The following is a 144,179-nucleotide window of genomic DNA, read 5'->3' as shown; positions in this document are numbered from 1 at the left end:
AAAAGTAAAGAATTCTGTCATACACATTTCTTGGAGATTTTGAGCCAGAGGATAAAAGAATTAAGTATGGTTTCAAATGACATAAGTCCAGTTTTCTCTCAACATTGATTTCTTTTGCATGCTATATTCCTGTTGTTGACCAGGCCTGACTCAGGTCCATTTAATGAGCCAGCCTTGGGATTAGAATGAAATGACTATCCAATAATTAAAAAGTTCATACTATTAATAATAGCATGGAAAGGATACTCAGCAAAGACATAATATTGCTTCAGATAGTTCCAGCCCAATTTCCTAATTTCTGTATGGAAATGTGCCTGGTCAGAAGGATGTCTTGGATCAGAAGGATAGTAGATATTGTTCCTCCCATGCTTGCCTCATATCATAAGGTGGAAATTACTTGGCTTGGCATTCACATCTTACCGCAAGCTGGCTCTGAGTTCTTTTTTCAATCTTCTTTAATACTACTGACCTAAAGCATACTATACTCCAGTCAAATTAGAACATTCACCATTCACTGACTTTGTCCTGACCTCTTCCACCTTCATGCATCCGTGCCCAGTGTTCTCTATGCTTAGACTATGCTAACCTGTTGAAATTTCATTTAATTCCCCTCATGGGACCTTCTAATAGAATGTAAGCCCCTTGAAAGCAAGAATTGTTCGTCAATTTTGTCTCTGTATGAACAGTTCTTTGTACATAGGATCGTAGATACAGAGTTGGGAAGTACCTAGTCCATTTAGTCCAACCCTTTCATTTTATAGATGAGCAGACCTAGGGCCAGGTAGGTAAAGTAATTAGCCAATGTTATACAGGTAGGAGTCAGAGGAAGGTTTTGAATCCATTATCTCTGACTCCAAAGACATGGTTCTTTCCATTGTACCACACAATGTGCACACACATTGTACCACTGAATGAAGTACTACTCTGTCTATGAAATCTTCCCCAATTCCTCCAGGTAGAAATGATTCTGTTTTCCTCAAATGTCTTCTATGACTCTCACCTTTCCTATCTATATATTACATTCTAACTTTTATTATTATTACTTGTGTGTGTGTGTGTGTGTGTGTTTAATCTTCCTACTTGATGGTAGGGGAGGAGGAAGAGAAAAGGCATTTATATAGCACTTATTATGTGTCAGGCACTGTGCTAAGTACCTCTGGTACTAAGATCATTGCTCAGATTTTATAAGCATGATATTTGGGGTGGGGCTGGAAGGAAGGGAATGCAGTCTATATTCAGAATAATATGGCATTTAGCATTGATAATTCTAAAGTGTTCCATAGTCACTTTTTCTAATCATTCTTCATTGTCAATAAAATATGTGTATTTCACTGTTGATCCTAAATAATTCCTAGGCAAGGTAGGCAGTTGTATCCAGAAACCTGTTGTAAATTGTAATTCAACATGAAAATTCATATGTTCACTATCATTTCTGTTGCAACTGGAACCTTCAATAAGGATTCTCATACAATTCCATCATTTTCTATAAAATATAGCCATAATTAGGTTTTTTCATGCCTGGAGCCAGCTTCAAATGACGCTGCCATGAAAAGCTGTCCACAATGTTCCTTCCAATACCCTAATAAGACCAACTCTGTTAAGGGGGTAGAGAGAGACAGAAAGCCTGTCATGTTAGCTCTGGGAAGGGATCCTGGGACACAGTGATGCTATTCTTCTGGGATAGGTGCTCATATAAGGTACAATAACCAGAACAAGAAGGTGGCACCTGATATCTCCTTATATTAACTGATTATTCTTTCTAACTAGGTGCTAAGCCTAATTCTCTCTGAGGCTGCTGAAATATAAGTCCTATAAATTTTGGTGCCCTGTTAAAGTGATATATCTTGTTTGCATATAGTGGTTTTCAGGTCATCTTCCCCATTAGACTGTAAGCTCCTTGAGAGCATGGGTGGTCTTTTGCCTTTCTTTGTATTTCCAATATGTAGCACAGTGTCTGGAACATAGTAGGTGTTTAATAAATGTTTATTGAATGACTGACTGCTTGTTGTTACTAAGGAACAAAGCCTTGGTCTCCTGCTCTGATTCTATTCTACAGTATTACCAAAACCAAGAGTAGAGGTGAGATAGGAAGGACCATGGGCAAAACAAATTAAGAAAGACTTAGAAAACACACACACAAAAACCCCTGTTGTTTATTCTTTCTCAGTACCCCTCACCCTCAAACCCTGCCTCATGTTTTGTGATGTTTAATAAAATTTTGCTGATGGACTTGGAACTTGCTCAGCATTTTGAGAAATTGATAATCACTTATAATAATTTGTGAGATATAATCTAGATCAGTGGTCTCCAAACTTTTCTCACTCCATTGGTAAAAATGTTTTATATATAATTATTATATAAATTGATGTATTAAGAATGATATTATATGTATCTAATCATATACATTATATTGTGTATACATATAATATGAAATTTACACAAAAATGGAAATTTAAAAAGAATGACATAAAGATGAAATATCATTTGATCCTAAAGTCAATAGGGAGCCCTTGGAGTTTATTGAGTACAGGAGTGACACAGTCAGAATTAAACGTTTTAGGAAAATCCCTTTGGCAGCTTTATGCAGGATGAATTCAGGAAGGCAGAGATATGAAGTAGCAAGACCAATAATAGTTTAGGAGAGAAGATGAGAGCCTGGTGTGATGAGAGTTATAGTTGTATAAGTAGAGAGAAGGGGATAGATGCAAGTGACATTGAGGTGGAAATGTAAAGATTTGACAACTAATTGGATATCCGAAATGGCAAAGGGTGAAAAGCCCATGATAATGGCCAAGAAATTGGAAAGATAATGGTGCTTTCAGTAGAAATAGTGTAATTTGAAATATGGTGGTTTTGGAAGAAAAAAATAATATAATGAGATATGAGATACAGATCAACACCCATCCATGCTAGCTCTTCCTATATTATTGTGCCATTCAAAATGACTAAAGGGAAGGCAGTGTTTTAACTCACTAGTCACTACTCTCATGATACAATACTCAGAAGAAGGTAGATTGGGAACTTGTTTGCACAGTAGAGGAAGAGGGGAAAGTAGAAAAGTGTTGAGGGATAAAGGTAGGTATGTTTCTGTTGGAGATAAGGCCAACAATTAACTTTAAGGACTGTGTTTCCCCTCTTGATAGACACCCTCTTGGTGTCTCCTTGGGGCCAACTATAGTCAGCCCCTACTTTGGGGACCACTTGTCTAGAATAGATCAATGAACTTAGAAGTTAGAAAAACTTCACTAAGGAGCTGTTAAAAGATCAAAAGATTTATTTATCAATAAATCAATCCCCTTCTTTGTGATCTGACATTCTTATCTCCCTCAGTGAGAAATCATGATCACTAAAGGACTCAATGTTCTCTGTGGCTCTCGGAGATTGATGCTATCTATATAAATACAATACCTCCACGTTATTTGGCTTTGGATTCAAGATGGTTTTACTGTTTTTGGCAGTGATTTTTATGACCTTAGTCAAATCAGATCATATTTATGTTCTTCATAGTTTTCTCAATCTATTAAATGGGTCAGTAAGAATAACCACTTTCAAAACAAAAGAATGAGGAATATTTGTGAATTGACATGACTGTACTCGCATTCAAATCCTAAAATTTCCAAAGCTAATTCTCGATTATCAAATGGGTGATTTTCCAAAGTGGATTTTTTATATTACTAGTTCCTTCTTTGTTTCTCCTTTTTTTTTCCCCTCTTCAGGTGGCACCTATTTAGTCATTCCATCCTTATCAATACCAATACCTGAGAATTGGAGGGGAATTCTCATCGATTTATAGAGTGAGGGTTTTATAAGTCAATGAACAAAATGAGGAAAAACAGTTTTCCTTTCACGAACATTATAGATAGAATTTATTTTTACTATTCCTTTTCTCAGAGAGGTAGTATTCTATGTAGTAGGTAAAGGGTTGGTCTTGGAGTCAGAAAGATCTGGGTTCAAATCCTGCCTCTTATACCTAATAGATGTGGGATAATGGGCAAATCGCTTCAGTCCTCAGTGTCCCCAGGCAATGATGAGTTACCAATCTGCATGGGTAGAGGGAGTTTCCACACCAGAGAGTTCCTTGTATTAATGAAATTACAGATCCAAACGAACAAAATACTTTCTCCAACAAAATCACATAATCAGTGCAAAGCATTATTAAAAAATACCAATTTGTACTCTGAAACAAAAATCCAAATGGTTGTGTGGAATAGAAGATATAACACTGGACTTGGCAGTAGGTTGACTTGATTTCAAATCCCAACTTTGTGCCCTGGGCAAGTCAATTAACCTCTCTCTGTGCCTCCATTTCTTTATCTTCAAAGTGAGAAATTGGACTGAATTGCCTCTAAAATTTCCTCTCTAGATTTAAATCTAGGATCTGATAATCCCGTGATTTCTATTCCTATATGAAGGCCCATCTTTGAGCCAGTGGTTCTTAAAGAGCATGCCTGGAATTTCGCTACGTGTTATTAGGAATTATAGGGAATTTACACCTGTAATCACTTACACAAGTGGGAGACTCCCAGCTCTCCAATCATGTATCATAATTCCTCACAGCAAAGAATAACATTAGATTGTGAGAGAGAAAAAATAAAAGTGTGTACTGCAGCCAGGGTGAGCTATAGGGAAAATCTCACATTTTGGTTTTGTTGCTTCAGTGAAGATCCTTCTTTTGTGAGATGATAGATCACTCTAGTGTCAGACTCCTTTGATCCCAGGCATATATTGGGAGATTTTCTCACTCTCTTGGCTTGCCACCGTCACCCACAAAACAGTGTGCATAGTAGCCTCTAGTACACCGAGGCTGTTACCCCACTTTTAAGTGTGCAGGTGACAGTATCACAGAGGAAAGTTTCATTTAAAAGAGCAAAATGAAATAGAAGTGCTGGAATGAGCAACCAACTGTTCAAGTATGTAGGACCCCAGAGTCATTTGCAGTGTCATAGATTCCTTTGGCAGAAGCCCTTCCTTACAGATCTTGTCGAGACTTGCTGCTACCTGACAGGTGTGTTTGTGATTGGATGGGGAGGAGGGGGGGTGAGAAGGGGATACCTGATAGCATTTCTCTCTTCTTCCCCTTTCTCATGTCCTTCTTCATGGTTCAGTAGCACAGCCCTACTCTCCCAGTTTTCTCTGCAAAGGCCAGTAAACCCTCCAATCTTCTCACACCATCAAGGGAAAAGATAAATGCAAAAAAAAAATCCTACAAATACTTATCTTTTCTTTTGAATGATGCCATTATTTCCTTGAAAGCTGTTCCTAGACTTGTTCAACCAATCTGGGTTACCAGCCCCACCCATCAGCATGTATGTGCCTTGGAGGAAGACATTTTATTTTCACTAGTTACTCAAATGGAAGAAAGAGGAAGAAAAAGATAAATACCCATTACTCACCACAGAAAATTGTATTAATTAGCCTCAGTTAATCTATTTTCCTGACAATAAAAACAATAGCTTTCAATGCTATGGGTTAACAGCAGATGGGTGCCTGTCTTCCTCTTGGTGTGCTTACTACCACTATTGTTGACACTGTTAAGACCAGAATTTCCCCTATATGATCACATATATTAATTCTGTTGTGTGTGGTTAATACTACTCAAGTTTCTTGGGTGTGTGAACTAGTAATCTGACAAAACTAGGAAAACAACCACTCCTCACAGTCTTAGTGATTACTTGTTAGACTTTGAATCCCACCATAGGCATTGTAGATTTCATGCTCAAAAGACATTGAGGATTAACCCTGATAACATCAAAATGAAGCTAGGCCCCAGGAGAAATTCAAACTCATTCAATTAAGGAGCTTTAAGCGACTTTCATCACTGAAGAGATTGATTTCTGGGCTTTCTAGAATTTTTTAATTCACCCAAATGGTTCATCATTTTTTTTCCCTCTACAAAAATCTATTTTTATTAAGGTCTTCCTTCTTAGGGTTGGGAGGAGGGGAAGTCTGGGCTTCAGAGTCCTCCTTTTCTGTCTTACTTCCTTCCTGTCCTGGTCCAAACTCCTAGACTTTCTTCCTATTCAAAGGGTAAAAGTCAGCCCCTCACTTTATTTCAGAACTAAGAAAATAGTATTACTGGAATAAAAAGTATACTTTATTTGAATATAGTGTTTTAAGATTTGGAAGGTTTTTATATACATTTGAGCATTATAACAGTGCTGTGAAATTGGTATTATAGCCATTATTCTCATTTTACAGATATATGAACTAAATTTCATAGAAATTAAGTGACTTGTTCATAGTTACATGTCTCATAAATGTATGAGGTAGAATTTCAACCTATTTCTCTCAAGAGCCATTATTCTTCCCATTGAACCACAATGGGTTATTTTCACTAGTTGGCTCCCCTTTGGAGCACTGCTTTGGCAACCTAATTAAAAATGGAACCAGTAAACATCTAAGTATAAAGAGTAGCTGCAAAGCTTCAAACCATGGTTAATCTGGATTTCAAGGAGGAGGCAATAAATCAATCAACAAGCACAGTGATAGGTAACGAGGATATAATTTCAAAGGAAGTGTAATCTCATTAATTTCTTTTCCTTGGTGAGACAATTTGGGGTTAAGTGACCTGCCCAGGGTCACACAGCTAGTAAGTGGCAAGTGTCTGAGGTCGAATTTAAACTCAGGTCCTCCTGACTCCAGGGCCAATGCTCTATCCACTGCCCCAATCTCATTCATTTTTGAAGGTCTTTCCAAAGATGCAAATTTCAACCTAGGTACACGATCCTGTGTGACTCTTGTCTATGTCCTCCATAAGTTCACCACAGGAGTCCACCCGAAAGGCTGACGGCTTTCCTTGATTTCTCCTGACATTGAAAGGGTGCCAGTGAAACACTTTAGGTACTGTTATCCTTCACCCTCATCTAGGATCTGTCTCATCTCCTTTTTTTTTTAATATAAATTTATTTATTTTTAGTTTTCAACATTTACTTTCACAAGATTTTGAGTTCCTAATTTTCACACCATCTTGCTCCTCCCCCCACCCCAAGATGGCATGCATTTGAATACCCCTTCCCCTAGTCTGCCCTCTCTTCTGTCTCTCCCCCCTCTTCTCTTATCCCCTTCCCCTTCTATTTTCCTGTAGGGAAGGATAGACTTCTGTGCCCCATTTCCTGTATTTCTTATTTCCCAGTTGAATGTGAAAACTTCTTTTTTTAAACATGTGTTTTTAAAACTTTGGGTTCCAAATTTTCTTCCTTCCTCCCTCCCCACCCACTGTCATTGAAAAGGCAAGCAACCCAATATAGGTTATTGTCTCATCTCTTCTTATCATATACTTCCTGATGACATCTTCTATTCCTGTTCTTCAATGTTATATGTTGTAGCCTAGTCATACCAATCACAGGTCTCCACATTGTCCTTTATGTGACATTCATTTTTAATTCTTTGAAGATTGTCATACTCCACATCTCATTAACATTGATAAAAAGTTGGTGGTAGAAAGATAGGTCTCTACTGAAGTTTGGGAGTAACTTAAGGAGATTTGCTGTTTCCTGATCAGCTCTTTTCTTCCATTTCAATTTTAGGCCCAACTCACTGCTTACTGATATCCTCCATCCCAGTTATACATATTGATGGACAAACTCTATATATTGTCTATTAAATACATGTTGTAGTACAGGCACTAGAATAAGGGTGGAGGGGGGGCACCTGCAGCCTTGAGGCCACGTGTGGCCTTCTAGATCCTTGGCTGCAACCTTTTCATTGAGTCTAAGTTTTACAGAATAAATCTGCAATTGTGATTTCTATCTCCCTTCTCAGCATATTCAGGACTTTGATGTTAGGTTTGCAGTGTGGTGGTTCCAGCGTCTTCAATGAGGAAAATAATTTGTTATAGTAATCTTAGCAGATTTTTTCCTTTTTCCTTTTTCTTCCTTCCATTTTTAACCTTAGAACATGCTTGGAATGATTTTTGCTTTTGGATCTCTTGGTGAGCTTTCTTTAAATGATTTTATGCTCTATCGCTTTGTTCTAATTTATGAAATGTTCCTACTCATAATTGCCCAGTATCTCTTGTAAGCTTTTACAAATACATTCATGTTTTGAACCAGTGTTGCCATTGGCTGCCATCTCTCTCATGTGGCAAATTTGTCAAATATTTGCTAACTTGGATACTTTATGGATTTCACTGGTCTTTTTGTTGTGGCAGTACTTTTACACTGGTTAAACTTCTATATAAAATTATGCAGTTGGTGTCAATGTCATTTCTATTGTTCATTTTCTATTTTCCATTGTTGATTATATATTTTCTCATTGTTATTTTTCTTGCTTTTTATTAATTCTATTCTTTGCCAGGACAAATCAGTTGTCTGATTATATAAAGATGCTGATTCAGAAATAATTCCATATTGATAAGAAGTCTTTTCTTATGTATTAATTTCCATTTTTTGTGATATTATTTGATATTCATCATGTCCACCATTAATTCTTTTTTTCTCAAAAAAAATAATGCTCCTGGCATAAAGACAAGAGGCTTCTATGTTTGACTTCTCTCTTTCCTTCTTAAAACATGCATCTCCATTGATTCTTACTATCATCTTTTCCCACCTTTGCAATGAGATTACAACATATCACAGTGTACATTGATTTAATCTGTAGTCTGACTGAGTTTTTCATACAATTTCTCTCCTTTTTGATCCTCTGTAATCAATGTTGGTGTGTATGCTGCTTTATTTTCATTGTGATCCTTTTTTTGTGTGTGTGTAAATCAGTTCTACAATATGAGATGATCAAATACTCCATGAAATAAAGTTTCTTGTTGCCTTTGGGTGTACAATAAAATGAACTTTGCCATCTCCTTTCCAAGTAGTATGTGTAAGCCATCCTCAATTTACCTGTAAATTCCTTTTTTTTTTTTTGGTTTTGTTTTGTGTTGTTTTTATTTATGGTGAGAATGTCAAGCTTGATATAATTCAGCTCCTCCAGCAGAAATTCTATTCACTGATTAGTTACTAAACAAAGCTCTCATTTTTAGAATACCAATGGTCAGATAAAAATTTATAGACCTATAAACAATCTAATCTATGTTCCCAACTTCAATAGCAAGAGGTGCTTGACACTTTATATTCCTTTTGAGAAGGGAAAAAAAAACAGTTAAAAAAAACCCTGAAACCTTTATGTGTCTCTCAATTGCTAATTTTTTTGTTCCTGTGAGTCCATGTCCCTGGAGAGAAAGAAAGTTACTCTGCCCTTGTCCAATTTCTTATTTTCTTGCCTGTGGGAAAGTTGTGACTGCACAGGACTGAGGAGCATTTTGTATTTTTCTTTTTCATGGATCACCATGGCCAAAAGCTTCATCACTAAATGGTCTACCTACTGGTGATGAACCTCTCCACACTTAGTGAGACTGGCACTCACTAAATCAGATTGGATTTGTTACCAAACCTTACCAGCCTGGTAGGTCCTTATGCTCCTATGTCAAAGCCTTTAAGAGATTGGGTCACCTCCATCTCATGATGAAGCAGCAGAATAAGATTATTTTGAAGGTACCACATAAAAAAACAAAAATGCAACAGTACCTGACCTCCTGGATCTTACAGTTTGTTGGGGGAAACAACATGTATACCTACAAGGATATACAAGGTAAATTCCTGGGGAGGCATAAGAAGATCATAGGTAACGATCTCATGGAGGTGATAGCACAGGACTTTAAAACAAGCTAGGGACTTTTTGAGAGAAAGGTGAAGAAGGATTAGATTGACATGGGGAACATTTTGTGCCAAGTCATGGAGACTGGAGATGGAATGCTGCATTGGCTAGACCATAGAGTGTACAAAGGGAAGAAATATCCAATAAGACTGGGAAAGACATATTGAAGCCAGGTTATAAAGAGCTTGAAGAGCCAGAGGAAGGAGTTTGTATTTGATCCTAGAAGAAATAGGTGACAATTGGAGTTTATTGGAAAAGGGAACAGCAAGGTCAACTTTGTACCTTAGTAATAAATGAATGAAGTATATACAATTTGCCAATCAGTGGATACAAATAAAAAAGTTACACATTCCCTGCCCTCAAGAATTCTCAGTCTATATAGAGAAAGGCCACACATAGAGAGGAGAATTGGCCAGGGAAGGGAATTCTGGTCTGGGGAGCAGCAACAATGATGAGCAGAGCTATAGGGCAATTGATTGTCACATTCTTTCTAGTAGTAATGACAGTATTAATTTGATTGCTTTTCTCAGAGCAAGAATAAGGGTGAGCAGTTTTTCTTGAAGTGGCAGGGTAGATGGTAAGAATCCTGTTTCATAGGTTCTTGTTTCTTGGTGGACCACTGAATGGGATATAAAGGACAGTCTGGAGTTGGCTACACATAGTAGGCTAAGGAATATCACTTAAGCAGGAATGTGGAGGATGAACTGGGGAGGGGAGAGTCCTGGGCAAAGACAGTTTGTCAAAGCCAAAAGCCTAAATATATAGGAGCATGTGAAAAGAAACAATTTACTAATACGCTTGTCTCACAACTTACTAACCCACTTTTGTTTTTGTCTTCACTTCTTCAATCTTTTTCTTCTGGGCAAATTCCTTTCTATCAGTCTTTCTCACTAATCTTTGCCTCTCCTGCTCCATTTCCCGCTTCTCTGTCATTTTCCCTATTTCCCTTTCCCATCTGCCTCAACTCTTCCATGTCATTATAAATCATTGTAGTTCAGTCATTCCAGTCGTGTCCTGTTCTTTGTGACTCCATTTGCAGTTTTCTTGGCAAAAATACTGGAGTTTGCCATTTCCTCTCAAGCTCATTTTTCAGTTGCAGAACTGAGGCAAATAAGGTGAAGTAACTTGCCCAGGGTCACACAACTAGGAAGTATCTGAGTTCAGATTTGAACTCAGGAAGAAGGGTCTTCTTTACATCAGGCCAGGGACTGTACCCACTGTGCCATCAGGCTGCCCTCACTATAAATTATTTAGCCTCAATATAGAGTTGAACTACATTTTTAGGGTTTAGTTTATGTCCCCAACTTTAGTAGCAAGAGGGTTTAATACTTTATATTCCTTGATGAAAAAACATCAACCTAAAATCTCTATGTGTCTCTCATTTGCTTAATTTTTTTGTTCCTGTGGATCTGTGCCCCTGGAAAGGAAAAAAAAAGTGTCTTTACGCTTGTCCAGTTTCCTTTTCTCTTGCCATTTGGGTAAGTCCCAGGACATGATTAAAGTACAATAGCAAAGTGGCTTCTACTAGACAGATAACTGACTGCCTGACAGGTTTCCAAAAAATGAATTTAATCAAAATCATGATCATACTTTAAATGGAACCAATACTGATTGAACACCAAATTACTCAAAGCATAGATAATTTTGCTCAGAAGTAGCAGAAGCTAATTTACCTGCCTCTTTCCCCATTCCTTATCCACCATCTTTCATTTTAAAACTATGTATAACATTAAACTTCCAAACAATATTTTTTTTGTATATACTTTAATATGTAATACTTTCTCTGGCACAGTTACCCTGGGCAACACTCTTGTAACTATGAAGCAAATAAAGAAGATTAATTTCTAAGTGAAATTCTAACAGATCTCATCATGCTCTTCATTGTCTAAAAAAATCAGTCAGGCTCAAATTTTCCAAAATTGGCCTAGACCCAGGAGGCGGGGGTTCTTTCATTAAATGTTCCTTAATTCTTGCACACCACTCACAGCTGGGTCAAGTTCCTCTCGGGTGGTTTGAGGTCAGCCTTGACTGCATTGTTTTTATAGGCAGAGGGACCAAAACCTAAGCACAGCCTAGGTGAGCATGTATTGCCTTTAAAGGCTTGCTGCTCTGGGCAAAGAAAGAGCTGCTGTAATTTACAGAAATCTAATCTCCTCAAAGGTCCCTGCTGGGCATTTCGCTGACATCATGTTTGTTCAAGTCTTAACTAATTCAATAACGTGGTTATGACATAGAATACAAAACGCCACAGATGTAAACAGAAATAGACATGAGAATGAGCAAAACTAGGCTCTCTTTGAGGTCAGAGCTGGAAAAAAGGCCCATTAGTGTGGCTGTCTATTCTATTCATGTTCATCTATGTCTAGAGTTTTTAATTCAGCTTAGTTGGTAAAATGTAAGAAAAATTAACTGATTGTTATCTCTTTTGAGAAAAATGAGATAGTATTTGTAAAGTGCTTAACACACTACCTGGAATATAGTAGGTGCTTAATAAATGCTTATTCCTGATTGTTACTGCGAAAAGGCAGGGGTGAATGAGAAAGTAATTCTCAGATTTGAAGTTCTCTTCTACTCAACTGAAAAAATATTTATTGAGTGCCTACTATGTGTTAGGCACTATTCTAGGTTCTGGGGAGATACACACACACACACACACACACACACACCCCACAGTTCCTGCCCTTAAGGAGCTTGCAGTTTGCTGGAGGATACAACATATACACAAATGAGCAAATATAAATTACATATGAAATAATTCACAGGAGAGACAGAGCTAACAATAGCAGTTGGTTGTTTTCCATTCTCAAAGAGGACCAAAATGACATTGTTGCTTTGGGGTCAAATTACAGTACATCTGAGTGTGGCTGATCAGACCAATCTGAGCTCAGAAGGCTTTACCGCACATCAGGCACAAATCATCCATGTAACAATAGGGGTAGGACGATTGGGCAAGACCTCTGACCGGAAGGGGCACTCTAACCGTGCTTTGATGTAAGCTAGGGATTCTGTGGAGTAGAAGGCAGGAGGGAAGGTGTTCTAAACATGGTGGACCATTTGTCCAAAGACAGTGAGGTAGAAGATAAAATGTTGTTTATGGGGAACAGTAAGAATGAAGAGTGTATGAGTAAAAGGAATAAGAGAATTGCAGAATTTGAAAGCAATCTAGTCCAATTCATATGAAAAAGGAAATCCCTACTATAACATACGTGATAAATGGTCATTCAGCCTAAGTTTGAAACCTCCAAATAAGGAAGCCCACTATGTCTTGAAGCAGTCCATTCTAATTTTGGACAGTTCTAATTCTTAGGAAGTCTTTTTTTTTTCTGAGATCAAGCTTAAATTTGACTCTTTGTAACTTCCGACCATTTCTCCTGGTTGGGCTAAATAGAATGACTTTGGCCTTCTGGGGCCAAATGGAGCCAGTCTATCCTTCATCCACATGACAACTATCATGTCAAGCCAGCTATCATGTCTGCTAATAATAATAATGACAGCTAATATGAAATACAATTTGGAAAGGCAGGTGAAAACCAGATCGTGGAAGGCTTGAGTTTGTAGTCTATACAAGAGGCAATAAAGAGCTACTGAAGATTTTTGAGTGTGGGAGGGGGTGAGCTGGTCAGTTCTGTGTTTTAGAAATATCAATTTGGCAGCTGTGTGGAGGGTAGATTTTAGAGAGGGGAAAGGCTAGAGACAGAGAGATCGAATAAGAGGCTATTATAATATTCCACAGGAGAAGTAATATGGACTTACACAAATATAGGGACTGTATGAGTAGAGAAAAGGGAATGAATGTAAGAATTACTGTGGAGATAGCACTGACAAGAGTTGGTCATGGATTGGACATGGGAATTAAGGGAGAGGAAAGAGTCAGGGATTACTATATGGTTTTGAACCTTGGTAACCAGAAAAATGATGGTACCATGAACAGACATAGGGAAGTTTGAAGGACAGATGAGTTTAAGGAGAAATATAATAAGTTCCATAATGGGAATATTTGAGATTCACATGGAATATACACATTGGGATGTCGAATAGGTAGTTTGCAATGCAGGAATTCAGGAGAGAGTTTAGGATTGAATATATAATTATATTGATTTATATTATACATTGTAAAATAAGTAGAAATCCATTAGCCTAGAGTAGATAATTGAACACAAGAGAGCCAACAAGATCAAAAAAAGGGGGATATAGAGAGGAAGAGAGGGTTCATGACAAATCTTTGAAAGAACACTAACCTTAGTGGGCAGAGACAGGAAGAATATGGTTGGTGATTGATTGTCACCATTTGTCCTCAAAGAGGACCAAAATGACATCATTATGTTAGAGTCAAGTTACAGTGTGTCTGACTGTGGCTGATCAGACCAACATGACCTTGGAATGCTCTACCTCAGGTCAGGCACAAATAAGCCATGTGGATGTTTGGGGTGGATTCTCTAAATCTGTGCATCTCACCTTTCTACTGAGCTGCTGCAATTCTCCTTTGCTCATAGAGCACAGTGCCTTCTTTGATGCAGGCATGCCAGGCTGGGCAGTCCTTTGCCAGTATCTCTCATGTCACATAATCAATTTCAAAGTTTTTAGAGAGAAGCAGAAAGAATATGATGATTCAGCAAAAGAGATCAAGAAAGAAAAGTCATACAGTATAATCAAGATTGAAGCCAAGGAAGTAGTGAGTGTCCAAAAAACGTCCAGCAGTTGATAATGTCAAAAGTTGCAAAGAGGTCAAGTAAAAGGAAGATTGAGAAAAGATCATTATATTAAGCAGTTGAGAAATCATTGATAACCTTGGGGAAGGAAGTTTTAGGTGAATAGTGGGGTCATAAACAAGACTTCAAGAGATTGAGAAATGAATAGGAAGAGGGAAATGCAGGTGCTAGTGTAGAAAATCATTTCAAATAGTTTGGCTAGGGAGCAAAGATACAGGCTGATAGCCTGAAGGTATGTGAAATTATTTAGGTGTGGTACCTATCTTATTCTCTACTAAAACCCTCCACATCCTGGCATCAAGATAACAAGATCAAAGGCTTCCAGGGCCTGAAGAAGACCATTTATGGAGGATTCACGAAAAAATAAAAAGCATAAATGAAAATCAATGTCAATGAGAAGGTATGGGGGATTTTCAGCCTGTATTTGTGAAGGGAGTACTCACATTAGTAAAAAGACAGATGTGCCAAAGTGCCAGGCTTATCAATCAACTAAAAGCTCTATGAAAACCATTTTAATAACAGGTTGGCTCTCATGTTTCAATCATTTCTAATTCCTCTAAAATAAGATATTAGTAAGTTGAACAGGCCTGGTCTTGTGCTGCTATAAAGCTTTCATTTGGGACCATTCTGAACAGTTCACTGGAAATACCTCATATTAAAAACTATACTTAATTTTTCTTTGCTTAGCAAATTTACTCAATCAATCCTCAATCTGTGCCTAAGGAAATATCTGATTTCAATTGATTGAGCTGTTTTTATATATGGGTTAGGCTTGGTGGAACTGATGCATAATCCTGAAAATGGGGTCAGGAGATGTAAAATGATGCGATGACCAAAAACAAAAAGGGGTGATACCTTGAATATATTCCAATACACCAGGGGGAATTTCCTCAAGAGGTAAATGGAGAGGATGTACTTGATATGTACAGCCTATTTCTTGTTGTGTTCCATAGCAACCAAAGACTGCTTGAAGGATGGATGGAGTGGAGAGACAAAGTTAAAGACCTCACAAACAGAAGGTCCAATCAATAAGGTAATTTCCTATCCTGGATCCCACCTGACAAGGGATCAATGGAGAGGCATTGTCTCCTTGTAACTTGTTGAAATACATGAAATTCAATCTTCACTTAAGATCACAGACAGTCTGTGGTCTTAAAATGAAGCAATGAAAGGTGGGGAGAGCCTGGTTACATGTGTTCAGGGGAAATTATCTGTTTGACTTCTCTTGCATAAGGCAGATTGTAGAATGACACTGTAGAGAGTAAGAGGGATTTCCAGGTAAGCTCATTTTTTCCCTTATTACTTTGGTGCACAAAGTTCTTCTGCTGCTGTCTCAAGTCACCCAAGACTAAGGATAGATTGCTTTTCTTTATGATTGTGTCTCTTCTTAGGCATGTTAGATCTAGGAATTTTGTAGGTTTGAAGGATCATTGATTTAGGCCTGAAAGGGACCTAAGAGTACATTCAGCTCTAACTCCTCATTTTATAGATTAAGAATAAAATATGGAAAGGCTGAATAGCTTGCCTAAAGCTCACATGGGCAGTAGGAGGCAGAGCTGAGATTTAAATCCAGGTTCTCTGATTACAAATCCAGCACTAGATTTCCTTTGCAAGTATGGGTTAATAAAATAATAGCTCAAATTCACATCATTCTTTTGCTATTCATAAAATACCATCACCAGGTAGATATTGCAGGATGGGGCAGCTGAAAGGATTAAGACAACCCCAACCATGCCCTGGAGTGTTGGGAGATCTGGACCTTATGTTTTGCTCAAGCAGGCATGTAGGAGATGAACATGAAATGTCTGTTCAGCAGAATGATAAAATGTCTTTGCCTTTCATGTTGTGAATATTTGGTAAGGCAAACTTGAATCTTTTGTGTTTTAAGCATATCTTTTCTGGCTCAGGAAATAAATAGCTGTCCCCAACCTGAGATCAGTGCACAGAGAACCTCTCTCTCTCTCTCTCTCTCTCTCTCTCTCTCTCTCTCTCTCTCTCTCTCTCTCTCTCTCTCTCTCTCTTTCCCTATTTTTCTTCCTTTCTCTCTCTCATTCTTTCTCCTCTCTGTCTTCCCTCTCTTATATATGTGTATAAATATATATGTACCTATGTGTATATAATGTTAAGATATATAATGCCCAGTCATTTGGTAAAATGTGAAGGATCAGAGCCCCCACTCCATCCATGGAAGCATCACCAGCCAAGAATACAGGTAAATCAAGGATCATAGACACTAACATTTATGATGATGCAAATTTGCTTCACTGGATCAAACGCATTGTGGCATATCATTAGCCCAGCAATTCAGGCAAGGGTTTCGTTAAGATAGAGAAGTATGAGATGTCTTTTTCATACGTGTTTTTGAAGTGGGGGAATGTACCTGGCTTCAGAGTGCTGGCGGGTAATGGAGATTGGATAAGTGTTTCTGTTTTTCTTTATAAAGCGTTAACTTCTCTGAGCTTTAATCTGTGATCTAAATATTGAGCCATTCTTCCCACCTTCAACCTTTCCATTACTCTCTAAACATGCTCATCATGGCATTTTACTCAGTTCTGCTTCCAAGTTACTCAAGCGGGTTTCCCTAGTTTCTCTGGTGACTGGGCTATTGTTTAAAAGAGACCTAGGATAACCTCACTCTGGTCTAGAAGTTTCTGGCATAATTAATAAGTACTGAGAGCCAATGGGTATATCCAACCAGAGGTAAACTTTGGGTATAAACTAAGTACAAATGTACCATTTTTTGGCTTAAATAGTCAAAAATTTCCTAAAATTATTTATTATTTATTTTATTTTATTAATCTAAAAAACCCAGGTGATCTAAAAATATATTCTTAATTTGAGAAATGCATCTATCAAAAAGAAAAAAAAACAGCTAATCATCTCAATAGTTCTGACATATGGGCATACACAAAACAACTCTAATCTCATAGACTTGAAACCTTAGAATAAAATCTATAAATGAAATTGGCTGTTGTTTAAAAAAAAACCCAACACACAACACTTTGATTCTTCCCCTTCTTTTATCCCCTATACCCAATCTATCACCGAGATCTTTGTTTCTTTCTTTAAAGTATCTCTTGAAGTCACCATTTTTCTATTCGCAAACTGCTGCTATCCTAATTCAGCCCCATTGTCATTTCACACCTGGCTCCCTGGCCTCTGACTCTATTCTTTTCTTTCTTTAGTTTTTATCCTGCATACCTCTACCACAATAACCATATAAGAACATCCTTTATCATCTTTCTCCTCTGCTCAAGAACATCCTATGGCTTCTTTTATTGCGTACTCACAACAAATCCAAACTCTTCTCATTGGATGAAGCATAGTATAGTGAAGGAAACATTAGCCTTAGGGTCAAGATTTCACATTATAGTTGTTGGTTTAAAGCTTGAAAAAAACCTGGGATGTCATTTATTTCGACTCTTCATTTTATGAACGTGGAAAATGAGGCCTAGAGGAGTTAAGCAAATTGCCTATGGTCATATAAGCAACAGGTGACAAAACTAGAATTCAAAATTAAGTTCTTTGACTTTAAATGAGAGACACCCCCGCTACATGACATTGTGCTGAGTATTGAGAATACACAGAGACAAAAATTGTCCCTGACTTCCAGGATCTAGCAAATGTGCTTGTCTGATTTTTTTCTTCTTTTAAAAAGATATAAATATTTAATATTTTATTTCCCCCCAATTACATGTAAAAACAATTTAAACATTTTTTTAAATTTTGTGTTTCAAATTCTCTCCTTCCCTCCCCCTTTCACCTCATTGAGAAGGTAATCAATTTGATATAGGTTATACATGTGCAGTCATGCAAAACATATTTCCATATTAGTCATGTTGTGAAAGAAAACACAGAGAAAAAAACAGTAAGAAAAAATAAAGAAAACTTTTTAAAAAGTATGCTTTGATCTGCCTTCAGACTCCTTCAGTTCTTTCTCTGGAGATGGATAGCACTTTTCATCAGGAGTCCTTTGGAATAGTCTTAGATGATTATATTACTGAGAATAGCTAAAGTTATTCACAGTTGTTCATACCATATTGCTGTACAATGCGTCTGCTCATTTCACTTTGCATCAGTTTATGCAAGTCTTTCCAGGTTTTTTCTGTGAGCGTGCTGCTCGCCATTTCTTATAGCTCAACAGTATTCCATCACAATCATAAACTACAACTTGGTCAGCCATTCGCCAGTGGATGGCCATCCCCTCATTTCCATTTCTTTGCTACCACAAAAAGAACTGCTATAAATATTTTGTATATATAGGTCCTTTTCTTTTTTTTTTTAAAATCTCTTTGGAATACAGATACATGTCTGATTGTAACAGAATGTATTCTAAAAACAATTGGACACAGAGTAATAATACAGTGTGTTCACACACCATAACTAAATATAAAGTAATTTGAGGAAGGAAAGGGCTCTAGTGACTAGGGCAGGGGTAGGAAACTTGCAGCCTCAGAGGCCACATGCAGCCCTCAAGGTCCTCAAGTGTGGCCCTTTGACTGAATCCAAACTTCACAGAATAGAGAAGTTTGGATTCAGTCAAAGGGCCACACTTGAGGACCTAGAGGGCTGCATGTGGCCTTGAGCCACAGGTTCCCCACCCCTGGCTAGAGTATCAGGAAAGGCTTCATGTAGAAGGATGCATATAAGCTGAGTCTTAAAAGAAGTTAAAAAATTTAAGAATGAGGGGAGAGGAGGCAATACTTTCCAGGCATGGGCAATGGGCTTGAGTAGGGCACATAAGCAGGAGACAGAATACTTGGTTCATAAAAGAGGAAGTAGGCCATGCTATTGAGAAAGTAGATTGTGTGATGAGAAGTAACGTGAAATAAGCCTGGAAATGTAGGTTGGAGTCCTGCTGTGAAGGGTTTTAAATACCAGTCAGAGATTTTAAATAAAAGTTTCTAAATAAATATTTAAATATCAGTTTGTATTTTATTCTAGAAGCAATAGGACGTTAGTGAAGGATTTTTTTTTTAACAGAGGAGTTGTGATCCAATCAGACCAATATTTTAGTAAGATTATTTTGTCAGTTATGTAGAGCAATTCTGTCAAACTCAAATAAAAATGGCTACTAAACTGTACCTAATGATCCATGTGGGCCTCATAATGACTTAGAAAACCATGTATGTTTATATATTTTATTTTTATTAATTTATTTTGTTACATATTTCCCAATTACATTTTAATCTGGGTTGGGACCTATTTGGGAGTGCTACAGGATACATGAGACCAGTGGGCTATGTGTTTCATGCCTCTGGTGTAGACAATGGATTGGAAAGGAGAAAGACCAGAAACAGAAAGAAGAGTTAAGAGACTATTACCTTAGTTCCACTGAGAAGTGATGAGTGCCTGAGCTAGGGCTGTGTCCTAGGGAGTAGAAAGGAGACAGAATAGAGAGATATGATTGAGGCAAAATCAACAGGACTTAGCAACTGATTGAATATGGAGGATAATGGAGAGGGAGAGGGAAAAGGCAAGAATGGTTCTGAGATTGTGAACCTGGGTGACTGGGAGGTAACCTCTTCTGTTGATCATGGTACCCTCAACAGAACAAGGAAATTTGGAGGATAGGTAGATTTAGGCGAAGAGATAATGAATAGCTTTTTAGAAATGTCAAATTTGAGATGCCTAAAGGGATATATGTGGAGAAACTTAGTAAGCAGGTTAACAATGAAAGGCTGAAATTGAAGAGAGAGATTAGGGCTTGATAAAGAGATCTGAGAACCATCTGCATAAAGATGATACTTGAGTTTTTGGGAAATAATGAGATCACAAAAGAGTGGGTATAGAGAGAGGAGAGAGGAGGACCTAGGACAGAGCCTCAAGAATAGTCACCTAAATGGTGGTAAATAAATAATGAACCAGCAAAAGAGATTGAGGAAGAGTGGTCAGATAGGTAGAAGGAGAACCAGAAAGAAGAAAGCATATTACAAAAATCAAAGGAGGAGAATGACTAGGAGGAGAGGGGTGGATGTCATTGTCAAAAACTACAAAGAGGCCAAGGTTGAGAGCTGAAGAAAAGCCTTCAGGTCAAAAGAATGTTGGTAATGTTGGTATGTCTGAGAAGTGAGTGGGAGGTAAGGAAGTGGAAGCAGTAATTATCAACAATTTTTTTTTGGGGGGGTTGGTTAATAAATGGAGAAGTAACATAAGAAAATAGCTTGAAAGAATGTCAGAGTCATGTAAAGTTTTTTTGAGAATGGGAATAGAAGGGACCATAGGGAGGTTTATAAAGACAAAGAACTATTTAAAGACTTAATAACTCTGATCAATACAATGATTAATCACAATTACAGTAGACTGATAATGAGGCATGCTAACCATTTCCTGACAGAGAAGTGAGAATGAGGAACATATATTTTTGGACGTGGCCGATGCTGGAGTTTGTTTTACTGAGCTATGCCTATTTGTTACAAGGCTTTTGTTTTGTTTTTCCCAATGGTAGAAGGTGGTGGGGAGGGAGAAAAATGTATTAATTAAAAAATAAATAGAAAAAAAGTTAAAAAGCAGTTTAATCACCATCTTCTGCATGAAACCATTCCAGGTGCTCCTAACTGTGAGTACCCTCCCTTCCAACCTGCCTTGAATTTAACTACTTGGTATAGATCTATTTTTATTTGCTTTCTGTGTATATTTATATGTGTACCTACTTTTCCCCCTAAATTAAAATGTAAGTACTTTGATGGTAGGGATCATTTCATTCTGTATATTTATAATCTCAGTGCCTGGTACACAGTGGTACACAATAACTACTCATTGGTTGGTTGATTGATTGTTAATGTGGTAACACCCTGCCTAACCAACCTTATTTCCCACTCTTACCAGCCTTGCTATTTTGGTCAGGTAGCTCTCTTCACCCTCCAACTTTCTGCTTTGTCAGTACAGTTTTAACTATATAATCTATTTTCTTCCACAGTTCAGGTTGTCTTTATTTTAAGTTTATTTTAAATGTGTTGGTACTTGTCTCACATAAGCAAATGTTACAGACTGCTGGGTTGGGAGTTTATAGCAACAACTGTTAATTGTAAGTTTGTTTATTTCTTGAAAATTATACAAAAATGCATTTCCCCCCCAAAAATGATGTCATCTGCAAGCAGAAACATATATAAGATACCCCTGTGTCCATTTTTGTTATGATCTCATCGCATTACATTAGGGTTTGACAAATAGGAGTTTTCATTGTAAGTTACTATTATAATAATTTCCACACCATTAGCTTTATTTAGTAGCTTTGTAGGTCTCAAAAATGCGGAGAACAGAACCCAGTTGTCTTAGGACTGATTGTGCCATTTTCTTTTTTTAAATTTTATTTATTTATTTTTAGTTTTCAGCATTTGCTTTTATAAGATTTTGAGTTCTAAATTTCCCCCCCTCCCTCCAGTCCCCCCTCTCCAAGATGGCATGCAATCTGATATAGGCTATACATGTATGATCATGTTAGACATATTTCCACATTAGCCATGTTGTTAAAGATGTGATTCTGATATTTTCAAAGATATATATTTGCTAGTATTGATCTCCTATTTCATATCTAGCCAACAGCTTTACCAGCGTGGAAGGCTATGGCTGCATTCTAGACTCAAGTGGGATAAAATATATTTAATATGGATGGGGAAATAAATATGAAAGAGTTGGCCAATATGGAAAGTGTAACAGTATTAATCCCATGAATTTATCTCTGAATATTTGTGGTAATAAATATTTATTCGTTCCATGGACATATGATGTGATGGAAAGAGCTCTGGATTTAGAGTCTAAAAAACTGAGTTTAGAATCTAGCTCTGCTACTTATTACTTGTGTGACCTTGGGTAAGCCACTTAAGCTCTGTGGCCTTAGTTTCTTCATCTGTAAAATTAGGGAGTTGGACTAGAAGTTTTCTAAGATCCCTTTAACTCTAAATACTGTGATCCTGGGATCTTTTGTTTCTCATCTAAGTTTGTTTAGGAAATTGGTCCAGCCTCAAAACTATTAGATACAGCCCCAACCTGGAGTGGAACTGACTAATCCTGGTAGCTAACATCTTTGTGGGATCTGAACTAAGAGCTTATAGGGAGAAAATTGGGGTACTTTGTTGAATTCTGAGCTATGCCCAGGTATCATTGGATGGAGAATGGTACCATTGGGCAGCTATATCAATGGAACGAACAGAGATTGGGTAAATTTCTGATATTAAAGGAAGAAAAATAGTGTGCTTAGGATTACTCTACCTCACCATGGAGTTTGTGCTTAAGATTTACACATAGAAGGATCAGGAGTGTCAACAGGTCTAGAGCTTTAAGAATAGAGGGTCTGGTACTCACTACACAAGGGTATACTCTGAGAAAGTCCCCTAATAGAGAGGATGCTTGTGAATAGGCACCCTATCTGGGGTCTTTGGAAAGCTACAGCTAAAATAATTAGAGAGATGAGAATAATTATCTGCCATAATAAGGACCAACCCTCATATTGGAACTTCAAGTAATACTGGGGAATATTTAAGGTGGACACTACCCATAGTGTTTAGCCTCTAATTCACTTGATGCAAAGGGTAAAATAGTCTTTGCTTACCCTTTCCCTTCAAATAAATCATATATTAGGCCAGTATGCTTATCACTATAAAATTAGGCCAGTAAACTGGAGTATCAATTTAAAGATTATTCCAAGTTTTCTGAATAAGAGTTCCAGACAGGAGAAATGTGAAAATTCCCCCAAATGTACCTAAATTCTTTATGCTATGAGCCTTTAAGAGTAATATAAGTAAAAGCCATAACTCATCCAAAAGCCTCATTTTAGCCAATTTCATTAACCTCCTGCCAAGCCAAATGTAACCAAACTTAAACCTCTCCTCTGGTGAAGAAGAAAATTACCAAGGAGAGACAGTAAAAAAGAAAGTGAAAAGCCAGGACGAGCCACAAAACTGCATCACCAGATCATAGAGAATGTTGCAAGGAACCTTAGAGGTCACCTAGTTCAACACTTTTATTTCAGAGGATGAAGAAACTGAGATACAGATACAAGGGACTTTTCCAGGGCCACCCAACTAGTAAGTAACAAAGTCAAGATGAAAACCTATGTCGGATAGCTAGCCCTAAAATATCTGAGAGTTGGGGGTTTTTTGTATTCTAAATACTATGTATGCCATAAATATGCTATCTGAGATTAAACTTAATCTCCATTTTCTAGAACCATAAAGAAATGATCAAAGCAAAAGTCTTACCTACCTATTTTTAAGGCCCCAGCTACCATTCCTGCCTCTCCTAATAACTTACCATTAAAAATTAAAATAACCTTAAATTTTCTAGTTTTCTTAAAGCTAAATCTAGTTTTTGTTTGTTTGTTGTTTTGTTTGTTTTTTTGAGTCTTTCTATCTTGCCCAAGTTGGAAGTTCAATAACCACTCATGGACCTATGCTTCAACCAGTCAACTTTCTTTGGCTCTACTCCCTAAAATCTCATCCCTCTCTGTGGCACCCAATAAAATATCAAACTCAGTTGATTTACAAAGAACAATAGGCCACATTTTCAAAGCTGTAAACATCAAATTTGTCACACACATCAGGCATCAAAAGGTCATGAGGCTCACAGGAGCTCAAGTCCAACCTGTGAGTACTGATCCTTCTTCCTAGAGAACTGAGCTCTCTTTCTGAGTCTGCCTCCACATGGATTTCCTCAGAAAAATCTGAAACCTGGAGTCAAGAAGATATGAATTCAAATCCAACCTCAGGCACTTACTAGGCATGGCTCATGTCTAGAGTCTTCTCAAATAGGGGTGACAAGATCTGCTTCCACAAAGGTACCCAGTGTACATTTTGGGTATCAGGTTTGAGATAGTCTTTATTTCACCCCATAGATAATGCATGACTCACAGAGCTCAAAGTCATTCATGAACAAACACAGAAAACCTATAATATTTAAATAGCATATGATACTAATTACATTTCCCCTGCCAAGTAAAGACCTTTTGTGAAACTTCTAAACATTTATTTTGCATAAACCCTGGATTTGTATTAGACGGCAACTCAAGGTAATTATTGTGGAGATTTAGCAAGGTCCAGATTTTTTTTTCCAGCTGTGGCGTGGCTTTAGTCCTTCAGCTAATAACAACTAGCCTTTAGATAGTGCTTTAAGGTTTGCAAAGCACTTTATAAATGTCTCATTTTAGCCTCACAAAAACCCTGTGTGGTAGGTGCTATCATTAGTCCCATTTTACTGATGGGATAACCAAGGCAGAGGTTAAGCGACTTGTCCAGGGCCACATAGTAAGTGTCTGAGGTTGGATTTGAACTGAAATCTTCTTGACTTCAGGTCCAGCCCTCTGGCCTGGACCTAGCCACCTAGCTACTTTTAGATTGTCCTAGCTATAAGATCTTCCTTCTGCTGGTGGACCTCTTTTCCAGACAAAAGGACTCTATTAAAGAAATTCCATTTATGAAGCTTATTCTTATTCCACAGTGAAGCTGGCATGTAATTCTCAAACTCAGAAATTCCAAACCCATAACGTAACTCCCCAATACTAGAAATGTCCACATTCAAAATCACCAATCCTTGACCTGTCCACAGAAAAGGAAACAGATAAAAGAAGGTAGCCTGCTGAGACTGGGTCCAGTCTTAGGCGTCTCAGGCTGCTGCCATGTGCTTCTGCAGCAAGTTTCTAATGACATTTTTGGGTATTTATGTTTGCATACAGGAGAAATCCATCCCTCCCCCCCACACCATTCTTCATCTCAGTTTATGTATCCAAGGACTAAAAATAACAATAACAATAAAAATTCCAAGGTTTAGGTCACTCTCATAGACCATAGGACATGCAGCAATTTCTGTCATAAAATTCACTTTCGTGTCATGGTATCACCTCCCTGATGTCATGGTCCTCTTTGTGAATGAAGGACAAACAGCTGAGTGATTCTTTGTCTCTCTCTCTCTGTCACTCTCCTTTCTTTTTTTTTTCTTTCCTCTCTCTCCCATAGGGTATAACACCCTTACTTACTGGGTGTTCTCCCCAAAGGAAATGTATATTTTAATCTCTGAAAAGGTTTTCGTTTATTTGTTTTGTTTTAGTTTTTCCTCTTAATATCCTTAACTCCAAATCACTCTAGTCCCAGACTAAGCCCTACTTGGTCACTGTTTGGACAATGATTGGCTCAGAATGAATGTAAATAACAATTGTTTCTATTTTAGCCAAAAACCCTGAGGATTCTCCTCTCTCAGATCTTTTTTATTTTTTTAAATTGGCCATTCTTTGCCTCATTTTATTAAACCTTAATCACTGAATGGGCACTCCCTCAGTCAAACTAAGACCTGTTAAAGACCTTACCTTGAACAGGCCAAGGTCCGCAACTGCATCCTGAGCCATCTCCAGTTGTCCTGATCCATATCTTGCCACTGGACTCAGATGGCTGTGGAGGAGAAAGTGAGGCTGACGACTTTGCACAGCCCTCCCTCACTTAAATCCAATTCACTTGCATATCATGGCATCATTTTCCTGATGTCATTGTCCTCTTTGAGAATGAAGGATAAACAAACAGCAGCAGCAACCCTTTCTCCCCCCAAATAGTTAATGTTTATATGGTACTTTATGGTTTACAAAGTGTTTTGCATATATTATCTCATTTGAGTCTTAACACAACCTTGTGAAGTGTGGGGTATTATTATTATATCCCTTTTACAGATGAGGAAAATTGAGGATTTAAGAGGTTAGATGACTTGCCTGTGATAGATGACAGCTAGTTAGTGTTGGGGGCAGGATTTTTCCTGGGTCCTCTTTCTAAAACTCCATGCTGCCTTCCCCCAACCTTTTCTTTGTAAGAGAAAGAATATAATTTTTCATCATGGACTCAGGAGTTGGATATAGCATGCAAATTCTACCACTCAATTAGGAGTCTTTCCTGAGTGATTATAATCACTTCTAGAAAGTTCTTCTTCTTCTTCTTCTTCTTCTTCTTCTTCTTCTTCTTCTTCTTCTTCTTCTTCTTTTCTCCTCCTCCTCCTCCTCCTCCTCCTCCTCCTCTTCCTCCTGCTCCTCCTCCTCCTCTTCCTCTTCTTCTTCTTCCTCTTCTTCTCCTTCTCCTTCCTCTCTTTCCTCTCCTCCTCCTACTCCTCCTCTCTTCTTCTTCTTCTTCTTCTTCTTCTTCTTCTTCTTCTTCTTCTTCATTAAATGACATTTTGCTGATGATTGCTGCTGTGAAGGAGTGTTAACAATGACTAGGTTGATTCTGGCTACAGGACTATTGTCAAACCTCAGAGATACTTTTCACTAAACTGGTGCTTTGGCATCTCAGCTTCTGAGCACGTCATGGCTTCAAGTGTTCTAGGCAGTTTAAGGATAATGCTTCTCCCCTTCTACAAAATTATTTTACTCAGAGGTTCAAGATGTACTAGAACTTTGTTCTGGAACCACTGGAAGGAGTTGGGTGTACGTTATTTGGTCGTGATGTAAAAGATCACTGAATTTGCAATCAGATAAAGGAAATAAGCATTTATTAAGATCCTATTACAAACCAGACACTGTGCTAAGCTCTTTAGAATTATCTTATTTGATCTTGACAACAATCCTTTGAGGTAAATGCAGTTATTATCCCCATTTTACAGGATGTTGAGGATATTGAGGCATATAAAGATTAAGTAACTTGCCCAGAGTCATACAACAATAACATTTATATAAGTAACTTGCCCAGGGTCATACAACAATAACATTTATATGGTGCTTTATGGTACAACTAGTAAATGTAAAATGTAAATGTAAAAAGTAAAAGGCCAGATTTGAACCCAGGTTTTTCTTCCTCCAAGTCCTGTACTCTCTATAGTGTGCTACCTATCCCAGCTCTGCTATTAACTAGCAATGTGACATTGGGCAAGATACTTAACCTCTGCATCTCAGTTTTCTCATCTGTAAAATGAAGAGATTGTATTTGGTGATAGCTCTGTTCTCTCTTGCTCTAAATCCTACACTTCTCCATTTTACTTTGGTTTTTAGATTCTTCCCATGTGTGCCTGGTGGGTGTATCCTTCTTCTTCGCCAGGTATAACCAAGTGACAAGATCTTTCCTTATCCCTGTCTCTCAGGAAAGAGTTGCATCTCTATGCACTAACAAAGGGTTGGAGCTGGAGGAGGGGAGAGGAATGAGTTAACCTGAGAGAGGAATTATGTACTGTCTAGTTACAAAATCTATGATCAGGATGCTAAATCCTTTGAGAGAATGACTAAGCTTCAGAATAAAGAAAGACTGAAGAAAATAGGATGATTGGTTTATTTCTTTAATGTTGTTGACTATTTTAAGAAGACATTTATACATATATAAAGAATATATTAATTAATAAAAATAATGTTAATTGTGTGTGTGTGTGTGTGTGTGTGTGTAGTTTCTTGTGGAGGGAGGGAATCAGGAAAGGCTTATATCCCTGGAAAGGATAGGAGGAAAAGAAGGCTCAATGAGAAGACAGAACGTTTATGGATAGAGGGAAAGAGGGATGGAGTAAACGAGATTCAATACCTTGTGCTTGCAATCCCTAAGGACTTGAAGTTTTTCTTCTTCATTTCTCTGCCAGCTTCTAAAAAAACCTGGCAGGGGAGTCTGAAGGATAAGACCCCACACAGACCTAGGACAGCTCCCCTCTTTTCTCCCAGTTTTGTTAGGTGAAGCTTCAGGATAATTTGTGTAGCTCTGGAGCCAACTGTCTGGAGTATTGTGGGACCTGAAAGGAATGTATTCACCCATACTTCAAGATCTATAAGGTCTAGGGTAGTTTCTCCACTGTCCACACCAGAAAGGGAAAAAAAATGAAAAGAAGGAAGACAGGAAGAAAGGAAGGAAGGCAGGAAGGAAGGAAGGGAGGAAGGAAGGAAGGAAGGAAGTAACTCTTTTTGGTGTTGACTGGGGATAGCTATGGGCCTGACTGACAAAAGAGCTAAAAGTGCTCTAGGAATGGGCAATCCATCAAAGAAGTATTAACATTCCTTTTGGGGAACGAAAGTCTTCCAGTATATGGTAGCAACTTTTATCAATGGTATAAAAAAGTGCTGGGCTATGAGAGTTCAAAGAAAGGAGGATTCTGCAGGTTTTTGATAACATTTTCCCCAGAGGACTAGAACTTCATGAACCTCTACTGAAAATAAAAATTTGTATCATTTAACATCAAGTTCCTTTTTGCTACTTCATTCTTTGCTGGAAGAAGATTGCTCTTTTCCCATTAATGGCATCTAGCAAAAACATACCTCCCTCCACTCATTCTCTTTTTCTCTAGACTAAACATTCCCAGTTCTCCTCAGGCTTTCTTTTTGATCTTCATTTTCCAAACTATTTTTCTTGTGTGCTGTCCTTCCCTTGAATGTTCTCCAAAATTTTTAAGAAGTGGAATCCCAAATGGAAGAAAGTTCTCCCAAAATTTTAGTAACTGCCAAAGAGGACAGATCAAGTATTTTGCTGAGAATTGTTCTTTATAATCTAATTTCTATGAAGAAAAAGTAGCAGATTATTAAGAAAAAATATGCTCTCTCTTTTTTTTTTTCTGTGGGGTAACTGATTTCTTTAAAAAGGGTCATGAAAAATCCTGCTTAAAGAATTAGGGAATAATATAATCAGTTAGGTATAGAAATCTAACTTGCCCCATAGGCAGTAGGAGGGAAAAGGGGAAAGAAAAGGGAGGGGCAATAGAAGGGAGGGAAGAAGTAGTAAGAGAAAAGGGGAAGAAAAGGGAGGGGGGAATAGAAGGGAGGGAAGAAGTAGTAAGGTAAAGGGGAAGAAAAGGGAGGGGGCTAATAGAAGGGAGGTGGGACTGAGGGAGGTGGTGGTCAAAAGCAAAACACTAGTGAGGAGAGAAAGGGAGAAAGGAGAAAGAAAAGCATAAACAGGGGGGAAATAGGATGAAGAGAAAGACACAGATAGTAATCATAACTGTGAATGTGAATGGGATGAACTCTCCCATAAAATAGAAGTAAATAGCAGAACGGATTAAAAACCATAATCCTACAATATGTTGTTTACAGGAAACACATTTGAAACAGAGGGACACACACAGGGTAAAGGTAAAAGGCTAGAGTACAATATATTATGCTTTAGCTGAAGTAAAAAAAAAAAAGCAGGGGTAGCAATCCTGACCTCAGACAAAGCAAAAGCAAAACTAGATCTTATCAAAAGAGATAAGGAAAGAAACTATATCCTGCTAAAAGACACCTTAGATGATGAAGTGATATCATTACTAAACATATATGCACCAAATGGTATAGCATCCAGATTCTTAGAGGAGAGGTTCAGGGAGTTACAGAAAGAAATAGACATAGTATAGTTTTGCTAGTGGGGCATCTCAACCTCCTCCTCTCTGAACTAGATAAATCTAACCACAAAATAAATAAGAAAGAAGTTATGGAGGTGAATAGAATTTTAGAAAAGTTAGATATGGTAGACCTCTGGAGAAAACTGAATGGGGATAGAAAGGAATATACCTTTTTTCTTGGAGGTACATGACACATACACAAAAATTAGCCATGTACTAGGGCATAAGAACCTCACAATCCAATGTAGAAAGGCAGAAATATTAAATGCATCCTTTTCAGATCATAATGCAATAAAATTATATGTAATAAGAGGAAGTAAAATACTTAAATAACCCCATCTCAGAAAAAGAAATTGAACAAGGCATTGATGAAATCTCTAGGAAAAAATCTCCAGGGCCAGATGGATTTATAAGCAAATTCTATCAAACATTTAAAGAACAATTAATTCCAATACTATATAGACCATTTGGGAAAATAGCTGAAGAAGAAGTCTTACCAAATTCTTTTTATGATACAAATAGGGTGCTGATACCTAAACTGGGAAGAGTCAAAACAGAGAAAGAAATTTATAGACCGATTTCCCTAATGAATTTAGATGCAAAATTTTTAAATAAAATATTAGCAAATAGATTACAGCAACTTATCGCAAGAATAATACACTATGACCAGGTAGGATTTATACGAGGAATGCAGGACTGGTTCAATATTAGGAAAACTATCAGCATAATTGATCATATCAACAGCAAAACTAACAGAAACCACATGATCATCTCAATAGATGCAGAAAAAGCTTTTGACAAAATATAATACCCATTCCTATTAAAAACATTAGAGAGCATAGGAATAAATGGAGTTGTCTTTAAAATAATAAGTAGCATCTACCTAAAACCTTCAGCAAGTATCATATATAATGGGGACAAGCTAGAAGCATTTCTAGCAAGATCAGAAGTGAAACAAGGATGTCCATTATCACCCTTGTTGTTCAATCTCGTACTGGAAACATTACCTTTAGCAATAAGAGAAGAAAAAGAAATTAAAAATATTAGAATAGGCAAAGAAGAAGTAAAGCTATCACTCTTTGTAGATGATATGATGATATACTTAGAGAATCCTAGAGAATCAAATAAAAAACTACTTGAAATAATAAACAATTTTAGCAAAGTTGCAGGCTATAAAATAAACCCACATAAATCATTGACACTTCTCTATATTACCAAAAAAGCCCAACAGCGAGAGATAGAAAGAGAAATTCCATTTAAAGTTACTGTAGACATTATAAAATATTTAGGAGTTGACCTAACAAAGCAAACCCAGGAACTATATGAACACAATTACAAAACACTTTCCACACAAATAAAGTCAGATCTAAATAAATGGAAATACATCAGTTGCTCATGGGTAGGCCAAGCTAATATAATAAAAATGACAACTCTACCTAAACTAATTTACTTATTCAGTGCCATACCAATCAAACTACCAAAAATTATTTTATAGAGTTAGAAAAAAATAATAACAAGATTCATTTGGAAGAACAAAAGTTCTAGAATATCAAAGGAACTAATGAAAAGAAATGCAGGGGAAGGTGACCTAGCAATTCCAGATCTTAAATTGTATTATAAAGCAGCAGTCATCAAAACTGCTTGGTACTGGCTAAGAAATAGAGTGGTGGATCAGTGGAATAGGTTAGGTATGCAAAAAACAGCGGTCAATTACTATAATAACCTACTATTTGATAAACCCAAAGACCCCAGCAATGCAAGGATCTAAGGCATCTCCAAAGGTGTCATGATGGAAAATCCACATCCAAAGAAAAAACTATGGAGTTTGAATGCAGATTGAAGCATCCTATTTGCTATTTTTTCTTCTGTTTTGTTTTGTTTTCTCTTTCTTGTGGTTCCTCCTATTGGTTCTAATTCTTCCTTACAACAACACCATTTTGAAAATATGTTTAATAGGATGTATGTGTATAGCCTATATCAGATTGCTCACTGTCTAGTGGACAGAGGGGGAGAAAAATTTAAAACTCAAAAGTTTATGGAAGTGATTGTTGATAAATCAAAATAAATTGATAAAAAATGAATAGTGTTTCAAAAAAAAAAGAATTAGACAGAATTCATCTATCTGATAAAGTAGATAGCATAGTGGACCTGGAAGAGTTGAGTTCAAATCTGTCCTCAGACACACACTAAGTGTATGACCCTGACTAAGTAACTTAACCTCTATCTTCCTGAGTTTCCTTATCTATAAAATGGAGATAATAATAGCATCTTCCTCTAATGGTTTTTATAAGATGAAAAGAGAGAATATTTGTAAAGTGGTTTACAAACTTTAAAGTGCTATATAAATAGTGGCTATTATTATTTATTTTTATCATACAGCTTATCTGAATCTAATTATTATTATAACAATAAGCAAGTTCTTTGTATTTTTTCTATTCAGGACAGAAAGAAGGGGAAGGGAAAGGAAGAGAATAAGCATTTACTAAATGCCTACTCTGTGCCAGGCACTATACTAATTGCTTTTACATTTGAATTATTTTATCAACTATTAGCATATTATTTTTGGTAAGGAAGGCCTAATTTTGAATACTTTTCAGGAAATAAGACCAAGGCAAAACTTTCTTTGAAAGTTTCCTTTTCAAATAGATTGCAGTAATAGAAACTGATATTCTGCTCCATAATCTATTTTATGACCCATTAAATGATACCAATTTTTAAAAGTTGGATTAGAAAGTTTTATTTTAGGTCCAATTGCTATAGGTCTTTCCAGCTAATAAACCCTTGTGAATAAAAGATTCCTTTTTCCCCTGTAGAAAAAAAAAAAACCTGAGGCAATGCAGAGATATGGCTGCCTACACAGTTCTGATCAGTAACATGAATGAACCAGGTGACCACTGAGAGGTATGTGCCTAATTGTACACATTAGTATGCCTAGCAGGAGTAGATGCTTATCACTTGTCACAAAAACTGACGTAAGTGTGCACTGACTGACATAATGGAAAATGAACTCAATTAGGTGGAAACAAAATGGAAAAGCTTTCATTTAACCTGTAGAAAAGTGGGAGGAATGATGGGTATTTGGAGACAAGCTTAAACAATTTCTAGGTGTGCTCTGTGTTAGTGTTAGGAATTTTGAGAGAAACCTCTTGGCAGAATAAGCTCACTTAACTATGCACCATTCAGATTCAAAAGGCTTTACAGTTATCTCTGTATTAAGATGAAGACATCAGTCAAAGAGGGATGTTGGAGATTTAGTGCACCCTGGAATCTAACAACACTTTGCAGTGGGGGACCGGAAGGCGATAAGACTATTAGCTTAATGCTTCCTGATCTAGAGAGAGAGAATGCTTTCTAAAACTCCTTATTGAAAACTGACAAGGAGGTGAGGAAGCCCAAAGCCAGTTGATTTCTTGACAAAAATTGAAAAGCATCAAGTGTCCTTGAAGAAAGAGCCAAGTTTAAAGCAAAACCATTATTAACATAATAGCTATTGCAAATACCACCAAAAAAAAATGAGATTCTGGGACAGGGTAGGGTGTCAATTAATTAGAGATGGAAATGCCAAGGGAAAAGATAAAATCTTCTTAGTAAGTTGTTAAGCTGATCAATTGGGGTCTGGTTCATATAGTAAATAAAAACAAGTTAGGGGCAGCAAGGTGGTGAAGTGGATAGAGTGCGGGCCCTGGAGTCAGGAGGACCTGAATTCAAATCTGATCTCAGACACTCCATGCTTACTAGCTGTGGAGTGTTTTTGTTTTTGTTTTGCTGGGCAATGGGATTAAGTGACTTGCCCAGGGTCACACACTTACTAGCTGTGTGACCCTGGGCAAGTTACTTAATCCCATTGCCCAGCAAAACCTGGGCAAGTCACTTAATCCCATTGCCCAGCAAAACAAAAACAAAAACAAAGGGGGGAAAAAGCAAGTTAGGATGAGGTCAGATTAGAATATTTCCAATAAATTTCTGACGGGGAGGTGGGTGGAGGGGAAAGGCTGGCATATTGGAACAGAAGAAAGGAGGCAAAGCAGCAGTCATTTGCAATGAGATAGCCCAGATATAGTTAGAGTTGTGTGTAAAGAATGTTTTCTCATTCCCAGACTAGGATTTTGTCAGACCCTGCTTTGGGGCCTTTGTTTAAGAGAATTCTTCTTCTTGCTGTAAATGAGTATCAATCAACATAGGAAAGCACCGAAGGTTAAAGGGGCCTCACAGGCTTCCTGGTTCAACTCCCTCATTTTACAGATGAGACCCAGTGAGATTAAATGATTTGCCTAAAGTCACATAGGTAATGAGCAGTAGAGATAGGATTTAAACCCAGGTCTCTTCGCTCCATGGCCAAAGCTCTTTCCATCATACTATGCTGCCTCACTTTGTGGGCAAGTCGTAGGAAATGATCACAAAGCTAGTAAGAGTCAGAGATGGGTTTTGAACCTAGTCTTTCTAATGCCAAGCCCAGTACATTATCTGCTAAAAACAATTTGCTTCTTCCTCTTATACAAATAAACCTAACTACAAATATAAATGCAAATATGGCCATCATTTATTTTATTGTCTACCATGTGTGTTGAGGGACATACAAAACTTAGATAAGTAATGGTGCTTGCCTTCAAGTTGCAGTTTAGTAAATGTAATTTTTAAGTTCTCCTTCTTCCCCTCCATTGATTGCTATCCATTTTTTGCTGTCGTTGTTCAGCAATCAGTTGTGTCCAACTCTTCATGCTCCTATGGACCATAGCACCCTAGGCCCTTCTATCCTTCACTATCTCCCAAAGTCTGTTGAAGCCCATGGTCATTGCTTCCATTACATATCCATCCATCACATTATCTGCTGTTCTCCTCTTTTTGCCTTCAATTTTTCCTGACATCAGGGTCTTTTCCAATGAGTCCTATCTTCTCATTATGTGGCCAAAGTAATTAAGCTTCAGCTTCTGTATTTGTGTTTGCTGGGATGTTTGGGAGTAGGGGGTAGGACTTTTGAGGGTAGCTCTCCCCAGAAGGCATTGGGGTTTTAGCCTTTTGCCTACGAGGTAATCTATACATTGTGTACTTTTCTTGACACGAGAAGATTGGCCTGATGCCTGTAGAAACTGTGCTCAGTGTGCTCAGTGGCTTGGCATTAAGAGGATTTGCCCAGACTATTTTGTAAAGGTCATCCAATCCCCAGATAAGATGAGGCGCTTGGAAAAAGTCATTATTGGATCCCAAACATTTGGAACAACAATTACTCACCTAATCAATCTCAGCTCCAGCAAAATCTCCAGCTCAATGTTGTTATTCATCTGTGTCACTGTGTATGGGCTAAATATTGCATGAGTCTGGGGATTCTGAACCCTATTATGATCCAGAGGCTTCCCCCAGCCATGCTCTAGTCTAGGATCAGTACTGGGAGAAGGTAGGGATTGTTTTGTGTGCTGGGGTGGGAGAGGGTCTTTGGAATGTCAATAGTATTTGCTTTGACAGAGATTGGCAGAGCTATTGCCATAGCTCCAAAGTAAAACAGGTTGCCTCATTTTGATGGTCACCTAGATAGGACTAGTTTTCTGCTTAGTCAGAGAAGGTTTTCTTCGCAGTTTGATTTAAAGAATATCTAAATCCCCTAATGGCCCTTAGATTAACCTCTTTAAGTCTAAGGACATCCAATTTAAAATATTTTTGGAAGTGTAACAGGTTAACTCATTAGTGCCCATTAGTATGGATTAGGTCATCACATTAGCCTTTCTTATCAAATAGACAGCTCAATCAATAGCGTGATGTGCTGTCAGAAAACTTAAGTGAACTTGAGTTGCAGAAACTGAAGTATGGAGTACAAAATAAGGACAGTAATAATCTTATTGTTCTCTGCACTGATCAGGCTATATCCAGAATCCTTGGTTTGGTTCTGGAGACATTGATAATATTGAGTATGTTCAGAGAAGACTGGAAACAATGTTGTATGAGGAATGGTTGAAAGAGCTGGGATGTTTGGCCTGGAGAAGAGAAGACGTGTTGGGAACATAATAGCTATCTTCAAATCTCTGAAAGGTTCTTATAAAATGAAATCTTAGAATTTTAGGATAGAGAAAGATCTTTAAAATCATCTGATCCAAACACTCCATTTCACAAACATTGAAATTTAGACTCTGGGAAGTGAATTGACTTGCCTGAGGTCACTAAACTATTAACTGTCACAGTTGGGGCTTGAACCTATATCTCTGATTCCAAGTTTAGTGCTATTTCCATGATAGCACATTCCTAGGGATGAAAAGTCTTCTAGTAGAGCACTTCACCCACTGAGAAGTTATGAAGAGACAGACTTTAGGTCAATAGACAGTCTGTCCAATAATTAACAGTATAGAGCAATTGAAGAATCTGCCTCATGAGGTAGTGAGCTCCTTAGTAGAAGAGGTATTCAAAAAATGAGAGAAATGATTATTAATAACCAATTAATGTTGGGGAGATCCAGGTTGTTTTTTTCCTCATTCAAAGTCCAGTCCTCATAAAGCATATTGCTGATAAATGAGATTGCCCAAATCTTTTGACTACATGCTTCTCATCCCACCCAACTAGAAGACATTACAAAGAGAATCTAATATAGGTGCATTCCAGCTCATTTAAACTACTCCAGCAAGACTGGCTGGATCCATTTAGTCTAGAATGGTGGGGGTGGGGATGGGTGGGAGGGGAGGGTCTAGGTTTAGAGCTAGTCTCTTTGTCCAAGAGTGGCATAATCAAAGTCACATTCCCCAGCCCCTCATTAGAATAGGCCCACCTCTCATTATGATATTCATTCTCTCCTTAATTGTTAACCAATCAGAGTAGATTTCTGCCTGTCTGGAACACCTACTATTCCAAGGATGTATAAGTTTTGAGTGGCCTCCATGATCGTGTTTGGTTTATGAGATAAAGCTACTGGTGTCAATCTATTAATTATTTGCTAGCCATACTTAATAAACTGATTATTAATTACCCAGAAATTATGTCTCTGGGACTTTTCATTCATCACTAAAAAATAACTTATCAGGAATATCGTAAAGAGGATTCATATATTTTGTGGGAAGTTGAACCAGATGACATCTACATTCCCTTCCAACTCTTGATTCCATGATTTAATAGATATAGGACCTAGGTTAGTTCTAATGATAGTGATCAAAGCTCAAGAAAGACCTAAACATGGGTTTTTGCCTGAGGATGGCTTGTCTAGTTGGGTTGCCTCCAGAGCAATATAAGGACATCGGCTTTGTTGTGGGGTTGGGATATATGTACTAAACTAACAGTATCAGCAATGAATGAGGAAGATAAATTTCACCTACTTAACAATTTTTCATTGCCCCTACCCAGACTAGACTTGGCTTACTTATGCTGACTGCATCTGTAGTATGTAACATGGGTCCCAACACTAGGTATGTACACTTTTACTGGCTTGCCTGTGAAGGGAACCAGGCAAAGTCGTGTTATGTTGTTAACAGCTCTCACAGAATGAACTCCAAACAAATTGTCAGTGGTAAAAATAGTGTACTTAAGCAAAAATGTTATATGACCATGACCTCACTGCCATTACTTAACATTCTCCACAAATTGCCCATTTGAACAGCCATAATGGACTTTTGGTTTTCCTCCTGAATATCCCACAGTGAATTTTAACTTGGAACAATTATAATTTGACTATGTTGTTGTTATTGTTTTTTTAATAAAAAAAACACATCTTCCAGATAAGAGTGAGTCACTGATAGCTTGAGTACAAGACTCTGACTTGATGAATGTTTCTTGTGAGTAGTGAAGTAGGTCTGAGAATGTGATGTATTCAAAGGATCTGTTCATAGGCTGTAGCCCAGGTGATATGATTTGGGGGGCAATGCAAGCTCACTCCTGCCTTAAGACAGATGTTGCCATTATAAACTCAGGTGCTATATCACCCTCTCCAGGCCTGAAACCTAATGAAATTCTTCTGGATTAGACAATTAAGACATAAGCCTCTCTATTCCAGAAGAACACTGAAAATGCATAGATTCTCTAAAGGGGAAAGCTGGCGCTGAGAGAGTCTGGTATTCTCTGTTCTAGTCTCTTTCCTATTAGTACACCATCTATTAAAGGCACAGAACACAATGCCTGGGGGGTTGACACACAACATAAATGTATTTCCACAGGTGTAGGTATGGTCTCTTTCACTCTCTGTAGATACCCTATGGTCACTTAGTTCTTGGCCAGCTGGCAGGACCAGTGCCACATGTGGCCTAGTGAACTAAAAATGCCTCCTCTTCCAAATACCCACTTACAGTCTCAGAGATCAGATTCTTTTGGTAAATTTTCACTGTTTAGCTTTCCAATCTATTCTGCCCATCAGAGAATTTGTTTTTTTTTTTGTTTGACATAGAAAAAACACTAAGTCCATATTTTCCCATATTCTTCTATTAACAGAGTTTTTAAAAGGCCAACTGGGCAGTTCTAACTAGGAAAATGCACATACAGAGTGCCTAGCCCTATGTTTAATAGTTCATATACACAAAAGAGCAGGTTAGGGGCTAGGGAATTAACCTAGGGAATAGATAGACTAGGGGAGGGATATGAGAAAGGAATCAGGCAAGGAAAACGATTATTGTTACACCCTTGGAGAAAACAGTTCCCATCCAGGTGGTCACCATCTGATCCAATTCATTAACACTCTCTGCCACATTGTTGAGAAACTAACTGTTACTGCAAGATCTTGGAAAAAAGCCCCTGACTGACAGAATAACTCAATATGGCCTCTTTGTTAGTTAAATCAAAGGGAATAGGTAGAGCTGAGTTGACCAAGAAAAGAACCACATGCATAAATCTCTTTATAAATGATGAAGTAATATGTAAATGTAAGCTGTTATTAAAAAAAACAATGTTAGACTATACCAGAGGGTATTCAGACAGTTGTCCTATGGCCCCCATGTAAGGGTGCTTATATTTTTTTCTTTAATGAAAGGATAAGACAGTCTAGTACTCATTGGCCTCATAGCTCTCTTTGTTTCTGCCCTCACCCAAATTGTCCTGTTCCAAGAGGTCTGCATCTAGCCCTGAAAATTCTTCCCAGTCAGTTAATACCTTGATTGTCATACCTGTCATTTATTTAGTGGTCTCATTCCCAAAGTCCATGGAGTTTTGCCTTAGTTTGAATCTTCTCTAAAATGATCAAAATATGCTGCTTTCCATGTATATAGCATGCAAGGGATAAAGAGATGGACAGCTCTTGTACTCTATTTATAGCCACATGATGCTGAGGGATATGGAAGAAGGCCTCGAGTAATGGAGTGGACCTTTATGGAGATTTATGGGAAGACATGGACAAGTCACTCAGTATGAGAAGATATGGAGAGAGTTACAAGCTATACTCATGTTGATGAGATCATGGATCATTAAAATGTTGAAGATATCTTCATATCCGTGGAATCATATAAAGTCATCAGATTTATTTTCAGGAAAGTCATATTCTCATTGTCCTATAGTCCAATTACAAACCAAATTGAAACTGCATCAGTGGGACATGAATTTCAACTCGTTCATCCCCATTCTCCTTCAGAGTCTCTCTTGAGGCCAATGTACATATTAGCAAGGCCACTGGCTAGGGCATAAGTACATACTATGGCCATGGGGCAGGAATGACCCTAAGTAAGGTTTATACTTTTGGTCTTGGCACTGTGTTCTAATCAACCACAACAAAAAGATATACTATTCAAACTTTCTTTGTTATTTTTCAGTCATGTCCATCTCTTCATGACCCCATGAACCATGCTGTCCAAGGAGTTTTCTTGGCAAAGATACTGGAGTGATTTACCATTTCCTTCTCCAGTGAATTAAGGCAAACAGTAAGTGTCTGAGGTCAGATTTGAACTCAGGTCTTCCTGACTCAGGGCAGTTAGGTGGCATAGTGGATAGAATGCTGGGCCTGGCTGGAAGTCTCATCTTCCTGAGTTCAAATCTAGCCTCACTTTTTAGCTTTGTGACCCTGGGCAAGTCATTTAACCCTGTTTGCCTTCGGTTTCCTCATCTGTCAAATGAGCTGGAGGAGGAAATGGCAAACCACTTCAGTTTCTTTGCCAATAAAACTCCAAATAGGGTCACAGGGAGTCAGATGTGGCTGAAAAAATGACTGACTTCCTGACTTCAGGCCCAGAGCTCTATCTGCGAGCCACCTAGGTGAAAGCTTATGCTCCTTAGTCAGATTGTAGTGAGCATCTCTGTATACAAACAAGACAACAAATTGACAAAATTTAATTTAAATACCAATACCAATCTTTCCCTTCTTTAGTTACCTGCTTCAAGGAGATGATGTTGGTTAAAGAATGGTTTAAGGCAAGTGCTTCAAAGTCTTTGGAGGGTAGAGACTGTGTTGCCTCTCATTTTATCACTTATTTATTGATACATTTATCTGATTATTGATTGATTGACATAATTAATGAGAAGGGAGGAAAGAAGAGAATAGAAGAAAGGGTACTAAATTAACAACCTAGAGTGAATTTGGCTCAGTCAGGGTTAAATAACTTTTTTTTTTTTAGAAAAGATCCAGTTCTCTAATTTGCTGCAATAGGAAATATGGCACATATTTCACAGAAAGCAGATTGTTTAAAACCATCTGACTATGCAAAACAAGCAGAAAATAAAAGTCTCATTTCCAATATTAAGAAATAAAATGAACTGGTGGTACAAGTTGGATTTTGAGCCTTTAGGGTAAAAATTTCAGCTAATGACTAAATGAATATGCCATCATCAGAGACGCTATACTCTATACCATCTCTATACTATCATCTCGGACTCTAGATGGGGGCAAGGAAAACAAATTTCCCTTAAATAATATAAGTTTGCAGATTTCTATCTTTTTCAGAAAGGAAAAATGTATATTTTTTTCAAACCTCCCTTGATTTTCAGTCTGTGGAACAGTTAAAGACCATATGTTTTCTTCAGGGCAAGTAATTTGATCCTCCTCAAGCAGCTTTAGTTTCTTACTTTGTAGATGGGAATACCGATATTAGTTGAATTAAAAATTGGTTAATCTTATTAATCTCAGCGCTCACCCCTACGCCGGGTTATTATGAGGGACACTTGAAAGTCAAGTCAACAATCATTTATTAGCACTTATTATGTGCCAGGCATTGTGCTGAGTTCTGGCATACAAATACAAGCAGAAAGAAAAAAAACAGTCCCTGCCCTCTAGGAGATTACATTCTAATGGGGAAAGACAACACAGAAAAGAAAGCTGAAAAGCAGGATGGGGAGAATGTACCCATGGAAGTATGGTAGAGAAAGTCTTGGAGAGTCAAGATTGGAGCCTGGAGAGGAATGAAGCCTGGCTACTTTCCCTGAAATGGAGGTTCTGGGAAGAATCAGCCAATCAGAGGAAAAGACCATAGAGGCAGATGGTAGCTCCAGTGTGTGAAGTAGAGGATAGAGTGAACTTTTCAGGTGAGAAGTCCCCAAGTAGAGTCAATGGTGTTCTGGAGCCAGCTCCTATGGGCTTGGAAGAGCTAGAACTGATTGTCAAATTTTCAGTGTGAACACTCACACCTGGAAATCAGTAAATGCTACAAACTAAGGCTTGATTTATTGTTTGGGGAACTGTATTTAAGAAAGTGATGTTGTTGAGTCATTTCAGTTGTGTCCAACTCTTGGTGACCCTATTTTGGGGGTTTCTTGGCAAAGAGACTGGTGTGGCTTGCCGTTCATTTCTCTAGCTCTTTTACATATGATGAAACTGAGGCAAGCAGGGTTAAGTGACTTACCCAGGGTCATACAACTAGAAAGTATCTGGAGTAGGATTTGACCTCACAAAGATGAATCTTCCAGACTCCAAGCCTGCACTCCACCCATTGCATCACCTAGCTGCCCTAAGAAAGTGATGGAGAAATGTTATAATGCAAATTAAATAAATTCAGAAAGCTACCTGCTAAACATTTACCAGTACATGACTGGGTGGAGTGAACTTCCAGGGTAGGTACAATGTATGCAAAGTATTACGATTATCTCACTTTTTATTACAATCTTTCTTAGTAATGATTTAAGACTGATGTGCAACAGCCCACTGATGGACCAGGTGTTGTAGAGGTTATCCTATTTTACAGTGGAAAAAACTGAGGTTTGATAACTTACTTTTCTTACACAATTAGTAATGTCAGAGCTGGGATTTGAATGCCAGTCTCTCTTGACTTGAAGACTAACTCCTACCACTCTAGCCATAAGATCTCTCCTGCAAGGAAAACCTTATTTGCAGGGGACAAAAACACTATAATAGGCAACTATGCAAATCAGACAAGACTCTGTGTAGTCTAGTGTAAGGCAGAATGTTTTAGATTAAAGTCAAGAGAAGCTGAATTTAATCCCTGCTCAGTCACTTATTACCTGTCAACCTGGGGCAAATCATTTACTTTTTCTGAATCTTTGCAAACCTCGGACTTTTTATTTGTAAAATGAAGAGTTTAGACTTGGCCGTCTCTAAAGTCCCTTCCAGCTCAAAGTTCTATGATCCTTCCATCCCTACCTGATGGCTTATTCAAAATACATTTGAATCCTGCAAAGAAATTGAGGACAAGCTTGGTGTAGGGCCTCTCAAATGTTAGGAACTGGTGCCCCCTGGTGCTTACATTGAAGAAGTATACCTAAAGGCAATAATGAGTACCTTCTGTAGCTCTTCAGTACTTGAGGAAAATAGGATTGTGCAAGTTATTCTTTGCTTTAAAAAAAAAAGATCCCATGAAAATAGGAACTTTCCAAATTGATACTTCAGGGTCAGATTATTTATTTGCAAAAGCATTACCAAAGAATTCTTTGCTCTACACAAGGATTCACCATTAAAATTCCTTTATGCGACCAACTTTCCTAGTGCATTTAAAACGCTCAGTTCAATTCAAAATATGATTTATTCACAATCTATATACCACGTTCTTGGCTTATTTCCACTGTTTAAAATGAGATATGCCTATTACTTTGGTTGTATATTCTCACCTTTCCCATTTTTCTTTGCACTTGTTGGATAATGGTTCTATGAGAATTCATATAAGGTATTGATGAAACTTCTGTTTGTAATCTTGGGTAGATTACCTATGCCTAGAGCTTATCTTTCTTAGCTGTCTCAAACATCAGGTCATGAAATCTACTGACAGACTGAGCTTTCTTCAATGCCAGTGGGTTACCTAGGGAGGGAGAAAATCTATGTATTCTGGAACTTGATCAGGTGAAGATTTTTGATTTCATGGAAATATCTAGGCAAGAATCATTGAAGATAAGCTCATACGTGTGGGTTGTGATCTGCTCTAACCCATTCCAGCCATCATGGATTTTGTACTCTAGTAGGGAGATATGATACATGCCATACACAAATGGCTATAAAACATATATACACATACATATTGCACACACACATACATTACTATCTCCAGTCCAAAGGGATGTGGGGGAGGGAGGGGCTGGAGAGATAGAGACAGTGTTATACAGTGAAAAGAGCACAAGTTAGCAGAGGATCTGAGCTCAAATCCTGCTTCTGATGCCTATAATCTATGAATTCTTGGGCAAGCCATTTAAACTCTATAAGCCTTAGTTCTTCATTTGTAAAATGAAGGAGTTGGACCAGATGAATTCTAGGGCCCCTTCTAGCTCCAAATCTGTGTTCTTATCAGGAGTTATTACCAAATGGGGAAGTTAGAGAAGAGTGTCTATAGTTGGTGACATTTGAGATAGGTTCTACACTAGAGGCAGCCAGATGGGATATTGGATAGAGTGTTGGACTTGGAGTCAGGAAGACCTGAGTTCAAATCCTATCTTAGATACTTCCTTAACTATGTAAAACTAAGCAAGGCATTTAACTTCTCTCAGTCTCAGTTTTCTCATCTATAAAATGGAGATAATAATAACACCTACCTCACAGGGCTGTTGTGAAGAGCCAATATGATAATATACATAAAGTGTTTTGTAATCCTAGAAGTGCTACATAAATATTAGTTATTATTATTATATTCTGTACTAATGGAACTTGAATGGAGATGAGGCATTTGCAAGCAGAAGAAAAAATGTGAGCAAAGGTATAGAGAAGGAAAAAATGCATAGTATATGTGGAGGATGTAGGAAAATACAATTTGGTTGAAATAAAAGTATGTGGATAGGAGTATGGAAAAAAGGCTAAAACAACTAGCTACTACACTGCACAGGTATTTGAAGTCAAACTAAGTTGAAAGAAGTTTAAACTTTACTGGAGTAGGAAGTCACTAAGTAGTTTTGAACTGGAATCAATCACAGGAACAAGATTTATGTGTAAGAGAAATGCCTGGTCTCTCTGTGAAAAATAAACAGGATGCTGACCAGCATGGAGGCAGGAAGACCAATTTGAAGCCAATTGCAGTAGACTATATAGGTGCTAACAAGGGCCTGAATTCAAATGTGGGCCACAGAGATGGAAGCAGTGTGTGAGGAGAGCTATCCTAGAGACAGAATTGATAGGACTTGCTAACTGCTTGCTTATGGTAATTGAAGAAAAAGGAAGAACCAGAAGCAGCAATGAAAGCTTCAGACTTGGGAGGGAGGGTGAACCACAGTACCACTAACAGACATACCAAAGTCAAAGGAAGAATTCAATCTAATTTAACTCAATTCAACCAAAAAAGAAATGTATTAGCATGTGCAGAATACCATGGGAGGAGCTAAGAGGCGATACAAAATTTAGGTAAGATGTAGCTCTTGATCCCATAGGCATTCAAGTATAACGGGATGAGACAAATACTCAGATAACTTTACTATTGTCTTCAACAAAGACTCAAAATTAGTTCTGTTCTGATGCAAGAAAACATTCAGGATCTTAGGGACATGATCATGTATGAGAATTATGGGGTTTCTGTCTGTGAAGACATGCACAACAGCCTCTAGCATAAGCATCCTGCAGGGAGGGAAAGGTTCATTCTACCATGTCTGGGAAGTAGTTGAGGAGCAGGCATGGCAGCCATTTTATGATCCTAGGAGAGGTCTCTCTTCTGCAGATGTCCATCCTTCCTTCCAAGGGCCCACAGCTATGTCCCAGGGAAATTTTCCTTATGAATTGTTGCCAGCTGTACCATGTTTAAGTCAATTCATCTCCTACCACAAATACAGAATAATATATGCAGAGCCAGAGAGCCCTCATTACAATAGGACTTGTCATGGAGCTCCTTACCCTATATAGTCATCATGGTGTGGGTGTGAGTATGCACATGGGTAGGGCTTGTGGCCTGGTTTCTAGTAGAATTCCTCCCATCCTCACCTCTTGCTTCCCTCTCCCCTACCGAGTATACACCAGCGAAGAATGAATAGTGATGTAATCTATAAGATCAGATTATCTCTAGTTCAGCATATTAGAATTGTGGGCACAGTTGAGCTTGCTGAAAGGTTTCTGTTTCCAAGGGACAGTGCTTGAGAAGGAGCAACTTAACACTCTTCATTATTTGACACTGTAGACTACCCTCTCCTTCCTTTTCCTCTTTAGGATTCCAGGATGATGCACTCTCACAGGTTCCTTTGTATCCCTCTGGCTAATCCTTTCTATTTTTTTGGCTGTTTTCCTTCTCCTCCTCCTCCTCTTCCTCCCTTACTTTCCCTTTCTTTGTATCCCCATTGCTTAGCACTGTGCCTGGTATATCATTAAGCAATAAGTAAAGAGTAGTTATTAACTAACACCTACATTTTTGGAGCAGCATACTTTTGTCCTGAATCCTAATCTCTTATCTCTTTATATTCTTTCCCTTTTTGGCCTCATAATTGCCTGTTGCATATTTCCATGTGTATGTCCCAGCATCATCCTCAACTCAGCATATCCAAAATTAAATTTATTACATTTGCTCTTAAATCAGTTCTTCCAAATTTCCTACTTCTATTAATGGTGCCATCAACCCTAGCCCCATTAATCACCTAGATTAGAAACTTGGAGTCATTTTTTTAATTCTTTCCTTTGCCTCTAATTTGTGAATAACCAAGTTTTGTCATTTCTGCTTTCTAAACATCCCTCACATCTGTCTCTTTTTCAATTCTACTGCAACAACTCTACATCTAAACTTTTATCTCTTCTCATCTAGCCTATTGTAATATCTTCCTATTTTGGTTTCACTATTGGCCTTTAGTCTATCCTTTTTTTCCAATTCAGCCTCCACACCCTCTTAGTAATGTATGGCTCTGATGGTCATGACTCTACTGAAAAATATTTGGTGGCTCTCCATTGCCAATGGAATAAAGTGTATGCTCCTAATTCATGAATTCAAGGCTCTCCAGAGTCTGGTCAGGAAAGGCAGGACAAACAGTGGAAAGTAAACTAGATTTGGAGTCAGAGAACCTAAGTTCAAATCCTAGCCCTGTCATTTGCTTGTTGTATGCTCTTGGGCAAATCACTTAGGTCCTCCTAGGCCTTAGTTTCCTTATCTGTAAAATGAGAGAGTCAGGACTAAATAGTATCTAAGTTCTCTTATAGTTCTAAATCTATGATACTGTGGTACTTGGCCACCTCTATCTCATTCTCTTCCCCTTCGCATTCTATGACTTTTGGATGAACCATACTACTTTACCCCCTACCCCATTCTTGCTTTGACCTCTCCCATCTATATGCCTGGAATGTTCTCTTCCCTTCCTCTCCTTTCTCATCCACTGATATCCCTCCTTTGCTTCAGAGCTCAAATTGCAGACCTTCTTCTCCTCTAAGAAGTTTCCTCTAACCTGTTCCCCTTCCAGGGAGAGTGAGAAAATAATCAAGAGATTTCTGTCTCTTCAATTTCCCAGTGTTGTATCTATTTTTGTGTTCCCTGTACCTAGAACAGAGCCTTACACAAAGCAGGTGATTGATAAATTCTTATTGAATTGACTTGAAATGCATGAGGTCAAGGGCACAGGAAAAGCATCTACAGCATCCACAAGGAGTAGGAATCCCTTCTTCAATGAGACAGACCAGAAGGAAGGAGGAGTCTTTTTCAATCATCAAAATAGCAAATAATGAAATCTTTTGATTTCTTCAAGACTAAAGTTATTTGGGTAGGAAAGAAGCCTACATTTTCTAGAACCTGATTATGCCATCTCTTTTGAGATGTACTTGGAGTTACTGTGGTTTCTAAAAGTTTAAAATAGAAAAAAAAAAGCTAGCATTTATATAGGACTTCAAGGTTTGCAAAGCACTTTACATGTGTTATCTCCCTCAATCCTCACAACAGCCCTGTGATGTAGAAACTATTATCTCCATTTTACAGATGGGGATACTGAAGTGGAACAAGGTTAAGTAAGTTTCCCAGGGTCACACGGAAAATATCTGAGGCAAGATTTGAACTCAGATCTTTCTGACAAGTCTAGCACTCTATTTACTATGCCAATTCTCTGCCACATAATTACAATATAATATACAGTAGAAACAAGAGATAGTATAAAAAGCACTGGCTTTGGAGTTAGAGGACCCAGGATCAAATATAGCCTTGGGTGCTTCCAACCTAGGTGACCTTGGACAAGTCACTTAACCTCCCCAAATCTCAGTTTCCTAATATGTAAAATGTACAGATTTGCCTCTGAGGTCTCTTTGAGCTCTAAATTTCTGATACTAAGACTCTATAATTATCCATAACCAAATTCCTAAATCCAAAAGGAAAAGAGAGGGTCTACATTTCAATAACTTTGAGGGGTTAAATTCTTTGAAAAATATTACAAAAAACTATGTCACATTGGGAACAGTGCCTATATTAGGCAAGGCTGGCATGCTGTTTCAGGCTAGGTGGGATTGATATTGTATCTTGCCATACTTTCTCAGGCCTGCAGCTCCTAAATATTGGTGGTCCACTCACGCAGGAAAGATGAAACTTTTAATTAATTGAGTCACGTTAACTACGCTTCCCTGACTTAATTGAACTGAAGATGTTGGAATCATGAGAACTGCACTTTATGGCAGTCAAAGAGATTGCAAGATGTGATTACTGAATTACTAACAGTGACCTTTAAAAATTTTTTTTTAAATTTCCATTTAATAGTATTTTATTTTTTCATGTAAAGATAGTTTTCAACATTCACTTTTTATAAGAGCTAACAGTGACTCTTATGAAACTGTTTAGAATAGGAGAATTGTACTGAGACAGTAGATAGGAAAATGTTATGGTTTTTAAAATGTGGAAGAAGGCAGTCTATTCTGCAAATAGGTGGGTGAGCTTTACATTGATTTCTCTCAAAATTTAGACTGTATGGTTGGTTTGTGAGCACACAGAAAGGGAAGTGTTGATCATATAAACTACCATAGGCTCATTAAGAATAATTTATGGTAAATGTAAAAAACTGCTTTGAAAGCTGGAATAAATTTATTAATTTATTAATTAACTTGTCAATTAATAAAATACTTGTGTTTATTGGCCAGGGCATCCCACTATCAAGTTTCCTTGAAAGACAAATGATCAGAAAGTTGTTAGGTGGCATAGGAAAGAGAATTGGATAGTATTAAGAAATATTTTCATTTATCTATTGCAAACTGGTTATTCTTCACCACTCTAGGGTATGCCTAGAGGGATGAATGAATGAATGAGTGAAAAAGCATGAAGTGACTACAATGTGCCTTGAGCACTGGGATACAAATAGAAAATTGAAATAATGTTGCCTTCAAGGAGCAATACGAAGAAATAACATGTATAGCTCATAATAATAGGTAGCATTCATATAGTGCCTACTGTGTAACAGGCATTGGACTACGTGCTTTACAAATGTTTTTTCATTTGATTCTCACAACTCTGGAAAGTAGGTGCTGTTGTTATCTCTAATTTACAGCTGAGGAAAATGAGATTAAATTACTTGCTTAGGGTCACATAGCTAGTAAGTGTTTGAGGCTGTATTTGAACTCACAAAGAGGAATCTTCCTGACTCAAGGCCCATTACCCTTGGGCCACCTAGCTGCCTTGACCATAGCTAATAGTTTACTTAAACTCAGGTCATTTTAACTCTGAGTCCAGCACTCTATCTGCTACGTCGTCTAGCAATATGTGACAATAGCTAGCAGAGGGGAAGGGGATCCTGTGAGGGATATTTCTTAAATATGGAAGAGTCATAGGCATGTTTGTAACTTCAGGTTAGGAAGCAGTAGATCTGAAGAGACCAAAAATTAGTAGGGAGATTGGGATGGGGAACTGATAGTGAAGGTAATATACTAAAGAAAATGGAAGTGAATACAATAAAGGGTACAAGGAAGGAGGTTGTGACTTGCTCAAAGTTGCATAGGCAATAAGTATCTGAGGTGAGATTTGAAACCAGGTCTTTGAATTCCAGAACCAATGTTCTTCCCACTATGTCACTTGCTTCTCAGAGCAGAACACAGCTGTGCAGCTGTGATTTGACCAGAGCAAAGGACAATAGGACCATCATCTTTCATTAATTCAGCCAAACAGTCCATGCAGCTGCATTAGGTATATCTCATATCCATCCATCGTAGACATCTTGCTATCTGATCCTTCACTGACCCCCTTCCCACCTGAAAAATATCCTCTGGACCAGACCTCTAGAGACCGTGCTTCCTGCCCTCCAAGAATTAATTAATCCACTTAGCTTTGGAACTTCATCCAGGTGCTGAGATGTACTGATTGTGAATGAATTGAGTGCAAACTGACCTAAGTTCTATCCAGCTGGCTCCAAACAATACTTCACATTCATTTAACCTAGACATTTTGGCATCTGCTGTAATGTTGTATTCCTATCACCATACACTTTTCATCTTTTGATCTAGGAGTAGAGTCAAGTCAATACTACCATCAGTCTGAAAAGAGCCTGATCATCAACTGCCTTGTAACTTCATTCCCTATTTCTGTGACTCCTTACTCTAAAAGTTTCTTCCTTTGTCTTCTGATCTAAAAGGTTCCTGGAATCTTCCTGACTCCAGGCTGACTGCTTTATCCACTACTCCCTAAAACAGTTGGCACAATGGATAGAGAAGTCAACCTGGAATCAGGAAGATCTGAGTTAAAATCCAGACTCAGACACCTATTAGCTGTGTGACCTTGGGCAAGTTACTTAACCACATTTGCCTCAGTTCCTCATCTGAAAAATGAGCTGGAGAAGTAAATAACAAACTACTTCAGTATCTTTGCTAAGAAAACTCTAAGTGGAATCACCAAGAGTCAGACACAAGTAAAAAATGACTCAACAACTATCTATGTGACCCTAGGTGAGTTGCTTAATTTCTCTGCCTCAGTTTTTTAATCTGAAAAATGGGAAGGGGTTGGACTCAATGACTATAAGGCCTCTTCCAAATCATAATCCAAGGACATAAACTGATGGTCATATGGCAGGATATGCTGATGTTTTTGAAGGGCTGTGTTATGGAAGAAGGATCAGGCTTGTTTGCTTGACTCTAGAGGACAGAACTGTGAGCGATGAATGAAAATTCCTGGGAAGTGGATTTTCATTTGTGATGAGAGTATAGCAGGTAAGTGTCAGATGGATTGAAAGGGAAGAGGTTAGATGCTAGTCAGTAAATCAGGAAACTAGTGCAATAATTCAAGTGAGAAGGAGCGGTAGTAATGGGAATACAGAGAATTGGTTAAATAGGAGAGGAATATACTGATATACTGAGAGTTGTTCTCGGTAACACAGAGGAGAATATCTTACTTAGCATAATAACACCAAAGGATACTGAAGATTAGTTCTGAAAAGACAGCTAATCTTCTCCATGGCTCATGCATTCTTGTTGGTATCCAACCAGAGAGTGACCCCTTCCTGATTTTGGTGTCCTGTTATATTCTGCTATCTTTAGCTCAGGCAGCTCTTGTCCTACATCACACCCCCAATTCTATTTTGGGATTTGTAGTTTGTCTCCCGACTGTGACTGGTGCAGAACCAAGAGAATTACAAAGACATATTATCTGGTCTCTCAAGAGTTATAATCTAAAACAATGGTTGGAATGGTGAAGAGACAGAGTTAGGCTTGATAAAAGGATAGACTTCTATGAATTAAACCTATCCCAAGGCATAATGGTGAATTAATGGGTTCCTAAGTGGTATAATAGATAGAATATTAGACCTGGAGTCAAGAAGACCTGAGTTCAAATCTGGCCTCAGACACTAATTAGTTGTGTGACCCTGGGCAAGTCATTTAACCTCATTTTGCCCCAGTTTCCTCATCTGTACAACAGAGGGGAAAATAGCACCTACCTCTCAAGGCTGTTGTGAGGATCAAATGAGAAAATAATTGTAATGTGCTTAGCATGGGTAATAAGTGCTATGTACATGTTATTTATTATTGTTATTATTATCATCATCTCAATCACAGTTGCCTTATTGATAAAATGGTGACAATCATAGCACCTACCTCTCAGGGTTGTTGTGTCAAATATGATTTCATACATGCAAACGTAAAGTACTATATAAATGCTTAATCTCACTAATTATTATTATTCCCTTTAACTAAAAGTTTTCAAGCCCAGGCTGGACTTTTCAGGTGTGTTTCAGAGGGGATTCTGTTTTAGGTATGGGTTAGACCACATGGCCAATAAGATCTCTTCCAATTCTAAAATCCTATAATTATTTTTTAAAATTCTGTCATCTTCCTCAAGAGTCCAATGGTGGTTTTTAAAGACTATGGTGATTGCCAGTGTGTTAGATTTGATATGTGGTAATTTGTCACAAAGAATCTTTAAATTGAATCATTTTCTGTGAGCCTTGGAAACTGAATCTGTTTCATACTCATTGCCAAATGTGATTGCTGCTGCACTCAGCAATGTAAATGCTGAGGAAATGAGAAACTTGGCATTTCTTTGGGTGTTGAATATCATTATGTCCTAGTTTTATGAACTCTGATGGATTCAATGTACAAGTTCAAATCACACATTTTTAGTCTTTTACAAAAGAAAAAAAGAAGATAAATAGCTGTTCATATCTTCAACTAAGAAATCCCCTGTACTACAAGTGCAAGAGCATCAATGTATATTGTGGTTCTAAGGCTGAGTCTACATACAGGAAGTAAAAATGCATAATTGAGTCAGTTACATAAACAATTTCAACCAAAATTTCCTGATAGTTGAAGTAAATTGGTCTCCTCCCTTCCTCCCTTCAATTCTCTAAATTACCATCTCAGCTGTTCAAGGACAGGCCCTGGTTGATATGAGTTATATATTCTACTCCAGTTGGATAATTTTCAGAAGCTACATTTTCAAAACTTGGTACCTCAGAATTTTAGCAGAAATCTTTAAATCCAAAACCACTGCGTGCGTTGAAAGAAATACTTATTTTTTTAAAATAATTTTTATTTACTTCTCTGTTTTCCCATTACCTAGATTTCCTGTGTCTCTTCCTCTTCTCTCTCCCAGGGAGTTATCCCATATACCAAAAACTTTTTCAAGAGAAAAAGAATAAGGAAAAGAAAGAAGAGCTAAGACAATCAGAAACGCTGATCAATACATTGAAAAAATATGAATATATATGTGACATTCTATACTCTTAAACCAACCAACTCTGAAAAGAAGTAGGAGTGGGTGGAGGTAGGGGGAGGATGTCTTCTCATTTTTCTCCTTTGGGGTTATGCTTGTTCTTTATAATCTTACAACATTCACTTTTGATTGTTTTGTGGTTGTCTTTATGTTATATTATATATGTTATAGATATAATATATATTACATTATATATATATATATATATATATATATATATATATATATAAAACAGATATAATTTTATTGGTTCTGCTTACTTCACTCTATATCAGTTCATATAAGTCTGGCCATGTTTCTCTATATTCACCATATTCATCCTTTCTTATAAAACAGTAATATTCCATTCTATTCCATTCACATACCACAACTTGTTTGATCACTCCCTAATTGATAGGCATCTGCTTCATTTCCATTTCTTTGCTACCACAAAAAGTGCTTCTATTAATATTTTGATGTATAGGGGGACTTTCTTATCAATGATGACCTCTTTGAGGCATATGCCTAGTAATGGAATCTCTGTGTCAAAGGGTATGGACATTTTAGTAGTTTTTTTTCACATGATTCCAAATTGCTTTCCAAAATGATTTTACTAATTCATAGTGAAGCTGATTTTTATTTTTTAGGAAGATGAAGAATGCTGTAGTGGAAAGAGAATAGATTTGAAGGCAGAGGACCTGCATTTGAATTCCAGCTCTTAGAGTATAAACTTGATTAAGTCACTAAAGCTTTCTAGGACATGGAGGGAGGCTATGGAAATGGAACTCCCATTGAAATAGGGAAGGAGGAAAACTGTAGCAACCAGGACTCCTGGATCAGGGACAGGAGGGAAGGGCAAAAAGAAGAGAAGCTGGAAGGAGGGGAAACACCAGGGAAAAGTTCACATGGCCAACAAGGGATGGAAGAAGTGAGTGTAGCAGAATTTGAAAGGAATTCACTCATTGTAACTCAGGTAGGAGTGATGGTTTGGGAACTTCCCATTGGGAAGGGGAAGGTTAATGCAAGAAGAAAAAAAAGTCTGATAGTTACCTGAATGGTTCCTTTGTGTGTCAGCCAGTTGTAGGCTGGCCAAAGAGCTGAAAATGTGTTGTTTGCTAGCCTCCATAGGTGTGTTGGTCTCAGCTACTCTTAGACAATACTCTTCCATCTTCATCTCCTGAAGGAATAAATTGAAGCAGCAGAAACCAGATCCAGAAGATAGCTCCAGCAACTCAGTGGAGTAGCAGCAAATCGCAGCTTTAGAAGCAAGGCATGATGGAGACGCCAGGTGTGGATAGTAGCAGTAGCAAGGGGAGCTCTTCACAACATACACAAATGCATACACAAACACATACATACATACATACATACATACATATACATACACACACATACATACATACATATACATACATACATATACATATACATACATACATATACACATACACACACACACATATATATATATATATATATATATATATATATATATATATATATGTAGGAGATCGATGACCTATACCTGTGTGAGGGGCAGCATAGAGTTCTGGAGAGCAAGAGAGTTTCAGTCTTCTTCTAGCTTTCTTTGAGTCACTAAGTCTGTTCAGACTTTGGGTGTTTCTGGCTTCCAGCTTTGAGAGAGAAGATGAAAGACACCAACCTCACTTTAGACTGCTAAAAGAAAAGACTCTGGGAAGAAGCTGACATGAGAGCAGCCGCAGTCTCTATCATGTCCCTATCCCCAACTTGCTACACTAGAGACTTCGGGGAATTTCACCTTGGGTGAGCCCTAGGACTCTCTCTCCCAGTTGAACTGAATTACCCCTCTCCCAATAGTAAAGCTGTATATGGTTTGGTATATATTCTCCTATGTATACCTTCTCTGATTTCTGTTTTGTAACTGATTTGGATAAATTAATTTTCTTGGCTAAATGCCATGTGTGTTCACTACGGAACTGGTATTTGGTGGGAAAGAGATCAAACCGCGGCTATAAAACTTGGGGTCCTACTACCTCCCAAGAATGTACAGTGATCAAAAGTTAGCTGGAACCCCAAACCTAATTTATTAGACTAACAATATTTAAGGGAACAAACTGATATAATTCTAGCCTGGTACCTCCTTTTTTTTTTTAGAACAGAGTGGTGGCCTCTGATCCCAATTTCCTACGGCTCCTCATGGCAGGAATTAAAGTCTCCCTTGAAGGGAGAGGGGCACACAGAGAAGACACTGGAAATATCTATTCTGCCTCCCTTTGAGCCATACAATAACACTCCCATGCCACATAGGAGAGAGAGAGACCTCACTCTATGAGAGTCTTGCAACACATATATAAAATAAATATAGGATAATTTGATGGAGAAGGCAATTGGGTGAGTGAGAGGACATAGAAAAGGCTTCATATAGAAGGCAGTACTTGAGCTGACTCTTGAAGTAAAGTAAGAATTCTAATGGGCAAAGGTGAGGAGAAAATGCAGTCTAGGCAGATGGAAGCCATTGGAAAGGCATAGTGATGGTGGATAAAGTGGTGTTAATGTGAAATTGTAAGAAAGACAGTTTAACTGAACCCAAGAGGCCATTAAGAAGAAGAATCTGTAATAATACTGGAGAGGAATGTTGGAGCCAGGTACTGAAGAAATTTAAATGTCAAACAGACAGTAACAATACAGAAACTTATGAAAGAAAGAACAATGAATGGGGACATTTTTCCAAACGGAAGATTGCCTCTGACATGGATATCAAGATATTGAAAAAGAGGCTAAAAATGAAAGTGGAAAAGGGAGTCAGGTTTCAGTGTCCTGATTGGTCTTACAGATGATTCCTTCTCACAATTGTATTTTGCAGAGGAAAAAGAATGGGTTCCTGAAGCTTCATACACCAGGGAGATCTTAGTCCTCTATGTTGACTGTGTCACTGGTCCAAGGTCTTCAAGATCTATCTTTATTATTCCAGCTATTTGGGGCTGCTGAGCTAGTCTAGACTGCAGCTTCCTTAGAAGATGTCAAGGCACTAGATATGCAAATGAGATGGTCCTTGGTGGCTGTTTCTGATGTGGTCTTAGATACTGCCAGCTCTCCAATTCCCACAAGTAAAGATGGATTCTGGCTATGTTCTTTGGAGGCCTGTCTGACAATCACTCCCCCACTGCAGCCAGCTGTGGACCATTTGGGTGAAGAATTTGATTGGTTGTTGAAATTTAGATGCTCCATTCAAAGAGGAAGGTAATGGCAATGATGCTCAGATATCTCAGGTCCCCAGAATTCAGGAAAGACAGAAAGGCAACCCAAGAGGAAAAAATGCTCCTGTAAAACTTTCTGTGACTGAAGAGAAGAATTTGGCATCTGAGCAACTACCAAGAACCTCCAAAAATGTTACTAGAAGATCTTGAAAACTTCATGGACAGCATCATTCCCTAAAGGAAAAAAAAGTGCCTGAAGGATTGCTAGTTATTTGCAGAGAAATTAAAGAGGGGAATGCAGAACAAGTCAATACTACAGGAAGCTATTTTTCTAAGCACACACTCAAGTCTGTGTTCCAGCAGGCTCACTTCAGTATGCTGACCTCTGCATTTCAGATGAGATAAGCTAAAAAATTATAGAGGCTTATTCCCATTCTTTATCCTTTCTGGACCAGACTCTAATAACCTGATTTCCTTAAGCATGAGGAAGGCTGTCTCACATGCTCTGTGCTCCCCATCTACCAACATTCAGATACTGATTCAGTGTTTGCTTACAGTGAATCAGGTGCTACCTATTAATAGAATGTGACAAGAGCTAGGTATAAGTGGTGCATCTAGTAAAAAGAAATGGGAATTTTTTTAATTGATAACATATGACAATGACAGTTTCCCTCAAATTTTTGTCTATAAGATGGTCCCATGACATGTACAGGACATAAGGGTATCCTAAGGAAAGAGGGGAGTGTTCCACAAAACTCAGGGTTTAACAGTGATGCATTCCCTTAATCACTTGTTTTCAGATTATTGTTATGTATCACTATATGGAGAAAGCAAAATTTTTTAAAATAATGAAGCATATTCAATGCCATTTTCCTCACTATTGATAATGATAGTGAGAGCAATTTTTTTTCAATTCTTAGTTACTAAATAAAAATGTGTTTAAAAATATTTATCTTAATCTCATCTGAAAATTTGTTACATTTGTGAATGTTCTATAATGTTAATTTTATAATGTATATAATATTTTATTACAATAATACATTACAGAATTTATAAATAAATAAACATATTAAAGAGAGGAAAGCATGTTCAAAAATTTTTTCTGAGATGAACATTCTAAAAAATTTGAAGATGATTGAATTTCATCATGCTGCCTTTATAATAAGGCTTAAAAATTGCTTTGTAATTGTTCTCTTGTTGTTTCTACTAATTTTATCTATCTGACTCGATTATAAACTCCTTGGAGACAGAGGCCATGTCATCTGCCCTTTTAACATCCTCTCTTCTCCATAATGATGATGATATCGACAATGATACTAATGATAATGATAGGTAGTGCCATGGTTAGTGATGGACTTAGAGTCAGGAAGACCTGAGTACAAATCCTGCCTCAAACATTTATTAGCTCTGTGACTCTGGGAAAATTACTTACTCACTTTCAGTCTTAGTTTCTACATCTGTAAAGTGTGGAGAATAATAGCATCTACTTTACAGAGTTGTGAGGATAAAATGAGATAAGTAATTCATCATCGTTGTTCAGTCATTTTCAGTCATGTTCAATTCTTCATGACCCCATTTGAGGTTTTCTTGGCAGAGATACTGGAGTAGTTTGCCATGTCCTTCTCTAGTTCATTTTACAGATGAGGAAACTGAGGCAAACAGGGGTAAGTGACTTGCCCTGCGTCACACAGTTGGTAAGTATCTGAGACCATATTTGAACTCGGGAACATTAGTCTTTCTGACTCCAGCCCTGGCACTCTATCTACTGTACCACCTCGCTACCCCGAACATTAATATTTTGCAAGCTATGCCCCTCTCCTCAATACCCCTTGCCAATTCCAGTTCTAACATTCCATGGCTCTATGTTGGAATAGTATTCCTTTTTTTATATTAATGGTGGGCTGGTTTTAGTTTCCTCATTGATTCATTATGATACTCAGAAATTACCTTAAATTCCATAATTGATTATAAAATGGCATCAAATTCTATGAAGGAAAGTATATTACGAAAATTTTCATCAATGACTCCTTTTTTTGAATGGACCCCAAAATCTTTTCCATAGATATTAGTATTTGTGATGAATTTTTACTGACTAGACTTAGTTTGCGTACCTAATTTAATTAAAAGACTTAAGTTTGTATGTAATTGTCAGAAAAATAGTAGATAGTGAGATGAACTTTTGTGTATTTTTTTATATCACCGGGTGAATAGGTTCATACTTGAATACATATATGTGTATATGTATATACATATATATATATATATATATATTATTTTTTGTTGTTGTAGGCAGTGGGGTTAAGTGACTTGTCCAGGGTCACACAGCTAGTAAATGTTATGTGTCTGAGGCCAGATTTGAACTCAGGTCCTCCTGAGTCCAGGGCTGGTGCTCTATCCACTGCGCCACTGAGCTGCCCCTATGCTTTAATATTTTAAATACCTGTGCTTTCTTATTTTTTATTTTTTGGCATAGGTCCTCCCCCCACTGATGATGAATGGTATACAGCCTTCAATAGTTACTGCAGATGAAAAATATGGATTATGTTGTGGCCAAACTGCTGGTGATCTTCCCTGAACTTAGGTAGCCTGGTCCTCAAGAGGTAAAATTAAACATCAGCTTCATCACTGGATTTTTATGGGTGAATGGGCACACCTCTATCAACATGAATAATCAACATCTGGCTGTTGGTAAAGCAACCCTATAGCAGAATCCATATAAGAAACACTTTGGAGTTCTATAATGCATTTTTAAAAAACATTTATTTTGTAAAATTTTCAGTTCCAAATTCTCTCCTTCCTTCCAGCCCCTCCCCCATCCATTGAGAAGTTAAGCAATATGATATCCATAATAAATGTGAAATCACGCAAAATATATTTACATATTAACCATATTGCAAAAAAGGCAAGAAAAATAATGAAAAAATTGTCCTTCAATTTACGCTTAGAGTTCATCAATTCTCTCTCTACAATGCTTCTTAACCTTCCACACAGAAAATTTAGTTCTATAGACCCTTAAACTGGAGAAGCAATGCAGTATGACAGAAAGACGGCTGGGCTTAGGGAAAGATCTGGGTTCAAATCCTGCCTTCAGCATTTATAGCTATTTATTAAGGGCAAGTCCCCCTAAATTCTTTGAGCCTCCATTTCTTCATCTTTAAAATGAAAATCATTACATCTGTAGTACCTACACCAAACGCTTGTTGTGAGGATCAAATAATATGACATGAAAAAAAAATGCTTGGCCAACCTTAACATGCTATTTGAAATTACGATGATGATAATGATGATGATGATGTCTATTATCATTATATTCTCTAATGACTCTATTAAGCTGATTTCAGGGTCACACAGCTAGTAAGTGTCTTGAGGCCAGATTTGAACTCAGAAAGATGAGTCTCCCTGACTCCAGGCCCAGCATTCTATCCACTATGCCATCTACCTGCCCCAAATATAAAAAAGTGCTTTGCAAAACTTTAAGCTATAACTAACTATAGCTAACTATTAAGTATTTTAAGGTTTCCTAATAATTAACACCAAGAAAACACAAGTATTCCATCAGCCAGCACCACAACACCCACATATTGAACCATATGGCAAATGGAGAAGTTTTAAATACTGTCAATAACTTCACTTACCTTGGCAGTATACTTTCCAGGAATGTACACATTGATAATGAGGTTGACACATACATTGCCAGAGCTAGCTTTGTGTATGGGAGGCTCTGAAGAAAAGAGTAGGAGAGAAGAGGTATTAGGGTGACTACCAAACTGAAGGTCAACAGAGTTGTTGTTGTATGCCAGCGAAACTGGGACAGTATACCAATGCCATGCCAGGAAACTGAACCACTTCCATTTGAATTGTCTTAGGAAGATTCTGAAGATCACCTGGCAGGATAAGATACCAGATACTGAGGTCCTTTCTTGAACTAAACTGCCAAGCATTCAAACTGTGCTTCAGAGAGCACAACACCGATGGGCTGGCCATGTTGTTTGAATGCCAAATGTATGCTTGCCTAAAAGACTATTTTATGGAGAACTCACACAGGGCAAGCGTTCACATGGTAGCCAGAAGAAGCAACACAAGGACACTCAAGATTTCTCTTAACTTTGGAATTAATTGTGTGACATGGGAGATACCAGCATGGCTAGTCACATGTTCAGCATGTTCAGCATGGCATGACCACATCAGAGGAAGGTGCTGTGCTCTATGAGCAAGGCAGAATTGAAGTAGCTCAAAAGAACCAAGAGATGTGCGAATTTAGAGAATCTACCCCAAATGTTCACGTGGACTTTTTGCGCCCCACCCGCAGTAGACCATTCAAGCTCCTATCGGTCTGATCAGTCATAGTCAGACACATTGTAACTTGACTCTATCTTAGTGATGTCATTTTGGTCCTCTTGGAGAACTAAGGACAACAAGCAACCAATACTTTAAGATTTCCACGTGCTATATATGTTTTATTGCCGAGAGGCCTAGAAGGCAGGATCACTAGAAACCTTAAATATAGGATAGGGCATTACAACACAAAAGCATTTCAAATAGAACAGTCATGTCTTCATTCATAGGTCAACTGGCAATGTTCACTTCTTTTGACCATTTTAAAAAGTGCACCATGGACAATGAGTGTGATGCACCCTCTGCTGGACACTTAATGTAACTCCTCATTCAAGGAAAGGAGTTTTAGTATTTCTCTGTATGGAAGGCACAGAACTGGGAAGAGAGCAGTGGGAAACACAAGAAAATTTTGAGACATTGCTGAGAAAGCCACAACTGAAGTGACAGCAGGAAGCAAGTTAGACAAATCTCCTCTTTCTAGGCTATCTTTTTTTAAATTAAATTTTATTATTTTTCTCAAATGAAGATCTTCCTTCTCTCCTTTCCTCTCCCACTCCCCAGTGGAGAAAGCAAGAAAAACAAAGCCCCTGTTACAAATGTGTGTAGTCAAGTAAAACAGATTTCCACATTGGCCTCATCTCAGTCTGCATGCTGAGTCCATCACCTCTTTGTCAGGAGCTGGGTAGCCCTGTTTCAGCATAGTTCTTCCGGAAATTGTGGCTGGTCATTATGATGATCAGAGCTCCTAATTTTTTTTTAAGTTGAACGCCTTTACAATATTGCTGTAATTGCATACGTTTTTCTCTTTTTTCTGCTTATTTTACTCTACATCAGTTCATAAAAGTCTTATGAGGTTTCTCTGAAACATCCTCTTTGTCATTTCTTATAGCACAATAGTATTCCATCAGCTTCACGTACCAAAATTTGTTCAGCCATTCCCCAACTGAGGGGTACCTCTTTCCCATGTTTTTGCTACCACAAACAGAGCTACTATAAATATTTTTGTACATACGTGTCCATTTCCTCTTTCTTTGATCTCTTTGGAGTAAAGACATAGATGTTGGTATGACTTGGGTTAGAAAGGGATTGTACAAGTTAGTAGCTTTGGGGTCATAATTCCAAATAGCTTTCCAGAATAGTAGGAGCAGTTCCCAGCTCCATGAATTAATGTAATCATTTCTCCATAGTCCCTCCAGCATTTGTCATTTTCCTTTTTTGGTCAGCTTTGCCAATCTGAGGGGTGCAGGCTATTTTTTTCCTAATAAAGGTATCTGTTTGCCTAGGCTCTTGGAAAAAGTAAGCAATATTAAACCTCTACTGGGTGCTTCTTACCTCTCCCATTTTAGAATTACTTATAATGTTAGAGCTATAAGGAATCCTAGGCATCTTCTAGCTTAGCATCTTCATTTTACTCATGAAGAACCTGATATCTAAAGAGGTGAGTTGCCATATACAAGGTGATAGAAATAAATAATGGAATATAATTATCAACATTGCCTAGCTACTGGGAGACACACACACACACACAGGAGAAGGAATATCATTAAAGGGAACAATAGCTTTCAGAACAGTCATTGAATGAAAAAACTTAAGAACAAATGCAGTATCCCACTTTCTTTTCCTCACTCTTGTCTCCTACTGCCCTCCCCTACCAATCCTGTGCATTAGGATTGTTTGTACTTGGGGTTTTCTCCAGCCTGTGAAAGAAGCCTGTTCCTTAAATAACCTAAGTCAATTGGCTCCATTCCAACCACCAATAATACTATTTAAGTATTAATATTTGAACCTGATTTATGAGACCACACTTGGGGCAAGATGTCTTGTACAGATGCCAGGTGACCATTGTTGGGGTGTTGTTATGGAGGGTGTTCCTAACCAGCTACAGGTTTGACTAAGGAATTTCTGAGGTGCCTTCCAATTCTGAGATTTCATAATCATGGTCTAATATTCCTCCTATAGACCATGCTAGGGATCCTTCTAATCTGGTTTTGATTAGAATAATATGGGAAACTGAGGCTTTATCAAGATGCTAGGGGGAAAAACTTATTTGACCTGCTTTGACTGCAAAATCAATCTCTATTCCCAACATATTCCCCTAAATCCTTGAACTTTTTATCTAAATATTCCTTTAACTGTCACTTTAACTGATATTCTTGAGAGAACATCACATCCTGTGTCCCACTCCCTTGTCCCAGGAACCAAAAGGAGCAGTGGGCACTTCTTGCTTTCCATTCCCACTTAAAGGTCATACATCTACTACTCTCCTTTGATGACCTTTTCTCTTCTGAAGGCCATGCTGTCTGCTTCTGTCTCTATCTTCTATCTCCTGCCCTACTCTATCCAATGCTATTTCCCTCAGTGATTTCTATTCATTTTGATGACCCACCTAACAAACCAACACCACAGTTCCTCAAACTCTTTAACTCTAATGACCTTGTTATTTATTCCACTACATTCTTGAGCATGTCTTGAACTTTACTGTCTCTAAGAATTGTCAAAGATCTACAAAGACTGTTATGACAAACTCATTTTTCCATTGAGAACAGTTGACATATTTGGGCTCAGATATCAATGTGCTTGCTGTCTTGCAAGAGGAAGTGAAACTGACACTGAAGAAATAAGGATGGCAGAGCCAGACTAGATCCAGTATAGTAGGGGACTGGATTAGTGTACCCATTGTTATACACGCCTGGTGCTTGCCCCTTCTGATGACATGTGCTCTAGCTCAGCACTGAAAAACTTTCACTTTTGGATGATGAAAATTTTCCCTTACTGATCCCTACTCTGCATCTGCTCCTACTATTAGCAGACTTCTGTGCATTTCAATATCTATATGATGACAATATATTTCAACAACTTTGTCTCCCATTTCTTTAAAAAATTGTTCCATATCTAAAATATTCAACAAAAACAATATCACTTACTTGAGCAGTAAACATCCTTAGCAAAATATTCAAGGCTGTAGGCTATTGATACATTGCAAATATATAGTAAGAAAATATACAAATGGATATCAATACAACAGAAATAAACTCAAATCATGCAAAACAATATCAATAGTACTTTTTCAAGTACTAAAAAATGGCAAAACAACTATTCAAATAACACGCAGTAAATAAACGCTTGTTCACACCCATAACCATCTCAGCATGATACCTCATTAACAGTACATCAATGAATAGAATCAAACAAAACATTTTATGTAAATAATATTTTATATAGCAATGGAATGACAATGAGGAAAAAAGGATTGTCCCTACGACACTGAGAATACAACCAAAACAAAATTGAACAAAAAATTGGAAAAAATAGAATTTTCCTAAAATCAAAACTATGAAAATTAGATAACCAGAAAGCATAAAAATATTGTGCCTAGAAAATGAAAACCAAAAATTGGAAAATGCATTTAAAATAAGCTAAAATAATAGCCTGGTCAAAATAGAGAGAAATAAAGTAAAATAAGAAGTCCAGAATGAGGTGTTGAGGAAAGAAATTCCATTGTAAACAAAACAAAGCTATAGGTAAAAGAAAAGACTAAAAACAAGATTTAAACATCAAAATGAAAAAAAAAGTTATCAGTGAATAGGCACTAAAGTATTCAAAATTGCATATTTGAAATAAAAGGGTGCAAGAAAAGTGAATGAGGTAAGTTTCTTTCAGCCAGTTAGCAATAAAAACTAGGCTAAAAATCGACTCAATTCAAAAATATCACTAACAATCCCAGTTGCAAAAGAGGATTAAAATAACCTTTCAAAAATGAACAAGCAAACCAAAAACCAACAACAGGAGAGAAAACAACAGGAAAAATTAGAATGGCACTTCTAAAAATTACCTGTCATCCTGTGAGCATCCCATCATTACCATCTTGGGGACCGAGGGACCAATAAAAGGATTACTTCATCTTCCCAAAGTGAAAGTCCTTTAGTCATAAGCCAGAGCATATTTGTCACAGGGAGTTGTTAGGGGGAACCCACACATTCTTCATGAGATAGCTAATCATGGATCTGACAAGGATAAGAGAAGAGCTCTCTCCTGGAGGTGAAATGCTTTGTAGGGCCTTGAAGGATAGATTCTCAAGGTATCTGGAAACAGGGGAAGATACCAGAAATGTGGCAGGTATCTTAGACCTTATTTCCATTTTAAAGGGAATCAAGAGGCCAGCAATAACTATGAATCTGTCTATCCACTTTCTCATCTTTATGAAATTTGAATGAGAGTAATCTACATACCCATGAAATATTTTCATCTCTGGATTTTAATTTTTTTTTTTTAGGCAATTGCCTAGGGTCACACAGCTAGTAAGTGTCAACTATTTGGTATGAGGCTGGATTTGAACTCAGGTCCTCCTGACTTCAGGGCTGGTGCTCTATCCACTGCACCACCTAGCTGCCCCTTATCTCTGGATTTTCAAGACACTGTTTTCTCTCAGCTATCTTCCTACCAGTCTGACTGTTCCTTCTGAGTTTTCTTCACTACATCATCATCCATATCTAACCTCCAAGGATGGATATACCCCAAGATTCTGTTCTGAACCCTCTTCTCTTTGCTTGGTTATCTCATAAGGATTCATGGAAGAAGAAAGACAAACCTAATTTTATCCAATACAAATTCAAGTCACAAAGCTTCAGCTGGTCCCTCACTGATGCTCAACATTCCATTTTGTTTCCTTATTACCTATGCTTATTCTTTCCATTTCTTTTTCTTGTCTTATTGCTAGACCTAGCATTTCTATTATAATATTGGATAATAATGTGATAATGGACATTTTCGCTTCCCACTAATCTTATTGGAAAGACTCCTAGTTTCTCCCCATTACAGATAATGCTTTCTCTACGCTGTAGTTAGATAGTGCTTATTATAAGAAAAGCTCCATTTATTCCTGTGCTTCCTAGTGCTTTTTTTCCCCTCAAAACATTTTTAATAATTATTTTTAATTGATCCGTAGTAGAAACAAAAGTTATTTAAATGTATCTAAAAGTACAAGAATGTTTCTTTCTCTCTTCCCTTCTTGTTTTGAAAAATATGGAACCCTTCAAGAATTTGCGTGTCATCCTTGCACAGGGGCCATACTAATCTCTGTATTGTTCCAATTTTAGTATACGTGCTGCCAAAGCAAGCACCCTAGTGTTTTTTAATAGGAATGGGTGTTGTGTTTTGTCAAAAACTTTTTTTTGTATCTATTGATATAATCATATGATTTTTTGGTTTTGTTATTGATATGGTTAATTATATTTATAGTTTTCCTAATATTGAACAAGTCCTGAATTTCTGGTATAAATGCAGCCTGGTCATAATGTATGATCTTTGTAATATATTACTGTAATGTCCTTGCTAGTATTTTATTTAATACTTTTACATCAATATCCATTAGGGAAATTGGTGTATCATTTTCTTTCTCTGTTTTTATATCCCTGGTTTAAGTATTAAAACCATATTTGCATCACAGAAGGAATTTGGTAGGACTAGTTCTTTACCTATTTTTTTCAAGCAATTTATATGATATTGGAATTAATTGTTCTTTAAATGTTTGGTAAAATTTGCTTGTAAATCCATCTGGTCCTGGATTTTTTTTTTCATTAGGGAGCTCATTTATGGTTTTTGTTTTTCATTTCTTTTTCTAAGATAGGGTTATTAAAGTATTTTATTTCCTCTTCTGTAAATCTAGGAAATTTTATGGGTTTTTTGTAACTATTCATCCATTTCACTTAGATTGTCAATTTTGCTAGCATAGAGTTGGGAAAAATAGGCCTTAAAATTACTTAAATTTCATCTTTATTGGTCACACATTCCTTTTATACTTGATACTGATAATTTGAGTTCCTTCTTTTAAAAGATCAAATTAGTCAATGATTTTTTAAATAAAACTAGCTCCTACTCTTACTTATTAGTTAAATGATTTTGTTGGTTTTGTTAAAATTTTAATTTTGCTAATTTCTCCTTTGATTTTCAAGATTTGCATTTTGGTATTTAACTGGAGTTTTTTATTTTTTTTCTAGTTGTTCTTAGTTGCATGCCCAGTTGTTGATCTGCTCCACCTCTCTTTTATTGATGTAAGTGTTTAAAGATAACAATACTTCCCTAAGTACTTCTTTGGCTGTGTCCTACAAATTGTAGTATGTCTTCTTCTTATCATTATTGTCTTCAATGAAATTATTGATTATTTCTATGATTTGTCCTTTGAACATTCATTCTTTAATTACTTTATACTATATACTTTCCAATTAATTTTTAATCTATGCTTCAAAAGCCCTCTATTTAATGTAGTTTTTAATGCATTATGATCTGAAAAGGGTACATTTAACACTTCTGGTTTTTTTGCACTGTTTGTGAGGTTTTGGTTTTGGTCAGTTTTTGTGTAGGTGCCATGTACAGCTGAGAAAAAGGTATACTGCCTTCTATTCCCATTGAGTTTTCTCCAGATGTCTATCATATCTATCTTTAAAACTAAAACTCTGCTCATCTCTTTAATTTCTTTCTTATTTATTTTATGGTTAGATGCATGTAGGTCTGAGAGGGATAAATTGAGGTTTCCCACTATTATATTTTTATTGTCTATTTTATCTTGTAATTTATTTAACTTTACCTTAAAGAACTAGGATACTATGCCATTTGGTGCATATATGTTTAGTACTGATATTAATTCATTGTCTATGGTCCCTTTTAGCAAAATGTAGTTTCCCTGATTATCTCTTTTAATTATACCTATTTTTTGCTTTTGCTTTATCTGAGATCATGATTGCCATCCCTGCCTTTTTTTTTATCTCAGCTGAAGCACAGTATATTTTGTTCCAGCCCCTTATTTTAACTCTGTGTGTGTCTTGCTGTTTCAAGTGTGTCTTTTGTAAACAACATATTGTCTGATTGTGGTTTCTTAACCATTCTGCTATCCTAGTATGTTTTATAGCTTAGTTCATCCATTCACATTCATGATTATGATTGCTATCTATGTTTTTCCTCTATGCTATTCTCTTCTATTTATCCTTCACTTCTTTTAACCTATTACCTTCTTAAAAGTCTGTTTTGTTTCTGACCACTGCCTCTCTTAATCTTACCTTACCTTGCCTCTTATCACCCCTTCCTCTCCTCTTGGACCCTTCCTTCCTACTCCCCTGTTGGGTAAGATGAATTTCTACACCCAGTTGTGTATGTGTGTGTGTGTGTGTGTGTGTCTGTATTTATTCCTTATTCCTTGAATCAGTTCAAGTGACAGTGAAGTTCAAACATCCTCATTTTCCTTTCCATTGTAAAAATTCTCCCATGTAGGCCTCTTTTTTTATGCGAAATACTTTCCCCCATTCCTCTCCCTTACCCCTTTTCTCATTGCATCCCTCTTTTTCATCCTTTCATTTCTGTGAGGCCATCTGAATAAAATAGACTCACACCCATATTCTTTAAGTAGACTCCTTCTAACTGCCCTAATAATTCTTAGAGGTTACATAAATCATTTTTTTCTTATAGGATTGTAAACAGCTTAACCTTGTCAGGTCCCTTATGATTTCCTCACTTATGTTTACTTTTTTTGCTTCTCTTGAACCTTGTATTTGAATTTAAAATTTTCTATTCAGCTTTGCCCTTTTCATCATGAATGCTTGAAAGTCCTCTATTTTATTAAATATCTATTTCTCCCCTTTAGGACTACATATTTAGTTTTGCTAGGTAGGTTATTCTTGGTTGTAATTATAGCTCTTTTGCCTTCCAGAATATCATATTCCAAGCTATCTACTACTTTATCATGGTAGCTGCTAAATCTTCTGTGATCTTGACTGTGCCTTTGTGTTATGTAAATTATTTCTTTCTGGCTGCTTGCAACATTTTCTCCTTGACCCAGGTGCTCTGAAATTTGGCTATAATATTCCTGACAGTTTACATTTGGGGTTTTCTTTCAGGAGTTGATGGGCAGAATCTTTCAATTTCTATTTTGCTATCTGGTTCCAAGACATCTGGACAGTTTTCCTTTTATGATTTCTTGAAATGTAATGTCCAGGCTCTTTTTTATATCATGGCTTTTAGGTAATCTGATAATTCTTAAATTATATCTCCTTAATCCATTTTCCTAGGTGAGTTGTTTTTCTTATGAGATATTTTATATTTTCTTCAGTCTTTTGACTGTTTAAAATTGTTTTTGGATGTCTCATGGAGTCATGACTTCCATGTGACCAATTCTAATTTTTAAGAAGTCATTTTATTCAGTGAGATTTTGTGGGGGTTTTTTTTTGCCATTTGACCAATTATGATTTTAAGGAGTTTCTTTAACATTTTGTGCCTGTTTTACAAAGCTGATAATTCTCTTTTCATTTTTTTTTGCATTGCTTTCATTTCTTTTCCCATTTTCTCTGCCACTCTTATTTGATTTTTAAAATAAAAAAATAAACTTTTTTGCTTTTGAAAAAAATCTTTCCTTAACTCTTCCAGGAATTCTTGTTGGGCTTGTATTCAATATGCACTTTTTCTTTGAGGCATTGCTTTTAGATGTTTTCAAGTCTAGTCTTCAAGTTATTGTTTTCTTCTAAGTTTGTGTCTTGAGAGTCTTTATCATCATAACAGATGTTTATGGTCAGGTTTTTTTGTTGCTGTTGTTCACTCAATTTTCCAGTCTACATCTTGACTTGAGGGTTTATATGAGAGTTGGTTTCTGCTTACTTCTAGGGGTAGGGATAGGGGATGTCTGGCCTGAGCTTCTTTCTTCTGTGAGCTTCTGTTGCTTGTAAGCTTTGGTGCTTCCAAAATGGTGTGATCTAGGGAAAGACCTGGTCACTGCCCTCCTGGTCTGCACTCTGTTCTTACCATCTAGACTCTGCTATCTCATGATTGTGGCCACTCCTCTCCACTGTGAAACTGTGACTTAGGACTAGGTAATAAGGCATAACTAGGTAATAATTAGGACAGAGATGCCACTTGATCCTGTGCCTTGGGATCTTTTTTTTTTTTGACCAGGTGTTCAGCCCCCTTACTTGTCCCTTGGGAACTGCTGCCCCACAGCCCACAGCCAGTACCACTTCTGCTAAGTTACACATCACTCCAAGCCAATCCCCACTCTATTGTCTGCAGACCTCACTTTCTCTCTTCTTAAGCTGCCCTGGGCTGCAAAAAAATGATTTAAGTATGACTTTTTGTTGATTTTCCTTCTCAGAATTTGGGATGACATACTTTTCAAAGTTGTTGCAGAAGGGAATATTAGGAGATCTTGGCAAAAATGCTGACTTGAGGTGCTACCTTGGCTCTGCCTACCCAAGATGGTCTTCTAAGATACTTTCCAACTCTAGAATTCTGTGAGTGTAACAGTCAGATGTATTCTATTTTAATTAATTTGCAACAGTACCATGAACAAATGGACTCTTGGATGATGCTAATGATAGTGCCTGTATCACACTGATAGATTCGGAGAACCCAAGCAGTAGTTTTAAGCAGATCATTAGTATCAGAAAATAAAACACTTATTAAGTGCTTACTCATGCATGTCACTGTGCTAAACTCTATAGAGATAAATTTATAATCCTCCTTCCCAATTTCCAACTTCCTACCCCTGAATTACAAAGATTGCATGAAAACCAAATAAAAAGTAATTAAAAAGGAAAGATAAGATATTTACATTTTATCACTTTGCCACATGGCATATTTCTTTTGAGTTGTATACATATGGCCCAGTAACTAATTTAATTCCTGTACTAGAGACATGATATCACTTTTTTCTAATTCTTTTTCCAACCTCACTGACAATACATGAATTCAAACCAGAGTTCCTTATTTAGTCTTGAACTAAACAAGAATATGTAGAAATCACAGATGAGGAGATGCCTATCTTGTGTGCAGATATATGTGGAGGACATAGGATTGTGATGAAAGATCCAGTGGACAGAAGTCCTGTAAATCCCAAACATACCTATGTGATACTTCCTACCAATGAGGATATGTCAACATCACAGGAAGAACAAGATAAAGATGGAACGCATTTGTAGATCTATAAGCATTTCCTCTCTTTCCTATCTGAAACAAACATTCCATCTACACTAGAAAGGAAACCTCTAGATGGTTGGTTTTTCAACTTTATAACCTGTTACGTACATGGGAGATGGAAATTTTGCAAATTTTCTTACCTGAGAATTTTCAAATTGTTAAATTTCTAGGACTAGCAATCAAAAATATTGTCTTTTCTTTTGTAATTATAACAAGCAATTTTCATTTCCTCTTTATCCAAAAGAATAAGAATTCCCACAATATCACTCTTACAGTTTCTTTGTAGAAAGTATATTTTCAGTAAAAGGAAATGTTCTCTTATCTCTTTCATTCACTACAAAGAAAATCTCTTGACTCTGAGGAATATGTTTAAGGTATATATTTAAGATCTCCACAGAGATGAAAGGCACTTGCAAGATTTTTCTTCTATTTCTGACATTTTTCCTACCTGAATTAGTTTTTATTCTAAAGAAACAGCTGGCATACCATTTGTTTTTATGTTTTTTTAAAAAAATATTATGTGCCTATGTATTTGGGAAAAAATAATAACAGGAACTGGTAAAAGCATATTGTGAAGTTTTTGAAGATAAGAGGATAATGTTAAAAAGTGGGCTTGTTTACTTGGATGCTTGCTTACACAAGGGTCTCTTGTCACTAAGTATTATTTTCAGCATGTGGGATATGACAAGGTATAATATTGGCCCTTTTCTTTTGAAAAGTTTTAATTTCTTTTTTTAAATATAAATTTATTTATTTTTAGTTTTCAACATTCACTTCCACAAGTTTTTGAGCTCCAAATTTTCACCCCATCTCCCCGCTCCCCCCACCCCAAGATGGCATGCATTCTGAATATCCCTTCCCCTAGTCTGTCCTCTCTTCTATCTCTCTCTCCTTCTCTTATCCCCTTCCCCTTCTATTTTCCTGTAGGGCAGGATAGACTTCTGTACCCCATTTCTTGTATTTCTTATTTCCCAGTAGCATGTGAAAACATTTTTTTAAACATATGTTTTTAAAACTTTAGGATTCAAATTCTCTCTGCTTCCTCCCCACCCACCCTCATTGAAAAGGCAAGCAACTCAATATAGATTGTACATGTGCAGTTATGCAAAACACGTCCATAGTAGACATGTTGTGAAAAACTAACTCTATTTCCCTTAATCCTATCCTGCCCTCCCATTTATTCTATTCTTTCTTTTGACCCTGTCCCTCCTCAGAAGCATTTATTTCTGATTACGCCCTTTCCCAATCTGCCCTCCTCTCTATCTTCCCCCTGCTCTCTTGTCCCCTTTTCCCCCTATTTTCCTGTAGGGTAAGACAGATTTCCATACCCAATTGAATGTGTATGTTATTCCTCCTTAAGCCAAATCCTATGAGAATAAGATTCACTCATTCCTCTCACCTTCCCCATTTCCCCTCCACTAAGAGACTTTTTTGTTTTTTTTTTGTGAGATAATTTACCCCATTCTACCTCTCCCTTTCTTCTTCTCCAAGGATCATCCTCTCTCATCCCTTAATTTTGTTCTCCAGATATGACCCCTTAATCTTCAACTCACCCTGGACCCTCTATCTATCTATCTACATATACATACATATAATTTTTTTCCTCCAACTACCCTAATACTGACAAAGGTCTCATGAGTTATAAATATCATCTTTCCATGCAGGAATGTAAACAGTTCAATCTTAATAAGTCTCTTATGATTTCTCTTTCCTGTTTACCTCTTCATGTTCCACTTAGTCCTGTATTTGAAAGTCAAATTTTCTATTCAGCTCTGGTCTTTTCATCAGGAATGCTTGAAAGTCCTCTATTTCACTGAATGACCATTTTTTCCCCTGAAGGATTATACTCAGTTTTGCTGGGTAGGTGATTCTTGGTTGTAATCCTATCTCCTTTGCCCTCCGGAATATTATATTCCATGCCCTGCGGTCCTTTAATGTAGAAGCTGCTAAATCTTGTGTTATCCTGATTGTGTTTCCACAGTACTTGAACTGTTTCCTTCTGGCAGCTTGTAATATTTTCTCCTTGACCTGGGAACTCTGGAATTTGGCTACAAATTCCTAGGAGTTTTCCTTTGGGGATCTCTTTCAGGAGGAGATCTGTGGATTCTTTCAATTTCTATTTTGCCCTCTGGTTCTAATATATCAGGGCAGTTTTCCTTGATAATTTCTTGAAAGATGATGTCTAGGCTCTTTTTTTGATCATGGCTTTCAGATAGTCCAATAATTTTTAAATTCTCTCTCCTGGATCTATTTTCCAGGTCAGTTGTTTTTCCAATGAGATATTTCACATTGTTTTCTAATTTTTCATTCTTTTGGATTTGTTTTAGAGTGTCTTGATTTCTCATAAAGTCACTAGCTTCCAATTGCTCTATTCTAATTTTTAAGGAAGTATTTTCTTCAGTAATCTTTTGGACTTCCTTTTATTTGGCCAATTTTTTTTTAGGGCATTTTCTCCTCATTGGCTTTTTGGACCTCTTTTGCCATTTGGGTTAGGCTATTTTTTAAGGTGTTATTTTCTTCAGTATTTTTTTGGGTCTCCTTTAGCAAGCTGTTGACTTGTTTTTCATGATTTTCTTGCATCACTCTCATTTCTTTTTTTCCTCTACTTCCCTTACTTGCTTCTCAAAATCCCTTTTGAGCTCTTCCAAGGCCTGGGACTGATTCATATTTTTCTTGGAGGCTTTGGATGTAGGAGCTTTGACTTTGTTGTCTTCTTCTGGTTGTATGTTTTGATCTTCTTTGTTACCATTTTTTTGGTCTGACTCTTTTTGCGCTGCTTGTTCATGATCCTGGCCAATTACTTGAGTTTTAAACTCTTTGTTAAGGTACGAATCTGCTTCCAATGTGGAGAATGTACTGTCCCAGGCTTCAGGGGTTTGTACAGCTGTTTTCAGAGATACTTATAGGGACCCATAAATTTTCAGTTCTTCCAAGCTGGTATGATAAGGGGCGAGGTGTTTACTCCTTTCCTGGCCTGTGACCACAAGTATTCCTTTCTGTCCCGTAACTGTGAGGAGGGGTTCCTCTCCACAGCCACTACAAGCTCCACCATGCCAGCGCTCCTTCTCACCCCAGCACTGCCACCCAGAACTGTGACCCAGAGCCAAACATGGGCAAAGCAAGAGATTCCTGGCTTAGCACTGACAAAGAGGTCCCTGCAATCCCTCTCTGATCAGCCACTGGATTCCCCCTCAGTCTGTGGGCCAGAAGCTTGGGAAGCAGCTGCCCCTCCCCCTCCAAGGCCATGCTCTTGGGGAATGGCGCTGAGACCCCTCCTTCCTTTCTTGGCACCAACAGAAACAGACTTTTCCCACTGACCTTCTAAGTTGTCTTTGGCATTGGTGGATTGAGGAATCTGGAAACCTCCACAGCTGCCCGAGATTCAGTCCTCTGAGGCCTGCTCCAGGTTTGTGGCGGCCGTTCCCACACCGCGCTATGCTTCCAGCCTGGCGCAATGCACCTTTCTGATCAATCATTCAGGTTGTCTTGGGCTGGAAATTTGTTTCACTCTGTCTTTTTGTGGGTTCTGCTGCTTCAGAATTTGTTTAGAGCCATTTTTTATGAGTATTTGGAGGGGTTTGGAGGAGAGCTCAAGGAAGTCACTGCTTTCACTCCACCATCTTGGCTCTGCCTCTGGGAAAAGTTTTAATTCCTTTCCTCTTCTTCTGAATAGTTAAAAACTACTCCCATCCTCCACATAGTTCCTTCTCCCTCAGCTTCTCTCCTTTCTTTTCTTATTTCCTTGGGAAAGAGAGCAGATCAAGAGGACTCATTCTAATTCTTTTTCTCCCACCTTAAACTCTAATTTTTAGAGATCTATGATGCCAGAGTATTCTAGCACCACTGATTATAAAAGGTGATCCACGCAGCCTTCAGTTTAAACAAGGGAAGTATTCCATGAAGGCATGTTTCGGTTAGTTTTTTAGAGATAGATAATAAAATATTATCCTTAGTGTTCATGAGGAAACTGAAACATACATATCTTAAACTAAGTAACATAGTGTTAGTAAGCACTGGAATATGAACTTATAGAAACTTTATACTATAAATGGTGACTATATTTCCAGGTGAGCTCAAAAAAGTACATTTAATCTCTGAAAAATATTATATATGGTCAGGTTCTCCAGATGTTCTTGTTTGTAGAACATTGTTCTAATTACATCAAATTCGGGTACACTGCAAGACTTTTTTAGAACACAGAATATAAGAGCAAAGTCCTGGATTCGGCGTCAGGAAAAAAAGGGTTTATGTCTCAGCTCTACTATATATGCTATCTGTGTGACTTTGAAGAAGTCACTTAAACTCTCTGTGCCTCAGTTTCGTCATCTATAAAATGAAGGTGTAGGACCTGACCTCTAAGGTAGGTCCCTTCCAGCTCTAAATCCCTGATCCTATGTTCTTAATGAGATTCATGATCTCTCAAAAGAGATTAGTGTAATAATCCACATAGAAAAACCAAGTAGATGAAGAATGTGTATTGCTCAAATGATAACATTCAGTTGAATAGACTGTCTATTAAGTTAATCAGAATATATATTTTGGATAGTTACTGAAGATAGACAGTGATCTAGGCCCAGAATCCAACAGAAGAATGGTTAGGTTAGATCAAATTTGGAAAATGGTGTAGCTTTCAATAATTATGAGCTACATGGGACCACAAAAGACTATCTTTTTTTAAAGACCAATATTCTTTCAGTAATTCTATGTGGTTGTTAAGCATGAAATATATCAAGATCTCAATACAAAAAAAGAGTATGTGAACCAAAGGGCAAAGGTGAAATACATGATGCCATAAGCAGGTTGTCACACATTGGCAATGATGAAGTGCATTCAAGAAGTTTTACAAAATAGATCATCATGATTGGAAAAGGAGTTGGGCTAAACATATAGGAAGAGCAAAGGATTGTAAATAAGTGGACAGATGAGTGGTGCACTAGCATTCGTGAAATATTAAGGGAATAAAAGGAAGGTCTCCAGGGAATTTGGTAGATCCTCTATCTGAGATTTATTGAAAAATATGGGCAAGAATCGCACAGATTAAGAAGATGTGGAGCTATCTGTACTGAGGAAGGGATGCTTTCACTGATGATATTGCTAATCCATTAAAGCCATCGGTATCATCAAGATGGAAGGGACCTCATAGGCCTTTAAGTCTAATCCATAACAGAGTAAGAGTCTCTAATACAACATTTTCAGCAGGTATGTACAGCCTTTTCTTTCAGATTTTTAGAATGGTGGAATATACTCTGTTCTAATGCAGCCCATACCAGCTGCCACAAGTAGAAAGACTTACTTCATGTAGAGTTAAAAGCCTGGGATTTCTCATGTGCAAAGTTTTGAAATTTACAGGGACTTCAAGACTATGTTGATGCAGGTTGCAAGAGAGGAATATGAGACTGGGAATAAAGTGAAGCTTTGTGATGGCTTGCCTGAAATAGCAGGACTCGAGGCACTCACTAATCAAGATGGGGGGAGGGGAATGAGGCTGACATTTAAACCTTGTAGTCCTAAGTATGCCACTAGGTAGTAAAGAGAAATCTATACTAGATGCCTTAAGTGATTTAGATTTTTAAGGGAACCCATAGTTAAATCTTCTGTGATATCAGCCCCTAATTTAAATTTGGCAAATGTAGATCTGGCTCTACTATTAACTACTTATATGACTTTGGGAAATCAATTAACTTCTCATAGCCCTAGGTCTTTTATTTGTAAAGTCATCTTTACATCCTTTTTATTACTAAAATTCTATAAATGTGTTTCATTAAAATCTAAAAGTTTTATATATATATATGTATGTATACCATATAAATAAGTTAACATATTGGCTTATATGGCACAAAGAAGATGTTAAGATAAATTTTGGCAGGTGTTGGGTTAAATGAACCCATCCTCTAGGGTTGGAATCACCCATGTGAGTAGTTTTAAGATGCAGGGATAGATGAAATCTAATGATGCCATAAGTTACGAAGTGTACCCTTGAAAGGAAAAGAAGGATAGAGAAGGAAATAGGCTTGAAAATTATGCTTGTCTCAATAGCACAATGTTCTCTGTGTATTTTAATCGGGTTTAAAAGCTTTTCTGGTGGGCTTATTGTAATAAATTAGCAAGGAGAATACTTAATAATATGTGTGTTTTCCTGTTTACATGCAAGTATATTTGGAATGGGTTGTATATTATTGGTTAAATAATACATGAGATCACAATTCTAGAGAAATCACTTGGCCTCTCAGTGGCACATAACTGTGTCTAAGCCACCCGCACTAAAGGATCTATGCTATTCTAAAGAAAGAAATTCCAAGGCTTTCATTCACAGGGATGACTTGTAAGGAGGGACCCAGATATGAGGATTTGAAGTCCAGAGCAAGTCATTTCACTTTCTTGTGCCTCTTCATTTTCTCAATCAATACAATTAGGGAGCTGGACTAAATGATGTCTAAGATTCCTTTGACCTCTGACAGTCTTTGGTTCTATGAAAGCATATTTTTTTTGGCATCGCATAATCCTTGCTTTTGGGGAAAATTATAATTAACTGGAGATGAGATAGTTTTTCATGATGTAGCCTTCAAAAATGGTATATTAAAAGGTTTCTACACATAAATAAAATGCAATAAATACATTTATGAAATATAGGTCTGTCTCCTTTCTAGAAAGACCTGATGAGTTCCCAGAAAGCATTTATTACTTTGATACTTTCTTTCATGTGTTCAGATATTAAGATTTAAATACCATTTCTTCAAAATGTTTGTGAACACTTTTTTACTTGTGAAGCAAGTAAAATCTTGCTGTTAAAAAAAAAAGTACACAAGTGCACCCTCTAAGCTATGTGTTTTGAATGAGAATGAGCTATAATGAGAATTTCAGGTAAACTGCTAATAAAAGAAAATCCTTGACATAAATGAGAAAGCCAATGAAACCTGTCAGAAAGCCCTGCTGGGTTCTCTGAACTGTATGTAATCCTGGAATGTTAGTGTCTTCTACCCCAGATCAATTTGTATTTAGTGTGTGTGTGTGTGGTGTGTGTGTGTGTGTGTGTGTATGTGTGTGTATGTGTGTGTATATATGTATATATGTGTGTATGTATATATGTCTATATATGTATATATGTGTATGTATGTGTGTATATGTGTGTGTGTGTGTGTGTCCTGTATTTACTTATCTGTGACCCTTTGCATTCTTTCTTCTCCCTACCTCAGCCCTGTAGAATGTAAACTTGCCAGCCAGGACTATCTCATTTTGGGATCTGTATCCCCAGCATCTAGAACGCTATCTGGCACATAGAAGAGCTTCATAAATGCTTGTTGATTAATTGATTCAATGCTATAAAATCATGGATCATATGCATATAGAGAGAGGCACCATGAAGTAGTAGCAGAGGGCCAGTCTTGGAGTTAGGAAGCCTGGGGTTCAGATCCTCTCTCGGACAAATTCTAGCTAATAGATCCTAAGCAAATACCCAAGAAGTGGATTTGACTATTAACTGTTCCAGGAAAGTCTTCAAGATTATAAATTACAGATGAGGTATCCATCTGTGAGGGTAAGACGATGGGGACATTGGGGGGTGCTTCTCAAAAATTTCCAAATCAGGAGTTCCCCATAGTAATGAAATTACAAGTCGAGATCAAAAACCAAAATGGATACACTGCACATAGACTTGTACAACAATCAGCCAATTTCAGCTAGCTTCCCAGCTCCTTTTCCCCTACCCTCAAGGTCTGAAGAAGATGATAGTAGGACAAAAAGAGGCAGTGTGGCATGCTAGAAAGAGCCCTGCAATAGAAGTTGGGGAGATACAGTTTCGGGTCCTAGTTTTGCAACTAATTACTGGAGTGAACTCACACAAATAATTTTACCTCTGTAGGCTTCAGGTTCCTCTTTGGTAAAATGAGGGAGTTAGACTAAATGATCTCTAAAATCCCTTTGCAAACATTTATGTTTGACCACATGAGATTTTAGAAATGGGAGGGAACTTATAGGTCATCTGATCTGATTAGCTTATTGTACAAATGGGAGAAACTGAGTCCCAGAGTAAATAGCAGAGCTGAGACTTGAACTCTTCTCTTCAGACTCCACATCTAGTGTTACCAAATCTAGTTTCTTTGGGGCTCGATCATCAATAGAAACCCTGTAAAGAATTAATTCTAATCATTTTTTTTTAGGGTATAGCTACTCTGTAAGTTGGTAAAATAGTTATCAGCTCATAAGAGGTATGATTTCTTAAATTGCTATTTTCTAACAAAGGCATTGTGACATTTTGTTGTATTGCTACAGTCTGGCTTTCTTCACTTCGTTCACCTATTTTGACCATCAGAGTGAAAGGTGGAAGTATTAGAAATAGGAGGGAGGATGACTGGTCTGTGTAAATGTAATGTTCAACACATTTGACTGTGGACTAATGTCCAATATTTTAAGAGGATATCTGATGTTCAATGTTAAATTTGAATAAAAAGAGTTATATTAACACACATAAATCAAATTCTACTATCTTGGGTAAGTCACTTCATCTACTCTGTCCTCAGTTTCTTCATCTGTAATTCTAGCCACTCGATGATTTCTGAAGTACCTTCTCTCACTAATTTCCATGCATCTATGAGAAGGCATAATAGTGAATAAAATCTTGGTTTCCATGGTGAATGGTTAGAGCATGATACTTAAAAATTTTTAAAAATCAAATTGAGAAAGGCCTATAAATGTAAATACTGTATATCATTATATTCCAATCTGTTAGGCACTAGGGAGTAAATGATTACTCTTTAGACAATCACAGAATGTTGCAAGTTGGGTCTATCAAAGCTGTAAATAGCAATTCTAGCCCTTAAGGCAAATTTTGTTGCAGGTAATGGAGAGAGGGAACCAAAAAAATATAACCTGTTTATGTTTTCAGGGGCACATGTAAGCATGTGTGTGTGTGTGTGTGTGTGTGTGTGTGTGTGTGTGTGTGTGTGTGTGTGTGTGATGAAGGAGTATGCTGATTCATTCTGGTCTATGTGTTGGGGAAGTGAAAGGGGAAACACAGGAGCACAGAACTGGAGCTGAAAGGGACCTTCAACACAACTTGGTTCAATCCCTTCTTTTTGACACAATCCTAGGCAGCATCAGAGGTAGTGATTTAAATTCTGCTACTCTGTAGCCAGAGTGAGTACTCTTGCTCCCATGTCCTGATCAAATGAAATCCCATTTGTAACACTCTCAACATAATGCCTGGCACAGAGTAGGTAATTAGTGTTCCTTCCCTCTCCTTCATGTTGCTTTGGTCAGGATGTCAAGAAGATTATTTCCCTTCAGGAGAAAATTAAGTTTCTATGAATACCAGCAAGGAAGGAACATGACAGGAAGAACCCTAGGAGCCTAGGTTTAGAACTGCAAGTGACTTTAGATCTCATGTAGTCCAACCCCATAATATTACAGATGAGGAAACCCATTTTCTTTGGAATTTAAGTTGCATTTAGTTTTCTCAGCTACATGATTCCTGTTAATACAGAGGGAGTTAAAGCCTCATCAAAAATAAAGTTATAAAATAATAACTTTTTTTAAATTTTCTAAAAAATCAGACCACATAGTTCACTGTTTCCTTTTACACTTTTCTATTCAATTTGATGTAAACAATTGTTTCCTATCCTGCAATGAAGATATAGCATGAAATGTAAGCAGATTTCTTTGCAGAACTGAAATGAGAAGTCACAATTTCATCACTTGTAGTTGATGCTTAAATTCACTATTCAGTTACAGCTGTAGGAGTAAGGCCTCTTACTTCAAGAGCAATTGGTAGTTATTTGTAAGTAAACTCTCAAATGGATTCCATGCTTATGCACCTTTGGAAAACTACACCATATGATATTGTTAATGTACATATGTAAAATGCTGGTCACTTAAGTTGGACGTGTGCCTTTCCATTCATTGTCATGTCCAACCTGAAAGATTAAGATAGCAGTGAACCATTGGAAATGGCTTTTAAAAAGAGGATAGAAGATGAGTCATATTCAGTCAGTGATGCTACTAGGAAAAAATGTTAAATATGTTAAAAAAAGTTATTTTGTACCCTTTTATTTGAGTTGTCTTATGTAAAGTAAGAATGCACTAAAAGTCCACTGTGGAGAAGAATGTGCTATGGTGGGCAAGTAAATATTTTATGAAATTTTACTCCATTTTACTCCATTTGGTTTTAGTTTGCTTCATTTTCGAGGGGTGGCGTTAGGGTCATGTACAGGATAATTGAAAATAATTGGAAAGCATTTCAATTCCAAGCTTTCTGTTGAATTATTGTGTTTTAATTATTGTTCAGAATTGTTAATGAATATATAAAATAAATCTGATGAGTGTTTCCTTGTGTGTGTAGGGTGTGGACCTAGCCCCAGGTACTTTGAGTTACAAAAGTTCACTTTCTCATTGTTTAACCTTTTTATAAGTGTCTGAGCAGATAGTTATGTGGTGCACATGTACAACTGACACTCCATACTATTCTCATGATTTACCCTCATGTACAATTATGAAAATGTTATCCTGGAAACTAACCTGACCTTCCTGGTAATAAGTGATTCTAGCTTGAACTGAAAGTTATATAGGAGGAAATAACTTATTACAAGGGAACATTGTCAGAATGAGCTAGATTGGGCGCAGGTTTGTCAAACTATTCTTTAAAGATATTTTATTCTCTGCTGCTATTGCTTAAAGCTCTGTACTTCCCTTGTAAAGTGAACAAAACCCCCCAGAAGGTTGCGTATTAATTTACTTTAGTCTGAAAAAATATTACAGATGAAACCAAAGCAGAATGGTAAAGTGATTTTCCTAAGGTTCACTGAACTAGTAAATGACACTTGTTAGAATTGAACTCGGGTCTTCTGGCTCCAAATCTTGCCATGTGTAGCAAAGTAAGGAGTCCAAATGATGCAGTGTAAATGGAGGTTGGAAGAGGACAGATGCCAGGAAGGTCTAGTTATGCTTTCTATGGGGACAAGGGGGAGAGATGTAGCAGCAGAAGGTGTAGCCAGAAGCTGTTGGGAGGGAGGTGGTAAGAGACACTTTGCTATTGTTGAGAGTCATGCATGGTCTAGGATCCTGGCCAGGCAGAGATGGCAGGGCAGTCTGTAGCCCTCTGATGTAAAGGCAACCAGGAGAGGATCATGACTAATAGGAGATCCTAGGGGTAGCAACCTAGTAGGCAGGTAGGGCAGCCAGTGGGCTGGCCCCCATGGGGAGGAATGGTACCCCAGAGATGTTAGCATAAAGGGGTCCTCTTCATGCTAGTTCTGGCTTTGCTTTCCATTACATCACCAAGTCAGCTGAGGATCATAGGATTTGGTGCTGGAAGCACCTTAGAGATCATATAACCCTTTCCCTTTACGGATGGTATAGTAGTACCAGTCTGAATCTAGGTCCTCTGACCACAAATCCACGACTTTTTCCTAGCTCAAGGTCTTACACTTCATATCTAAAACAAAACAAGATCTTCAAACTCATCTTTCTGGGTTAAGGGAAAGAGATCTTGTATAAACACTTCTGCTGCACTATTAACATAAAAATATGACCCCTGCCAGGTAAGGAATCCTATGAAAACGTGCACTGACACCTTGACCTCCCAGAAGGAACACGGTGGAAGAAATCCCCCCCCCCTCGCCGCAGCCAAGAGCTTTACGAGAAAATCTTTATTGAAAACATTTTTTTTTTGTAGGGTAATGGAACTGTTACCCTAACGCGCATTACACATTCCCAAGGGGCACTGGACTGAAGAGGGCAGCTGCTTCTCCAAAACTAGAATTCGCTCACCCCAAAGTCTCAGTTCTAGCTGCCCACTCCTTTTTTACTCAACGTCCATTTCCACCCCCCACCACCTGCTTCCTCCTAAGTAGGAGGGATAGGTGTCAAAAGCTCCGTGTGTGTATGTGTGTGTATGTCGTGTGCACGGGGGGCGGAGTTTCCTTTCAACACCCAATCAGGGCTGAGATCGGGCTGGTGGCGCTGGTGGCGTTTTTCTCTGCCCCCCTCCTCTACCCCGCCTACCTCCACACACACGCGCTGTGGCGCGCGCTTAAGAGAAAAGAGGTGAGCCGGTCGTGGGTGAGAGCAGAAAGAGCATGCGCAAAAGCTAGAGGAAGGCGGGGTTGGAGGCGCTAGGAATCTGTACGCGCGGGCGCGCAGGTGCGCGCACTGGGGGAGGGGTCGCCGGCCCTGGGTGGAGGGGGCGGTTCCTCGAGTGTCAAGGGCCGGCGGGCGGGCAGGCGGGTGGCCGGTGCCGCCGCCGCCGCCGCGGCCGCCGCGTCCACCTCCTCATCGTCCTCCTTTACCTCCTCCTCTTCTGCCTCCTCCTTCACCTCTTCTATCTAGCTCCATCGGCGATGAGCAGGATCCCGGCGGCCACAGCACCTGCTCGCTGCCTGTCACCCGGAGCTTCCCGGTCCGAGTCCGGCCTCCTCCTCGTCCCGCAGGGCTCCGCGGCGCGGCGCTGCCCCTGAAGAGGATCAGCGGCCTCCCGGCTTCTCCCCGGTCCTCCAGGGCCTGCGCTCGGGGGCCCCTTACCTCCCCCGGCCCTCCCGCTGTCCTCAATGTCTCCCCGGCGGGGAGGGGGCTGCCTTGGAGACGCGCTGAGCAGCCCCCCCCGGCGGCCCCTCCGCAGCAGCAGCAGCCGCAGCCCCGGCAGCAGCAGCAGCGGCCCCCGCGGCGCCCCGCCCCCGCCCCCGGCCCCAGCCCCGGCGGCGGCCTGGAGGAACCGACCCCCAGCAGCAGACCCCCGAGCCTCGCAGCCCCCGCCGCCCCGGAGCCGCGGAGAGCGCGGCGGGCGCCCCCCGGGGAAGATGAAGGCGGAGGGGGCCGATAACTCCATGATCAACCTGTCGGTGCAGCAGGTCCTGAGTCTCTGGGCCCACGGGACAGTGCTGAGGAACCTAACGGGTAAAGTCAGCCCCCCGTCCCCCCCAGACCGCCCGCCCCGGGGGGAGCCCGAGTGGGCCGATCCGGAGGGTGGGGACCGCAGAGGGCAGTGGTGTCCAGCCTCTAGGCTCGTTCGTGACCTCTCCCTCACCCCCTGCCACTTTCCCTTAGGACAGGGGGTCTTCACCCTTGATGGCCTCTTAAAAAATATATATATATATGTGTGTATATGTATATGTATATATATGTATGTATGTGTATATATATATGTATATATATATATATATTTCATCATTGGATTCCTTTGTGTTTTATTTTGTGCATGTAAAAACATTCAGAGAAAGGTCCATAGGCTTCAACAGACTGTCATAGCGGTTCATGAAACAAACCAACAAAAAAAACCCCTAAGAACTTCTTAGGGTAAAAAGGAATACCTCCCTCCCCCCTTCCCTTATCTCTTGCCTTCTTCCCTTTCTCGAGTTGGGTGGCAGATTTCCAATCTTGGAGAGTAATAATAATAATAATTATTATTATAGTAATATTTACATAGCGCTCTAAGATTTGCAGAGCGCTTTATATTTATCATTTTATTTGATCCTCACTACAATCCTGGGAAGTAAGTCCTGCCATTCTCGTTTTAAGAGAGAGGAAACTGGCAAACAGAGTTAGGTGAGGGTCACAAAACTAGTAACTTATCTGAGGCTGGATTTGAACTCTGGGCTTTCTGACTCCTAAGTCTAGCCAGCACTGTCCCCATTTTGAGCTAGATGTGTTACTCCATCTGATCTTTCCATCGGAGAATCTTAATTATCTACCCTAGTCCCATTCACTCAGCCCCTTTTCATTTCCTTAAATAGTGTAGGCAGAAGTTTGTAGTCCACCTCTTTGGGGTATCTTAAGGGTTGTTTATTCTCTGTAGTACTCCTGATAGTTTTAGTTATAGGTGGGAATTATTATTAGTGACTGAAGCTCAAAATAAATAGCTTTTTTTTTCCTTTCCAGACATCTCTTCTTAGTTGTTGCTTTTTTTGGGGGGGGAAGGGGAAGGAGGTTGTAGAGGGAGAAATATATGAACTTATATTGAGCATTGCAAGTTGCAATCTACCTTGCTCATGATGTAGATGTCTGATTAATTAGACTACAGTGGAAGCAGTGCTGGGCCCAAGCAAGGTCTAATGAACATGCACATAATCTAGAAAGGGAATAGACTTAACTGTATGTGATTGTGGTATATAATTTTCTTTAGAATTATATTTTAAGTTCTTATCTAGGACAATGAAGTTTGAACCATCTTATTTTAAACAGTAACTTAAACTAGATACTTTTGCATTTCAATCTGGAAGTAGTGCTGGAGGGTCTTCTGCTATCCTCCCTTTGAAATATAATATACCACATCATAGTTGCTTTATGCATCCACAGTTTTTAGAAATTAGTTTGATAATAAAATAATGAAGATAAATATATAATATACATGTATATGGGAACTAACTTAGTTTTGTTTGTAAAGCATTTAATGTGAAAGTTGCTTTTTTTAATGTGCACATCTTTAAAAGCACACCTTCTACAAAAGGAAGAAATGGCCATAGCTATGTGAGTAGGGCTATAAGTGACCTTAGATCCAAAATGATTTTAAGTATAAGAAGTTCAGTTATTCTTTATGGCTACTCAGTATCAGCAATTCAAAGAATAAACTTGAAAATGTAGGATTTAATTCTTGAAAACATCTTAGGTACATTCTATTTTTGTAGAACATTAGTATTTCAGAATGTTTGTGGGGAAAGGTAGTATAGAGGTGCTTTACTGATTCTTCAATGCAGAACAAATTAATAAATTTAATATTTTGATATTATATGGAATTAAATTCCAGAGAGTAGATAGAGGAATTTGAAGTGAATTATAGATAAGCATGCCTTAAAGGAAGTTAGTGGTCTTCAATTCGAAATTAACAAATTGTTTTAGATTTTAAGTTACTGATTTGGCTTGATAGCTTCACTTTGAATTTGTGGCGTTAAGGATTGTCTTTGGGCAAATTGGCATTAAGATTTAACTGGTTTTTATAGTCTTAAGGTATATTCAAATAAGAGCTGCGTGCTGTTTTATGCTTTAATTTTTGGTAAGAGCCACACCGTAAGGAGAACCATATGAACCCACCATTACAGATTCTTCTATTTCTCCAGGTTTGATACGAATGTCAAATGGAGTGTCTTCATCTACAGTTAGCTATAGGTAACTTCATTTTTCTGGAAATTAACTGAGGAACTTAAAAGAAAAAGAAAAAACAGGCCTCTGATAACCAAAATGTACGATCAGTCTTCAATGGCCCTCAACTCAGAACCTGTTTAATTTTTATGCACAGTTTTAACAAACTTTATCATGTAGTTTTCATCAGACTAAAAGCAGCATATGAGATGGCCCAGGAGAACGGCTGCTGTAGGCCAACATACCACCAGCTATATGAGGTGACATGTGATCACTAGGTAGGGACACTTAGATTAAAGATTTAGAGCTGAAAAGACCTCAGAAATCAGGTAATTCAATCCTCTTATTTTACAAATGAAGGAACTGAAGTCCAGGGAGGGCAAGTGACTAGCCCAAGGCCACATAAAGAAAGCCACACAGATATGATTCCAGTCAAGATCCTCTTATTCCAAATTCAGTATTTTTCCTGTAGTACTTTGCTGCTTCATGATGCCAAAAGGCAGAGGTTAGGGTCATTTACTGTGGACAAATAGACTTATAGATTTCATTAGGTACTGAAAGTGTAATTATGCAGTACAATAATCAGTATTTGAAATGACCCTGAGTCATCAAGGAAATGTAAAATTAAATTTAATGTATTCTGTTTAAGAAGGCAAAGTGGTATATAAAACATTTTTAGAAAGATTTTCATCTCAAAAGGTTAGGAAAAAAGCTAGCTGTAATTGCTTATTCTGTAAGGATTTAGATTCGGATTGAGAGGAAGAATTTATTAAGAGCATATATTATATGCATTCATCACTGTGAGTTATTAGCATATCTGAAGTTGTTTAAAAATATATTTAGAAAACAGTAAATTACTTATTGCTTTGTCGCAACACATTTCAAAAACATTATGAGCGGTCAGTAATTGGAGCATTTTCCTTATGACAGTGGTGATAAGCAGGAAGGCAAGTGTTATAACGTTTTTATGCAAGAGGAAGCTGAGGTTCAGAGAAGTAAAATTCTTTGACCAAGACAACACAGATAATAAGTGTTGGACTCTGGATTTAAACTTGGTTCTAGCACATATTCCGGTCTATCAGTGATTTCCAAGTTGTGAATTTGTGTATTCTGGTGAAGCTAGGGAATCCATTCTCAGTAATGTCTTTTTTTTTCTCTCAATCACTGGCTATTTATAGTATAATTACTGTCCTGCAAAGCTGCAAAATTAAAAGGTTGAAGAGGTTGAGAACCATCGAACTCTACTATGTTGAGTATCATAATCTTCAATAATATAACAAAATTGTTTATTTGAAGACTGTTGATAGACATATAAGTTCATGTATCAAATACAAACACAGGCACTAAACTTGTACAATATGGAAACTACTGTATTAAGAAATACTAACTTAAAATATTTATATAGGCACAGGATGAATGATGAAAAAATGTTAAGCACTTACTGTGTGCTAAGCGTTGGGGGAAACAAATAGAAGAGCAAGACAGACACTAGTACTCAGTATAGGTCTCCTAAGGACTCGAGTTCTAAGTGAGGGAATTATAGAAATTAATCCAGCATTTTATATTGCTGCTTGAAATTCTCACCTTTAAAACATCCAAAATAAATCTGGTTAAGTTGTAGCATCCAGTGGTTGTCCATTGTATAATTATAACCGTGCTTTAAGAATTCTTTGTTTTAATCGCTAACACAACAAAAATTATATGCCACTTCAGGTCCTAGGACTATGATGAGCAGTGTCAGCTTCCTAGTTCATAGATGACATCAGTTCCTTTGGAAATGGTTCTCATTGGGGCAGCTAGGTGGTGCAGTGGATAGAGCACGGCCCTGGAGTCAGGAAGACCTGAGTTCAAATGCAGTCTCAGACCAGACATTTGACACTTACTAGCTGTGTGACCCTGGGCAAGTCACTTAAACCCAATTGCCTCGCCCCCCCCCCCAAAAAAAAGGGTTCTCCTTGTTGTTGAAAACAATAGCTTTCAAATTGAGGAGTCAGGGAAGTTTGTCTGAATGGAATCAAGATACTTTGTTTTTAAAGCAAGGCTCTTAATTTGATATATTTAAGTTGCAGTTTAACAGGTCTTAAATGATGATTTTTGAATAAATATAGTTTAATAACATTATTTTAGCTGTGACTAACTCTCAAAGGTTATCAATGGATTGCTATCTGAGCTGTTAGTGGACTGCCACACTGATGAAAATATGGTTCTTGGAAGTATATTACCAAAAAAATGTCATCGGTTATGTTTTGGAATGGTCTGTTAATCAAACAATCTGGTTAATATTTGGACACTGTATGTTCTTAATATACAATCTTATCCACAATGCAGATTGTAACCATCCATGTATTTCTCATTTTGTTGTAATTCATTTCGTGTTCTTGAATTAATCCTTCATGGAGAATATACTCAACATAGTAGAGAACTTCCTCTTGAGTTTTTTAATATTTTATGAATTCCAGTGCAGCCTTTGGCTTGACCATTGGTCCTTTTTCACTCTAACTATGTGACTAATTCAACTTCATTTTAGGTCATACGTGGCTCTGGCGGGTGTTTTTAAATGTCATTTTGTATGTACAAATCTTCTTTGTTAACATGCTATCATCATCTTGTAAATTGCCTTGAGTCTTTCTATGTTTGGCAGCTAAGTAGTATAGTAGATACAGTGCTGGATCTGGCTTAAGAAACACCTAAATTGTAATCCAGCTCCAGACTAGCTGTGTAACCCTGAGCAAGTCATTTTAACCTATATCTACCTTAGTTTCCTCATTTGTTAAAAAGGGGTTAATAATAGCATTTGCCTCCCAAGGCTATTATGTGGATAAGATGAGATAATATTTGTAAAGCATTTCAAATGCTATCTAAATACTAGTTATTTCCATTGATCTTTAGGTCCCTTGTAAGTCTGATTCTTCTGAGATTGTAGTGTTTTTTCATTAAGTCTACCAAAAATATATAGTGTTAAAAGAGATGCATGCTGGTGACAGGGAGAAGTTTAGGACCTGAAAACTTACCCTCAGTTCCAGTTGATTTTTTCTTAATCTCAACAGCATGACAATAGAATGACAAAGTTAGCATCAAAAAACATCTGGAATAGATTGCTTTCCACCTTATATTCAGTTCTCTGCTAAGCTCAAAAATGTACTTCAAAAATACATTGTAAAGTGATTCTAAAAAAAAATTTCAATAAGAAAAAAATCTATTTTTACTCCTTCCATCGATCTCCTTGTCAGAAAAAAAGAAAGCAAAACTCTTGTAAAACTCTTGTAACAAATATACGTAGTCAAGTAACAAATGGACATAGTCTTGTCTTGACTGTGTCCAAAAAACTTCTTAGTCTTCACCCAGAGTCCATCACTTCTTAGCCAGGAGGTAAGTGGCGTGTTTCATCACAAGTCCTCAGGAATGATGGTTGGTCATTGATCACAAATGGTTAAGTGACTTTTCAGGCAGAATATATTTACTAATCAACTAAATCAGGGTCAGCAAACTAAGTCTAAGGACCAAATCTAGGAAAGCTAGTTTGTGTATAGCCCTTGAAACTAAGAATTATTTTTACATTTTTGAATACAATGAAACTTTATTTTAAAATATAAAAAATATTTTTAGCTTTTAAGGCCTTACAAAAAACAGGTTGGGGCCATAATTTGCCAGCTCTTGGCAAATTAAATTTCATTTAATTGCCTTTCATAATCTAGGTAATATTCATTTTTCACCTGTATGGTTTTTCCAGTATGCAAAATGACCATACGTTTTGTGTGGGCATGGTGTTAATTAAGGAGGTCAAGTTATGTGCCAGGGCTTGATGCAATCAGCACACTGTCCTTTGCAGTCAAAAACATCTAGGGAATCTTACCATCCTCATCTATATCATACACTTCTATAAATTATGCAGGATATCTTTCATGATAGTGCCAAGCATCCTTTAGCATGTCTTCCTGTTTTTATGTATCACTTTATCTAATAATCAGAAGATTGTTGAACAGTTATTTGTATGGTTGCATTTATCTCATAATGTACCAAATGGTTATAACAGATAGCAATAGTTTACTGTAATATATACTTCAGAAAAACATGGTTTCATGAGTCTAGGCAGTTTGTTGAACAGCTCAGAAGGCAACCCATATACAACCTAGGGGACAGTCTTTGAGAATAGCTACAGCTAAAATATATAGAGTTACTAAACTATATTTATTTGAAAAATCATAATTTTAAGACCTGTTAAATCGTAACTTAAGGGACCTCAAACTAAGGACCTTGGTTTAAATTTAAGATACTCTGTTTTAAAATAGAGGCTTTTGAATTTCTGATCCATTCAGACTATCTTCCTGAACCATCCAGTTTGAAAGCTACTGCTTTCAAATAACAATGGGAACCATCTTAAAGGTGCCCAGGAGACCTAGAGTCTTTACATAGTTTGATTTTTTTTTAAATCAACAGATTTTAAGCTTGGGGGAATCTTGCATTTTTACATTTTTTTTCAGTCGTGTAACTTAAGATGTGCTCTATTTTAAAGAATAATATGTGAAAGTATGTTTTCTTCTTATGTGCTCATAAAAGATATAGTAAATATGTATATAGATCATTCCATAATGATTTTATAGAGATGTAAGAGGATATGGGTTAGTAGTTCCTAGTGTAATTGAAAGAACTAGCAGATTGCTGAGATACTGTCAGGGATCCTTAAAAGACAGTAGTCAGTCAGTATTCATTAAGAGCCTACAATGTACCAAGCCCTGTGTTAAGCACTGGTAATAGAAAATGAAGCAAAAGACAGTCTTTGCCCTCAAGAGGCTCACAATGTAATGAGGATCTTACAGTTTAATGAGTAAATAGTGAAAATAGGAAAGGTGCTACAGAACTAGAACTAGACTAGGTAAATTTTTTAAAGAGGCTTATTCTTGATTTCTGTTAAAATTCTAGAATGTATTATTAAAGTGATGGTCTGTTAATATCTAGAAAGAGAAATGAATTGCTAAATGGCTCAAGAAGAGTCAATACCAGATTAGCATAATTTTCTTTCTTTTTTTTTTCTCAACAGAGCTATTAGATTTGTAGACCAGGGAATATCATCATAAACATAGTTTACTTAGATTTGAACGTCCTTTTTGTGGACAAAATGGAAAGACATGCTGTAGATGATGATGTAGATAGGTGGATTCAGGACATGATGAATGACAGAACCCAAAGAGTAATTCTTAATAGGCCAATGTCACCCTGGTGGAAAGTCTCTAGTAAACTAGTATAGGGGAATATCTTTGATCCATATTGTTTGACACATTGATTTGATTGAAGGAATGGATGGCATGCTTATCAGATTTATAAGTGTCATGAAGCTGGTAGATGTATCAGTGTATATTTTGACAAAGTTAGCATCCAGAAACCTTTGGACAGGCTAGAATGATGGACTAAAACTACCAAGACAAAGTTTAATGAGATAAATGTAAAGCTGTGTAGGAGCAATGGGTAGAAGTTGCATATGGGCAGATTTTGGCTGATGTAGGGGAAAAAAATTCCTAACTACAGGAGCTGTCCAGCAGTGGAATGAGCTGCATTGGTCTTTTAACAATTTTATTGGAATTATTTTCTTTAGGATTTTAGATTTGAAATCTCATCACAATGCCTTTTTAGTTATATAATCAGTCACCTGAAACTGAACCTCAATTCCATTTGATTTTTTAAAACATCCCAATAGCATGCAAAAAGTTTTTGTATGTGTTTCTTGAAAATATAGGGACATTATTACCTGGCTTGTAGTGGTTAAACTTAAATTCATATTCTGGTATTTAGCCTGGGCTTTGATTGTTTAATTATTGGATGTGTAAAAATAGTAACTTCAATGTTTACTATGGGATAAAGCCTTACTTCTGTAAACCTGACCTGTGTAAATAAAAGCCTCATTTAAATACTTTTTATACAGATAGTCTCCGACTACAAATCAAATTCTAAAAGTTTTTTGATAAGTCATTCATTTGAATTTAGAATTTTTTTCTTCTTACAAAAGCTATATGACAAAAGCTTTTTATAAAAAGCATAATGTACCTGGAAAGTATGATACTTGCAAAAGTACTATAGAACCAATTACTATATGTATCATGTATCAGTGTTTCGAGAAAATGCATTTAGTCTTCAAATTTGCCATCCCAGAAACGTGTCTACCCTTGCTGAAATGATATCAGAGACTTGCTACTTCCTAGCCTATGGGATCAAGGGTTACACCAGCTCCTAAGTATTGGTGATCTCATTCAAGAACAGCATAGGGTCAATAATAGAAAGAGAAATGGGGACAGGAACTCTAGGGAATCATTGGATAAATAAAACAATGTGGTGAAGTGATAAAGAATACTTGTCTTCCAATCAGGAGAGCTGAGTGCAAGTTGTAGTCTTAAAACTTAGGAGCCCTGCAACCTTGTACCGCAGCTTTTTCATCTATAAAATGAAGATAGCTGTCTACCTCACAAGATTGCAAGGAAAAAAAGTACTTGTAAACTTTAAAGAGCTATATAAATGAGTTTTCTCCTTTCCTTTTTAAAATGTTAAGACACATATATCTGTATATCTTTTTTCTACATATCTAGATCTGTATCTGCAAGACCATACTATGTATACTTCTATTTATCAGTTCTTTCTCTGGAGGTCAATAGCATCTTCCTTCATAGGTCTTTTGTAGTTGATTTGTATATTTGTAATACTCAAAATAAATTAGTCATTCACAGTTCTTTGAATGGTATTAGTATTACTGTACAATGTCCTCTTGGTTCTGCTCATTTCACTCTTCATTATTTCATGTAAGTGTTTTCATGTTTTTCTAAAATCAACCAACTCCTCATTTCTTAGAGTTTTTTCCTTTTTAAAAAAGATTCCTTCTGTGTGTGTGTTGTGTGTGTGTGTGTGTGTGTATGGGGGGGATTGCAGCCTCTTAGTAGTAGTAGCATACCCCTCCTTCATTTTATTCATTGAGTGAGAATTCACCTTTTTAGGTTTAGAGACTGGTAACTTGGTTTTCTTTTCTTTTTTTAAAATTAAATTAGCTAATAACTATTTTATTGATTTAAACAACTAGTTCCTACTTTTCATTATTATTATTATTCACTTTCAGTTTTGTTACTTATCTTTGATTTTCAGAATTTCCATTTTTGTGTTTATTTGGGGGTATTTAATTTGTTGATTTTCTAGTTTTCATGCCCAATTTATTGATCTGCTTTTTTGCCCTTTTATTGATAAAAGTGTGTGATATGTATTGGTATGTTGTCTCATTTGCCATTGCCTTTAATGAAATTATTGATTATTTCTATGATTTATTCTTTGGCTAACTCATTCTTTAAGTTATTTAGTCTTTGCTTCAAAGGCTCTTTACATTTTGTTCAGTAAAAAGATGCATTTAACATTTCTGCTTTTCTGCATTTTTGTGAGGTTTTTAATGCCTTTATACATGGTATAGGTCATTTTTTTGTGTGAAGGTACGATATACAGTTGAGAAATAGACTTATTCTTCTTAATTTAATATTCTCCAGAGATCTGTCAGATCTAATTTTCTAAAATTCTGTTTGGATCCTTCATTTTTTAAAAATTTATCTTTTGGATAGATTTATCTAGGATTCATAGTAGTAAATTGAGGTCCTCTACTGTTATAGTTTTATTATTTCTCTCTGTAATTAAACTTTTCCCTTTAATAATTTATCAATAATAAAAATTTGTATTTATTTATATAAATAATTTATATTTATACATACTAATTTAAATTATATATAATTTGTAATTTGTACATAATAATAATTTAATAATGCTATACCATTTGACATATATGTTTAGTATTGCTATTCGTTGTCTAGCAGCGCTTCTTTAACTGTGGGTCACAATATGGGGTTGAGACCCACAGTTTAAGAAGTGCTGAAGGGGTCATGAGTGGAAAAAATTTAAGAAGCCCTCTTCTATAGTACCTTTTAGCAAAATGTACTTTTCTTGTTTATCTCTTTTAATCAAGTCTATTTTTGCTTTTGCTTTGTCTGAAATCATGATTGTTACCCCTGCCTTTTCTGATTCAGCTAAAGTATAATAGATTCTGCACCAGACCCCTATTTCAATATTGTGCTTATCTTTCTGTTTCAAGTGTGTTTCTTGTAAACAACATATTGTTAGATTCTGGTTTCTAATCTATTCTGCCATCCACTTCCATTTTATGGGTGAGTTTATCCCATTCACACTCACAATTATGATTGCTAATTGTCTATTTCCCACCATCCTGTTCTCTTACACTTTCCCAAACCCTTTCTTTAAGAGTTTTTTTTTTATTCTTACTAATCCCTCCCATGATCTACCTTCCCTCTCAATCTGCCCCCTCTCTTTCCCTTAATCATGTTCCTCCATCTTTCCCTGTTGAGTGGGATGTATTTCTGTACCCAGCTAATTCTGTGCATGTGTGTGTGTATTTCCTTCCTTTGACCATTTCAGATGAGGGTGAGGTTCAAGTGTTACCCTGTCCCTCTCTTCTTCTTATATAGAGTTCTGTTTTTTGTACCTCATGTATGTGAAATAATTTCCCCTCTCTCTTTCCTTCCCTCCAAGAGTATTCCTTTTCACTACCTTTTCCATTCTTTTTTTTCTTCAAGATCATGAAAATAAAACTATCACTCTCAGGCCCTCTGTCTAGTGAGACTTCCTCTATGACCTCTGATGATGACGACAGACTTCTGAGGACTACATGTATCATCTCTTCATATAAGCATGCAAACAATTTAACCTTGTTTAGTCCCTTATAACTGCTCACTCATTTATCTTTTTATGCTTTTCTTGACTGCTGTGTTTGTTATATTTTCTGTTTGGCTCTGGTCTTTTCCTTGGAATGCTCTGAAATCCTTTTCTGAGGAAAGGGAAGTTTATTTTGTTAAAGTTCAATTTTCTTTTGTAAGATTACGCTCCTTTTTGCTGGTTATTTCTGGTTGTTAAGCATTTATGCTTCTGGAATATTGTATTCCATGGTCTCTGTTACTTTACAGTGGGTGCTAAATTATGTGTGATCCTTACTGTGTCTCTTCAGTAATTGAATTCTTTCTGGATGCCTGAAATATTTTTCTTTGACCTGTTTTGGCTGTAATGTTAATAAGGAGTTTTCATTTGGAGATTCTTTCAGTAGGAGATTAGTGGTTTCTTTCTATTTCCACTTTGCCCTCTAGATAGGTCTGGGAATTTTTCTTCTATGGATTCTTGAAATATGAAGTTTAAAACTTTTTTTATCATGATTTTCAGGAAATCCAGTGATTCTTAAATTAGCTCCCCTTGATCTATATTCTTGATCAGTTATTTTTGCTACAAGATACCTCACATTTTCTTTTCTTTTTTTCAATGTCTTGACTCTGTTTTAGTGTTTCTTGGTGTCTTGTGGAGTCATTGGCTTCTCTTTGGTCTATTTTAATATTCAAGGTGCTATTTTCTTAGGTAAGGTTTATACCTCCTGTTATAAGCTGTTAATTCTCATTTCACGTCTTTCTTCTTCAGGTCTCATTTCTTGTTCCATTTTTCCTCTACTTCTTTTGTTTATTAATTTTAAGCTATTTTTAAAAAATTTTCAAGAATTTTGGTTGGACTTGTACACAAGATGCATTTTTTCTTTGAGTCTTTGTTATCATTTTGCTTTATAGTCATTTTCTTATTGGTTTGTTTCCTGAACTTCCCTGTTACCATAAAAACTGTTTATGATGGGATTCTTTTTTGTTTGTTTGTTCATTCTTCTAGCCCAGTGCTTCTTAACCTTTTCCCACTTGTGACCCTTTCAGCATTTCTTGAGTTTGGACCTTTATGTTAATTTTGGTCTCTGTACACTTTTGGGGAGAGTGTCTGGTCTGGACTTTGGCCCTTTTATCTCCTGTACTACTTTCATAGCTCAGCCTGGAGCCTGCAAGCTGTCAGTGCTCCTAAAGTGATGTGATAGGGATGAAATCTGCTTTCTGTCTTCCTGGTCTAAGTTCTACAAATTCTTGATTCAGGTTTGGGTCTGTCAGCTTCTCCCTGGTTAGATATTTCAGTAGACTGCTGCTGGACTTAGCAACTGTAGAGCCTGAGAGACTCTGAAGTTCAGAGTGACTGAACTGCAGTCTCCCCTTTGATCTGAGACTCCAAATCTGGTTATTCTACTGTAGATTTCTACACCTGGGCTGGAGGCTAGATTTGAGTCCCTGATTTGCTCCTGGGATTAGAAGCCACATATTTATATTTGCTTCTGAACTTGTTCCTTGATCAGTACACAGATAGGGCTCACTAGTGATCCTTTCTTCCTTTCTGCCACTCCTGTTTGCAGATCTCACCCCCTACCTCAGTCCAACCAACTACTAAGGTGCCAGATTTTCCTATACTACCTGTTCCTGTACCCTTTCTTGTTAAGGTATTTTTGTGATCTTTTCCTGTCAAAGTGCACCTCTTGTTGGTGCATATCTTTAACTTTTTTTAAGTTCATAGGCGCAAGCTCACATTTTCCTGGCCAGACCCCATCTTTGGTGTCTGCAGACCTATCTGTCTGTCTCCCTAAGCCTCCGTGGTCCAAAAAAATGACTCACTATAGCTTTTTTCTTGACTTTCCTAGGCAGAAATTGGTCTGGGTTTTCTGTTTATTTGTGGAGGAAGTTTGGTGGGGGAGCTAGGATGTACTTCTTTGACTCTTACTTGCCCATATGGATTTGCCTCCCTCTTCACTGTCTGCAGAAAAGAATTCAGTCTCTCCACATTTTTGTCACAGAACTAAGCAAAAACCTTGTTAACTTTTTAAAAGGCATTTTATTTCCTACGGATAAACCATAGGTCTGTTACTGGCAACTTTATAGAACATAACTACTGCAAATGATGAGAATTGATTGTATTCATAGTGGCAGATGACGTGTTTGTTATACATATATGATTTCATTTGATCCTAAAAATTCTGAGGTAAATACTACAGTATAATAGTTATGTAGCCCAAATGCTGTACTAGTATCCACAAACTATTAAAAGAGTTGAAGGATGATCTCAGTGGAAAGAAATTTGATAGGAATTACACAGAATGAGGTAGCATGGATGTACTATGAGCTCCATCTTTATAAGTATCACTGATGCTATAATAGAGAAAGAAAAGTAGAGGTAGAGTCAAGATGACCAAGTAGGGTGTGATGAACTTTTTTCATTGACTAGTTAATAAGTAGTATATCATAGTCTTAAAAGAGGCATTCTTAGGGGCAGTTAGGTGGCTCAGTGGATAGAGAACCGGCCCTGGAGTTAAGAGGACCTGAGTTCAAATGCAGCCTTTACCCCAATTGCCTAGCCAAAAAAAAAACCATACACACACACACACACACACACACACACACACACACACACACACAGACACACATATTTATTATCCGGCCTCAGACACATAACATTTACTAGCTGTGTGACCCTGGGCAAGTCACTTAACCCCATCGCCTAACCTAAATAAATAAATAAATAAATGAACAAACAAACAAATAAATAATAATAAAAAAAAAGAGGCATTCTTCATTAATGGCCTTTTCTGTGTGGATTGTTAAGTTGAACTCTTGAGAAGTTGCATGTTTCATTTAGAAGAATTTGTAGTATTCTAGGATACAATACTATCTCCATAAATGGGGACATCTAGAAGACCTCACCATCTATAGGTAATCCCTCTTTCGTTTAGATTTTGCAGTAGTCACAGTAACAAAAATCACAAATTGGAACAATGATCTCAAACCCCAAAACTTTACACTTAAGAGAGTAGACCTCACAGAATTCCTAATTTTCCCCACTCCCCCAAACTACTTTTTCTCTCCATATAAAAATACTGTTATTTAATTACTTTGTATATATTTGGATTAGCTTTATATTTATGTATATGTTTGTGTTTATTATGTTTATTTTTGTGTCCCTCATGAGAATGTAAGCTCATTGTAAATAGACACTATTTCTTTTAGTTGCATCTCCAGAACCTAGCAGTATTTATTAGCGTGTAGTAGCTTATAAAATACTTGTTGATTAATTGATTGAACTGCATCTTAAAGGAAGAGAGGGACTCGGAGGTTAGGAAGGAGCCCATTTCCATAAAGGGGGACAGCCAGTACTGAGGTGCAGAGACAGGAAGTGAAATGCCATGTGAGAGGAGAAGACCATTTTAACTAGATTGAAAATGGGGAATAGTGTTCACTGAACCTGGGAAGAAGGTCAGAGCCAAGTTTTGTAGGAATTTAAAAGCTAAACAGAGGAATTTATGTTTTATCCAAGAGGCAATAAAAAGCCTCAGAAGTTGATTGAATAAAGGATCACATGGTCAGATCTGAGTTTAAGGAAAATTACTTTGGTAGGATTTGTATGATAGATTGAAGTGGTGGAAGGTTGAGGCAGAAAGACCAAGTAGGAGCCTGTTGTAATGATCTAGGTTAAAGGTGTTGAGAACCAGAACTGAGGTATTAGCTATGAGCGGAGAGTAGGGTTTGATTTAAGAAATGTGGAGGTAGAAAAAGCAAGATTTGGCAACTTATTGGATATGTAGGTTGGGGAGACTGAGGAATTGAGGATAATGCTGAGCTTATAAACCTAGGAGAGTGGAAGGATGGTGGTAGCTTCAGTAAATTAGAGAGTTTAGAAGAGGGGAAAGATTTTTTTGGAAAAAATAATGACTTAAGTTTTGGACATGTTGAGTTAAAGATGTCTCTGGTATAACTACTTTGAAATCTCAAACAGACAGTTGACAATGTAGAACTGAAAGTCAGAGGAGAAACTGTGTGTGTGTATACACACACACGTACACACAGAGAAAGAGAGAGAGAGAAGAGAGAGAGAGAGAGAGAGAGAAGAGAGAGAGAGAGAGAGAGAGAGAGAGAGAGGAGTCATCTTCATAGAGATAGTCATGAGATCTGATGAGGTTACTGAAAGCAAGTGTGGAGAGAGAATAGAAGAGAGCCAATATATACTTTTGGGGAATGTTTACAGTTAAGGGATATGAGAGAGATGACAGGTCAGCAAAAGAGACTGAGAACGAGCAGTCAGACAGGAAGGAAGAAACAGTAGAGGATAATGTTACAAAAACTCAGGAGAGGAGAGAACATCCAAGAAGTCTCGAGAGATAGACAGCAGTGTCAAATGCTGATAGGTTTAGAGCAGGTAGTTTTAAAAGGGTCAAGGTTGAGAGAAGATTTTGTATTGAAGAAATCATTGGTAACTTTGGAGAGAGCAGTTTCAGTTAAATTATTAAGTCAAAAGCCAGGTTACAAAGGTTTGAGGGAGTGAATGAGAGGATAAATGGAGACTACATGTACAGACAGTTTTTCAAGCAGTTTTATCTGAGAAAGTGAGGGGCTGTAGGATGGTAGCTTGAGTGTGATGTTGGAATCTAGTAAAGATCTTTTTCAGAATGGGAGAGACTTGGACATGTTTGAAGGTAGTAGAGGAGAAACCATTTCATAAAAAAGTTAAATATTTGAAAGGGGGATAATTGAGTTTGCAGTTTTTGGGAGAAGATTGGAGGGTTCGGATCAAGTGCAGATATTGAGGGTTGGTATTTGCAAGCAGAAGCCCCCTCTTTGTGAGAGACTGAGAGAAATGAAAGGCATGTGAGTGAGGATGTCAAGGAGCTTTGTGATAAAGAGAAGGGGAGGAAAGGATCTCATGTCTTATGATCTCAGTTTTCTCAATAAAGTAAGAGGCAAATTCCTCAGCTGAGAAGGGGAAGTAAAGTTTGAGGGCTTCATGAAGGAAAAGGTTTGAAATAGCTTCTATGGGGAGTGAGATAGAGAATCGCTTAGGGAGGAATGAAAATTCTGCCTTTTTGCACTGAGAGCCTAGTTGAGGATGAATAATATGACTTTGTCTAAGAGAGCATGATGGCTCAATAGATAGAGAGCCTGGCCTGGAATCAGGATGAGTCTTCTTGAGTTCAGATCCAGCCTCAGATACTTATTAGCTGGGTCACCCTGGGCAAGTCACTTAACCCTGTTTGCCTCAGTTTCCTCATCTGTAAAATGAGCTGGAGAGGGAAATGGCAAACCACTGTAGTATCTTTGCCAAGAAAGCCCAAAATGAGATCATGAAGAGTTGTACACAACTGAAACGACATCCAACAACTATGTGAATTGGCATTGTTGTGCAACTTCTTCCAGCTCCTGTGGCTCTTGAGTAGTAATGAAAGAGATAAATGGTAGAAGGAATCCAGAACTGAAGGTTTGGCAAGAGATGAGCGGTGAATAGCATTAGAGGGCAAAGCCTACAAGAGCAGAGAATATATTGTAAAGTTGAGATGTCTAACTATTGGGCTGAGGTTGGAGATGGATGAGAATAAAGTCAGAGCAGTGGTAATGCCCTGAGAAAGTACTAAGAGATGGAGAGATTAGAGTCTTGGTGAGCATGAAGAATAGGTTTAAGTGAGATGAAGCAGGTAGAATGGTAAGAATTTATGTTTATAAAGAGACTATCAGACTTTTGGAAGTAGGATATTTATGAGTAATAAATATTGAACATCTCTTTGTATGGCTGTGTGAAGTGAAGAAGTAAGGAATATGATTTAAGTAGACTAAGGAATTGAGAGATTAAGGAGCTTAAAGGAGCATCAAAATGGATATTAAAGCTCCCTACTATAAGGGCAAGCATTGTGGAGGAGAGGAAGGTAGTGAAACCTGGTCTGAGCTTGAAAAAAGAATGGAGAATGACCTACGGATCTATACAGTTGCCATAATTTGGATTGATTAGGCTTTAAAGATTGATGGTTCCTTTGTGAAGGAGGGAAAGGGAGAGTCTGGAAGTTACAGTGGAGAACAAAGAGTATTCTGACTCTCTTCCAGGACCAGTGTATCAGGGGCTGTGAGAGAAGGTATGGCCAATACTAGAGTGAGGATACAGAAGGAAAAAAGTGAAAAAATCCCCATCTCGAGGAGATTATGTTCTAATAGGGAGAGACAACACATACATGGAGAAGTATCTGTTATGTAAATATATGTAGAATAAACATATGGTAGTAAGGAGGGGTTGACAGTTGTGAGAATCAGGAAGATCTTCATTTGGAAGCTGGGGTTAAGATGAGCCTTGATGAATGTAAGGGATTCTGAAGTGCAGGTGAGGAGGTAGCACATTCCAAGCATGTGATATAGCCAGTACAAAAATATAGACATGAGAGATAGTGCTATCTGTGACATAGTGTTATTATAAAGAACAGCAAGAAGGCCAGTTATGCTGGACTGTAGAATCTGGGAAAGGAACGTGTGATGAGGCTAGAAAGATAAGTTGTGAAGGACTATAAAAGCTAAACAAGTGGTTATAGTTGATGTTAGCATCAATAGAGTCCCTGGAGTTAATTGAGTTGGCAAATGACATGGACATAACTGTGCTTCAGGAAAACCATTTGACAGCTATGTAGAAGATATGTTGGAGTGAAGAGAAACTTGAATCAGAAAGACTAATTAGTAGAGTATTTAACTAATCTTTGTGAGAGATAATGAAGGAAGGCCTGAACTAAGATAGTGTCTGTGAGTAGAGTGAAAGGGGTCGTGTGTAAGAGAAGTTTCAAAGTTATAGAATGACAGATTTTGGCTCCTCACTCGGAATGTTGGGTGAAAGAGAGTGAAAAGTTGGGGAGAATACCTAGGTTATGAATCTGGAAGGCTGGGAGAATGGGATGCCCTTGGCAGAAATAGGGAAGGTTGGCAAGAAGTAGCTTTGGTGGGGGAAGATAATGAATTCTGTTTACAACATAGTGAGTTTAAGATGTTTTCTGGATGTCCAGTTTGAAATATTCAACAGAAAATTATTGATGTAGGATTAAAACTTAGAAGAGATTGGGATATATAGATATAGACATACAGATATGTTTATATATGTCTAAATATGTCTGGGTGTCATCCTCATAAAGGTAGTAGTTAAGCTCATCAAGGTGAGTGGGGAAATGGAAAGAGGCTCTAGATGTGCTCTTAAAATTCCTGTCAATGTGCCTGTCAGTTCTACTTCTATTTTCTCTGATGTAGCACTCAGAGCCAGGGCCTGCAAAGAAAGGAGAACACATAGATAGGATCAGAGAATTTTTGAGTTGAAATGAACCTTGAAGATTATTTATGGAATGCCATAAAAAGTCCAGTTTCTGCACTCTATAAAGGTGGACATTGGAGAACTTTGATACTCCGCCCTACCCCTCCAATCAAAGGGAAAGAGGAGACTGGGGGAGTGATATCAAGGTTTGAGTTAGCAGCATAGTGATGAGATTTTTGTTGTTTTTCTTCAGTCATGTCCTACTCTTCATTTTTTTTTTAAATTTAAAAAATTTTTTAATATAAGTTTATTTATTTGTAGTTTTTAACATTCATTTCCACAAGTTTTTGAGTTCCAAATTTTCACCCTATCTCACCCCTCCCCCCACCCCAAGATGGCATGCATTCTGAATATCCCTTCCCCTAGTCTGTCCTCTTTTCTTTCTCTCCCCCCTTCTCTTATCCCCTTCCCCTTCTATTTTCCTGTAGAGCAGGATAGACTTCTGTACCCCATTTCCTGTATTTCTTATTTCCCGGTAGCATGTGAAAACATTTTTTTTTAAACATGTGTTTTAAAACTTTAGGTTTCAAATTTTCTCTCTTCCTCCCTCTCCCCCCCCCCATTGAAAAGGTAAGCAACTCAATATAGGTTGTACATGTGCAGTTATGCAAAACACGTCCATAGTAGACATGTTGTGAAAAACTAACTCTATTTCCTTAATCCTATTCTGCCCTCCCATTTATTCTATTCTTTCTTTTGACCCTGTTCCTCCTCAGAAGTATTTACTTCTGATTACACCCTTTTCCAATCTGCCCTTCTCTCTATTATCCCCCTGGTCTCTTGTCCCCTTCTCCCCCTATTTTCTTGTAGGGTAAGACAAATTTCCATACCCAATTGAATGTGTAGGTTATTCCCTCCTTAAGCCAAATCCTATGAGAATAAGATTCACTCATTCACTCTCACCTTCCCCTGTTTCCCTTCCACTGTAAGAGACTTTTCTGTTTTTTTTTTGTGTGTGTGAGATAATTTACCCCATTCTACCTCTCCCTTTCTTCTTCTCCGAGTATAATCCTCCCTCATTCCTTAATTTTATTCTCTAGATATGACCCCTTAATCTTCAACTCACCCTGTGCCTTCTATCTATCTTTCTATCTGTCTATCTATCTGTCTGTCTGTCTATCTACCCATATAATTTTTTCCCCCCAACTTCCCTAATACTGACAAGATCTCATGAGTTATAAATATCATCTTTCCATGCAGGAATGTAAACAGTTGAATCTTAATAAGTCTCTTATGATTTCTCTTTCCTGTTTACCTCTTCATGTTCCACTTGAGTCCTGTATTTGAAAGTCAGATTTTCTATTCAGCTCTGGTCTTTTCATCAGGAATGCTTGAAAGTCCTCTATTTCACTGAATGACTACTTTTTCCCTGGAAGGATTATACTCAGTCTTGCTTGGTTGTAATCCTATCTCCTTTGCCCTCCAGAATATTATATTCCATGCCCTGCGGTTCTTTTTTTTTTAAATTTTTTTTTCCATATGCTTTTGAGTTGAAAATTTTTCTCCCTTCTCCCCCCCACCCTCCCAAGATGGCACACAATCTGATATAGGCTTTACATTTACATACCCATTAAACATATTTTCACATTAGTGAAGTTGTAAGTAAAAATTAAAACCAATAGGAGGAACCATCAGAAAGATGAAACAAAACTCAACAGAAGGTAAAAATAAGTGAGAGCGATTCGACTTCCATAGTTCTTTCTTTGGATGTGGACAGCATTTTCCATCCGAGGCCTTCTGGAGATGTCTTAGATCCTCATAATGCTGAGAAGGTTCAGTTTAACATTCTAGTCATTGCATAACATGGCTGTATGTGTACAAAGTCCTCTTGGTTCTGCTCACTTCACTCAGCATCAGACCAGGTTTTTCTGAAGTCAGCCTGTTCATCATTTCTTATAGCACAATAGTATTCCATTACATTCATATACCACAACTTGCTCAGCCATTCCCCAATTGATGGGCATCCTCTCAATTTCCAATTCTTTGCCACCACAAAAAGAGCTGCTATATATTTTTGTACATGTGGGTCCTTTTCCCATTTGTTTGATCTCTTTGGGATATAGCCCTAGAAGTGCTATTGCTGGATCAAAGGGTATGCACATTTTTGTAGCCCTTTGGGCATAGTTCCAAATTGTTCTCCAAAATGGTTGGATCATTTCACAACTCCACCAACAATGTATTAGTTCCAATTTTCCCACATCTTCTCCAACATTTATCATTTTCCTGTTTTGTCATGTTGGCCAATCTGATAGGTATAATGTGGTACCTCAGAGTTGTTTTGATTTGCATTTCTCTAATCAATAACGATTTAGAGCATTTTTTCATATGACTATAGACGGCTTTAATTTCTTCATCTGAGAACTGTCTGTTCATATCCTTTGACCATTTATCAATTGGGGAATGGCTTGTGTTCTTATAAATTTGTCTTAATTCTCTATATATTTTAGAAATGAGGCCTTTATCAGAGACTGGTTGTAAAAATTCTTTCCCAATTTTCTACCTTCCTTCTAATCTTAGTTGCATTGGCTTTGTTTGTGCAAAAACTTTTCAATTTAATGTAATCAAAATTATCCATTTTGCTTTTCATAATGTTCTCTATCTCCTGTTTGGTCATGAATTCTTCTGTTCTCCATAGATCTGACAGGTAAACTATTCCTTGTTCTCCCAGTTTACTTATGGTATCAGCCTTTATATCTAAGTCATGAACCCATTTTGACTTTATTTTGGTGTATGGTGTGAGATTCGGGTCTATGCCTAGTTTCTGCCATTCTCTTTTCCAGTTTTCCCAGCAGTTTTTTTCAAAGAGTGGGTTCTTATCCTAGAAGCTTGGGTCTTTGGGTTCATCAAATAATAGATTACTATAGTCATTGACTACTGTGTCTTGCATATTTAACCTATTCCACTGATCCACCTCCCTATTTCTTAGCCAGTACCAAGCAGTTTTGATGATGCTTTATAATACAATTTAAGATCTGGAATTGCTAGGCCACCTTCCCCTGCATTTCTTTTCATTAGTTCCTTTGATATTCTGGACCTTTTGTTTTTCCAAATGAATCTTGTTATTATTTTTTCTAACTCTATAAAATAATTTTTGGTAGTTTGATTGGTATGGCACTGAATAAGTAAATTAGCTTAGGTAGGATTGTCATTTTTATTATATTAGCTGGCCTACCCATGAGCAACTGATGTTTTTCCAATTATTTAGATCTGATTTTATTTGTGTGAAAAGTGTTTTGTAATTGTGTTCATAGAGTTCCTGGGTTTGTTTCGGAGGTAGACTCCTAAATATTTTATAATGTCTACAGTAAGTTTAAATGGGATTTCTCTTTCTATCTCTTGCTGTTGGGCTTTGTTGGTAATATATAGAAATGCTGATGATTTATGTGGGTTTATTTTATAGCCTGCAACTTTGCTAAAGTTGTTTATTATTTCAAGTAGTTTTTTACTTGATTCTCTAGGATTCTCTAAGTATATCATCATGTCATCTGCAAAGAGTGATAGCTTTGTTTCTTCTTTGCCTATTCTAATGCCTTCAATTTCTTTTTCTTCTCTTATTGCTAAAGCTAAGGTTTCCAGTACAATATTGAATAACAGTGGTGATAATGGACATCCTTGTTTCACCCCGATCTTATTGGAAATGCTTCTAGCCTGTCCCCATTACATATAATGCTTGCTGAAGGTTTTAGATATATGCTATTTATTATTTTAAGGAAGACTCCATTTATACCTATGCTTTCTAGTGTTTTTAATAGGAATGGGTGTTGTATTTTATCAAAAGCTTTTTCTGCATCTATTGAGATGATCATGTGGTTTCTGTTGGTTTTGTTGTTGATATGCTCAATGATGCTGATAGTTTTCCTAATATTGAACCAACCCTGCATTCCTGGTATAAATCCTACCTGGTCATAGTGTATTATTCTTGTGATAAGTTGCTGCAATCTACTTGCTAGTATTTTGTTTAAAATTTTTGCATCTATATTCATTAGAGAAATTGGTCTATAATTTTCTTTCTCTATTTTGACTCTTCCTGGTTTAGGTATCAACACCATATTTGTATCATAAAAAGAATTTGGTAAGACTCCTTCTTCACCTATTTTCCCAAATAGTCTATATAGTATTGGAATTAATTGTTCTTTAAATGTTTGATAGAATTGCATGTAAATCCATCTGGCCCTGGAGATTTTTTCCTAGGGAGTTCATCAATGGCTTGTTCAATTTCTTTTTCTGAGATGGGGTTATTTAAGTATTTTACTTCCTCTTCGGTTAATCTGGGCAATTTATATTTTTGTAAATATGTATCCATTTCACTAAGATTGTCAAATTTGTTGGCATATAGTTGGGCAAAATAATTCCTAATTATTGTTTTAATTTCCTCTTCCTTGGTGGTAGCTTCACCCTTTTCATTCTTGATACTAGTAATTTGGTTTTCTTCTTTCTTTTTTTAATTAAATTAACCAAAGGCTTATCTATTTTATTGTTTTTTCATAAAACCAGCTCTTAGTTTTATTTATTAGTTCAATAGTTTTCTTAATTTCAATTTTATTAATTTTTCCTTTGGTTTTCAATATTTCTAATTTGGTGTTTAGTTGAGGATTTTTAATTTGTTCTTTTTCTAGTTTTTTTAGTTGTATGCCCAATTCATTAATCTCCTCTTTTTCTATTTTATTTATGTAAGCATTTAGAGATATAAAACTTCCCCTAAGAACTGCTTTCGCTGCATCCCATAGGTTTTGGTATGTTGTCTCATTATTGTCATTCTCTTGAATGAAATTATTGATTGTTTCTATGATTTGTTGTTTGACCCAATCATTTTTTAGGATTAGATTATTTAGTTTCCAATTATTTTTTAGTCTATCTTTCCATGGCCCTTTATTACATATAATTTTTATTGCATCATGATCTGAAAAGGATGCATTTAATATTTCTGCCTTTCTGCATTGGATTGTGAGGTTTTTATGCCCTAGTACATGGTCAATTTTTGTGTATGTGCCATGTACTGATGAGAAAAAAGTATATTCCTTTCTATCCCCATTCAGTTTTCTCCAGAGGTCTATCATACCTAACTTTTCTAATGTTCTATTCACCTCCTTAACTTCTTTCTTGTTTATTTTGTGGTTAGACTTATCTAGTGGTGAGAGGGGGAGGTTCAGGTCCCCCACTAGTATAGTTTTGCTGTCTATTTCTTCCTGTAACTCCCTGAACTTCTCCTGTAAGAATTTGGATGCTATACCATTTGGTGCATATATATTTAGTAATGATATTACTTCATTGTCTATGGTGCCTTTTAGCAGGATGTAGTTTCCTTCCTTATCTCTTTTGATTAGATCTATTTTTGCTTTTGCTTTGTCTGAGATCAGGATTGCTACCCCTGCTTTTTTACTTCAGCTGATGCATAATATATTCTGCTCCAGCCTTTTACCTTTACCCTGTATGTGTCACTCTTTTTCAAATGTGTTTCCTGTAAACAACATATTGTAGGATTATGGTTTTTAATCCATTCTGCAATCCATTTCCGTTTTATGGGAGAGTTCATCCCATTCACATTTCACAGTTATGATTACTATCTGTGTCTTTTTCTCCATCCTTTTCCCCCATTTATGCTTTTCTTTCTCCTTTTTCCTTTCCCCTTCACTAGTGTTTTGCTTTTGACCACCGCCTCCTTCAGTCCCTTCCCCCTTTTATTATCCCTTTCCCTTTTCTTCCCCTTTAGTCTACTACTGCTTCCCTCCCTTCTTCCCCCTCCCTTTTCTTTCCCCCTCCCTTTTCTTTCCCCTTTTCCCTCCTACTGCCTATAGGGCAAGTTAGATTTCTATACCTAACTGATATTATGCCCTTCTTGAGCCAAATCTGATGAGAGTAAGGTTCAAACAATGCTCCCCCCCCTTTCCCTCTGCTGTAATAGGATTTTGTGTCTTTTCCTGTAATGTAATTTACCCTTGTCTGCCTCCTCCTTTCTCAGTACATTTTCTAAGATCAGATTGATCCACTTATTTGGATCCATTTAACCCACTTGATTAGATTTTTTTTTATCATTACATCAAAGTCAACTAATATCCACCCTCTTTATGTATACTCCTTTAACAAGGTGTAATAACAATACAGTTCTCAAGGGTTGCAAGTCTCATATTCCCTTGTAGGGGTTTAAACAGCCCCCCCCTTATTAACAACATATTGTATCCTTCTGTCCCATTTACCTTTTTAAGTCCTTCTTGAGTCCTGTACTTGAAGATCAAATTTTTTGTTGAGCTCTGGTCTTTTTATCAGGAAAGTTTGGAAGTCTCCTATTTCGTTGAATATCCACCTCCTCCCTTGAAAAATGATGCTCATTTTTGCTGGGTAATTGATCCTTGGCTGCATTCCAAGCTCCTTTGCCTTACGGAATATCATGTTCCATGCCCTGGTCTTTTAATGTAGAAGCTGCAAGGTCCTGTGTAATCCTGACTGTGGTTCCATGATATTTAAATTCTTTCTTTCTGGCTGCTTGCAGCACCTTCTCTTTCATCTGGTAATTTTGGAATTTTGCTATTATATTCTTGGCGTTGTCAATTTGGGATCTCTTTCAGGTGGTGATCGGTGGATTCTTTCTATGGTTATTTTCCCTTCTGGTTCTAGGACTTCTGGGCAGTTTTCCTTTATGATTTCCTGAAAGATACTGTCCAGGCTCTTTTTTTCATCATGATTTTCAGGTAGTCCAATAATTTTTAAATTGTCTCTCCTGAGTCGATTTTCCAGGTCGGTTGTTTTACTGATGAGGTATTTTACATTTTCATCTTTTTTTCATTTTTTTGTTTCTGTTTGACTGATTCTTGCTCTCTCATAGAGACATTAGTTTCCATTTGTCCAATTCTAGTTTTTAACAGATTGTTTTCTTCTGTTAGTTTTTGTACTTCCTTCTTCAACTGGCCAATTGTGTTTTTTAGGGACTTGTTTTCTTCAGTGTACTCTTCTGTTAGTTTTTGTCCTTCCTTCTTCAATTGGCCAATTGTGTTTTTTAGGGACTTGTTTTCTTCAGTGTATTTTTTTTCCAATTGGCCAATTGTATTTTTGAAGGACTCTTTTACCTCTCTCATTTGACTATTAAAATCCTTCTTGAGCTCTTCTAAGAAGGCTTTTTGGGCTTCAGACCAGTTCATATTCCCTTTTGTTGTTGCAGATGTGGGTTTGTTGACAATGTTGTCCTCTTCAGAATTTCTGTCTTGATCTTCACTCTTCTCATAATATGAATCTATGGTATGTTTCTTTTTACTCATGGTGTTTCTTTATTCCCTGGCCTTTAAAGAGATTGAGCTCTCCTGCTGGGGAACAGAGGGTACTGACCCAAGCTTCTTGTGTTGGGAGCCTAGGTCTTGGTCACTGGCTTTGTGTCTGGGGCCTCTTATGCTGGGAATTGGAGGCTGTAGGTTTCTGGCAGCTTACTTCGTGTTGGGCTAGAATCAGCAAGGCTGGAACTTTCAGGCAATTCTAGGTTGCCTGCTTTTCCTTTCCTTTAGCTTTCTTCAGCTCCTTTTAGATGGTGCTGCAGGATGTTTATCTGCCTGGGGCCCCTGCAGTGTTGTCTCCCTGTTTCTGCTAATGCAGGAGATTCCTTTGCGTGGAGTGCGAGGCTCCTGGTGGTTTTCTGAGCTGGTTTCCACCAGTTCCCCCGCCCTCACTGAGGCACTTGGAGGTCCAGGTGTTGGGGTTTGCCTGCTCTACCACCTGGGCTTCAGGATTTCTTCACAATTGGAGGCTTCAGGGCTCTACAGCTCACCTGGTGTTGGGTTGGAATCAGCAAGGTCGGGGCTTTAGGAAGCCTTTAGGTTGTTTTCTTCACCTCCTTTCAGATGAATGTGGCAGGGTACTTATCCGCCTGGGGCCCCTTGTTTTTGCTGAGGCACAGGGAGACCGTTTGCTGGGCTACTGCACTGCTGCTCCTGTCTTTCTTCTAGTTCAGGTGTTCCAGGGTTTTTTTTTTTCTGGGGTGATATTTTCTGGGTTGTTAGAGGTTGATAGGGGAGAGTGAGAGCAACTACCTTTTCACTCCGCCATCTTGGCTCCCAGAAGCGGAAGTCCCCTGCGGTCCTTTAATGTAGAAGCTGCTAAATCTTGTGTTATCCTGATTGTGTTTCCACAGTACTTGAACTGTTTCCTTCTGGCAGCTTGTAATATTTTCTCCTTGACCTGGGAACTCTGGAATTTGGCTAAAACATTCCTAGGAGTTTTCCTTTGGGGATCTCTTTCAGGAGAAGATCTGTGGATTCTTTCCATTTCTATTTTGCCCTCTGGTTCTAATATATTGGGGCAGTTTTCCTTGATAATTTCTTGAAAGATGATGTCTAGGCTCTTTTTTTGATCATGGCTTTCACATAGTCCAATAATTTTTAAATTCTGTCTCCTGGATCTGTTTTCCAGGTCAGTTGTTTTTCCAATGAGATATTTCACATTGTTTTCTAATTTTTCATTCTTTTGGATTTGTTTTAGAGTGTCTTGATTTCTCATAAAGTCACTAGCTTCCAATTGCTCTATTCTAATTTTTAAGGAAGTGTTTTCTTCAGTAGTCTTTTGGACTTCCTTTTACATTTGTCCAATTTTGCTTTTTAGGGCATTCTTCTCCTCATTGGCTTTTGCCACCTCTTTTGCCATTGGGGTTAGGCTATTTTTTAAGGTGTTATTTTCTTCAGTATTTTTTTGGGTCTCCTTTAGCAAACTGTTGACTTGTTTTTCATGATTTTCTTGCATCACTCTCATTTCTCTTTCCAGTTTTTCCTCTGCTTTCCTTACTTGCTTCTCAAAATCCCTTTTGATCTCTTCCAAGGCCTGGGACTGATTCATATTTTTTCTTGGAGGCTTTGGATGTAGGAGCTTTGACTTTGTTGTCTTCTTCTGGTTGTATATTTTGATCTTCTTTTTCACCAAAGTAAGATAATATAGTCTGACTCTTTTTGCGCTGCTTGTTCATGATCCTGGCCAATTACTTGAGTTTTAAACTCTTTGTTAAGGTAAGAGTCTGCTTCCAATGTGGAGAATATACGGTCCCAAGCTTCAGGGGTTTGTACAGCTGTTTTCAGAGATACTTGTAGGGACCTGTAAATTTTCAGTTCTTCCAAGCTGGTATGATAAGGGGCGAGGTGTTTATTCCTTTCCTGGCCTGTGACCACAAGTATTCCTTTCTGTCCTGTAACTGTGAGGAGGGATTCCTCTCCACAACCACTACAAGCTCCACCACGCCAGTGTTCCTCCTAACCCCAGCACCGCAGCCCAGAGCTGTGACCCAGAGCCAAACACGGGCAAAGCAAGAGATTCCTGCCTCAGCACTGGCAAAGAGATCCCTGCAATCCCTCTCTGATCAGCCACTGGATTCCCCCTCAGTCTGTGGGCCAGAAGCTTGGGAAGCAGCTGTCCCCCCAAGGCCACACTCGTGGGGAATGGAGCTGAGACCCTGCCTTCCTTTCTCAGCACCAACAGAAACAGAGTATTCCCACTGACCTTCTAAGTTGTCTTTGGCATTAGTGGATTGAGGAGTCTGGAAACCTCCACAGCTGCCCGTGATTCACTCCTCTGAGGCCTGCTCCAGGTTCACTGCAGCCTGCGCACCCACGCTGCACTCCCAGCCTGGCAAGATACACCTTTCTGATCAATCATCCAGGTTGTCTTGGGCTGGAAATTTGTTTCACTCTGTCTTTTTGTGGGTTGTGCTGCTTCAGAATTTGTTTAGAGCCATTTTTTATGAGTATTTGGAGGGGTTTGGGGGAGAGCTCAAGCAAGTCACTGCTTTCACTCCGCCATCTTGGTTCCGCCCCCCATGTCCTACTCTTCATGACCCCATTTGTTTTTGTTTTTGGTTTTGTTTTGGCAAAGATACTGGAGTGATTTGCCTCCTCCAGCTCATTTTACAGATGAGGAAACTGAAGCAAACAGGGTTAAGCGACTTACCCAAGGTCACACAGCTAGTAAGTATCTAAGGCCAGATTTGAACTCAGGAAGATGAGTCTTCATGTCTCTGGTCCCTGTACTTTATCCACCATACCACCTAGCTGCCCCTGGTGATGAGATTAGAGAAGAGGAGGGGCATCTTGTTCTGTGAAGTTAAAACCAGACATAACAGCAAATGTGGAGTCCCATGAAGTGGTCACATTATTTGAATTTGCACTATTTTGAAATTACAGTTATATATTAAAATATGTTAATGGTTCCAACCCAATTAAAATATGAAATGAAAAAATTTTTAAATGAAATTAAAAAAATTTATTTTAGCATAATATGATGCAAGTTTATTACAAAGTAATGGAATAGTTATAGAAAGCAATTTTTTTTAAATTAGTTATTCAATATCAATTACAAAATAGTTTTTAAATTACTCAGCAGTTAGTATTGTTTAAAATATTTTATCAGTCATCATAGAATGACCTGCTTTCTCTTTCTTTAAATTGCATGCTCATATTCTCACACAAAACTGGTGTAGTTTATGACCTGAAACATTCTCTAAAATTACTAATTCTTTTTTTTGTTTGTTTTTGGCGAGGCAGTTGGGGTTAAGTGACTTGCCCAGTGTCACACAGCTAATAAGTATCAAGGGTCTGAGGTCGCATTTGAACTCAGGTCCTCCTGACTCCAAGGCTAGAGCTCTATCCACCGCGCCGCCTAGCTGCCCCTAAAATTATTAATTCTTTAAACAAGATAAAATAACAACAGTGTCATAAAGACAAACAACTTTGAAAGACTTAGGAATTTGGATCAACATGATAGCCAACCTTGATTCCAAAGGACTCATGATGAAACATGCTACCCACCTCCTGACAGAGGTGGTGGACTCAGAGTGAATATCGAGGAAACATTTTTTTTTTTGGACATGGCCAATACAGGAATTTATTTTGCTTGGTTATACATGTGTGCGGCAGGGGTTTTGTTTTTCTTGCTTTCTCAATAGACCTGGGAGATGGAGAGGGAGGTTTAGGAGGGGGAAGAAAAAAGACTGATCTTTCTTTGAAAAAAAAAAGAACATTTAAAAAATTATCTAGGTTCCTAAAGTTAGATACAGAATATGTGAAAGTAATCTGAAAGGGGAAAGCATTAGCAGCTGGAAAGAGCAAGAAAGGTTAGATGATCTAAATCTTAAAGGAAACCAGGGAAACCAAGAGGCACAGGTGAGGCGTCAGGCATTTGGTGTCAGTCCCTGCAAAAGTGACTGAGATGAAGTGTCACATTTGAGGAACTGCAAAGTAGGCCAGCATAGCAGTAGGCAATCTGTGACAAGAACATTTTCCTTTTCTGAATGTTCCTTTAACAATACATTCTAGAATTTTTTGGGAATCAATGCCAAGTTTACTGGCCTGTAGCTTGAAGAACCTATGTTCTTCCTTCTTTGAAAAGAATGACATTTGTCCATATGAAGCCCAAGACAGTAAGCCAGAGCAAAGAACCTGAAATATAAAGAACAGCTAGGTCAATAGCAAGTAGGGGTGGACCTTATTTATTTTTTTTTTGCCAAAATGTTGTCCTGGAGAGCATAAAATATTAAGAAAAACTGATTTTATTCTCTCAAAGGAACAGTTATAACTGGAGGCTTCATTTCTAAAGAAGGACTCAATATCATGTAAATCAACTGTGGCAGTGTCGTAAAAGCAAAGCTACAGATATCTCTGTGATCAATTAAAATTGTTTTTTTTAAAACAATAAATTTTTTAAAATTGACAAATTCAGTTCAATTATATAATGCTTATACAATTCACCCCAACATACTATGTTAAATGATCTCCACTTTAAAATGAACACTATGCAAAAAGAATAAGTAGAAGTATGTAATTAAGGAATAATATGAACAAGTGGTAGGGACCTGTAAGAATAAAGTCCCAAATGATGATAGTATTATAGATTTAAAATTAGAAAGGAACATAGAGGTCATCTAGTGCAACCCTCTCATTGTACAGATGAGGAAAACAGACCCAGAGAATTTAAATGACTTGCCCAAAGTCACAAAGGTTGTAGAGGTAAGAACAAAACTGAACTTGAAGAAAATAAGACAATAAAAAACATTTAAAAAGCTGTCTTCAGCTGAAGAGATGAGACAAAAAATGGGCTCACTTTACTGTTTGTGGCAGATGGTGTCATGTTAACAGATGACAGAGAAAGCAGAACCACACAAATGGCATTTTGCTGTCTAATAGAATAAACATATTTAAAAAGGAACTGGGATGGAAGGAACAATGACCATGGTACTTTATAGGGTTCTTGATTTTACTGGTACAAATCAATATCAAGTCAAAAAAATGTTGTTTCGGCATTAATTTTGAGTCCATAGCTTCTCTGTCAGGAGGTGGGTAGCATGTTTTATCATGAGTCCTTTGGAATCATGAGTGATTGGCAGTTGTGTTGATCTGAGTTCCTAAGTCTTTCAAAGTTATTTGTCTTTATGATGTTGTTATTGTATAAATTGTTCTCCTGCTTCTTATTATTTCACTCAGCATCAGCTCATACAAGTCTTCCCAGGTTTCAATGAAATCATCCCCTTAATCATTTCTAATGGCAAAATAGTATTCCATCACATTCATATACTATAACTTGCTTAAGACATTCCCTAATTGATGTGGGCTCTGTCACTTTCCCATTCTTTGCTACTACAGATAGAACTGCTTTAAGTATTTTTGTACATATAACACATCTTTCTTTTATCTCTGGGATGTAGACCTGGTAGTAGCATTTTGGGTCAAAGTGTATGCACAGTTTAATAACTCTTGGGGAATAGTTCCAAATTGCTTTACAGAATGGCTGGAATAGTTTATAACTCAACCAATAGTGCATTAATGTGCCTGTTTCTCCATAGCACCTTCAGCATTTGTCATTTTCCTTTCTTTTTTTTATTGTCACCCTTGCAATCTGGTGGGTTTGAAGTGGTATCATAGTTTTCTGAATTTTACATTTCTCTGATTATTAGTGATTTAGAGCGTTTTTCATGACTTGATCATTTGGATTTCTTTCTTTGAAATGCCTATTCATACCTTTCACCATTTATCAATTGAGGAATATATCTAGGTATTTACATGTTTTCTCCTCTATTATAATATATGCTCCTTGAGAATAGGCACTGTGGGATTTTTTGTTTTTGTTTTTATTTATATCCCCAATACTTATCACATGGTAAGCATTAAATAAATGCTTGTTGATTTGACTATATTATTGCTATAGCCTCTACTATCATATTATTATATTGAATATAGTATTATAGTTGGACACTGCCTCACTTCTTTTCCCTCTTCAAGCTTTCTTTAACACAGCTGCCAAACTGATTTTCTAGAATCACAAATATGATTCTCCGTATATTTCATATTTTTTCTTTGTGCATCATAGCCCAGTCAAACTGGCCTTCTTGCTGTTCCTTGTAGGTTGTACTACACATCTTATATCCATGCCTTTTCACTCCAATCCTTCATTCTTGGAATGCTTTCCCTCCTCTCCAATTTTTGTCATTATCCTAGGTTTCCGTTACTACTTAGTTGAAGGTTCGATTTCTGCATGAGATCTTTCCTGATCCTTTCCCCCCAAGATTATAATCTCCCCCACTCCAACCCCCCATCACTTAGCTTTTGTCTATACATGTACATATCCTTCTTAGCTAGATTATCTTGAGAGACTTCTCATTTCTCTCTTTGTTTTGACAAGAATGGCTCATCGTTAGTAAAACAATTAGCATTATCAAAATATAAACAATAAAAAAACCTCATGATTATTATTTTAAGTAAAATTACAATCTTTATTTATGTCAAAACCCCCAAAAGCTCACTCATTAAAACAAAAGCTCATTATTATTTGTAATGGAGGTGTACCAGAAGCTTTCCAAGTATAAACAGGAGCAAAACAAGGATGTTCTCTCTTTTTATTCTTTCTTATCATTTGACATAGTTTTAGAAGGGTTAGCTATAATAATAAGACAAAAGAACAAAATTAAAGTTATAAGCATTGACAAAGAGGAGACAAAATTATTACTATTTACAGATGGCATACCATGATAGTAAAACTTAGAAATTAATCGAGATGGATGAAATGGTAGAGAAATTTTATTCCAAGTTCCTATAAAGTGTATAAAATATGTCTGGAAGCTAGCATATCAAGACACAATATTCACATGTTTACAACTAGAAAACATTTTTATAGAAATAAAAGAAGGCTTAAATAACTGGAAAGATAGATACTATTCTTGCTTAGACTGGGCCTTATAAAAACGGCAATGCAAATGAAGTTAACTTGCATTTTTAATGCTATATTAGTCATATTTCCAAAGGAATGCCTCACGGAACTATACACGATATTAAAATTAATTTGGAGGAAAAAAAATAGTTTCAAGGAAAATTAGACAGTGTATGAAGGAGACATTACCAGACCTCAAACAAAACTGATACTGATTAAAAACAGAAAAATAAATCATTGGAACATACAAAAGAAAAGAGACCAAAAACAAAAGACCAGTGTTTGATCAAGTCAGAAACAATTGCTGAAAGACTGACTTTTTGACAAGAACCCATGGAGAAAATGGAAAACAGTTCCAGGAAGGGATGCTTGATTTAGGGTTTGTGAATTTATTTTTAGTTTCTGTTGTAATTCTGTGTATTTTTATCTTACACATTTAAAAGCAATCTAAGAAATGGTCCATTGGTTTTATCAGAGTACCAAAGGGGAACCATAATACAAAAAAGATTAAGAACAAAGGTTAAGATGACCTGGTTTAGACCAATCTGTTATCTCGTTTATCACACTGAGCTGAAAATGGATTCATAGCCTGAATTTAAAAAAAAAATCATAAAGTAGAGGTCATAGGATCATAGAAGTTTAGATTTAAAGCTAGAAGGAATTTAGAGATCCAGTTCTCTTGTTTTGCAGAAGAGGAAACTGAGGCCACACATGGTTGTGACTTGCTAATTGTTGCACAGGTAATAACTAGTAGGGCTAGAATTTGAGTGTAAGTCTTCCAACTCCATTTCTCTGCCTTAAACCATACTTCCTAGCTTTCCTAACAATGGTTAAGAATAGAATTATTAAAACAAATAATAAAGGACAAAATAGATGATTTTTATTACATAACTTTTTAAAAATACATGAATACAATCAATGAAGATTAAATAAAAACAATCTGTGCAGTTAGGAAAATAGTTATATGTTATATTATCACCTATAAAAGTATGGAATTCAAAGTATATAGGGATTTGACACATGTCTAATAATAATAATGACTAGCAGGTAAGCACTTTATATACTTTCTTTGTGAGCAAAGCAAAATTGCAGTAGCTCAAAAAGAAATGTAAGATGCACAAATTTAGAGCCATCTGCACTCCAAATGTTCATATGGACTATTTGTGCCTGACCTGTGGTAGTGACTTCCAAGTTTATGCTGGTCTGATCAGCCACAGTTGGACACACTGTACCTTTACCTCAGCCTAGGGAAGTCATTTTGGTCCTCTTTGAGCAGGAAGGACACCAACCAACCAATTTTACAATTATTATCTCATTTGATCCTCAGAACAACCTTGGGAAGTAAGTACCATTTTATGCTCATTTTACAGATGAGGAAATTGAGGCAAATATTATAAGTGACATACCTAGAGTCCACATAGCTAGCAAGTTTCTGAGGTCAAATTTGAATTCAGATCTTCCTGACTTCAGGTATATAAGATCAAAAGCTGTTGTTCTGTTAAAGGGTTCCAGGGGTATGAACAAATACCTTTCAAAAGAAATACAAATTATAAACAAGCATTTGAAAACATACTCCAGATAACTAAGAGTAAGAGAAATGTAATTAAAACCACTCTTAGTGAGTGCACTTAAATCATACATAATGCATGATGAGGACTAGTTGAAGAAACTTTGGAATAGAAAATTATTAAGGGGTACTTGTAAGGCCTTTTTTTTTTAAACCAAAGACAAGGTTTATTAGAACATCTGTCTTATTAGACAGACTCTCAAGGAGTCTGAACATTAGTAAACTGTTGGCTAGATTATAAGAATCTAAGCATCTTAATGGAGACAAGATGGACCTTAGATACAGAAAGACTATGTGAGGGATCTAGGAATGGCCAAGTAGTCTGTGAGGTAATAGAACTACAGGGACCTGGACCACTTGGCCAAGGGAGAAGGGAGCCTAGATAGGATTAAAGGTGGGAAGTGGCCTGGGGCCATAGATAGGGTTAAACTAGGTTAAGGTTAAGGGAGAATTGGGAGATTGGGTGTAGCCACGGTGAAAGGCCAGTTGATGAGATTATAGCCTCAGGTGATCTCCAATTTGGCCATGTGGGAAAAGTCCAGGGTTTTTCATTTTTGCAGTCTAGATCCCCTCATCATCATTCCCCCCTCAAACAAATGGGGCTCAAATTCTTTTGGGGTAAGGGGCGAAGGTCTTGGCTTCTGAAACTTCTTCCTGCTGGCAAAGGGTGTAGAGCTGTCCCTGCCTGGAGGGGGCCCCAAAGAGGAAGTTGACTGGAACCAAGCACAGGCTGCATCCAGGGAACAATGGAGGAACATTGGCTGGTACCTACTAATTGCTACCAACTGTAGGTGAATGGCCTGTAGTCTGGAAGACACAAATCTGACAGAAAAGACTGCAGGGCCCAGATATAAAGCAGGGACTAGATTTAGGGCCCATATATGAGAGGATAAAACATCCTTAGCTCTGTTTGGATTCAGATAATTCAGTTTTCCAACCATGCAATATCAATTCCACCTCATAGCCAGACTCAGGAATAGCTAGGTAGGTAACATTCCTTTTCAAAGGAACATAATGGGGAAACTGAATCAGGAGGCTCCCATCTTAGACTGACACTAAAATTGTCCCCAGCTTTTCCCGATGCTGACTTCCCACCAGTATCACATTCTCTGAGTAGCTTGTGGCATTTCTCTCAGATGGTAGATTACTGATTATCAATGGATTATTATGGCCCGTCAGACAACTCAAAATAAAATCCCATGAGCTTTTATCTCACACATCTTCTACCTAATCATAGCTTGGGAAAAACTTTTCCGGTATTTACATTTCAAACTTAAATTTGTCCTGGTGTAAAAATCCAATCATTAGAGATTTCTATATTCTTGCAAATTCTCAGCAAGCCATAACCCAAACAAGCTTTTTGGCTAGTTTACACATTAAAACAATAACCAACAATAGCCAAATTATTTTAGTGGTAACCAAATTATGAAAAGTTGCTTGACATAACTGATAGAAAAAGTTCACCAATTTGAAACTTGAAACAAACCCATTATCAATCAGGTTCTTAAATTCATTTCCAAATTACTTTACACAAAGAATCAACATCTTATCATTAACATTTAAAACTACAGCTTTAAAAAAGCTTGCTTACCCAAGTTCAGAGGCCAGCTTCTTTACCTTTAGCAGGTTGTTCTGAACCTGGATAATGCTTCCAGGCAAAGGTTTCCCCGGGACCCAAGGCCATTGCCAGTAGGGCCCATGCTATAGCTGCTGCTCCTCACCCCTCCTTTCTTTCCTCAGGTGGGGAAGGGCAAAATCAAAGGTGAGGTGGAAAGGGTGAAACTCTCTTCTCCTATGAGAAGGGTTAATAGATACCCTCTTGATTCAAGGGAAAGGAGTGGGAGAAAGGAGTGACCAGGGTTGTAAGGAGGAGTTTCAAAACTTAATGATCAATAACAAAACCTCTAGAATATGCCAAGATATCTTTAGCTGTTCTAACTTTTCCCTGTAACTTCCATGAAGAAGAATTCAGGATATAGAGGGAAGGGAGTAAGTAAGCCTCAGGAAACCAGAAAGCAACTGCAGTTTTCCCCAATTCCCTAGCACCAAGAGAATTGACAGAATTGGGCATACACTTCCAGATAGGGCATCTGTCCTTGTCCTCTATTCTGTGGAAGGTGTACCCAGGTCCATGGCCTCGAACCAACACAGTGGACCAAGAGCCTGAGAGAGTCAGGCTGAGTGCTAGACAGCCTCATAACTGCCTAAAAAGCACTACAAGCCTTGGTGCTTGGAGAGTGACCCCAACTGTAGAGCAAGAAAGGAGGAGGAGGAGAGGCTTATATACCTTCCACTCTTGGCTGGAGAAGAACTTGGGGTTAGGCAGTTTCCCATACGGGCCACCAGAATGTTGAGATTTAGAGGTTTAGGGGTACTGGGACCCCAAAAAAATCACAACATGCCAATCCTGCCCAAAAGAATTTGATCCAAGCCTTCTTTCATCCAGAAACAAGGTTTATTAGAACATCACACTGGACAGACTCTTAAGGAGTCTAAACATTAGTAAGCTATTGGCTAGATTCTAAGAATCTGAGCAGTGGCTAGATTTTAAGAATCTAAGCCTTGATAGGCCTTCTTAAGCCTTTGAAGGGATGCCTAATGAGGTATGCTGGAGCCAATTTTTGATGTGAGAATTTAATGCCTCAGAAATTGGTAAAGGATATAAATCAGGCCTTGATTTATTGGGTCTTTTGATTTTCTGAACTAGTGCTATCAAATTCAAATAACAACATATCACTAAGGACACATATTGACCTAGAAAACTACATATCACCATTGTCTATATTGTATATTTATTGTGTTGAGCATTTCTCAATTACATTTTTTTCTAGTTCTTCCCCACTAGGGAGGGGGCCTGTGAACCTCCTGTTTGACATCTCTGTTCTAGGTCATTATGGCTTTTACTACAATTTCTGTAACTCTGGTTTACTTGATATTGATATTCTCACAGGGGAGAAAAGGAAGTATGCATTATGACTAAAAAAATAATTAAGGTATTATTTAAGATCTGTATATTCTGGTCATCATATAAGCATACACACTTAAAAATATTGCATTTGTCATGGAAGACATAAATAAAATAAAGGCAGATGCCAAGGCTGTTGCACTAGCTATAGGAAGTAAAACTGCAATTGGTAGAAATAGATCAAGTGCCAAAAACTTAATTATAATGATCAATTCAAAATATTTAACACAGTCTTTGGAGGTTTCTTATAGTAGTGAAAAAACTTCAGGAGCAGAATGCCATTGATCTGGCATTATATATTCTTGGAGTCTAAATGTTAGCGATTATTCACAATTATATAGTGCTTTACAATTTGCCAAAGTACTTTCCTCACAACATTCCTGTGAAGAAAATAGCATAAGTATTATCCTCATCTACAAATGAGTAAATAAGAGCTCAGAGAAGTTGTGACTTGTCCGTGATCATCTCAATATTAGATGGATTGCAATGACATCCAGGTCTTCTGACCCCATGTCTAGTAGTTTTGCCATTGTTGACTTTCTTTTCTCAAGAGAACCATGTAGGTTGAAGACAATGTCAGGAATCACTTGGAATAAGTCATATGTGTACAGATAGATCCATAATGACTTTTTAAGGAAAGTTTAGGGTAAGACCCTAATCTTTTTTGAGGGCAGGATAAGTAATAGCATTTTCGCACAAGTCTCCTTTTGCTGCTTTCAGAAAAGTACTAAGCTTAATGGAACTTTGAATAATTTTGGCATTTCATGTTGTCTCAGATTCCTTACATTTTTCAGAGCTTTGAACAGAATTAGCTAACTTTAATTTTAACTCATACTTAATGTCTTTGTCTCTTTTGTATATCACCATTTGACTTAATAGATTAAGTACCTTTTTTCATGTGTTTGTGCAGCAATGTCGTGTTATTGTAAGAATCATACACATAGGAAAAGACCTTCAGAATCTGAAAACTGGCTTTATAATGTATCAAATACTGAAGTTTTCCCTCCTTATTCTTTGAAAATGCACCATTTTATAAAACATGTATTTTATTTGAATGTTTTAATAAAAGTTTAGCATTTGACATCATTACAACCAGTTTAATCTGCTTAGTAACTACATTTAATTTCAGTGTATGATACTATTAAGTATCATACATTTTATTAATCACTCCTTTCAAGAACTCATCAGAATTCTTTATTATTCACTTTTCCTTTTATATGATCATAGGTATTGTTTGTTGTTTGTTATTATTTCATGAATCTCCAAATTTTTTTTGTATCCTTCCTATTTGATGCTTTTATGTTACAGTACATTAGTTGGTCATGTTAATGTACCACAGTTTAATTAACTACTTCCATATTGTTGGAATTTAGGTTCTTTTTTTTTTTTTTGGAACTATAAAAATGCTATTTTGAAGATCTTTGAACAAATAGTTCCTTTTGGTTTTGATAACACTTTCAAGATCTCTTACCAATTGAATTACTGGGTGATAGGGTATGATTATTTTTCTAGCTTTTACTGCATACTGCCAGATTGCTTTCTGAAAAGATGCTACAAGTTTGTGATTCAATTAGAAATGTACAAGTGTGCCTATTTCCTTTACAACCCTACCTGATTCAAGTTTTGTTTCTTTTAATTATTTTTGTCAGTATGATGAGTGTGCAGTAGTGCCACAGAGTTGTTTTTATTTTTATATCTTTCATTATTAATGAAATTGACCTTTTCCTAAGTGGTTATGATATGTCATTTCTTTTTGAAGTTTCTTGTTGCCATTTATTCATTTTGCACTTGAATTGCTTATTAATTTATGGAATTATGAAATGGTGCAGGCATACTTGTTTTTTAGGTACTTGCTGGGAAAGACCATGATGGCAGGGGGCGTTAATGCCTCATTCACACTTTAATAAAGCACAGAGGGTGCAGAGTGAACAGTTCAAAAAGTACAGAGACAAGTGGCAAAAGGTCAGGGATACTGAGGCAGATGGTTTATGGAGGGAGATGGGGTCATGGAGTAAGGCAAGGCAGTGTGGAGAAGAGAATGAAGGGGGAAAATCACTTATGATGGGAGCACTGAAAAAGCATGGACACTTAGGAGATGGAAGAGTGTTTAAGGGGCAGGAATTTGGAGTCTCATTTTTCTAGAGCAGAACAAATTTGTTCTTATGCTGTTTCCCTTACATTGGCAAATTGTAAAGCACTATAATTTGTTCTGTTTGGATTCAGTCAAAGGGTTGCACTGAGGACCTAGAAGCCCACATGTGGCCTCAAGGCTACAGGTTCCCCACCCCTGTAGGGTTTTGGTGGCCGGATAGACTTAACTCTAATCCTTGTTACCTTGGGGTTAGTTCATTAACATAGCCGCATAATCTCGAAGTTATTGGCACCCTTGGAGTTCTGCTTGTATTACTGCAGGTATCTCGGAGTTTATCTAAAGTTTACACATCATAGGTCCAAAAAAATCCCTAACAACAAGGTTTAGACAGATTTCCCTGTTTTATCCCCAAATTCCCCAGGATGTAATTTTGCAGAATTTGGGTTTGGGGGAAATCCTTTCCCCAGTTATTATTGTCTGTAGGTTTATCAAACACTGATCTTTTGTATTCATTTGGTTGGATGGATGGCATAGCTATTCTATTTCATTGATATATTTCTCCATTTTTCCTATTTCTAGATGGTTTTGATAATAACCACTTTGTAATGCATTTTAAGTGTATTTTTTAAAACTTGATCAACTTTTCTCATGTGTGTCCCATGACAGTCTTAAGAATTTGTTTTTCCATATAAATTTTATTAAGATTTTGTCTAGTTCATTACAAAAGCCCTATGTATTTTGATTGGCATCATAGTAAATATGTAGATTGATTTATGGATTGTTGAAATTTTGCTATCCAAAAACATTGACTATCCCCTTAGTTATTTGTCTTTTATTTTGGCTATTATAGTTTTATACTTGTTCTTATGTAGATCTTTTATATTCCTAAGTAGGTTGATTTCCAAATATTTCATCATTTCTATTATTGTAAAAAGAGAACAAGAAAATAATTTAAAAAATCTATTTTTACAGTAATAGAAATTAGTAAACAAGGATGTAGATGGTAATAATGACTAACATATATAATCACTTTAAAGTTTAAAAAGCATTTTACGTATGTTTTTATTTGGTACTTTGAGTTCATTTTGTGCCTTGCAACTTTAAGATACATATTTTGTATCAATCATTCAACAAAACTAACAATGTTTTGATTTTCTTTTCAGAAATGTGGTACTGGATTTTTCTGTGGGCTCTCTTCTCTTCTCTCTTTGTCCATGGTGCTGCAGGAGTGTTGATGTTTGTTATGCTACAGAGACATAGGCAGGGAAGAGTCATCTCTGTCATTGTGGTCAGCATCGGATTTCTGGCTTCCATAACAGGAGCAATGATAACCAGTAAGTTGGTTTGTGTAAAAATACAATTTAACCTTACAATTTTTCAAAAGATTTGACAAGACTGTCATGTTCAATTTTCATGTTCTCCTAATAGTACAGTCTTTTACACACACACACACACACACATATATATATGTATGTATGTATATATTTTTTAAGCTCTGGAGCAGGGCTGTTGACCTCCCAATAAACTTTTGATCCCAGAGGAAATAGAACATTGAGCTGAGGCAGTAGCTATATTTGCTCTTCCTCCAAACCAGAGATATTTAAACACCAAACCTGAAACTTTAAGGGAACTCAGTAAATAGTTATGCTTCTGGGAGAAATGTTACAGCTAGAATTCAAGGATTAGTGCCACTAATAATTGTGTAACTCAGAATGAATCACTTGTTTCTGTGAAAGATGCAAGTGCAAGTAGAATTCTTCTTCCAACTTTTGTCTTAAAATTAAAGTTCCATGGTGTAATGGGAAGGAGGAATTAGCTCACTGATTTGTAGGGACTAAAAAAAGCCTTTATTTATGTCATTTGTTCAACTCAAATATTTATTGAATATCTTCGTTGCAACACATTATGCCAAACACTATCAGGGATGCAAAAATAATAAAAGGAAAGAGGCAGGATATGCACAAATAACTACAGTGTTGGGCAGAATGTAATAAGTGGTAAGAGATTATTGCAGTGTGCTGAAATAGTTGATGGTAGTGAGGCTGTCATATCGTAGTGGAGAAAATCAGGAAAGACTTCATTAATTTGAGATGGTCCTTGAAGGATGGGTTAGTGTTCTACAAGTGGAAATGAGGCAGAAATGCCGCTCTAAGCAAGGGAATCATCTGCATTGCCTCAGAAGCAGGAAAACATATTTGAGAATGGTGGAGTTAAGCCAGTATATGGCATATTTCAGCATAGGGAGAGTAGTCAAAGTTTGGTTGGAGCTATATTCTTTAGAGTTCATAAGTGTCACACTATGGAATTTAGACTTAATTGAATAGATAGTAGAGAATCATGTTGATATATTTTTAGCTTGTGTGAAAGTAGACTTTGCTTAGTTTTGTTATCTGAATTCGCTTCAGAATGTTCAGAAGCTTTGTTGACATTTTGAAAACGTGCTAAACTTGATCATGTTTACTGAATTACTTTTGAGCTTATGCTAAAGCTTGAACCACTTCTAGACAGTAAAACATTTTGATAAACAAATCTTTGGAAAAGTGAAATGTATTCACTTTAATTCTTGTCCTCTAAAGGATCCCCATCTTATTTTTGTCTTGAAGAAGCTAGAGATATGGTTACCGGCTGCTCTGAGGTCTTTGTGGCATATTTAAAAAACATAATATATTGTTTTCAGACTTCCATTTTAATTGAATTTTATACTTTGGAAAATTTAATATAGTAATCATTCTTTGCATGTGTAACTTGGAGAACTTAAATGGCTTGTCTAAGTGCATAAGCTTCAGTCAGTGGCAGTGCAGGGACTAGCAACAGCCTAGGTCATTTGGTTCTTAATTGCCTGCACTGACTGATATGATGCTTCTTGGTCATGAAGGTCTTTGTGTACATTACTTCAATGGGTCGTAGAACTCTGAAAGGATTAGAGTCCCCATTTTTGTCAATGAGAAAACTCAGGATCATATGGGTTGACTTGCTTAGGATCACACATTTGCATCAAGTAAGTCACAGAGCAGGTGTTTGAACAAAGAACTGCCCGACTCAAAATCCAGTGCTCCTACTGTGACACTAAGATGGTTAATGGAATGAATGTTACAGTTAACCAAGTTGTCATAGTGTATGTAAATTATCTGCTTTTAAAGAAATATGTGATATGAAGTATTGTAATACTCAAAATTTACTCATGCCTGAATTACAGTGAGCTTGGGGCACTTGAAGACTATGTCAGATGAATTAAAAAAGTAGCAGGTCCATTTTACTAAAAAAGTCTTTTAATATGGACCTTGCAGCAAACTGTCATTAATTCTACCACTTCTCTTCCTCCAATGTTCCCCCTTCAAGGAACAGCTTAATCTCAGAGAGGTTGATTGCTAGAACTTTGGCCATCAGATAGACTTTTTTTCTTTTGCCAGAGAAATTCATGAATACTGTCTACTAAGGCATTGAGTTTTGGTCAGTATCAGTAGAGAGAGTACCCAAATCAATTAAATCATAGGTTCTTTTTAAAGTATATGAATTTTAAAATAATTTGAACATTATCTTTGATAATGTAGTATTCATTTAGAGTTTTTTTTGTGATGACAATCCAAAACTACTACATCAGCTCTTATTAAAGAGGACAGTGTGGTTTAGTTTAAAAAACACTAGACTCTAGGAGTCAAGACCTGGGTTCAAATTCTGGTGGCCACTTTGTAGTTCTGTGACTATGTGTATATTAATTAAACTCATTGGGCCTCAGTTATAAAATCAGGGTGATATGCTAGATTGTCTCATTTTTTTCCAGTTTGAAATCTATGGAATATAGTTTTGTAATCATAGATCTTGGAATCTTGGAGAAAACTTGTCTCTTCAACCTGTAGATTTCAAATGTTAATAGAAAGAGTAAGACCTTTTGTCAGTTATTTACCATTTAAACTCTATAAAATTGGAAACTAATGTTTTGTTCTGTGAATGAATAAAATTAAATTATAATTGTATCTACAGATATTATTTAATAGATTAACACATCATTTTACTTTTCTTTCTCCTTTAGGCGCAGCAGTAGCTGGTATTTATAGAGTAGCAGGGAAAAACATGGCTCCCTTGGAAGCTTTGGTGTTAGGGGTTGGACAGACTGTACTGACGTTAATCATCTCTTTTTCGAGGATCCTTGCAACACTTTGAACTTTTCAGCTGATATGAGGAAATGCACGTGCAGATTCCCTGAAAGTAGTTCCAGTGGCAAGTGGATAAGAAATTGTGTGAGAATGTGAATTGTGCCCTTTCTGTGTAGAGGCCTTGAGCTGTAGGAAAAGACTGCCCTCTAGTGTCCAAGCTGTGGCACTACTTACTGCATCGCACCTTATGTGCCTCTGTCCCAGGCAAGGTGCCGCTGTTCCACTGGATGTGAAGGAAGCTACAAGAAAACAGTACCTTGTTTAGCTGCCAATCAGGGTAACATGGTGATGATAATTATTCTTAACAGTGTTGTGATAAAGTACAGGGACATTTCTGAAGAACTGATATGTGCCAAACTTGAATTTTTTTTTTTTAAACATTGATCATATGGATGACTTGCAAGTATAGAAGTAGGATCGCTGTGAACATATTTCACATGAATTCAGGTAAATAGAAAGACTAACTTTTCTAATACTAAATCCCAATAAGAATGCTGAATACCCATTCAATATGGGCACATAGTACTTGATTTTTAATATTGAGCATTACAGAAATGTAGGGATCTAGTATAACTGTCTAGGGATAATTACAATTTGTGTTAATTTATGTGAAAAAATACTTCATGGAAAGCTCTAAACCACTTTGAAGACTCATAAAGTACATCTGTGTGGTACACTTTTCACTATCTGAAATAAATCTGTTTTAATGGTTTTCCCTCACAAACATATATATATATATATGTATGTATATATATAGATATATATATCTATATATATATATATCTATATATATATATCTCCTATCCATTTATATCCAGAAGTCAGAGACTTTGTTAGTCAAACATGGATTACAGTTTGTGTATGCACAAAAATATAATTTGAACTGTTTCTTATAAATTTTGTAAAAAAAAAAAAACAAATCTGAAATGCATGTTGCATACCTTAACCCTTCTAAAGAAAGTACTTGCTATGTATCTCATAGGAAAGCTTTTCTTTCCTAATATTGCAGTGGGATTACACTACTTGTTGCAGTTAAATCTTGATTTTTAACAACATTTTAAAAGTTTTTCATGCAGAAGCATTAACTGTAACATGTGGCCTAAATTAGGCAGTGGGGTAAAAAAGACCTCATTGTAGATGAGTAAAGAATATAGGTAGGGGCTGGGGGTGGGAGAATAATGTTTGGACTATAGGGCGGCATCATAATTCTGCTGAATACAGTATTTGAAATACAGTTTATCAATAATAGAATTGGAAAATTATGTGATTTCTATCTGCTTAACCCATTATTAAATTGAGCTTGTACTTTCAGTGTGACTGTCAGGTGTTTTAAGATTTGTCTCTTTTTTCAGGTTCAAGGATTTAAGGTGGTATGAATGTGAAACATGTCCTTAGTACAAAACAGTTTAAGAGGCTTTAGAATTTAAGTGATTGTTTATAGGAGGTTAGAAAATAAGGAAAACAGGAAGATGACAGAACTTAAATCTGCCTCCTATGGAAATGTTCTGTACCATTTACACTTATAGATAACTGATAATTTGTGCTAATGGGAAGAGAGGTAAATTTCAGAAGATACAAAATGATAGACAGTCTCCCAAATTATTTATGCATTGCATTCTGGCCACAATGTAGTTCAAATTGGTTGTTAAGCTTACTACAAACCCCATTCAAAACTTTGAAAAAAATGATCTTTATTCTATACCCAAGTCATCAAAAATCTGAGCAGAAAGAAAATAAAATAGAAATTTAATAATTTATGTGAACAAAAGAGTTGTTGGGGGTAGTTTAGGAATCTGTAGAAATGGAACATATGAGTCTGATCTATAAATAGAAATACTTCAGCATAATAGTAAATGTAAATTTATTTTGATAGATTATTAGACCTTTAAAGGAATTTAATGATCATCTAAGCAAACCCCGATTTTTATAAGTGAAAAAGTGAAGTGACTTGTTCTTGGTTGCAATTACCATTAGTGATAAAGCCAGAACTAAGACAGGTCTCTTGACTCCCAGTTCAGTGTACCCTGCAGCCTCCCTTATCTTCTCTTAATTACAGAGATGTGCCCTTTTAGGCACACTAACCTAAAATAATTTTTCTAAGTCCATTAGAAAGGGTTTTTCTTCTCTTTAAGAGAGGATGTATTTTCTTTATGTTTGTTATTCTAAAAATTAATGAAAATAGGTCCCCATCTTTATTAGACATCACCAGTCACATTTTGAAGTTTTTTTTAAAAACATAACACTGAAAATTAACTTGTTTTAATGCATTTTCACTTTAAAGATGATCACATTGTAACATGCTCATTAAGGGCATATGCTCTATAATAAAAATATTAACCTAGTTGAATTTATGAAACAGACCAAAGAGGTTTTCAAATTCCTGTTTTTATTGTAGTGTAGATATATAATTGGATATGTTCATTGTATAGGGATATTGTGGTCATCTCATTACCAAGATGTTTTAGGTATGCTTTTTACCCCATTTTAAGTTATGTTTATTTTGCTATATAATCAGTTGTGATTTCTACTGTGATTTTGTGAAGGTTATGTTTAGTGTTTTTTAAAGCAGATGATTAATGTGAGTTTGTCAATTGTTCTAATAGCCATTTCTCTGTGGTGACAATTTTTAGATTAGTTGATCTCCCATAAAGGTTTGTTATTATGTAAACAATTAAGGCTGCTATAATTGAAGAGTCGTTTTAAAATTGTTTCTTAAACACAGCAGCATGTTCTGGTGAATAATTTGACTAGTGCATCAATTGAGTTAAATCTTTCAGAATTGCTTGAACTTAGTTGAAATGTATGTACGTTGAGAACATTTCCTGAATTAGTAGTGGTAAGAGGTTATTTTCATGATAGAGCAAAAGCATCCTTATTTTACTTGCTCACATCTTTGTTCTCCTACAGCTTGTACCTTTTAAATTGACTGTCTATCTTTTTCTTATTCCCACTCCTCAGAGATCCTACAGTTTGAATTGTATTCTTGCACTTTGCACTCCTTTTTCACAAATGTTTGGGAAATCTTGTTTACTGTGGAGAGGATTTCCTATCTAAGCAGTTAATGAATACCAAGTATTAAATTAGTCTTTCTTCTGTCCCATAGGCAAAACTCACCCTATAAACTACACATTGTTCAAATTTATTGTTGTCCATTACGACTGTTGTCCAAGTTAATGCTGAGTAGTTTTAAATAACACCCTTGGGAAGATTCTTTTTGGTTATCAGTGATAAGGAAAGGCTGAAGGGTTTGTAGTAGTTATTCTTTTGCATAATTTATGACAGACCTAATTCTAATTCATTAATTTTTCTTTATCCAAGTAACTTATTCTTCAAGTGTTCAGGACCCTGTAAAGAAAGGGTTAGGTTACTCTAATTTTAAGTCAAAATCTACTTTATTAGAGTTTTCTTCATAATTTAAAGTGAGTTAAACAATTTTTATAACCAGCTTCATAGAGCTATGAGGATAAAATGAGGTGATTTATATAATGGACTTTACAAAAAAGTGATAAATAACTGTAGCTGTAATTGTTATTATTTTAATTTGAAAAGAAGTGAGATGATTTGTTAATCAATGCTTTCTTTTTAAAAAGGCAAGTCCATTGAAAATATAACAAGATAGTTCCAAGTTCAAAAAAGATGTGGATGATATCCTGGAGCCCCACTCCTTTTTGTCTCTAAATTCTAATTTTTCCAGTTTATCCAATACTAAATATAATTCCATATTCTCATTATAAGTGAGATAGAAGCATAGCATTTGGATATGTTTTCCAAATTTGCTCACTTTCTCTTGCCTTTTGGTATATTTCTCCCACAAGCATTTTGAGAAGAATTTATTTATTTATTGGCATCTTTCCATTCTAGCCTCTAATACTACTTTGAAGGACTCAGCAGCAGCAGATACTTCTTTAAGTAGAATATCCTTTTCTTTTTTTCCAGGACAGACAAAAGGTGAAATAAGGGTTGTCCACTGGCTGAAGTGGAAGGATGTTAGAATTAGTTACCCCTCATTCCCTCCAGGGTACTCCTTATACTTGTATCTCTTTATCTCTGTTGCCCTTCTTCCTTCTCACTGAAAATGAGATTTTATAAAAACACCTTAGTATATACTGCCAGTTATGAAGGAAAACATGAGCAGTGAATTGGGGGGACAGGAGCTACCTCCTTTTCCTGAATTAAAGGTACTTTAGTCCTAAGCTTGACAGGAAATAGATTTTTTTTTGCACATACAATGGAAATATTTTTAAAAATTAAATCCTAAAAATAAACATGATTTTGCAAATTTCTTTTGCTTTGCTTTTTGACTCACCTTACTTAAAGCAATATTTTGAAAGCAGTATTTTGAGCTAAGTAGCAAAGAACTGATAAAAATTATTGAGGGAAGTATATCCTAAATAACTGTGACCATTTTAATTACTCTTTAACTGTAATAAAATGGTGAGTAAATCCATGTTTAATATAAGGGAATAAGAATTTTAGGCTGAATGAAAGTTATTGACAATAGCAATGAACCAGGATCCAAGTGTTCTCAGAATTCCTACCCCTACTGCCACCCCCAGTTCTTAACTCCCTAACATTTTAGAGTGAAATTGAAGGGAAAAGAAGTTATGTGAGTAAATATACTATAATAAAGGTTTTCAAATATTTTGTACTGTTTTATAACAAAAGGAATCATGTTGTTATTTTTCTTTGTGTTTTATATATATATGCTCCTAATATGTTGTACATCAAGTTAAATTTTTTTCAGCCTTTTCAGAGAGTCAATACTAAAGACTTGTACTAAGGTTGTAGTCTTTAAAAATGTAAGCAATGAGAGGGATCTTAGATTATCTAGGCCTACCTTCTAATGATGTCAAATGTTACATTTCCCTTTGATGGTCTCTATTTGTAGGGAATACAGTATTTTTATTATTGTCAAGATTGAATACTGATACTGATTAAATTACTTGATCTATTATCAACTTCCTATTGGGGAATGATATTTAATTTTTGTGATGTTTCCACTATAGTTTATTAGATATGCCAGTAAATTTTATATTAATTTAGTGGAAACACTGAACTTGATTTAATGACTGTAATTTTCTTTTGCCCTGAAGTTAACGAACTCACTTTACTATTTATATAAGTTTACACAGGTACAACTTTTACACCCTTTGAGGGTATTGTTGAGGTCAATTTTGCTGTTACTTTAAAGTGCCCTCACTGGAAATTTTGTTTTAATTTAATTATGTATAATTATACGTACTACGTGTAGTTTTGTTTATGACCTTGGTTTAGAAGAGTATATTTTAAATAGCCTTATAGCTATATATCTTGTTTTTAAAGCAAAGCAAATATTGTAGGAAAGTCAATTTTGTGAACCATTTATGTATTTTTTAAAATTTACATATTAACCCAGTATATTCTTGATGTGGAAATTACTGCATCCTTTTCAGGAAATACGTACGTAAATGAAATTAAGAATGTGATACCTAAGCATAGAGCTATTGCTTGTAATTTACAATTATCGAAATCCCTTAATTGTTATGCCTTTAATTGCATTTTTTATATTTTAATTTTCCCAATTATTATTCTATATTGGTCATTTCTTTCTAATAAATTATGACTTGACATCAAGTCACTGGACCTACAACAGTGTTAGCTTGAAAATACTACTGATAAATAGGAGCATTTTTATTTTGTGAGTAACTGAAATTTTTAGTAGTCATTGTCATGTGTTTTTGGAATGAAATATTTCAAGGGACCTTCACAGAAATCAAAATATATTGACTTCCCTGAATTAAAAAAAAAAAGACTACCTTCTAAGTTGAAAGGTTTTTTTTAATGATGCTTTTGCAGATGGCATTTGTTTATCTTTGCTAAAATGCTATCCTAAGAAAGTGATTGCTGAAAATATTTTTTAGAACTGGATTTTTTGTACTGGATGAAAATTAATTAACTTCTTAAGGAAGTTAAAACTAACTTCTTCCCCTGTTAGTTGCTGCGTAAACATGCATGTAGTCTTCATTTAGCAGAACATTTTTTAGCTGTTTGCAATTCTATACAATTTTCATTTAGTAACATGGTTGAAATCAGATTATTGTAACAGTAAGTGCTAGTCTCAGATTCATTCTAGAAAAAAAATTAAACCTTACATAGTTTCAGTAAAAATCTATATATTTAAATTACAACAGTGTAGAAGTGTTGATAGGACCAGTAAAAGGCGCACTTTAAAGCTATGTTAATTCTGAAATCACTAAAGAATCATTTGGCAAATTATTGTTCTGTTTTTAGTGCTAAATGGTGTTTTAGTGCCTTCTACGAGTTAGGACATATTTGCAAAGTGAATTTACTGGATTCAGGACCAAGAAGGGATTAATAGGACTTGCTCAAGTTACTTGTGCTTTAAGATAGTATAATGAGGTATGATATCAAGAAGTTGAACCAAATCTGTAGAGAATAAAATCCTTGACAACATGATTCTTATACTACTACCAATCTGATTTGGGGGTTATTAGTTATATCTGCCATTGTCTATTATGTAAAGACCATGATAGTTGAGAAATACTTTCTTTGAGTTTTCTTTTTTTTTTTTTTAACCCTTTCTCTTTGTGCTTTCTGCTACCAGGTTGATGTGTAATGGGGAGGAAAGTAGCCAGGAAAATCAAATGTAGATGCTTTTTTTTTTCTTGTTGCCAATGAGAGAATCTAGTGTGGCAGTGTTAGTTTTATATTGAACTCCTGGGGCAAACATTTTATGTAACCCGTAGAAATAAGTTTATCATCAGGGATTTATTTTTGTTATAAAGATTTTTAATGTACTGTGAAGCTTAAGGATAGGGACAACAAAAGCTAGGAAGTAATTTAATGCTGTAAAAACAAATACATCTTTGGAAATACCCTACATTATGTGAAAATGGTTTTCCCCTCCAGTTAAGAATATAACCTACACCATATGAGTGTATGTATTCTGCATGTTTACATATACAGTTTAAATTAATTTGAAGGATGGTTAAAGTTTATGTTTATGATACATAATTGAAGTTGTAAATATTGTATACTATTGATTTTTAATTTTATAAAAACAATTTTTTAATTTCCCTATTCATGTATAAACCTCATTATGTATATAGTATTATTTCTTGGACAATAAAAGTTTTGCAGTGAATTTTATGTATTTTAATTTCAGTAAACATCTTAGTATGGTTTTAGATGTTCATTTTAAGTTCTTTGCACTCCCATTTTCTTCAAAGGGCAGCAATAAACATATGCAAATTATTTTGGTTATAGAAAGTTGGTCTGCAAAGACAGGTTACTGGTTACACTTTATTGTTTCAAAGCAAAGATGCACAATTTGTATCACCCAATGTTTAATCATAAGACCATTTCTGGGATCCATGTATGGTATTTGTCATTTGTAATATACAGGGTGAACTCTTTAATAACATGGACAAACAACTGTTATAAATGAATTCAGCACTTAAATATCATTACAGATTTATTGGATTAAAACTTTGTAATATGCAGTATTTTAATAAACTTTGGGTATTCAATTTCATGCACTTATAAATAAACCTGTCTTTAAAACCTTATCTAGTACTTTTATTTTCATGTTGGTAATGTGAAGAAAGGGAGTAAAGCTTTTACTTGGTAATAATGCACTGAGGCTTCATTTTTCTGTCCCTGCCGTTTTCTGAGTTTTCTAGAACAAGATATATTGACTGGGTTGGTGATAACCAAAAGAAGATGTAGGGGTGGTTCTGACAAATGTTGGCTCTAAGTAATTATGAAGTAGGCCAAACTGATCTCCACCTAGGGATTTCATTAAACACAATTAAAGACTTCTACAGCGGTGGGGACTTTGTTAACCTGTTGTTCAGTCATGTCAGTTGTGTCCAATTCTTTGTGACCCCATTTGGGGTTTTCTTGGCAAAGATACTAGAGTGGTTTGCCATTTCCCTCTCCAGCTCGTTTTACAGATGAGGTAACTGAGGTAAACAGGATTAAGTGACTTGTCCAGGGTCATACAGCTACTAAGTATCTGAGGCCAGATTTGAATTCAGGTAGATAAGTCTTCCTGACTACAGGCCTGGCACTATATCCACAGCACCACCTAGCTGCCCTACATTGTTAGCTAGCCCTGCATTAAAACAAGCTAGAATTAAGACGTTTATGCATTCTCCAAAGAAATAACTGAATTTCAGATAAGGAATATAAAAATCACTTCTCTAGTTTGCCATATAGGAATTTTTATATATTAGAATAGCTATATTATTGTACCAATATAATTCTTGGGCACAGATTGTAGCTAAATATAAGACTACTGAGACAAACTAGAATTTTGTTATTTTTATTTATGAGCATTCTGAAAATGCTATTTTCCTATATGTATGCACATAAGTTTTGCATATATATGTGTGTATTCTTTTAAACTAGGTTTTCAAGATGCAGAATATATTTTAGGAATCTAGAATTAGATAGGATATCAGAAGTCACTCCTATTTAACAAGTGATTAAATAGCCCCAGAGAAATAGTTACTTAAGCAAGTAAAAGAGCAAGCCAGAGATAAAGCCAAGACTACAACCCATATCTCCCGATTAGCTCAGTGCTAATTTCCTGTAGGAAATGATACTGTTTCTTATCTCAGATTCAGAATTTATAGAAAGATCTTTGTCAAAATTGTGATTCAGTATGGATTCACTGACAGAGTAGATGAAACCTTTACTAAATAATTTTGGATTAACTTGAAAGTAATTGAAATTGAGAAAGCAATTGAAAGCATTGAATATTGTCATATACAGGATTGAAACACCTTTTAAGTTTCAGTTGGAGTCTTCCTCAAAAAAAAAAAGCAGATCAATCATCATATGGAATTCACTGTGCATGGTAAGAATGTGGAAGAGTGGATTGGTTAGGTAGACATGCAATGGCAGTACAAGTTTGTGTGTAGAAAAGAAGATAAGATGGGTTGGTATTGGCAGAGAGCTAAAAATGAAAAGATGGAACAAAAAAGACAGGAGGAGAAGAAAGAAGTTGGGGAAAAGCAAAAAGGAGGTGAATAAAAAAAGGAAAATGAGTGTGGAAAGAGAAAGTAGAGGGATATGGCAGGCATTGAAATGGAAAATAAAGATTATAGGATCATAGATTTAGAACTGGAAGGGATGTTGGAGGCTATTGAGTCTGACTTCATTTGTAATTTAAACAGCTAAGTAAGTTGTCCAGGATCACAAAACTAAAGTTCATAGGATTTGGGAATGAAATGGACCTTAAAGATGTTCTAATTCCATCCCCTTTCTTAGAGAGTAAGTAGAGTGTGGTTTGTCCAGAGCTTCATGAGTAGATAGCAGAACAAGGATTTGAAACCAGATCCTCTGATTCCCATGTTGCTGGAAGGGGAAAAGGGAAAAAGGAGATGACAATGTTATAGAGGTCTAATTACATATTTTCCAAGTTGTTTTTAATACTAGAAACTGACATTACTATGAACTTGAAACCTAGGGTTATCCAAGTTAAGGTGTCCAGAGCTCTCAAGTATGTGTTTCATAGAATCTAATTATTGTTTGGTACTGTTAAGGCTATTTTGTCCAACCCTTCTCTGACCAAGAATCCCTTAATATATCTTCAGAAAGTGGTCATTTAACCTTTGATTTAAGACCTTTAAGAAGGAAGAATTCACTGCCTTCTGAGGCAGCCACCCCACTTTTGGAGTGCTTGTAACCACATTTGTTGTTGTTCACTTGTTTATTCGTGTCTGATTCTTCATGACCCTGTGGACCATAGCACTCCAATATTGTCCGTGGACTTTTCTTGGCAAAGATACTGGGGTGGTTTACCATTTCTTTCTTCAGTGAATTAAGGCAGAGATTAAGTGACTTGCCTACGGTCACATAGCTAGCGTCCGACCTGATTTGAACTTAGCTCTTTCTAACTCCAGGCCTAGCATTCTATCCACTGAGCCATCTAGCTACCTCTGTGACCACACAGTGAACCTAAATTTTCCTTCTCTAGAACTTCCCCTCACCGAAATGTGTGTTGGTAGTATGGAGAAATTCAGTGAATCATGGGGAACATTTGTGTGACTTGACGCAGAAAAAGGGAAATTAGAATGTCATAAAATAAAGACAGCAAGATTAAGGTGTATTACATTGATTCCAGAAGACTAAGGTAAATGTGCACTTACTTTATGTTAAAAAATGAGTGAAAAGTTATATGTGTTGTTCAGTTTTATATATATTAGATGGTTTTGCTTGTTATGAGAAAGAGCTATGGAAAGGTGGTTTATTAGGAAGTAACTGATATGTCAAAACAAAAGAATAATTCCTTGGTCAATTAAAAAATAATAAAACAATCTTTCCTCTACCCTTCCCTGTGTCACATCTTAATTAGGCACAAATTTTTTAAGTCTTCTTTAACTTTCGCTGAGTTTTTGGATAAATGGGGAGCCTTACCCATAAAATTAGCAATTGTTCAGGACTCAGTGACTTAAAAGTTCCATTTAAAGTGTGATGTTAATTATTTACGAGGTCAGCTTTCCATTTCTCTGAATATAGAATGTAGGGTCATTGAACTCATCACTTGCCTAAGGTAGTAACTAATGTATGAATTCTTACCCCTGCATAAAGCTCTATAGTTCAGACTGACATCATGTGGTATGGTTCTCTATCATGTAGCACTGCAGATGCAAAGCAGATTACGAAGGGTTCAAGGCCCCAAAGAAATTAGGGTTTATCTAAAAAAAAAGTCTGTGAGTTAAGAATTTAGATAATGAAAAAAGATTACTTCTTTCATCATCATCAAAAATGCATTAGTCATTTAAAATTGTATTGGAAAAGTCACCAAACTGTTCATATATACTTGGCCTACTCATCACACTTGAAGTACATATCCCAAGGATGTCCAAGACAAAAGTCCATTTATATATCAAAATAGTCATATTAGCTCTTTTTGTAGTTGGAAAAAAAAATAACTGGAAGCAAAGTGGGTGCCTGTTAATTAGGGAATGACTAAACAAATTGTTATATATAAATATTCTGGCCTATTATACTGTAAGAAATAACAAATACAAGGAATTCAGAGAAGCCTGAAAAGATTTGCAGGAAGTGGTACAGAGAACAGAACCAGTAGAAAAAGCATATATAGTAACTACAATTATTTAAATAACACTAAAGGCATTGTAACTCCCTTCCCATTAAATGCTATGAACAACCTCTTTCCCAGACAACTGCTACTGAAACACAATTCCCTCTACCAAATAGAGAGTCGGGAGGTCTATATGCATGCAGTGTGGTATATACAGTGTTAGAAGTAGTTACTGTCTTTTGGTTTTGCCTAAATAATTTTTCTTTGCTACAAGGGAGGGCAGGAGAAGGGGAGGGGAAAGAGGTGTTTAAGGGTAAGTAGTGAATAAAAACAAAAGATATTAATAAGACTTTAAAAAATAATACTTTAAAAATGTGTTATCTATTGATTAGAGAAAAGCAAATTAAAATAACTCTGAGGTACCACCTCACACTATCAAATTGACTAATATGACAAAAGGAAAATGTTGGAGGGGAGGTGGAAAAGTAGGGATGCACACTGTTGGTGGAGATGGGTACTGGTCCAACCATTCTGGAAAACAATTTGGAATTAGGCTCAAAGGGCAATCAAACTTTTTATACCTTTTCACCTAGCAATACCCCAATAGGTCTGTATCCCAAAGAGATCAAAGAAAAGGGGAAAGAACCTATTTGTACAAAGATATTCACAACAACCTTTTTTTTTTTAGTAGTGGCAAAGAGTTGGCAATTGAGGGGGTGGCCATCAAATGGGGAATGGGTGAATAAGTTGTGTATGATTTTAATGGAATACTATAAAAAGTGCTATAAAAAGTGATAGGGCAGCTAGGTGGTACAGTGGATAGAGTCTGGGCCTGGAGTCAAGAATACCCATCTCCCTGAGTTAAAATCTGGCCTCAGACACTTAATAGCTGGATGACCTGGGCAAGTCACTTTACCCTATGTGCCTCAGTTTCTTCATCTGTAAAATGAGCTAGAGAAGGAAGTGGCAAACCACTCCAGTATCTTTGCCAAGAAAACTCCAAGTGGGTCACAAAGAGTCAGACACGACTGAAATGACTGAATGACAAGAACAAAAATAAGAGATGATGAGCAAGATGGTTTCAGAAAAACCTGGGAAGACTTATGTGAACTGAGTCGAGCTGAAGTGAGGAGAACAACGTACACAGTAATAACAGTATTGTAAGAATGATTAATTGTGAAAGCCTTAGCTACTTTGATCAAGATAATGATCCAAGACAATTCCAAAGGATCCACCTCCAGAAAGAGAACAGATGAACTCCAAGTGCAGATGGAAGCATACTGTTTTCACTTGTGTTTCTTGCCTTTTATTTTTTTTTTTGTTCTTTTGCAACATGGCTAATATGGAAGTATATTTTGCATGACTTAACCTGTATAATTGATATCACATTATTTGTCTTCTCAAAAAGTAGGGGAAGGGTGGGAGTGAAGGATGAAATTTGGAACTCAGAATTTTAAAAAAGATGTTAAAAATCAATTAATTTTTAAAAATATGTCACTATTTCTTGTATTAAGGCTTGTAAACAGATGTGATGCCCTCTAGGAGCTCATAATATAAGATAAGATAAATAATAATCATACATAGAATTCAAGAGTTGAAAATTACCTCAATGGCCCTCTAGTTCAACCCATTCCAGAAAACTAATTACCCGTATGATATACCTGAAAAATTAACATCCTTTCTTTGAAGTTTCTAAGCAAGAGACCATTACTTATTATGGCTCTTGCAATCCACTAAAAACAAATGGTTTTCAAATTGTGACCTTAGAACCCTTTCAAGGGGTCCATGAGGTAAAATTTTTTCATAATACTACTAAGCTATTACTTGCCTATTAAAATACTCCTTCCTTTTCCAATTACACACACACACACACACACACACACACACACATATATATATATATATATATATATATATAAAGCTAGTTTTTCTTCATATATTTCAAACACAATGTATCACAACAGATTCAATGTACAAGGAAATGTGAGAATCCATTCAGTCTTCTATTAAGCCAGACATTAAAGAAATTTGAAAAAAAAAGTAAAACAATTCCCATTCTATTCATTTTTAATTTTTTTTTCATAAAATATGTTAACATATAATGGGTTTAGGCTCGGATTCTTACAATCTAGCCGAAGGCTCACTAATGTTCAGACTCCTTAAGAGTCTGTCCAATATGATAAATGTTCTAATAAACCTCGTCTTCAGCTGAAAAGAAAAACATATAATGGGTTTATTATTGTTTTTTAAATGAAATAAGTATTTTTAAAATGTGTCATCTTTATTTCTATTATAGTCAAGATCTGTAGAAATAGCCTACATAAACAAAAACTTTGGAGTCATGACTAATTTTTAAGACTGTAAAAGGATGAGACCAAAAAGCTTGAGAACCATTGCTCTAAAGTAATGGCATCATTGAGCCAATTGACCTTGGAGGAATGCAGATTAGCTGTAGAGAAATCAAGGAAAAGTAGCAGTCTAAGGAGTGCTTGAAATGGGATGCAGAGCAAAGTGGGAAGTGACACAAGTGGGTAGTGAAAAGCACTAGGAGTTAGGAGATAAGAAACCTGGGTCCTACAAGTTGTGGTATGTAATGGAATCCAGTTGTGATTTAAGAAACAATGAGCAGGATGCTCTCAGAAAAACCTGGAAAGACTTACATGAACCAATGCAAAGTGAAATGAGCAGAACCAGGAGAATATTGTAAGCAGTAACAGCAATAGTGACTTAGCTATTCTCAGCAATTAAGTGATCCAAGACAATTTCAAAAGACTCATGATGAAAAATGCTATCTGCATCCAGATAAGGAACTAATGGAGTCTGAATACAGATCACATTTTTTCACTTTATTTTTTTCATGTTTTTTGTTTGTTTTGGGTCTGAGTTTTCTTTCACAGCATGATTAATATGGAAATATGTTTTGCATGATCAAGCATATATAATCTATATCAAATTGCTTACTGCCTGAGGGAGAGTGGAGGGGAGGGAGGGAGAATGGGAAATACTTTGGAACTCAAAATTTTAAAAAGACAAATGTTAAAAATTGTTTTTACATGTAATTGGGAAAAATAAAATATTGTTTGTTTTTTTTTTAAAAAGAAAAGAAACCTGGGTTCTAGAGCCAGTTCTTCTACTCCATCACTATGTGATCCTGAGATTGGACTGGGTTTCTAATGTCCCTTTTAGCTCAAAAATTCTATGCTTTTGTATTTTGTGAGGCAGCTATATGGCACAGTGCTGGATTTGTAGTCATGGAGATAAGAGATCACATTCATACTTAAATGCTTACCAGCTGTTTGACCCTGGGCAAGTCACTTAACTTCAACCTCATTTTTCTCATCTGTAAAAAGAAGTTAATAGTACCTCCCTCCCAGGGTTGGTATGAGAATCAAATGAAGTGACATACATAAAGCACTTTGCAAACCTTCAAGAGTTATATGCATGCTAGCTATTATATTATTATTGTTGTTATATTTAAGCTTTCTATGATACAATGGGAAACCATTTCAAGTAGTACAGTAGAAAACAGACTGCATTTGGAGTCAGAGGACCTGAATTTAAATCCCAGCTTGGCTACTTTCTATTAGTGTCCATTTGGATAAGTCACAACTTCATTAGTCATCTGGGTATTGCAGTTGATAGTGCTGGACTTGGACACTTACTAGCTGTGTGACCCCGGGCAAGTTTTTTAACCCCTGTCTGCCTCAGTTTCCTCATCTGTAAAATGGGGATAATAGCACCTAACTCCCAGGGTTGTTGTGAGCCTCTAATGAGATTATAATTGTAAAGCACTTAGCACAGGGCCTGGCACGTAACAAGTTCTATAGAAAATGTTAGCTATCATTATCATTATTAAAATGGAGATAGTAATAGGGTTGAGAGAAACAAATGATACAACTTCAGTGTTTTGCAAACTCTAAAACATGACATATAAATATTAGTTATTATTATTTGTAAAAATGAGGGAGAGGGACTTAATCATAGGTCTTCAAACCTTTTTGATCACATACCTCAATCATTAGAAATATTTTGAGCATGTGCTCCCCAATATGGGTATTTACTTCTTTATAAATTATATTCATATCCTGACAGTCAATATGATATGGCAGATAGTGAGTGGACCTCAGAATCAGGAAGGACTGAATGTTAATCTTTCCCACACATATTGGATGTGTGGCCCTGCGCAAGTCACTTAATCTCTTAGCACTCTTGAAAGATCTCAAACTCAAATAGAAATAAAACCATTAAAGCATACATGAAAAATACATATTAATATTGTCTATGTTTTATTGTAATTTTATTTATTTTGTTAAATATTATCAAATTATGTTTTACTCTGGTTCAGGCTGTACTTGGAGGGTTATGATCTAGGCAACTCTATAAGACTAAGGTACAAAGAACGGAATAGACTTCATTGATGAAGAGAATTTGCTCACCTGGGAATTCCTCTTATCAATGAACTCGAGGTCCAATTCCTATCCTTATCCATGTAGCACTGTACTAATAATTATGTGCATTATAAAACTTATACAAAAATAGAAATTTAAGAAGGATGCGATAAAGATAAAATAATATTTAATTCTAGGACAAATAGGAGGTCCCTGGAATTTGAGTTGAGGAGTGACATCGCCAGTTATGTGCTTTAAGAAAACCACTTTAGCATCTGTGTGGAAGGCTAAATTGAAGGGAGTGATACTGGAGGCAAGGAGACAAATTAGGATGCCACTGCAATAGTACAGGTGAGAGAGGTCATGGGAACCTAAATTGATGTGGTGGCCCTGTGAGTGGAGAGAAGGGGCCAGTTGTGAGACTGGTAAACTGACAAGATTTGGCAACTGGTTCAACATGTAGGTGTGGGGTGAAGAAAAATAAAAAATTGAAGGTGACACTAAGATTTTAAAAACTTTGGTGACGGTGGTATCCTCAACAGTAATAGGGAAGTTTGGAAGATGGGTGGATTTTTTTGGAGAGAAAGACAATGTAATAATATCTACAATACAGATCACAATCCATCCATGCCTACTTATCCTGTGTGGCTCTTTTTGTCCCACCCAAAATGAAAATGGGGGAGGCTGAGGCTCTTACCAGTGATTAAAAGCAGAATGAGAGCCATCCAAGGGCAGACCACTCCTTCTGCTGAAACCACAAGTGATCTTGGATGGTTGGATGGTAGTGGGATGAGGCATGCTTTTCCCAATGGCACTTGGACAGTTGCTGTGGGTATCAGTTTAGTTTAGGTTAGAAGTGTCCTAAAGGGCTAAAACTATTCCAGGAGGTTGGTAGTATGCACAGAAGAGGGAAAGGGCAGAGTGGAGGATTGTCGGAGGATAAGGAAAGATGTGGCTGTGTTGGAGACAGCTGACTATCACAGCAAAGATGAGATGAAATCTATATTCCTGACCTCCTACTAGTGAAGCAGACAACACTTGGAGTCTGGCAAAGTGTCCTTGGGGTGATTCTACAGTATCAACTTTGGAACCACTGGACCTAAATGACCTTTATATTGTCCTTTCCAGTTCTAAATCTATGATCGTGACACTATGACAGGTGTTGAGAACAGTTTTGGCGATGAGATTAATGTTGAATGAGTAAAATAGTTTTTAAAAGGCAAGATCTAGGTCCTAGGTCCTTTTATTAAGAGAATTTGTGCTGTGAAGTTTGCATTCAAAGAGCCACACTTGGTCCAATAGAGGACCACATGTGGCCTCAAGATCGTAGGTTCTCCACCCCTAGTAGGAGAAATGGTCAATGAAGCTTTGATTTAGGAGATCTTTAAAAGAAAATGAAAGATTTATCAAGAACCTAAGAAGTATAATGAAAAAGGAGAAAATCAAATGACTGCCTCTGAGGAGTATTTCTATTGCTTGCCTGTGTGGGAAATCTGAATAGACTGGAAAGAATCATGGAGCACAATACAGCAGGCTCACCTTGGCAGATCTGAATTAGGGCTCAGATTATCAAGGTGATGATGCTGATTAAGAGATACATAGAGTGAAGAAGGGCATTCAAGCTATTATGGAGAGATTTTTATACTATCTTTAAGCAGCATTACCCTGAATCCAGGGCAGAGGTATCAAACATTGCAGTCTACAACACTCCTGATTGTTTCCCAGACCAGATTAAAATGTAATCGGGAAATATTTAACAAAATAGATAAAATGCAATAATATATGGATAATGTTAATTAGTGATTAAGTCAATATGTATGGTTTAGTGGCCCTGTTTCCATCTAATTTGGACACAACTGGTCTAGAAGAACAAGAGAGGAGCCAACACAGCTTGGGTGAATGGAAAGTGAGAAGTAAAGAAAGAGAGGCTTCCTTGAAGCATTGTTGTCTCTGACTTCAGGCTCCGACTGATTCCTGCTGCCAAACTACATACTGATATAATCCCTATCCTAAAACCACTGGTATGGGTCTTTTTCCTAAGGGATGGAGAAGAATGTCCTGCCCTACATAAGGGGCAGGATAGAGTAAAGACAGCAGGAGAGCTCTAGCCTTCTTCAGTCCTCTTTGAACTTTGAGTCATTCTGGGCATTTCTGGCTTTCAGCTTAGAGAAGGCAGGTGGAAGATGCCAACCCCACTTTTGGTTGCTGGGAAGACATAAGAGGAGCTGGCAGTTTCTACCACGTCCCTCTCTCCAGCTTGCTATACTAGAAACTGGGGGGAGTTTCCTCTTGGGGGAGATCTAAAACTCTTTCTTGGTTGAGCTGAGTTATCTCACATCCTCTTATACAGACCTCTGATTTCTGTTTTGCTATGATTTGGATAAATGGGTTTCTTTGCTTATATGCTACTTGCGTTCAGTGCAGAACTGGCATTTGATGGGAAAGAGATTAGACCTTGCATATGAAAGCTTGGAGTCCTGCTTCCTCCCAATAATGGCACCGTGATCAGAAGTTGTATTGAATCTAGTCATATTCCCCAGACTAACAACATCTAAGGGAGATATGAATCTAGCTTGATACCCTCTCTCTGAGAAAGGCAGAGAAGCCTCTAGCCCCAGCTTTCTGTTTTACCTCCTGGCAGGAATGGAAGTATCCCATACAGAAGGATAGAGAGAAAAGAGGCAGGAGATGTTTATTCTGCCTCCCGTTGAGCCACACAATGACACCCATATGCTACAGGCGGGAGACAGTCCATGCTACACTAACGTGGGGTGATGAGTCAAACATCCTGTAGGCTCACAGTTTTGTGATGTGATTCTGTAAAGCAATACAATCCTCAGAACGCCAGGTGAGGCCTGGGAAAAAACAAAAATCTCTCATGCTATCCTTGGATGTATAGCTTTGAATTGCTTTGGGCACTTTTGGCTTTGAGCTTTAAGAGGGAAGATAAAAAATGTCAAACCTACTTCAGGTTGTTGAAGGAAAAGATTCTGGAAAGAGTCTGTCCTGAGGAGCTGGCAGTCGCCATCATGCCCTTATCCCCAGCTTGTGACTCTAGAAAATTTGGGCGACTTCCCCTTGAATGAGATCTAGGATACCTTCTCTTGGTTAAGCTGAATTATCTCTCTTTCAATAGGAGAGCGCCACCACTCTGTATTGTCTGGTATATAGTGTCCTATGTATACATTCTCTGGTTTCTGTTTTGGACTGGATGTTGAGTCAGAGAACAGAGGTTTAAATCCAAGGACCTATAGCTCTACAGCTGGAAGACCATCT

The 144,179-nt window shown here is 37.0% G+C and overlaps 1 protein-coding gene and 1 non-coding gene across 2 annotated transcripts; one reads left to right on the top strand and one right to left on the bottom strand.

Annotated features, from left to right (window-relative positions):
- Positions 1-64,494: 64,494 nt before the first annotated feature.
- On the bottom strand, positions 64,495-64,598 carry LOC144457232 (U6 spliceosomal RNA). Its single transcript, XR_013486559.1, has one exon. It is a non-coding gene; the product is annotated as a U6 spliceosomal RNA (small nuclear RNA).
- A 17,278-nt stretch (positions 64,599-81,876) lies between these two features.
- On the top strand, positions 81,877-133,027 carry TMEM170B (transmembrane protein 170B). Its single transcript, XM_021009903.2, has 3 exons — positions 81,877-82,314; positions 122,469-122,639; positions 125,336-133,027. The coding sequence occupies exons 1-3, from the start codon at positions 81,969-81,971 to the stop codon at positions 125,464-125,466; spliced, it is 648 nt and encodes a 215-aa protein (XP_020865562.1). The 5' UTR covers positions 81,877-81,968; the 3' UTR covers positions 125,467-133,027.
- Positions 133,028-144,179: the final 11,152 nt, after the last annotated feature.

Source organism: Phascolarctos cinereus, unplaced genomic scaffold (assembly GCF_003287225.1).
Source record: "Phascolarctos cinereus isolate Bilbo 61053 unplaced genomic scaffold, phaCin_HiC Scaffold_4;HRSCAF=312, whole genome shotgun sequence".
Classification (NCBI taxonomy): domain Eukaryota; kingdom Metazoa; phylum Chordata; class Mammalia; order Diprotodontia; family Phascolarctidae; genus Phascolarctos; species Phascolarctos cinereus.
This window is presented reverse-complemented; position numbering and strand designations above follow the sequence as displayed.

What these genes read in the sequence shown, in the direction of transcription:
- TMEM170B (XM_021009903.2), top strand. Translation starts at nt 81,969, where the DNA reads ATGTCTCCCCGGCGGGGAGGGGGCTGCCTTGGAGACGCGCTGAGCAGC. An exon ending in AGTGCTGAGGAACCTAACGG is followed by an intron (nt 82,315 to 122,468) that starts GTAAAGTCAGCC and finishes TTTTCTTTTCAG; the next exon opens with AAATGTGGTACTGGATTTTT. An exon ending in AACAGGAGCAATGATAACCA is followed by an intron (nt 122,640 to 125,335) that starts GTAAGTTGGTTT and finishes TTTCTCCTTTAG; the next exon opens with GCGCAGCAGTAGCTGGTATT.